Source organism: Rhipicephalus microplus, unplaced genomic scaffold, assembly GCF_043290135.1.
Source record: "Rhipicephalus microplus isolate Deutch F79 unplaced genomic scaffold, USDA_Rmic scaffold_21, whole genome shotgun sequence".
NCBI lineage: Eukaryota > Metazoa > Arthropoda > Arachnida > Ixodida > Ixodidae > Rhipicephalus > Rhipicephalus microplus.
The window spans coordinates 9311650-9455828 of NW_027464594.1; the positions used below are offsets into that span (position 1 = coordinate 9311650).

General features: G+C 45.4%; 1 protein-coding gene and 1 long non-coding RNA gene across 2 annotated transcripts in view; both read left to right on the forward strand.

The window, feature by feature from the left end:
• Positions 1 to 22281: 22281 nt before the first annotated feature.
• Positions 22282 to 38577, forward strand: LOC142785335 (uncharacterized). Its single transcript, XR_012888922.1, has 4 exons — positions 22282 to 22400; positions 22811 to 23024; positions 32633 to 32810; positions 38470 to 38577. It is a non-coding gene; the product is annotated as an uncharacterized LOC142785335 (long non-coding RNA).
• Positions 38578 to 107930: 69353 nt separating this feature from the next.
• The window catches only part of LOC119179588 (uncharacterized), a 198578-nt gene continuing 162329 nt past the window's right edge, over positions 107931 to 144179 (forward strand). The window contains exon 1 of the mRNA XM_075883817.1: positions 107931 to 108079. Coding sequence (XP_075739932.1) covers positions 108053 to 108079 — 27 coding nt within the window. The 5' untranslated portion in view covers positions 107931 to 108052. The remainder of the gene's footprint in view (positions 108080 to 144179) is intronic.

Here is a 144179-nt window from a genome sequence, read left to right on the forward strand (position 1 = left end):
ATTGAGGTTCCGCCATCCCGTGGCTGTACATTGTGCGCCAATGCTGGCGGTCAGTGATCCTGTCATCACTAATGTTCCATACAAGTGCTCGATTTTTTTTCGTGGGTGTTTGTTTCTCGTGTCAGGTGTTATCACTGAATCGTTACGAAGAGAGAGGTTCCAACAGTCTCTTGGGTATCATGTCACGAGGTCCAACGCCGGGCAGGAAGCATCCAGGCAGTGGCAAGGTAAACGTGGGCAAGGAGGACCCGACGCTCAGATTACCGCCATTTTCTAGGCGCCGAGACGCTCGAGGAGTAGGGCGAAGCCATGGCCGTTGAGACGCGTCCAGCGCCTCTCTGCCAGCAATAGTGCCAAGTGGTCACTGTGGTAGTGGTAAAAAACATTTATTTCAGAAAAAGTCTACAAGAGAGTGCCGACGTGGCCAATCGGCGTGCTATAGTGGCCAGACCCTGTACCGGGACGCCAGTGGAGCTGGAAGCTGCCCATGCGCGCTCCACCAAGGAGCGTTGCGCAGCCAAGGTAGAGCAGCCGAGCAGGTGCTCCTTCCAAGCCTCACTAGTTGGGATAGGAAAAGGGGATGAGAAAGGGACGGGATTAACTGGGCACGATGCTACGACGTGATATGTGTCGGCGAGGTTAAGACAGGTGAGGCAGGTGCCATTGATTTCCGGCAAAAATTGCCTGGCGACCGCCGGACTGATGAAGGTGTTCGTCTGCAGGCGGCGTAGCAGTCGTTCATCCGCTTTCTCCAAACCGCATGCGGGGTCCGGGTAGAGGCGGCACGAAGCCCGGTAATAAGCCAGAATTTCGCGGAAGCGCGTCAGGTTGGTGTTGCCAGATTCCGTCTCGGGACATAGATGGGCAACGGCCCGGACAGGAGAAGCGCGGGCAGCGGCATTTGCCGCCTCGTTGCCGGGCAGGCCCGAGTGGCCTGGGGTCCAGACTATACCAATGGGATGAGGGTTAAAGCGCCAAGAGACTGTCTGTAGTAGGCTAGCCACCAGTGGGGCAATGGAACCCTGAAGGTACTTAGAACAGGCTGATCGTGAGTCCGTCAGGATGGTGCGTGAGGCAGGGTGAGAGGCGGCTAAAGCTATGGCAACCTCTTCAGCGTGCGTTACTGTGTCTGCTCGAAAGGAGAGGCCATCTACGTGTTTGCCCTCTGTAATCACGGCCGCCGTCAAGTGACCCGAGGGGGAGGGACCCGAGACGTCCACGTAGACAACACCAGGACGATCGGAGTGTCGCGTATGAAGGGCCGCGGCGCGTGCTAGTCTACGGCCAGAATGGAGGTCAAGGTTCATATTACGGGGTAGAGGTTCCACCCATAGCTTTTGATGCCAGAGCTCTGGTACCGGCTGCAGAGGGTCTTGGTCAGATATCGGGTTAAAGCCAAGTCTGTGTAGAAGACGGCGCCCTGAAGGCGTCTGCGACAGTCGATTAATTTGGTTAACGCGATGAGCTTCGTTCATCTCAGCAAAGGTGTTGTGCACCCCCAGAGCCGCGAATCGGCTGTTGGAAGTTGCAATAGGTAGGTCCAGAGCGCGTTTGTATACTGAACGAAGAAGGACGTCCAGCTGGTGCTCGTGTCGACGACGCAGGCGAAGGCAAGGCAAAGCGTAGAGGACGCGACTGGTCACAAACGCGTGGGCCAATCGGAGGGACTGAGACCCGCAGAGGCCGACGCGCTTGGTAAACACTCGCCGTATCATGCGGCTCACCTGTTCGCTGGTGCGTCTGAGGCCTGCTATTGTACCTTTGGAATCCAAAGACGATGTAAGGTGAAGGCCAAGAACCCTATTATTTTGCATGGATGGGACAGGCCCGGACGGAAGAAAAATTTAAGGCGGCGGTAGCGGAGAGACTGAAAGAAGAGCCGATTTAGCTGGAGAGCACTCCAGGCCACATGAACAAGCGTAGGTGTCCACCAGAAGGGCAGCCTTTTGCAGGCGTTCTTCGATTCGCAGTAAGGAGCCGGTGTTGGCCCAGATTGTGATATCGTCCGCATATAGTGCGTGTTGTATTCCCTCGACCTCGCTGAGAAGAGAGGGGAGGTTTATCATCGCCAGGTTAAAAAGCAGAGGAGACAGGACTGCCCCTTGAAGTATACCCCGCGTGCCTAATAGGTACGGGCCGTGTTCGGTAGAATTGAGGCGAATGAAAGCGGTGGATGTGATAGAAAAGCGCGAATGTAGTTGAAAGTCTTCTGCCCGCTGTTTGTGGTAGACAGGTTAGTGAGTATAGTGCTGTGTTTCACGTTGTCGAAGGCCCCGCGGAGATCGAGAGCGAGCACGGCTTTATCGTTATGGCGCATAGTAGTCGGCTCTATGGTATCGTGTTGAAGCTGGAGCAGGACGTCCTGCGCCCACAGATGCGGGCGAAAGCCAAACATCGTGTCGGCAAAGGTCCTCCTGGCCTCCAAGTAGGTGGAAAGACGTTCGCGAACCATGGTTTCCATGAGTTTGCCTGCGCAAGACGTAAGTGAGATGGGCCTCAGTGCCTCGATACTAACGGACTTTGCTGATTTGGGTATGAATGTCACGACTGATGTGGTCCATTCTGTTGGAAGCGGAGAGCCGTCCCATATCGAATATATAAGATGGAGTAACAGGAGGTGTGCTTGGTCGGGAAGATTTGCCAGGAGTGATACTGTGATTCTGTCGCGTCCAGAGACGTGCCCCGTCGCATTTTCGTGAGTGCAAATCGTAAATCAGAAAGCGTGTATGGGGCGTTGAGGTCGGTGTTAGGGGCGCCAAAATACGTATATGCTGGGCCTGCGGGATCAATTGTGCGGTAGATGTAGCGGTCACAAAGTTCTCACGCGAGTTGATCCGTAGTGCCCTGAAAGGCATGCAGAGCACGGCGGAGCTGGCGTTGCGTTTCTCCCCTGGTGGTGGAGGAATCGAGCAGGCTTCGAAAGAGTTGCCACGTGCTCTTAGAGCTCATCTGGTTTGCAGCCTTCGAACAGGTGTCTGCCCAGTTAGCATCAGAAAGTTGTGCAGAGTATGCGGCCGCCTCTGCAGTGAGCGCCTCAATGTGAGCGCGAAGTTTCCGATTAAGTTTGTTGCGTTTCCAGCACCTTGCGAGCCCGCGGCGAGCGTGCCAAAGATGTAGGAGGTGTGGATCGATTGCAGGAGTCAAATTAGAGGTTGCAAGGGTGCAAGTGTTCGCTTGTTTTTTATGGAGGGCGTATGATGCCCACGCTGCATATTCGGTCGAGGAGAGGACGGCTAGAAATTGTTGCATACTGAACCGAGTCCAATCGGTGAGACGGGCTTGGCCCAAGTGTTGGCGCGTTTTCTGCCGCGGTGTGAACGAAATGCGGAGTAAAAAGTGATCGCTGCCTAGGGTTTTGCCTAAATTTCCCCATGTAGCATCGCGGATGTGACGGGTGAGGGAGAGGTCGGGGCATGTGTCTCGCGTGACCGAATTGCCGGAACGTGTGGGTTGTGCCGGATCGGTAAGAAGCGTGAGGTTCAACGAGGAAATGAGCTCCTTGAGCTCTCTGCCCCGGGCCTCCTCGTAATGGTAACCCCAGGGAGGGCTGGGGGCATTAAAGTCCCCGACAATCACCAGGGGTTGTCGGGCCGCTATACGCAGCGCCCGATGGAAGAGATGCGCAAACGAAGCCCTCACAAGGCGAGGGGGACAGTACACGTTTAAGATATCTATTGATGGTTGGCCCCTCCGCTGAGACAGCACTGATATCATGCAGTAGTCGTAAGGAAGATCCAGATCGAGGTCAATATTTATCGCCATGTAAGCTTTGTGCACGTGGAGGCATGTGGTGGTGCCACCTACATAGGAGGAGTATACAGAAAAGGATGGAGCAGGGCCAGATTCTTGGAGCATCAAGACGGCCGGCTGAGAGCCAAGTGAGCTGAAAAAAAAGGGAAAGATGTGAACGCTTACGCCTGTTCCCGAAGCCTCCAGGGTTCCACTGTATGATCTCGAATTTAGACGCGATATTTGAACGGGATGTACGGTTGGTAGCCATCGTGACTGTCTTAAGTTTTATATTTGGTCCTTCGTGTCCCGCTCGGAATCCTAAGAGGCAGGGAGGGGCACGGAGGCCGGATTGTCAGACGGCGGGGTGGTGGTAGCCACCTTACAAAGACGCCGTGGAGCTGCACCCTCACTGCTCACTGAGCAGGAGCGCGAACGCGATGCCTTGGGTTGAAGTTGGGTGATTGCCCAGGTTTAAATAGCCTGAGTAACCTCTACTACTATGCGTTGGACAGCGAAGCTGGTGAGGAGGTGATGAATCGAAGCTTCGACGCGCGTAAGGCGTTCCTCAATGCGCGGGGCGCGCTCCTCGCTGAGGAGAGTTTGAATAGCGGCAAGAGAACCTGAAGTGCCCCAGGAGCCTCAATAGCTTCTGGAGTAGATGCGGCACCGGTTCCAAGTGCTGGAGCACACATGGCTGCTTGAACCGGCGGTTTAATGGGAGTGGACTTAGCACGAGGACTAAGCTTCGACGTAGCTGGCGTAGCCGCCTGGACAGAGGGGGCAATACCGGATGGCCTTGCAGTACACTGTTGTTCGGGTTGAAATCGCTTATTTAAGAGTTCGAGTTGTTTAGTTAAAAGAGAATTTCGCTTTTAAAGTGCCGCAACTTGCTGGTGAAGGGCCGCAAGTTCGGGAGAAGGAGTATCGACAGAAGGGGGTGAGAGAGGCTTAGAAGCAACATTCCCTGCCCAACTGCTCACCTGGGGTATCGCCGCGGGTGCTTCGAGCGGTGGGAATGCCTGAGTGTCGGCGTGGAGTGGTGGAGCCGACTGATTCAGGTTGGTGCTGCTGTCTGGTTGTGACGAATGTGAGGTGGTCCCTCGAGGAGATGTTGAGGGCTTGCGTTTCCGATATCTTGCCGTGCAGCCACTGGTCCCAGTCTCATGGGCGCCGTGGCAGAGGAGGCACTTGGTGTGGCAGTCGTGGGCATTGAGACCTGCAGGTGCGGGGGTTCCACATTTGCCACACAGGGTTGGAGCGGGGTGACGACACTGAGGTGGTCGATGACCGATGGTACCGCACTTGGTGCAAAAGGGGACCGTTTTCTTGTAGGCGCGGATATACGTCGCCACTCAGTGGTAGAAGAGGAAGCGGGGTAACTTTGTGCCCTCGAAAGTCACCACCGCCGCCGCTGAATCTCCGAGTTTTTGGACCGCGAGGATAGTACCTCGAGGCCAATGCAGTTCTGACTTTATCTTCTCCGGGCTTTCAGCAGGGTTTATGTTGATGACGCCCTTGCATGTATCCCCTGGTGCCTTGGCGTGGCCTCGAACGGGCAGCTGCTGATCCCCCACTTGCAGCTGGAAGTGCCCGAGGAGTCGCTGTGCCATAGGCAAAATGGTGGTGCTACAGACCAAGATGTTTTGTTCCCAGATCGGCCACACTTGAATTTGCGTGGTAGTCCGGTCGCCGAGGTAGCTGCGGATGGCGTCGCCCGCGCGATCGGCCATGACGAATGTGCATAGCTCGCAGGGAACGCGAGGTTTCACTGCTACGATGTAGTCGTCGCGAGAGAGGCGAGGAGTCTGACGCGGACGCCACTTGCGTTGCTTCGCTGGCTGCGAGGACGGAGCAGAGGTAGGCGCACCACCAGAGTGATGGCGCACCGGCGTTCCTTGCAAGGCTGGGGGATGGCGGCCAGCTGTGGCGTCTCATTGTTGTTGAGACGCAGACTTCTATTTCGCTTGCTTGCGTTGCCACAGTCTCACCATGTCGTCAAGGTCTTCGTCTTCTGATGGCATAGTGTTCACGGAGGATGAAATCTCCATGGACAGTACTTGGCTTGAGGTAGGATCATAGCCCGTAACCACGTTAGCAGCCGCCATCGCCGGGCTCAGAGCCTTTAGCGAGGCGGCGTTGTAGCCGGGAGTGAAGGATGTCCCTCAAGTTGTCAAAACTGGGCCCACCTGGACGAAGGTGTTGTCTAGGCGAAGCGGAGTACTGGGCGGTGACGATAAACCCAAGTTTCAGGGGTACCAGGGTGGATGTCCGCAGAAATAGCAGAAAATCTACGGAGGCAATGTGGAGTGCGTCAGTCACCATTGAGCGCTCGCAGCGCCCCCCACGTTGTCACTGTGTGCTTACGCATTTCATTTAGCAGCAAATGGCCCAGTATATACTGTTATGAACGCGCTACGCGTTGCGCAGTGCTATCTGGTCCCCCATGCTGGCCGTCCTACAGGAGACACTAGATGTGTCCGTCGGGGACGCTGGGCGAATTCCGCGTTTTAGTTCTTTCTTCGTTGTCGAGCCTCCTTCGCGGAGCAACACGTTGGCGCGCTGAAAGTGCGCCTTCCGCGGTGGGCCCTGCGCTGCTATGTCAGCCGTTCGTCCACACGTGTGTTCCTGTATTTGTTTGTACGAAGCGCCCAACGTCAAAAGCTCGAAATCGACTAAGCGCCCGTCACTCGCTTTTTCTTGTTTTACGCTAACCCGATTTGCGAAAAAACTGAAAAGCGTGTTTCCCATGAATACAGCGGGATTCCTCTCCTTGAATTCGTGTCTGTCGTATGTTAGTCGACTGCCGGTGGTCAATCTGCCACCGAATTCCCCCACCGCGTTGGTCTAGTGTTTATGGCGCTCAACTGCTGAATCAACGTTTGCGGGATCCTGTCCAAAGCAGCTGCATTTTAAATGGAAGTGGAAATGCATGAATCCCGTGTATTCAGATTTTGAGTGAGCGTTATCAAACCTTTCGTGGTAATAATTAAATGCAAGCAGTTATTATTACGGCTGGCCAATATAGAACAGTGCTTGCGCAAAGGTGATTACAGCCGGTGTGGCGCCGAGCAGCCGTCAGGGTCACGAACTGTATCATTCACTTATATAGATGAAGTTGTAGATGAGCTTGTATAGTTCGCCAGGATAGCTCTCTATGCTATACAAGCACAAACGTCGACAACTAGTTCACACGGGGGCAAATAATCGTATAATGCCTGTGCTAAGAAGCACATAGAATTAACGCGACAAGTAACAAAACACAATCAAACAAAATGCTAGCGGCGGCTGCTTTTTTGGGTCCTGATTTTTCTGTGTTGCCATGTTTCGTACGCCAGTGTCTTCACACACACAGAGAGACAATGGTAGCCTTTGACATGGGCAGTTTTATGTTTTAAAGTGCTATATTCTCCCTGTGATAACAGCAAAAATTTCTGAAAACGATGCTGCTGACTTTGGACGTGATCAGAGGCAGCCGGGCAATACCTGTAGCACCCTGCCCCTGGTTTCTGGAAATATGGCTATAATAGTATTGGTAATATTAATTATTATGGTAATAATATTATTATGGCAGAAGTAATATGGAATAATATTGAGTACTAATATTATGAATTATGGTACTAATATTAATAATAACAAGGGTCACATACATAGGCCAAAAAATAGGAGTAGGTACGTTGTTGAACAATGGAAATGTTCTGATAATTTTTTAATATTCTGCATTTATTGAGCAGTAAACAAAGTGCAGAAATGGAAGTTTGAGGATTTTCAGAATGTCAAAAGCCCGTCAACGACATCTGTTTATTTTGTTCAAATAAATGAAGCCATGTTTAGTTGAATGGGCCGTCATTATGTATTTGGCCTGCATAAGCAGTAGTGCTGCATGCACAGCACATGCAGAGAGCATTATAGTAAAAGTTGAAGGAGCAATGTTCAACGTGCAACCACCCATGGGATAGAGAACATCAATTCTTGGTGTGCAGTACGTTGCATATCATGAAACGTTCAGCGTTCAAAACAAAAAGCTTCGACTGTACTATGAAACATCAGCTTTTTCACAGTACTGGTGTTCCACACCTGCCTACAGTTCAGCAAAAGCTTTCCTTAGTTCTTGCAAATTGGGTTACCTTCATTACTATGTGTACCTTACGGCCTATGGAACAGCAGAATTTCTTTTATTATAACGAGAAAACAAATTAGCCCATTCAAGTACAGATAAACGCAGTAAACGAAACCAGCTGTTTTCCCCCCTGAGTGACGACAAAATGTAGAAATAAATAGAAAATCTGACAAGAGTACCTCGAAAAACTTAGTCGGCAGTAAAGTTTGACTTAGAGTAAAGCTTTAGGCGCCTGGTGGTGCTTAAGCGCCTAAAACTTTGCTCTAAGTCAAACTTTACTGCCGACTATCCTAACAAGTTTTTCGAGGTACTCCTGTCAGATTTTCTATTTACCTCTACATTTTTGTCGTCACTCAGGGGGGAAAACAGCTGCTTTCGTTTACTGCGCTTATTTATTTATTTAAATAAAAAATAGATAAACAAGTGCAGTAATTGAAACCAGCTGTTTTCCCCCCTGAGTGACGACAAAAATGTAGAGATAAATAGAAAATCTGACAGGAGTACCTCGAAAAACTTGTTGTTAGGATAGTCGGCGGCAAAGTTTGACTTAGAGTAAAGTTTTAGGCGCTTAAGCACCACCAAACGCGGGAAAAGAGCATCATGTTGTTCTTTTCCTGTGCCGTTAGTGTTATCGATTACAGAGTGGAACTTTTTGCCCGCATTTGTCGCGTCGCTTACAGAATCGTCGTCATTTCAAGCTACCTTAACAGTGTTTTTGGAAGGAAATTCTTCATAGCCTAAATGTGTCTGCATGTCTTGTAAGGGAAAAAACCATCTTCCACATAAAAATTACACAACAAAATATATGATCATTAATGTTGTACCTTCATTTGTGTATTTCTAATACTTCCTCTGGATTGTGTTTTAACATTTACAATTTTACCTATGTAGAACTATTCATTTCTTAACGAAAATGATGTTAGAATTTTTTTTTTACTTCTAAGGATATGGTATTTATTTATTTTTGGTTTGCGGTGTTGGTTTTTTATCTGTAGATGTGCACACCTTTTTAGTAACCACTCTTATGTAATGCCCTTTTTGGGCAATGAGGGTTCTCGAAAAAATATTATAAATAAATAAATAGCGAACCTAATACTATTACATAACTACAGGATAAAAAGACGAACCGGCAGTGCCCTCATACATTAATTGATGGCTGCTAACTGCAGACTGAATACAGAAACAGACATTAATTGCAAATTATGCGTAACATCAGCGCCGATCAAGAGTCTTCAACTTCAGTTTCAAGATAGTGCGGGTGCCATAAATTTGCCTGAACCATCATGCTTGTAAAATTAAAAAGCACGACAGTGACCTAAAAAGTCTTTGCAGAAGCTGAAAAAAGAATGTTGTTTGGTATTTGCAGTTAAGCCTTGAACACCTATATTTGTTAACATATCTAAAAGGAAGTCCTTGCTGTGCAGGAGAATTTAGGTAATTTCCTACTACTCTTTCTGCCACAGCACAGCTAAACCAAGCCGATGCTCTATTAAGCATGTGCATGCACTAATGGCGAATTCCAGTGAGAGAATGGGAGCACTCAAAAGCATGCTGAGAGTGCTCTCTTGAGAATCGGCGTGTTTCAGAGGCCTAGAAGGTGTAGGAGTATTGTCATCCAATGGTAGGTAGAGCGAGGTCACTATGGCTGTGCCAAGAGCAGCGAGAAGCGGTGTTGTCTACTCTCTCTCTTGAAAAGCACAGTTCGAAAAGTACGCAAAAACTCACATGACCTGTTACTGTCATATCTGGTCATACCATCACAACCCTCCTCCTCACTTGTTTGTATTTTTACAGGAAAGTTCACGATTCTATCGTAATTGTAGGCAGCAGAAACTTCGCAAGATGGCGAGCAAGCGAGAGCGCCACACGTACTTTGCCCGAGCGCTTGGCACTGATCTCATGTAATTTACCGCAGAGGATGCCTGGGTGCATAAAAACTCTCACTCGTTTATGTCTTTTTACCATCTCACACCTGCTCTCTGTATACTTAGCGAATTCCGATGCAAGATTGAGTAGCCCCGCTCACTCTGTGCCACACGTGCGCTGCTAAGCTTTCTCCATTGTTAATAGAAATCATTATTAGTGTGACTTTCAATTGTTTTTTTTTTTTTGTAAACTAGGTCTTTTTTTCTAACCACATCACACACTACGATGCAGTGAAGCTTATCAATGAGCTAAGTTTGTTCACCGAATTCACAATGTATGAACATAAATTTCAGGTCGCCACTGGTGATTATACGGGGCTTTTCATCTAGGGGACCTCGACACCATGCGCCTGAAGGTAAAAACACTGCGAGAGCCACTTCCAAGAATAATTGATTAGGATCGACATAAAGTGCCCCCGAGAAAGGGAAAGATAGGTTCCATTATCTACTATAATTAGTATCTATAGTAGCACATATATGGCATAACATTTAGTGTAACGGTACAGGTGACTTTTTGTATGAGATGAAATAAGCAAGTAACCTGATGGCCGTCAGAATGCTTATAGTAAAATTTATAAGCAGCCTCTCCTCTTACCAAGTGCTATCTTTCTTGTTTTCGAAGATTTGAAATATGCATTTTAAAATATATATGCTTTCGTATGGCGCAGTACCTTTCAGAAAGGAGTCAGATAGAAAAAGGCACACTTTTCTGTTTCACTCTTTTCTGAAATGTTTTGCGCACTAAGAAAGTATACTTGTTCTAAAATGAAATAACGACCAGCCCAAGTAGCTATTCTTGAAATATGCACAAATGACTGCAGTGACAGCTGTAATGAAAGCAAAACAACTGGTTTCGTCTGTGTTTTATATGTATACATGACACTAAAGGTAGAGGAGCTGCTACGAAATGTATTTTCTTCTGCTTGGGGCGTGAACGTTGCGCTTGCCCTTGAGCTCTCTGGAAGTCAGGAGTCGGTGTGCCTTGTGCTTGCGGAGTTCGTACCGAGGCGGGGCTCGGTCTAGAGTATAACCGCCAGGGGCATCCCAGTACGGTGGTCAACGCCTGGGCTTGCCTGTACACAACCGAGAACAGCGTACCGCCCGTCTGCCGCGAACAGACCTGGGACAGCGTCTCGCTCCGAGACCAGAACAGCAGCTGAGACCTGGGACAGCGTCTCGCTCCGAGACCAGAACAGCAGCTGGCCGTGACGAACGCCGCTTCAGACCAACGTGGGTGCGAGGTGGGGCGATGCCCAGTCCAGGACGCACCCGAGGACTTCAACGCCGAGACGAGGCCCGGACACGGAGGGTCAGAACGAGCAGCCGGGGCGTGGCCCGAACCTTTCCTTGCGTTCTGCTCTCTGGGGTCAGCCGAGCTGTCCCCGTGGCTCGGGAGCTTTTCCACGTGGTGCGCGCACGAGCACGCGCATGGGCGCGCTCATAGTTTTAGCGCTATCACCATCATCATGATTCCCGCGCACCCTGAATTACTAAATTGACCCCGCACACCGATTTTCTACGTCAAAGCATGACGCACACTCTCCAGGGCAGCGTTTTATACCACAAAGATGTACTCCAGAATACTCTTGGCCGTTCTGTTTACTGCATGCATTTTTTACAGAAATTGTGAAGGTGCGTAAAGATGCATCACATTTCACAACATTGAACCTGGAAAATGCGTTATGTGAGCACTCCACTGCAATCTGGAAAATGCGTTATATGAGCACTGCACTGCACTACACTGCACTTAAAGTTTTGGTATGGTTATATAGCTTTTTATATAGACTTTGGTGGGAGTTGGTGCAATTCATTCGAAACCTAGGGTACGGTGATTGGCACAGCTGTTTAGTAGCCATTGTTAAGTACTTTTTGCATAAAATTACCTCGGTATTCTACCGTCAAGTTGCAGGAACTGCACACTAACAGACAGCTCAAAAAGCAAAAACAGGAGGCTGCCAACATCCTACAACAGAGCATGATTGCTCGATCTGAAGAAGATGATGAGTGTAAGGTGTGTACTTGCTTCGATCAATATGTTTTTGTATTCTGCTACAAGTTACTCGGTGCAGTTTTACATTTATGCCTAAGAAACATGCATCAAATATTCACTTTTTACATAGATAAAACTACTGTTATCAACCGAATGAAGAATTGAGATATATAGTGAGTGGGTAACAATTGTAAAAACGATTCTATATTGCAGTATTCTCTTTAATGACTGGTTTAATTATTTATAATATTATGAATCTAGTTCCTCAGGTCTGTTTTTCTTGTTGCTATCTTTTCTGAGTGTGCTTGCTGTGCAAACTATGCTACTCTCTTTCCCAAGTATGATGTAATTTGATTTGCACCCAGGGGCGGATCAAGTGACTCATTTTAGGGGGGGGGGGGGCAGTCTATTAAAGTAACACCGGAGGGAGGCCCTGACTTCTTTTTTTTAGCGGCATGAAAACCCCGTCAGCACAAACACCGTTAATATGGACTCACAGTGGTCCCACTAATTTGTTCTGAATGGTGATAGAAGGCAGATTACAAGCACTAAAAAGAGGGGGAGTCGGTGGAAGGTTTTGGAAAGGATAATTGTGCCTACCCCCCTTCTGGATCCGCCACTGTTGGCAACTTGGATGCGCTAAATATATGTCTAAAGTAACTCTAAAAAAGCTTTCGTTTGTAGGTTGTCATGTATATTAAATTAAAACTTTTTGTGGCAATAAATAATAGCTTATGTTGCTTAAAGTTGATACTTGTAGCTGGATCACAGGTCTGATGAAGCACAAGTTGTAGTAGTACGTAAATTTTTGCCTATCAGGCTACCTAAATGTTTGTTGAGCTTCTTTATCTATCCTAACTAAGAGGCTTTATCAGGTAGCATACAGGGTCATGAACATTTTATGTAGTTTGCTTTCCTCACACCTTGTCCTGATATTCATTCCTATAAAAAATTTGCTGCTTTATTTTCTCTCAGCTAAGCATTCAGTGACTTCACACAGGCTCCTACATGCACCTTTTTTGTCACCGTCATCGTTTTAATGAGCACTGTAGGAATTTTAGCGTAGTCAACGTATTTAAAAAAATAAGCACTAGATATTTGGCATACCTCGAAAGGAAACATGGCATACTTAATCTGCTTAACCAGATGATCGGCCACAGTGGGCTGTGGCATGCATACAATGTTGTGCCCTTGCCACACTAGGCTTTGAAAATAATAACACTAGTAGATTCCGAGGTAAAAAGCGTGAGGACGATGGCAGAAAAGAAACACGCAGACACTCAGGGTGGCCAGCTAGAAACATTTTTTTCACCCCAGCATAGCATGTTTTCAGTACGTCGGACTCTCTGCTAAATATGTGTTCTAAGCTGTGTCCAGGTGCCTTGTGTGTATGTGTTTGTCTCTTGTCCATCGTTGTCTTCACGCCTTTTGCCTCAGATCATGTGAAACCAACGATGCTGTTTGTTCACCATAAATTTAGCAATTATTGCAGAAGTCATGTTGTGCTGCTGCTTTGGGAAGATAAGCTGGCGTGAAGACCACTTTAATAAAAGCACTGGAAATTAGAGAGAAAAGCTGTGCAAAGTGGGCTACGTTTATGGTAAGACAGATGCTTGGAATAGTTGGTGATTGGGAATCAACATATTTGCACAGCGCAAGACTATGATTAGTTACGACGTAACGACAGAAGAAGAGACGAGGACAGAAAGAGCGCTGCAGGGAAACACGAAAAAGAGCCCAAAGTGCTAGAAATGTAACGGCACTCTCTGTCCTTGTCCTTGTTTCTTCTGTAGTTACGTCGTAACTACTCGTAGTCTTGCGCTGTGCAAATATGTTGACAACGTCTATGATGTTGAAGAGTTGGGGCTACGCTGTGACAGTAACTTCCTTGTCATTAGTTGTGCTTGCCCTGGCTCACAAGAGATTATTGCTAAATCCACACTGTGTTGATGTCATGCTGTGCACTTGCTTAGTAAAAAAAACTAAAAACAAGGGGAAGGCGTATAAGCTTTTCCCTGAGAATTTGGCAGTCACGTATACATGCACACAGGGGTTGACTAAGCACCATACTTTCAAGGAGGCACAAGCAATGGAAAACAACAAAACAGAACACTAGTCAAGTGAAAGGACTACTGAAAATTCAAGACATTCACTCTTGAGGGATAATTTCTGATGTCGCTTCGCTAAGGCAGCCAGTGAAGAAAGAAGCTTCACCGTATCAGCTTGCTCGAACAAGCTAAGCTCCGAGAAGTCTGCTGCATAATGCATAACAAGAACCTTGCCTGCGCCATAAATCAAGTACAACAATCTCATCATTTAGCCTCTATGGGACACATCTTTTTTTCCCAACGATGTGACACGTCACAGATTGCTGTATGGCCCTGGGGCCCACTGCCGGGTGTCTTCACTATTGCACAAAACAAGCAGAATTAAAGTAGATTTTACAGTCTGACAGATTGATGTGCTAATTTCTTAACGGCTGATCCGTAGAGGCTGTTCACTGTGTGTTCGTGGATCTTAGACAACATGCATTCAAGGAATCGGCCACATTGCTTTGATGTTTGGTATGAGTGTGTCATGCTATATAATATAGTGATTGTGTTTTCTTTTTGATCCTCAAATTCCCATAAGGTATCTGTTGCAATTACTAATGCAATATTCGATAAAATTACTGCTTATTGTCTGAAGAATATCATACAATCCCCAAGTTTCCTATTTTGACGCTGTGATGTTTGGGCTCACTTTTAGTGCCTAATATGTTTATAATATGAAGGGGCACCCTCTTGCCCACTGAGTTCTCTAAGCCTGCTTTATGCAGCAGGAAAATGGACAACCAAATGAGCCACCCCATTCAGTAGTGAAGGAACTGAAAATGTTATTGAGAAGAAAGATAAAGTAATCAAAAAGTTGAGAAAACAATTTCTTAGGGCTTCACCCTAAACACAAGGCAAACAAACGCTACGCTCAACAAAATTGGTGAGGATTGTTTTTTAGTTTTTTCTATATTGTAAAGGGATAGCGGTATACAATTTATTGATTTAAGCCATATATAGGTTATTTAGGCTAGATGACTATCCCCGTTGGGCTATATAGCTGATTGCGATATAATGCAGCAGAGAATGTTTTGAGCTGTTTTTGTTTAGTTTATTGGTCTGCTCCACAAAAATACTGTAGTGCTACCCCTACCAGTCAAAAATAAAACAGTCTAAAAAACTACACCAGTTTTTAAGCTGACAATGTGTGCTAGACCATGCTCACTGTATGATGAGGTATTTAATGTAATCTTTAGAGCTACTTCAGTGCTCAAGGTAATGTTTCGCATTCGGGTAGTTAACGGAGCATGCTTTAGAATTTCATCCATCATTTCTACATGCTTTGTATGTTTATTGGGTCTAACATCACAAAGGGACCGGAGTTTTGAGAGATGCAGTGGAGTTCTCTAGATATAATTAATTATCTGAGACTGTGTAATGTGCCTTGACATCGCATAGTTCACAAGCCTGTAGCATTTCGCCTCTATGGTTATGCAGCCACTGCATCCGAGACCGAACCCGCATTTTTTGGGTCAGCAGCTCAGCACCGTAACTACCGTGTCACAGTACCAGCTTTTGCTTTTTTTACAATAAGCATAAAAAAGAAAGAACAATCCAACACCAATTTTTTTAAAAGAAAGCGTCACTGTTGAAAAGCTAGTCCTATTGCGGTATTTCAAGAATTCTTTGTTAGCCGAGACATCTGTATGTTTGAGTTGTATTTCACTATAGATGACCATCATTTATTTTGTTTGGCTATTGAACTTTTATTAGGTTTTGAGCTTTCTCACAATTTACCAGCTGTAATCATCAAATGACAGTACGTTTCTTTCATACCAAGAAAGCCAATATGTTGCTATGCTATGTTCTCTAAGCATAACATGGCAAAGCTTTGATTAAAGTTGTCGAAAAGATTCTAGTAACGTCGTTGAAAAAGAAGGTTTCTGTAAAAAATGCCACTCAGCAGTGTTTTAGCACTGAAAACATCTCTTTCAACCAAAGTGCCAAGAGTAATTTCAAGGCAAGCTGAACTGTGACCACCCGCACGAGATATTCAAACAACAATAACAAGTGATATGTTTGAATGTTGCTTGTCACTGGTTTTTGCCGATCACTACAATTTTATGTTAGTCTCCTTGGATGCTTCCACCCATGACTTGATTACATAGCAGCATGAGAGCTACACCAACTCTCATGTCTGCTTCTTTAAATGCGAATTGGCGTTCGGTAATTGCTCTCTTGTTAAGAAAAGAAGTAATTGATCAAGTTAGCCTAGACGGGAGACAAATCAGCAGCAATGGTTTATTGTGATTTTTAAGACACACTTGGTTCACATACTTGTTACGTCTAATATGGTGCTATTATATGTATTCAACATTGGCAACTGCAACTGGACATCTGGAAGGCTCTGCTGTGATGCTGCTGTTCTGTTGAACTATAGTTCCACACAGAAAAGCTGTAGTGGCTCATAACATTTTTCACGTGGTATGGCATCCAATGGCATTGAAGATTGAATCGCTCAACAGTATGTAATGAAGCGTTCCCGTCCTGTTTCACTATCGTATTGTAATCGTAATTCGTCATTATAGCGGCAGACTACTGTGGCCATGCAGCTTCAATTTCTAGATATGGTGGCTACATTTTCATGGAGGCGAAATGGATAAACAGCTGCACATCTTTATTTATCTGCATGTTAGAGTACTGGGTGGCGAAATTAATCTGGAGTGCTCTATTGTAGTGCACGTCGTGAATATGCTATGGCAATCAAGAGACCCAAAATGAAATTTGTCAGAAGCTGTGAATGACAAGCCTGATAAATTTTATATACTGCTTTACAAGGTTTTGGCACATTAATAACATATAGATCTATTTGGGCGTATTTTGGCAAGAAAATAATATATATATACTCATTTTGCTTTATTCTTTTTCGAGGTTGTTGAAGCGATGGCTGAGAGACAGGAAGGGCAAGTGATTGCAGAGTTCATGTTGCCTTCCTCATTGGGTACAGGTAATGTTTTTTTGTCACTGCACATGCCTATTTAATAAAACTTTGGTCTCTGAATTTTTCTGTTTGTGCAGGCACTGGGCTTACTGTAGGAATGGTTGAAGATGTTCGTGATGCAGGTAATTAAAAATGTTAGCTGCTTGCATAACGGGCACTGGTTGAGCTATAGCCATTACCATGATGTCAGAGGGTCAACTTTTTCTTTAATTTTGACAGCCAGAGTACATTGTTCTTTCATCAGTCAGTCAGTCAAGAACTTTAATATATGGTCCTGAGGAGTTTAAGCCACCAGGGTGCCCACGTGGGACATCCTAGCAGCCGCTACCGTAGGCGACGCCCGAGTCGGGGCGGGAACGTGGTGGCGTTCCGCCAGTTCTTGGGCCCTCTGGACTGCCTTAAGTTGGTTTCGGAGATTGGGGCTCCTGAGTGCCTCCTCCCAGTCGGACTCACTGGTGAGAGGTCCCTGAGGTAACGCGGGACATTGCCAGAGCATGTGCGCGAGTGAACAGTACACTTCTGTGCAATCTGGGCACTGTGAATTTATGTCTGAGTTATAATGGCTGAGTCGGCCCCGTGATGGGTACGATCTCGTTTGTAACATTCTAAAGGCTACTTCTTGCGCGCGTTCTAGTTTTGAATGGGGTAAAGGGTATCGGCTTCTGTTGTGTCGGTAGTGGGAGGTAATTTCATGGAAGGTGAGTAGTGGGTCATTAAACTGCACGTCTGGGCCCAGCTCTTCGGTGGCTGATTGATCGTCACGGCGGGTCAGTTCTCGTGCTCGATCATGAGCCATTTCGTTGAGGTTGGGTTGTTGTGGGTGAACGTCTTTGCCCATGTGGGCAGGGAACCAAGAGAGGTAGTGCGAGCCCGTATATTTCCGTGTTTGTAAAATGCGGGCTGCTTCTGGAGCGATGTTGCCGGTTTCGTAAGCCCGAATGGCGGCGCGAGAGTCTGTGAAGACATTAGTGAGTGAGGGGTCGGTCATCGCTAAAGCTATAGCAACTTGTTCGGCTATGGCGCTTGTTGATAGCCTAACCGAGGCGGCTGAGCGTAGGGCTCCGTCGCCATCTACTACCGCGAGTGCGAAAGAGGAGGAGTTACCGTATTGCGCTGCGTCGACGAATGCGGTAGAGTTGCGATTCGCGGCGGTACGGTTTAGGATCGCGCGAGCGCGGGCCAGCCGTCTGCCTTCGTTGTGTTGTGGGTGGACATTTCGCGGAAATGGGGTTACCATGTAAGTAGCTCGGACAACTCTGGGGAGGGTTACTGCGCGTTCAAGGCAGGGGTGTGGGGACATGCCGGCCTCGCTTAGAAGTCGGCGGCCTGCCTTGGAGGAGGAGAGGCGGATCACTTGGGCCGTGGTCTGGGCCTCGATCACTTCATCGATGCCGTTGTGCATGCCTAGTTGGTCGAGACGGGAAGTGCTCGTGTTTTGAGGCAAACCAAGGACTTGTTTAATGCTTTTGCGCATGAGTGTGTTTAGTTTCGTCTTTTCTACCTTCGTCCAGTTGTGGGCAGAGGCGACGTAATTGATGTGACTCATTAGGAACGCGTGGTATATGCGCAGAAGGTTGGCCTCTCCAAGGCCTCGTCTACGACCCGAGACTCGCTGAATGAGTCGGAGCATGTTCTCTGTTTTTGCTGTGATATGTTTAATTGTTCTTGCATGACAGCCAGTGGCCTCGACGAGGAGGCCGAGAATGCGTATGGAGTCCACTCGGGGTATTCGCTGCCCATCTTTGGCGTGTAGCGCTATGGGTAGATCACCTAGGGGTGTTAAGTTACGAACGCCTTGGCGAGATTGCCGGTACAGTAGCAACTCTGATTTTGTGGGCGACAAACGAAGTCCAGTGTTTTTTAAGTAGGCTTCTGTGGTATCGAGAGCAGTTTGAAGGGCTTGCTCCAACTCCGCCAATGAGCCTCCCGGGCACCAGATGGTGATGTCATCTGCGTATATAGCATGGTTTATGTTTGGGATGTCGCGGAGTTTGTCAGATAGTCCCTTCATTACTATGTTAAAAAGGAGTGGAGAAATGACTGCCCCTTGTGGTGTCCCGTTGGAACCTAATGTGTAAGTATCGGATGTAAGTTGCGATAAATGCAGCTGAGCTGTTCGATTTTGCAGAAAAGAACGAATGTACGCCTGGAATCTTTTACCGAGACCAAGGCTGGCAATGGATTCCAGTATAAAGCGGTGTGAGACGCTGTCGAATGCTTTAGTGAGTTTGTTCTTTCATCTATTGGATTTTTCTTTGCAGACATCGATGTTGAAGCTACCTGCTTGTTGCCTAGCTCTGGGGTCAGTGATTGCAATGCATCTATTCGTAAGTGTTTGTCCCCTGCTTTTACATCTTCTAAATAGGATCATGGAGCCAGTATTAGCGGTCATGTTACTGCAGTACTGGTTTACAATTATTTTTATCTAGTGTTCAGCTTGTTTTTCAAGAAGATTCTGAGGTATTGTGAGCATGTTACAACTACAAGTTTCAGACATGGTACATATCTACTTGAAGGATGTGCAATAGTGAGGTGGTTGGTTGAAAACATTGACACTATATTGTGGCTTGCAAAAGTGAAATCTTCGCAAAATTCCTTTGCACTGAGATCATCATACAGGTCCTGAGGCTGCATCGAAGCCATGTTTTGTTCGGAAATGGATTGGTTATGAAACATTTTTTTATCAGTAACGAATAAGCAGTTTGAGATTTGCTATGAATGATGGTGAAAATTGTTTACTTTGACATAATGCAGCCATTAATAACAGAAGCAGATATTTGTTTACTTACTGTCATTATTGGTCCTGCATACAAATACGTCCAAAAAAAGGCACAACATTGTCTTTCCTTTTGATGTGGTGTGCACCATCACTATCACGAAGAAAGCATCCAGACTCGTTCTTTAATAATACAAAAGTGTCAACGATAAGTTTTCACCTGCAAGGCCTGCATGTTTTCACGTGCTCCATCACTGAGTTTGCCATGGCCACAGAAACAGGACTTCTTATAGGGCACCTTTCAATTCTGAAAGTAAATCTTGTTGGCAAAGCTGAAGTAGGTTGCAATGCCATATGTTGTGGCTATCGCAACACGACGTTGATTAGCGAAACTGACAGGAAAGGCCATTGAGGCTTGAGAATAAAGGGTATGTTGCTAAGCCACGCATGCAACGCGTTCCTATGCAGTGCTTGTTGAATGCATCTGTACAAGAGGTTATGCTGAGACGATAGCTATTCCTGAAATCGTGTTTTGTTCATCACAATGCATCGGCATGTTGCAGTAACTGTGGTCCCCGACTGGCATCTACAAGAACATGACTCCTCAACCTACACTCATTTGTTGCCAGTGTATGCGTGCTGAGAATGTATAGGTAGCAAAACATGTACATCATTTTGTTGATAATTGTTCTGTGAAGGTAGGGTGAGACTTGCTTTTGGTGAAAAAAATTGATTTTGGATTTTGGCTATGACACGATCATTTTTGGAACTTTATAAAATATATCGCACTCGGGCTCTCGGGGTTTTTGACATACTTTGTTTTTTTCTTCAACAAATTGACAGGAAATTCACATGTACCCTTACTTAACTTTTGCATTATCTACAGTTTTTGTGAGCTATCAAACAAAAACAAACCAAATTTCTCAAAATGTGTGTCAACAAGCGGCATTTCTATAACTGTGCGTAGCTTTATTCAGCAGCTCGAGTGCTTTTGTCTTTTTAGTAATGAAAAATTATTCATAGATGGAAATTTTCATACATAGACAAAAGTAAAGCAGTATAACAAATCTGGTTTTATTGTACATTTACAATTTTAGTTCCACAATTGTAAAAGGTTAACTACCTTTGTGAAAATTACAATGCTCTGCAGTTGTCAGCTGTAATAAAAAAGTACATTGTAGAAAAGTTGAACTTTCTAAACAAAATTAGAAAGTGATATGGAGCTCTATTGCTGCTGATATTAAAAAATGTGCATTTACCCTTGGTATATCATAGAAATTTTACTACTTCTGTACAGCCACTTTTGTACAGCCGAATATTAAAATTCACTTTCAAAGGTCACCCTACTTTCAAAGTCAGAGTAAACCTTTTATATCATGATCCATCAATCTTTTGAAACAATTTCGCCTTTGCAATTTATTTACAAGATAGCATGCATCTCTTTATTGAGCCGAGCTGTGCAATTGCAATAAAATATAGGCTTCATTAGTACTGCTAACGTTAGGAAATTCACAGCCAGAGATAATTCAGTAGTTTGGTTTCTTTTCTTGTGATGTATTCAGACAATGCTTTCGCTTTTTGTACTGGCCATAATGACAATCACTTGGTGCACAGCCACGGTAGCCTTTCACGTTGCGGTGAGTGTTTTGTGCCTAAATTATTTCTTTTGTATGGGAAGAATGACATTGCTAGGTACTGCATAGTATGATTTCTGGCACATACGTGGGCAGAGTATTCACCTTTTTGTCACTGATGTAACTGTTTTCAGCAACAGCTCAGCGTTCTCAGTTTCTAGCTAATGAGTTGTTACTGCATATAAATGATAGCAAAAGTGACATATCTTTATTCCATAATTGGCAAGTGTCCCTGATTTCTACCATTTCTTCTTATTGTACAGATGGCGGGAAGATCTCCCTGAAATCAAAATTTCTGAGCCTGATCTGGCCAACTTGACAAACTCCTTCCCAATTTGACCCATCTAAACCAATCTAGGACTCGTTAATGTAAACGTACAATGATAATGATATCTTGGTTTTTCAAACACTTTACCACGTCGCAACGGGTAATAGATCACTGGTACTGAAACTGTTCAGCTGTGGCTGAGAGCAGCATGCTGGATGCTTCAGAAGTAAGTGCGAGGCCAGCAATACACGTCCAGAACTGCGTCTATTACCACTGTTTATTACCAAACATTTCGTGCATGTGTCTCAGTTTGAAAACCGATAATGCTAGCTATTTTGTACCTAATTTTGTGTGAAACAAATATTTTCGCTGATCCGTTATATTTTTATAATCAAGAGCTTTCTGTAGTTGGAAACCAATCCTGCATTTCTTATAAGCCATTGTAAGACCACAAAACTGATGTTTGCACTTGCGAGGCAGTTCGGTACCCCCTCCCCTCTTTCTTAGATGTTTTTTAAAGAGGGGGCAGGGAAAGAATGAGGCAAAATAACGCCCCTCACTACTTTTTTGCAAATCTCCAAGTCTCAAGTTCTTTGAACTTGGCAGGTATATTAGCCTACTTGTGTGAACACTAAGTCAAAAAGTATACTAACAACATGCAGAGAAATGACTATACCAGTAAAAAATAATAGAAATCTGCCAATAGCATTTAGCAGGTCATAACAATTGTAAGTTTTTTTTCTCTAAATTACACTATTTGGAAGAAATTTTAAAAGGTTTCTTCAACTAAGTTTGAATGTGGAAGTATGTGCTGAAATGTATTTTTATTCAAGAAATGGAATTGGCCACAATGCGCATTGTTTTGTTTTTAACCAATTTCGCAGACGTGCAGCAGCAGCCAGCAGCAGCAAAGCCACTCGCAATCCAGGCAAGGACGATGGCACCCACTGCACCCACTGACCTCTACCGTGTTTTGATAGCCAGGTGACATTTCAAACATATTATTCAGATTAGAATTAGTACAACCACCTCGCATATGGGTGGTATAAAGGTTATTTCTCACTCCTCTCCTTTTTTTGTGCTTGTTTAGTGAAAAATATAGTCATGTTTCATAAATTGTCGTGGCTTTATTGCTGCATGCCAATGTGCACAAGTGACAAAAAATGTCAGCAAACTGTTTAAATAATGACTACATTGATACATGTAGCATACAAGTAATGAACATTTCCTACTGAAGCTTGCTTTTGTATACGCGTGTTGGCTATTTGCATTTTACTGGTTCTGTACCTCTAAGCAGGCAGGTTTATGCCATAATGTTTGTTCATGATTAATTTATTGGCTTATAAAAGGGTATATCTTATGGAAATAACTGATATTTGATTATTTATATGTAGGTCAAAGTTGGCCAAAACACATTCCTGGCTTTAGAAAAATGGGAGCTCATCTTGCGCAACACAAGTGACGGGAAGTTCTGCCTGCAGCTGGCCCAGCACTTCTGGCCTACAGCTGAAGCTGCCAAACGCAGCTTAACAGGTCAGGCATGCCGAAGCCTATCGACAGGCATAATGAAACTTCAAGCCACCCTTGAAAAAGTGGAGATAATGAAAGGTAAGCAACTTGCACATTAACGTAAGTATCATTGCGTTGCAATGCATGCTGTTTTGCTGTTTAACGTGAGTCGTATTGAAGGTTCGACGTCTGCTCATAGGCCTCCCAACCTCGCCAAAGAAATGCTGCGCCACGCACGTTTCGTGCCTTTCTAGCAAAAACTAGTCGCTTTGTGCCCCGCTCCCACCTTGTGCCTACACTCTCTTGATTCGCTCGGAGAATTTCAGGCTGAACGGACATGCTCTCGCGATCTCCGACGCCGGCGTATCTCCCGCCGACTGGTTCGCCCTCCGCGGTCTCCTGACGCCGTGCAGCTTTCCCATTGTGGTGCCCCGCCCTTGGACTGCTTCGACCGTGTCCCCACTCTCCTATCTCCTTCTATTTTCCGTCTCTTGCCTCTCTATTTCTTCATCTATTTCTTTCTATTTTTTTATCCCTCTTTACCCCCGCTTCTATAAGGCACTGCGCTGGGTCGCCTTGCTTGTTGTTGTTGTTGTTGTTTCCCTGTGCAAATGGCTCGTACCCAAAGAAGGGGATTGGCCGATTATAAGGTGAATTTGCCCTAAACTTTCAGCATTGCGTCATTCCTACAATTTTTCTTTTTTTTTGTAACTTAATTTTGATTTGAAATACCGATATCAAGTTTGCAGAAAAAAAAGTAAGAAAAATAGTGAGACAGCAATTTAGCAAGAAAATCGTTTAGTCGCAGTGATGTATTCTTGAACGGCGAATAAAACATCCCTGTGGCTGAAACCCAGTGTAGAGGCTCCAAATGAAAGAAGATCAGGTTGTGATAGTTGCAAGCCCAGTCTTTGAAGAGGTGGTGCTAGTATGCTTTGCCTGAATAAATCGAAACGGCGACAATGTAATAAAAAATGACTGATCGTTTCCTCTTGATTACAGTAAATGCACATAGGGGAATTCAATATGCCTGATCTATGCAAGTAACAATTGAGGGAGGTAACGTGGCAACGAAATTTTGTGATGACAATTTCCATCATCCTTGATTTAGTCAGTTCACTGCGCCAGGGAAATAACAAGTACTTGTACTCTGGAGAGGCCGTCAGTGCAGGGTCAGATAAATTTTGCCTGATTTTAAGTGTGCGAAATCGCGCCACCGTAATGTATACTGTATGAGGAAAAATAGGAATAATTGGTGTCGAAAGGGATGCCTTCGCAAGAGAATCAGCTATGTCGTTTAACAACCAACCTTTGTGCCCTGGTGTCCAGATTAAATGAATACTTCGGAGATGGCAGGGGATCAACGATTTAAAAAGTTTCACTATAGGTGAGTGACCAGATGCGGACAGAGAAGAGCACACTGATAATGAATCAGTTATGACTGCTACAACTGGAATGGAAATATTTACCTTTCGCAAAGCTAACATTATTGCCATGAATTCAGCCAGAAAGACAGGAAGAAAGTCCGCTAAGCGAAGTGAAAATGACCAATCAAGTACGGGGCAATATATTCCAACGCCTGATTTTTCATGTGATTGAGATGCGTCCGTTGCTATAATGACATTTGTTGGCAGAGTACTTAAATGGTCCTGCAATAAACCATTTAAAATGCCTGTAGGTAATAGCTTTGCGAGAGTTGGGAAGATATCATGATAAACAATTTCTGGAGAATTTTGTTGCTCAGTTAAAGGAATCAGACCACAAACGTGTACATTTAGGGGCTCAAGTAACAATTGAACAAATACTATTTGTGGTTTGGTAAATCTGGGCCAATGCACGGAGAAGAATAGGTCAGGATTGGAAATAAAAATAATTTGTTCAGGGTTAAACGGTGCTTCATATAGTCGTAAAAAGGTCTGCACAGTAAGAATGTTAAAGCGATATAATAAGGTTGGTATTCGTGCTTCAAGGTATAACACTGCATTTGCAGTATACTTTGGAAGTCCTAAGCAGAGCCGTAAAGCCTCTCTTTCCAACAGAACGAGCGGCCGAAGTTTGTAGGCTGGCGCACCAGAAAAAAAGAATGCAGCCAAACTCCAACACAGGTCGGACATACATTTTATATATATTCAAAAGTGCCTTTCTTCTCATACCTGATCTACAACTGCTAAACCTCCGCAATACGCCCATCGCGCGTACTGCTTTTGTCGCGATGTATTCAATGTGAGGGCGCCAATTTAGATGCTCATTATACATAACTCCAAGATATTTCTATGATTGTACTTGTGGGATATCTTGAAGCTTGTAATTAATAAATATGTGCACGGGATCTTTGATTGGAAAAACGAGAATAGCACATTTACCGGTATTCAGGTTCAACATCAATCCATCCAACCAATGTTCTATTTTATTAAGATATGTTTGCAAGATAGTGTAGAAACAGTGGAAGTCATGTGCCATAGCAAAGAAAGCAATGTCATCGGCATAAACATAGGTTTTCACTTCTGGATGAACGGGGATGGTACTAAGCAATATGTTGAATAAAACCGGAGAAAGTACTGACCCCTGAGGTACACCTCGGGTTTGCTTGTGCTTACAGGAAGAGAAACCGCCTTGATAACAATAGAATTCTCTTCTACTTAATAATTCCGTCACCCATGCTACTATATGAGGTGGAAGTCCATGACTCCATAACTGATTAGTCAAGATAGAATACTCTACACTATCATATGCTTTACATATGTCTAACGTTACTAAAGCCGCAAAGTGCTTGTTGTGACGGGCAATATGAATACGACTTTCCAGATCTACATGTGCATGCCATATGGAATATCCAGATCTCAAGCCAATTTGGGAAGAACTCAACAGTTGTTTCTCGTTAATAAACCTAATTATACGACCATGAAGAACCCTTTCAATAAGTTTTACTACATTAGATGTTAAGGCTATCGGTCGTATGTTGTCTAAATTATAGCCTGCCCCCTGTTTCTTAAGCAATGGTATAATTTTCGCAATCCTCCATTCAGAAGGGATCCATGCTCTTCTAAGGGAATAATTGACGAGACCTAACAGATCATTCTGATATTTCCTGTGAAGTATTTTTAGCATTGTATTTGTTATTCCATCGGGGCCTGGTGCTGCATTTGGCAATCTTTCCATAGCCTGATTTAATTCAGAAGTCGATATTTCTGTGTAGTCATAGATGGTTGTTGTGTAAGCCGAATTAGGAAGATGCGTTGAGAACCTGTTTTCTAATTCTTTAGCCAACTGATTCAATGATTCCTGTAGTTCCTGTGAGGTGTAAACTACTGAGTCAACGTTTCCTGGTATAGGGGTCTTCTTCCTACCACGAAGAAAGTTGAATAAAGCACGTTTGTTATTTGATTTAGACAGGTACTCGAAATGTTCTTTGTCATATTGCTCTTTCGCTCGCGATACAGTGCGTTTAAATGTTGCCGCAATGAACTGATAATCCTTCCAATTTTTTGGACTCTGATTACATATGAGTCTTTTCCATGCAGCTTTTCTTCTTCTATAATCTCGTGTGCACTCATCATTCCTCCATCTACTAGGTTGGGCACTTTTGGATGACGACGAAGCAATTACAAATTCTGAAGTGTTCTTGGAGATTTTTAAAGCAGAACAGAGATTTCTGCCGAGGTCCTCATTTTGACCACTGGACACTGCCCTAACGTTGGAACGCAAGCAGTCTTTAAATTTTTTGTAATTGATCAATGTTTTCTCTGTCCTTTCAATAGATTTCACAGCACATGAGATTTCAAAGTATACAGGAAGATGGTCACTGTTTGAAGAGAAATCAATTGTTTTCCAAGACTTTATTGAAACACTTGGGCTGCAAAACGTGAGATCTAATACCGATCGTGTCCGTCCGCTAATAAACGTAGGCTGTCTATCATTTAGGCAGGTAAGATTTTTATTAATCATCCAATCCCACAGAAGAGTACCAGAATGGTCTGTTCGAAATCCCCATGAAACATGATGTGAGTTGAAATCACCAGTCAGAAGGAAATCATTCTTGCAATTAGCTAAGGCAGTATCTAATTGTTGAGTATTATGCAAACCCGTTGGAAAATATGCGTTTATAAGTGAAAAAGGGTAGTGCCCGGGCAGACAGAGGTCTATTGCCAAAATTTCACAGTCTGTGGACATGAGCTGAAAAGCTATGCTCGCTGTGCGGCAAAATTTATTCGAGACTAGTATAATTAGACCACCTCCTAGTGATGGACGGTCTAACCGAAATGCTCTAAAATTGTTTAAATGATAATTCTTAACAGGGTTAAGCTAAGTTTCTTGTAATAAGATTATATCCGGATATAACTGATTAATTAAGCAAAGTAAGTCAGTAGAAGCAGAAATCAAAGACCTACAATTCCACTGTAGTACTTTTAAGGTATCTATGTTGACGAGCGAAACACTTCAGCAACGGCAGCTTCTAAAATACTCTCCTTAAAAGGTGCACTGGCATTTTCGCTGCCCTTTTTGGGTTTGTGTTTGGGCAAGGAGATTTTAATGGAGATCCAGTGCGCTTCTGACGCCTGAAATCTTGGCATACGTCCATTTCATTCTGATCCTCCACGTGGGTCGACGTAGAAGGTACGGACAAAATTGGGGTTTTCTCCTCGCGGCATTGTCGCTGTGAGGCTAAATTCGGTATAACTTCCACTGCACAAGGTGCCGACTTGGCCATCGGTACTGCTATTGCAGAAGCCAGCTGTGTCATCTGTGAGCAAAACACTTGAGAGATGCACTCACTCACGCTCGTAACTATGTGTTCCAGCGCTTTCGACATCGCCTTTTCTACTGCAGCCTCAATAAGGTTAAGAATCTTCGTCTCACTTAGTTGTTCGTGCCTCGACGCGACTCCGGCATATCCAAAGGCTCTATCCTTCACAACTGTTATTGCTTCTCGCCGCGAGCAACGACGTCTGTCCATAATTTCTAGAAGTTGCGTTTCATTAGACCTTCCGGTGCAGTTCAGATAATCGGCCGTGTGATTTCCTGCACAGAGGCAGCACTTTTCGGTTTCGGCGATGCACTCCTTCGATGGGTGGGTATCGCCACAGATGCGGCAACGTGAATTTGATTTACAGCCCCCTGCACTGTGACCAAAACGCCAACAGTTTTGACATTGGAGAGGACGAGAAGCGAGACGTTCGACTCTGAAAATGAGTGGCCATATTTTCAACTCGGATGGACAGGAAGTGCCGGCAAAGGTAGCAATAACCGACTCAGTGGGGACTTTCTCACCGTTAACTAATCGGTTGCATCGGTACACAGCTATGACCCCAGCATCAGACAGCTTTTCCAGAGTCTCAGCGGGCGTTAATGTAGAGTCGACTCCTCGTACAATTCCCTTAGTGCACGCTAAATGAGGCGGGATAAATGCACTTACCGGGACCGAAGCAAATGTCTTGCATTTTAGGATGTCAGAAACGCACGAAGGATCTGACGATCTGCATACCAAACCACCTCTTCCGAACTGACGAACATCACTTATCAGCTGAAAGTGCGGCGTCATGGCCTGCAACCCCACCTGGATCACCTTCGGGTTGTTGAGCCTAATAAATCCACCACTCAAGGGCACCAGCGCAACAGGGATGCTTCCAACACCACTGCGGAAAAAATATTCCAATGGCAATTCTTCATTAGTCAAGGAGGCTGACCAAGGGCTATGCCCTTGGCCAGGAGATGAATTAGACATTAGCACTAATTAGATTGCTTAAAGAAGTAATATGCAACGTCAGCTAGTTTCAACAGGTCAAATTCACCCAAAACTCAGCCAAACCACCGTCCGAACGAGTCCGAAGGGACGAGCCCGGTTCAGAACGAAGACGCTTCTGGAACGCTCTGAAACAGTGTCCACACCCAAATTGTGAACGCAAAGCGGGTCTTGCTTGCTTGCTTGCTTGTTCCTTCCTTTTGTGGCTCTCACCCACTAAGGGGGATTGGCCAAGAAGCCGGTGGTTAATGCAAGTAAATACCTATAGATTTTCTAGATTAGGGGAATATGATTACTGTGTTTTAACTGTGAAATTGATTTGGCGCAATGTCAGAAAAAAAAGAAAAAAGGGGGGGGGGAGAAATAATAGAATTTGTTGAATATCTGTGGTGGAATCGTTATATGAAATTCTCCTGAAAGTTGAATCACTGCAGTGTATCAGCTAAATAATAAGTGGTAGTGTGACTAGTAAAATTCGAGACCTGATCGCTGACTCAGCAAGGTAACCTTCTTGTGTTATATATGAATTCGCAGAGAGCCCCGCAGATGTTCCTGTCACTGTGTCCCAATGAAGTGGCCCCAAAAGACAAAATATTGGGAGTATTAAGCCGCCCTTGAGGCAGACAGAAATTAGGTGCCTTTTTCCTCTTCCTTCTAGCCACAACCACCACCACCACTCTCAGCACGTACACGCGCTCAGCACATGCTGTTTTCTGGGCGCCCGGCACGTGCAGCGTCACCTGTGACTTACTCTGAAGGTTTAAAAAACATTTTTACAGTGTGACTATTACCATAACCGAGAGTGATTCATTGACAACCTTCGCGGGACCAAGCAAGTCAAACACGATGTTGTGGCGACCACTGCGCACAAACCTGCGCAGCCTCTGTCTCGTAACAGATAAGCCCCGTGTGACACGGCCACTTGCTCCAACAAGCTTGGTCACCACAATGTCTTTGAGGGAGTGCTATGCGCATGCTGATGGTAAACAGCCGCATTTCTATGACTATAAAAGTAAGGTGAAAGCACGAATCCTATATGTTTGTTAACTGGTAAAACGCACATTTGCTGTGGCAGTCACGTCATCTCGGAGCTGTCGGCATACCACCACCACGCTTTCGCGTGCGCTTGTATTTAGCATTCCGACTTCGATTGCTTCAATGCGAAGTATGTCACACGGCGTTCAGTGTGAAGTTAGGAAGTCAGTGTGAAGAACCGAAACTTAAGTCAGCCCTGTTGAGTTGCTGGCACCATTGCAATGCGCAGTGTTCACTTTCACAAGAGTTTTGTTTTGCCGAGATTTTTATTGGGAATTAACTACGTCGTATCGTAAGTTCAATGCCATTTTAGGTTTTTTGTGCCCATAATGATGCGCACAAAAAAGTATTTTATACCTACTTCGACCGTGCGTGTTTCTTTCAGTGCATGTTTGATTTCGAATAATATGCATGCCTGATCACGCAATGTGTTCACCGATTCGGATGCTGCTTCGCTTGTTTTGACACATCGCTTGGTCTATGGTATACAATACCTTCTAAGATTGAGCATGTTTTTCGTTACGCCGAGATTAGCCTTTGATAACAGCATGTAAATTGGTGATACCATCAAAAATTTTATAACCGCCTTGGTTTTTTTTAAACTCGTATTCACAGCGGCAGCTGTATATCACCACCAGCTCAGGCGCATGCAAGTATTTAACATTTTACGTGCCAAAGCCATGGCATCATTACGAAGTACGCCGGCGTGTGAGACTCTAGATTATTTCTAGCCACTTGAGGATTTTAACGTGCACCTAAATCTATTTGAAGTGTAAGGGGCGACGACGACAATGGACAGAGGGGGCACACACACCGAGCGCCACATCTGTTTACAATTCGGGTCTTACCAATGTACGCTTAAAATATACAAACCCAACCCACACTGCTTGTAATTTTTACACCTAAATCTAACCACAGTGTTGCCTTGTTTCGCTCCCATGGAAATGCAACTGGCCTAGGTTGGAAATGAACTTATGACTTCGATCCTAACATTGAGCTACCTAAACTTGCTCGATGTGTGTTGCTTGCAAGACCTGTACGTATAAACTCTCAGTGCCAACACGCAGTATCAATCTGTTGACACTGAGCGGCGATGAGAAGTCTACAGCCGTCAGCTGAATAAAACACTGCAAAGCTCACGCTATTATATTTTAACAGTGGTGTATTAAGCTAGCAAGCTGTGCCGCTTTTGCATTACAAATGGTTGTCTCGGAAAGCCGATGGCTAATCTCGAAATGTACAGTGGTTGTCTATTTGCTGTTGTAGCTTCCGTTTACAAATGCTCTGTTTTCATATGTGTCCAGCCATCACATTTTTCGCCGTGAATAGTTGGTAATACCGTGCATGACAAAAAAATTCTTCAGAGTGACAAGACCGCGTAAGTATCGACGAACTGCCATAATCCACTCTTGACGCATTTGCTCCTCGCACTCCTTGCATTGAAAACTGTAGAACTTCACGGGAAGTTTTTAGCTCTGTTATATTTTTAAACTTTTGCAGCTGCTCACAGTGCGGCATAAGTGTGTGCGTGCTTCGCAGGATGACGAAGGAGTGGTATCCATAGGGTGAAAAATGAGAGATAAAAGCCCCAAGGAACACGTTTTTTGTGTGTGCAAGAGAAAAATCAAGCAAGCGCGGCACTTCTACGTGACCAGACTTTTGCTTCTCGCCGCTAGGACAGCGAACAGCGCTGCGCAAGCTTCAGCCTGTCTACCATATGAACACTTCTCATGACAAAATCCAAATGCGTTGCTAAAAATTCAAGGTGGTTAAATTTTATCAACAGATTGCCACATTGATTATCCTCACATAAAAATGGTACCTTTCTGTTACACTACCAGTTTCGTGTGACAACTTGAATCATTGGAATAAAGCTTTTACTTTTTCCTGGGTGGACATCTGCCATTTTGGTATTGGCTGGGATAACCGTCATTATTAAAACGAAAACCTTGGAGATCCAAAGTCATTTTACGACTTCGTCAGTAGGAGTACTACACATGCGTCTTGATTTTATGAAAATGGTGAATTGGCCTGAAGCAGACTTTTGTGCTCAGTGAGTGTGTTTGAATTTTGAAATAAATGTGACCTATGTTGAAGCAATTCAGCAAATTGCTGCAACATGGGTCGCCTCTAACCTTTCTGAACTGACATGTGTCTTGGTATTGTGAAAATGGTGGATTGGGTAAAGCAGCTTTTGTGCTCAGTAAAGTGTGTTCAAATTGTGAATTAGATGCGACCTACGTAGAAGCGATTCAGTGAATTGCTGCTTGTGAATTAGATGCAACCTATGTAGAAGAAATTCAGTGAATCGCTTCAAGATAAGTCGCATCTCACTTCTCTGAACTGATGGTGGCCACTTTGATACAATTCCTGTTTTGCTTTGCATCTTTATGGAGATTGATTGATTGCATGGATCACACATGTTCTGCATAATCATGGATTTCGTCACAATTCGTTAGCACATTGTGGCGAAAAAGGGCGCAGTTTCCGAGAGAATAGCACTGTCCATTTCGCCTTGGTTAGCTGGCACAAAAAAGCAATTTTGTTCAAGTTTCAACTGCCTTAACACCTCGCACTGTGAGGCGAAATGTTTTTCATGACACACCATGAAATGACACATTTCTTTTTTACGAACAAAGCATGAATTGGAACTTTGAACACATTTCAGTGAATGAAATTTAGATTAAGCTATCCTACTGTAAAATACGACTTTTTTAAAAATTGTTTTGGCTAAATTATTTTGGTAGAGTTAATTGTGTTTTGAATAATTTGAGTCATATAAATATAAGGTGGATTCCCTGTATACATCTATTTCAGCAAAACAAAGAGCTCAAGAGATATCACAGCTACTTTTTCTTTAATTGAATATTTAGAGTTTCTTTGAAATCTCTTTTTTATTTTGTGTACATGTCAATGTTATGGCATTTTTCAGGATGCATGAAGAAGTTTGTGGCAGCAAACAGCCAAGAAAACCTGAGGACGTCTGCGTCAAAGCTGTGCGACGCTACCTGCGTGTATTCTTAACGGAAGCTGCAAGGCAAGGAAAGAGAATACGGAACACTATCAAAGAATGAGCCATCATAATAAATGTACAGATATTCAGCAAGCCTGTAAGCATCTTATTGTTATATATAATATACGCATGGTGCTTGTTGTTTGTCGAAACAAATTCGAGGCAAACTATGTCAATTGAAAGTGTTTTTGGGGTAACTTTTCTTGTTTTCATAAACATTGATGGAGATTGAAGATGCACAGCAATGTATTTATGAGCACTGATGAGAGACATCATGAACTCAATCATTTCAACAAACACATTGCATATGTGTATTCACTGCTTGCGGCTCACCAAGCTACCTCGCCCGCCATTCACCACCTCGCCCGCCATTCACCACCTCACCCGTCATCACACCTCTGACCTGCCATCCCACCCAGCTTCCCCCATTCCACCCGGCAACCTGCTATGCCACTCGGCAACCCGTCATCCCACCCAGCATCTGCCATCCCACCCAGCATCCCACCCAGCACCCGCCATCCGCTATCTCACCCTGCATCCATCCACTAAATTAATCCACAATAATGGCGGATGGTGGTTTCCACCATACCCACCAATCAATTTTTTCCCAATAGGGTATTATTTACCTATACCCTGACAATCACGCATCAAAACAATTTACTTATAGAGAACTGATCACGTATTCATAGGAACACATCTTCACGTATGTTCATAAGTATGATAATGCTTATCATACTTATGAACATGATCAGTTCATATGAGAACTCATATGGACAGATCACAAGTGAGAACATAAGCTAAGCACACACAAACTTCAAGACTTTGACATGGAAAATTTCCACAGTTGCAGCAGCTTGAAGGCTATTTATATCACTACTTTTGAATCGTGCACCGTGTACTGGTCTGCAGCGAAATAATTTACAATATAAATGACGTTTTCTACACATAATCGTCTGCCTTTATATTTGCTTCTATACGTGTCATCACATGGTACGAAAGTTGCACTCTAAGATAGTCAACATATTTAAATCTTGCGTAAAGTTTTCTTACGAGTGCCACCATTAGGGCGAAATATACAGCGGCACTTACGAAATATCTGGCAACGTAGGTGCCTTAGTAGTATACTTTGTTAAAAACGCTTGAAAGCTTCCTTTGTTAGTAACTGCAAACGTGTCAAGCTGTACTACAGCTGCTGGCAGGTAAAGGTGTGTCGCGAAGATTGTAAAATAGGCTGGAAACAATAAAACGTACGCGTTTACTAACGGATTATTAATTTTTATAGTGTAGAAACCACTGTGGCAAATGACTATATACGGTGCTTCGAACAAATAAATTCTGCATTTTCTTGCGATAATCCACCAGAAGGTCATCCCTGAAGGAATCAGAATGTATGTGTTCACAATAGTGCATAAATATTTATACTGCAGAGAGATTTGCAAATAAGCTCGACAAGTCATGAGAAATATAATGATAGCGGGAACTGCTGATCTCTCAGCAATGCTTGTAACTATACGCAGTTTCATTATCTACCTTTGTCTTGTATGTGCTTGAATTCTTATACATTTTTAGTTGACTTATGTTGCCTTCCCGATTTGCGCATCTGACACTTGTTTCTTTATTTTGTCTTTTTTTCTTGTGTGTTATAAATGTTGTACCCACCCCCTCTGTAATGCCCTACGGGCCCTGAGGGTATTCTAATAAATAAATAAATAAACTGTAAAGAATAACAGCTTTGGCATGTGTCGGATTCCAAGCCGCACATAGTGTGACGTCGGCAGCTTAAATCAGAGCAGCGCAGGTGCGCTTAAGTGACGTAGTGGCATAGCTACGATGTCTGCGACCTACAATGCATGTGAAGCGCTCGTGATGCCGAGAAGCATTGCAAGCTGCCAAAGAGTAGTTTCTCTGACGACATTACGCAGTTGGCCTAATGGCAGGTTTTGCTCTATGACGTTACTTTAGGAGCATGGCTTGAGATATGACTACTTGGTAATACATATCGGCTAAAAATAGCGCTGGAGTAGACCACTAACAAAAAAAGAAAGAAAACACGTATTGTTGTACCGTTTTTTTGTTCGCTGTCCGTTCCAGTGGTGCTCTGTGAAGAAGGCTGCTTTTTAGCCTCAATACACATTGCCGTACCGTATGTCTTGACGTGGTGGTTTTATTGACATTTTCAAGAATTGTGGCATTTCTACCATCCAGTCGTAAACAGTGTGGTAGCACGCCTGCCCAATAGTAACTTGTAGGACCGGTGTTATCCGCCAAGAAATCACGTAGGTCACAGCAGCAAGTCTGGGTCACACCAGAGCCTATGGACACAATTCACATTCTATTGTCAACCATTTGTAAAAAAATGATCGGGTTGCGTTTGAGCGCGGGCAGGTAATGATAGTAATCTTCAATCTATCACACACGGTAAACATTTACAAAAAGAGCACTGCTGTATGTTTTCCATATCGCGTACGTACACCACAAATTGGACGATTCCCACTACTTAGTACGCTGGTCTGTTAAAAGTTAACAGGGAAAAAAAGGCGACAAACACGCATTAAGGTTTGTGCACAGATGTAGGGGATAATTGATGAAGACACAAACGAACTATAGAAAATACAGGGGCTGCACGTTTCAAGTTCACGTGTTGACCCACGCCCCGCCGCGGTGGTCTAGTGGCTAAGGCACTCGGCTGCTGACCCGCAGGTCGCGGGTTCAAACGCCGGCTGCGGCGGCTGCATTTTCGATGGAGGCGGAAATGTTGTAGGCCCGTGTGCTCAAATTTGGGTGCACGTTAAAGAACCCCAGGTGGTCGAAATTTCCGGAGCCCTCCACTACGGCGTCTCTCATAATCATATAGTGGTTTTGGGACGTTAAACCCCACATATCGATCAAATCAATCGTGTTGACCCACGAAGGATAATGGTTGAGTGGTAATTGTGTATGTACCAGTTTCCCGTTGTGGGAAAGTCGTTAGCTTACAGCATATGCTCAGACGATTCCCCTCGTTTCTGGGCAGCGATCAAACCAAACCTGCCAAGTGGTGCTCTGCCATCAAAAGCCCTACCAAGGGGAATCATCTTTGGGCCGCCGTCCATAGAGCCCACGATGTGGCGGTCATTCTTAGTCTGCCTGCCCTAACGTGGGAGAGGCCCACTGCGCACGATTCATGTTTCTCGGGACTACGAATTAGGTTCCTTCATCTATCCGTCAGCAAATCATACCCGCATACCACGAGCCGGAGTATATGGCTATGAGCGGTATGTGACAGGAGAGGGCTTCGTAGAAAATGTTTCATAATGAAAGGATTTTACAATGCACACGGCAGAATTTTCACGTTGCCTATATAATGATCAGGCAGCCAGCTTCATTATACCGCAATGCCTATATATGCAAATTTCGGTTTAAGGTGTCCACAATTAGCACACTGGCGTAGGCCGCTAGAAGACGAGGGCGAAGAGAGGCCACCTGCAACACGCTGATAATTTTCGCGAACGCTACATGGGGGTTTTTCCGAGCACATACAGCTCAACGTTGAACGTAGCGTGTAATCAATGCACTCGTATGCTGGAGAATCGTCGCTATAAACCCATCGGCGAAAACTTTACGTAACTCGCGGGCAAAGTATAAAGAGTTTCTCAAACACAGTGGCATGACATTGGCTTCTCTCAGGTCAGTTTTCTGGAACTAGGCTCTTTCTTGATTCTACCAGTAGGAGCTGATCCACCACTCTAAAATTGATCTGCAGGTCATCTTGGTACACAGTCTTCCTCGCATGAAGTTAAGCCTCACAAATGCCTTGTATCTGCCCAAAGTTTTCATATCAAACCCTATTTCGCGCATTAACGCGAAGCATTTCTTAGCGAACTTTGGCGACTTTGAGCGCATCTATCTACCTAGCCACCTACGACTTTTAGCCCCCTTGGCCATTTCGATAATGGTAATAGTACCAAACTTGGCACGGCATAACATGACTGTATGAAAAACATATTCGACTAGTCATAACATGAAAATCATGACAAGTATTTCATAAATGTCATGTTTACATTTCATGGTTCTGCAGCTCTTGTGGTGGTTTCGTTCACATGGCATGTTGCAAAACTGGTATGGTATGACATGATTGCATGGCGACCTATAGCGACAGGCCCTAACATGGAAATATGACATCCGTATCATGTAAGCCCATCACTACATGCCAATCTCACTCATGATGCCGTAGCGCTTGTTTTGCTAGCGTCACATATACCAAATTTGATATCACAGTATGTTCATGGATGACGAAAGTATGATACTGCTACAAACATGATAAACATGAGATGCGTGTCGTGTAACAACATGACTACTCGCTACGCTCATCATACGCTCGCGACCGTTTTGTTAGCTTCACATGAACAAAATTCGAAATTGCGTGACGTCAATGAATGACAAGGGTATGTGAATGATGCACACATAATAATCATGAGATGCGCGTCATGTGAGAACTTGACTATATGCAACAGTCAACGCGCCAATACATCACGCCGTGACGCAGTGCGTGTGATCACCGGCGTTCGTTTCGACGCGTGACGCCGGCGTCGCAACGCCGGCGTCACGCGTCGCAATCCTTTGATATATCGCAGGTCCTTCCATATCCATATACTCGAAGGTCCGCACCGCGCTGCGTTGTTGTCGCTTGCTGAATTGCGTGCCGACCTGTTGTGCTCTCGCGATCTCCGGCGTCAGCGTAGCTCTGGCCCACTGGGCACGCCCTACGTCATCTCCTGGCACCGACCGCCGACGATAGTGTAGCTCTGACCGACTGGACTTGCCCTATGCCATCTCCTGTCGTCGACAAGAGCTCGCACAATCGGTGCTACGTCCTCGGACTCTTGTGACCGTGTTTCCATCTTTTCTATCTCTTCTATCCCCTCGATTTGTTGTAGCTCTCTCTGGCTTTCCTCATCTCTCTCTTTCTCTCTCTACACCTGCATTCCTATCCTTTTAATCCCTCGTCACCCCCATCCCTTGCTAGCTACTGCTGAGGTGTCGCACCCTGATGCAGACAGTTGCGGGGCTCACTTTTCTTTTCTTTTCCTTGTTCTAAACACAAACACTTCGCCTTTGACGCACGCGCGTCTCAGCGCGTCTGGCGTCCCTCCGTCACGAAAAGATAGAGAAGCAGCGTTGTCTGGGTAACACGTCGGCGTGAAGTGCAGCATGTCGCATTTCGCCCTGGTTGCCATCTGGCCGTGCCGACGGACGCTGCTCACGCCTGGTGTCAGACTATAGAAATCTCGCATTTTGCTAGCGTACCGTCGCTGTGCCCAGAATGCGCGCGCGTAAATTCTACATTGGAGTATATTGGGCCATTCATTGTGCGCTCGCAACCGTTTTGTTGGCTCTACATATACAAAATTTGGTATTAAGTGACGTCAATCGAGGACGAAAGTATATGACTGGTGCAAACATGTTAATCCTGACATGCGTGTCATGGAAGAACATGACAACATACCACACTCGCAGAGTGCTCGTGGTCGTTTCGCTAGCTCCACATAGACTAAATTTCGTATCACGTGACATGAATAGATGGCGAAGGTAAACTAGACATCGAAACATGATAATCATAACACGGAAGTGATGAACGGCATCATTTACCTCCACCTCGTAACGTTGTACTGATTTTAAACTGACATATCAACCTTCCTCATTCGTGCTTCGTAAGTCATCGATTCCCACTGTACGTGGGATTTGCTAATTTTTTTTATTTTCTGCATTTCTTTCAGGAGTAAACAAAGTGCGGAAGTGGCAGTCGGAGGACCTTCAAAATGTCACAAGCATGTTAAAGACATCTGTTTATTTTGTTCAAATAAATGAAGTCGTGTTTAGTTGTATGGGTCGTCCTCATGTATTTGGCCTGTAGAAGACGTAGTGCTGTTGCACAGCACATGCAGACAGCATTATAGTGTAAGTTGAAAGAGCAATGCCCAACGTGCAAACACCCATGAGATATGGATCTTCAATTCTTGGTTTGCAGTACATTGAATATTATAAAACGCCCTGCATTCAAAACATAAAAAGCTTCAACTGTCCTATGAAATATCAGTTTTTTCACAGTACTGGTGTTTCACACCTTCTTAGAGTTGAGCAAAAGCTATCAATAATTCTTGCAAAATAAGTTACCACCAAAACTAAGTGTGCTTTACGACCTGTGGAACAGTAACCTTTCTTTTTTTATAACAAGAAAACAAAACAGCCCCTTCGAGTACAACTAGGCACATTAAACAAAACCAGCTGTTTGCCACCCTGAGTGACGACCAAAATGTAGAGATAAATAGATAATCTGGCAGGGTTACCCAGAAGAACTTGTTGCTAGGATATATAGTTGGCACAACACTCACTTAGAGTAAAATTTTAGGCGCTTAAGCACAGCCAAACACAGGAAAAGAGTGCCATGTTGGTCTCTTTTAGTGCTTCGTATTGTGTCTAAATTTTTCCTCAAAGGTGACAGAATCTTCGAAAGCTTACGTTTTTATTGAATAACAGAATAAATTACGGACATCCCGTTCTTAGGAAACCACCCTTTTTTCAGTTTTTAAAGTAACTGAAATGCTGTATTCGAAGGTACAGAGTCATTTTGTGTTACACAGAACAGAGCTGCCGTGTTAAGAAACAGACGGATGATGTACACGTAATCACGGAAGTGTGCTGTGTATGGCGGTACAAAAAACAATTTTACAGAGCTTTCGTAAAATGTAGCCTGCAGTTTCCTAATTTACGGAAGTGCTGTGGCACCATTTTACCTGCAAGATCTTTTGTAAACTGAGACATTTTTTATAGTGTTCTAGGCTATCTCAGGCATTCGTTGGGATTTGTTCACCGTCCTCTCCCATAGCAACAGCTCTGAGTGCGCGCGTCCCTAGATACCGGAGCCCCCCCCTTGTCCATCTTCGGCATCGGCAGTTGTCAGCAACAGCTGCGAGTGCATTTGAAACACGTTTGTAGCATTTGTGCTGCCAGCGTTCGTGAAGTCTTTCTGTTGACAACATGCTAACATTATGACCGTCGGGTACAATTACAGGTGCCGTGCTTCATCGCTCCTTCTCTCGCCGTTCCCTCTCTCTCCTTCTCTTGTCCCCCTCTCCCGTCCTCTCGCTCTTGTGTATATATAAACTGAGTGAAGCGCGTGCCTCACTCTTGACCGTTCCCTGGCTGATGTATGTGTAAATAAATTTTTACGGTAGAAATATTCATCTCGTCATAACTTTACTCCAATAAAACTACTGCTCTGTGTACTCTCTGCGCAAGAAATTCATTCACACTTCCTCAAGATTCCCTTCGAGAAGGTGGCAGCATTTTTTGCGGCTGCTGTCCAGGCCTTGGCTGTCGTTTCATCACTTCAGATGGGTGCCTTGTTTCCCGCAAACGTGCAGACAGCCACCGTTTTTGTTAGCCAATCAGCGATCGAAAAAGTGACCAGGCACGTTCTTTCCGTCTGAAGCCAAAAAGCTGGTACCGTCTCCGGTCCCAGTTGAACAACGGAATGGGACAAGACAGATGGAACAAGAGTGACGGAACAGTCATACCAAGTAGAGGTCTTGTCACTCAGCAGTGCTGAGTGCGATGAACGGACCGATGTATGGGCGGTCGGACAGGCATTGCATTGTTTTATGACTCACTTAGCAGCTGCTGAATGACACGGACGTACAGATAAATGGCCGGCCGGCCAGCCGGCCAGCCAGCCAGCCAGCCAGTCATAAAGACAGACAGACAGACAGACAGACAAACAGACAGACAGACAGACAGACAGGCACACAAAGAGACGAACGGACTGTTTACCGATAAAACCCACGGAGTTTCACCCCACTCATAATTCACTCCGAGAATATGTTGTGATTTGTTCTGGTTATCTTCATCATGGTAACACCCCATTCGCGCGAGCTCACCTTCTGCGTTCTTCCATTTATCAATTCGGTGAGCACCTATTGAAAAAATGAAAAGTAGATTTTCCTGGAACAATTTTTATCAAAATTCGCCTTTAGTATTATCGATTACAGAGTAAAACTTTTTGCCCTCATCTATCGTGTCACATACAGAATCATCGTCATTTGAAGCTGCCTTAACAGTGTTTTCGGAAGGCAACCCTTCATAGCCTACAAATTTCTGCATGTCTTGTCAAGAAAAAGAAAAACATCTTCCACATAAAAATTACATATCGAAATATATACTCATTAGAGTTGTATCTTCATTTGTGTATCTTTTTCAGATATTTATTGTTTTTCCTCTGGGTCGTGTATCAACGTTTACAATTTTACTTATGTGAATCTATTCATTGCTTAACGAAATTGATTATATTATAAATGTTTTACCTCTATGGAAATGATAATTATTTATTTTGCAGTTTCGGTGTTGGTTTTCACCTGTATATCTGCGCACCCTTTTTGTAACCACCCTTATGTAACGCCCTTTATATTCCATGAGGGTTTTCATAGAAGTAAGTATAAAATTAATAATTGAACTTGATTTTATTACAGAACTATAGGATAAAAGACGAACTGGCACTGCCCTCGTACATTATTTGACGGCTGCTAGCTATTCATTTTGCTATACCTTGGCCATCAACCATCAAAGCAATATACTTGTACAGAACTGATCACGTATTCATAGGATCACATCTTTACGTATTTTCATGCATATTGTAATGCTCATATGAGTATGAGAACTCATATTGACAGATCACAAGCGAGAACATACGCTAAGAACACACATAACTTCAAGACTTCGACATGGATTTCCTCAGTGGCAGCAACTTGAAGGATATTTATACCGCTACTTTTGAATCGCGTACCGTCTACTGGTCTGCAGCGAAAAACTTTACAAGGTAAGTGATGTTTTCTACACACAATCGTGTGCCGTTCTATTAGCTTATATGTGCGCCATCACGTATTACGAAAGTTACACTCCAAGATAGTCAATATAATTAAAGCTTGCGTAAGTCTTGCCTATGAGTGCCACCATTAGGGCGAAATATACAGCGGCATTTACAAAATATCTGGCAACGTAGGTGCCTTAGTAGTATACTTCATTAAAAACGCTATAGAAAGCTTCTCTTGTTACTAACAGCAAACGTTAAAAGCTATACTATAGCTGCTGGCAGGTAATTGTATGCCGCGAAGATAGTAAAATAGGCTCGAGACAAATAAACACACGCGTTTACTAACTGATTACTAATTTTTTAGTGTATACACCACTGAAGCAAATGACTACGGGGCTTCAAACAACTGCATTCTGCACTTTCTTGTGATAATCTACCAGAATATCACCTTTGACAGAATCAGAAGGTATGTGTTCACAATAGTGCATAATTGATTATACTGCAGGGAGATTCGCAAATGAGCTCGACCAGTCACGAAAAAACATATTCATAGCGGGAACTGTAAAGATGCACTGGCTCGGCGAGTGTCGAAATGCAAGCCGCACTAAGTGCGATGTCAGCAGCCTAAATCAGAGCGGCGCAGGTGCACTTAAGTGACGTAGTGGCACAGCTACGACATCTGCCATCTACGATGCACGTGAAGCGCACGTGATGCCGAGAGGCAATGCAATCTGCCGAAGAGTAGTTTCTCTGACGACATTACGCAGCCGCCCTGACGGCATGTTTGGCTATATGACGCTACTATAGGAGCATGGCCTAAGATATGGCTACACGGTAATACATATTGGCAAAAATAGCGCTGGAGTGGACAACGGACAAGGCAGAAAAGATAGCACGTATTTTTGTACCGTTGTCTCTTCGCTGTCCGTTCCGGCGCTGTTCTGTAAAGAAGGCTGCTTTTCAGCCTCAAGCAACAGCGCTATAGCGTATGTCTTGACGTTGTGCTTTTATTGATATTTTAAAAAAATTGAGGCATTTGTACCATCCAGTCGTAAACAGTTTGGTAGCACGCCTGCGCAATAGGAACTTGTAGGACCGTCGTTATCCGGTAAGAAATCGTGGGGGTCACACAAGCAAGACTGGGCCACAGCAGAGCTTCTGGACACATTTCATCTTGTATTGTCAAGCATTTGTAAAAAAATGCGTAGGTGGTGTTTGAGCGCTGGCAGGTAATGATGGTGATCTTCAATCTATTACACATAGCAAATATCTACAAAAACAGCACGGCTGTATTTTTTCTATGGCACGTACATACATCTTAGCTTGGACGAATGCTACGAAAATGTGGTATATACTATTAAAAAGTTTGGCGTAGTATCAGGAGCTCGTTTAAATGCTTCTAAGAGTTTAGGTCTGTGGTTTTGCTTGTGAGGTAGCACATTGAACCACTTTGCAGGGATTAAATGGACAAGAACTCCTCCAACATACCTCGTTGTACCAATGCATGCATACAGATTTAGTGCGCATTACTGGAAAGAATGCGTTCCTTAGCTTGAACAAGAGGCTGTTGGACTGGCACTGGAGCTGACGAGGGACCGGTGCTCTTTGGATCTTCAAACAAGTAGCCGAACGGCCGGCTGCCTATGCCCGCCAGTTATTGTCCCTCCTAGCCGGAAGGTGACGTGTCGTGCCACCAGAACGCCGTAAATGGTTCAGGAGTAGACAACGAGTGTGGCATATTCCTTGAAAGATGCCGCGTCTGTGCCACAAATCGCCTCGCTAATTAATTGAGCAGCTCGGCGGATACTTTGATTGATGCTGTTATGAGCTTGGGACCCCTCGAGCAGCGGCACACACACGACGAGGAAGAGCACCACTGGCGCCACCTTGGATTGCAGTGATCACGGCTCAATATTGGACGTTCAGGTGGGCTATGCATGCTCGTCCCCCACGCCAGTTGAGTGTGATATGTGATATGACAGTGCCATCTGAACGTGTTCCCTGATCCAGAGATCTGAGGAGCACATACCCTTTATAATGAGCCACACGGCTCATTCAAAGGAGCGCCATGTAGAGGAACGCCAGATTCGAAAGCTCGCCATGTAAAAAGAGCTCGTCATGTACGAGAGCTCACCTTGTATATAATGTAAATAAACCCTCTTCAAGTCTCTCTTCTTTCTGCCTCCACAACTCCATCGAAGACCTCCAGTGCCTGCAAACCCCGGTTGCAACAAGGCCCAGACATTTCTTCCCTATCGACTTTCAATATTTGGGAGAGCTGAAGCTTGCAATACTTTCTTAGCAACAAAGCTTTACCATGTATTGCAACTTATTCATTGCGCAAAATTTTATATTATACAATGCTTTCATCGAATTTTCGCTTCTTTCATACGGTCTTCACCTTTTGAGCCCATGTGTCGTGATAGTATATTCAAGCCAGTTAGTGAGGGTGGGTTAGCTATAAACACCTTTATCTATGGCAAATATTGTCACGATTCTTTTTTCGAGAGTATTACTATCCTGTAATCCATTCATCGTGCATGTTACACTTGTTGATTGCTTACCAAATTTAATTGTTTCATCAAACTTCTCCAAACGCCCATGCTTGTGGGGATTCATGCAGGAAGTATACCTCGGAGTTCAGTTCCTTAAAGCTCGCTTTTTTGTAGAATATTTGTACACAGTATTGCGCAAGGTGCTGTATAAAAATATATTGAGTACACCCTTCCCACCTCTGTTGTACCACCCACTGTACTGAAATCTTCAAGGACACGATGTGTAGAAGCGAATGCGCAAATTGTACATTTCACCCAATTTAAAAACATTCTTTTATAAACTCCACTCTGAAACATTGGCGGTAAATATATGATAAAAAACAAATAATATTTTTATTCCGTCTGTTAACTGCCGTTTGTGTGATGCGCCGGAAAAGATTTAACATTGCTTTGTTAGCTGCAAAGATGCCATACTGTTTGGGGATGTTCTTCAGCAAGCACTAAAAAACGTTTTGTCAATAATTCTTACACAATACGTTATCTTCTACCAGCAGCGTTTGATGAATTGCCTTATGATATGTTTTTCCTCGTGGATATGCACAGTTTGTGGAAGACACGAATGCAAGACCGCAATGCAGAGCCCACCACCTGTTCAAGCACGCACTTCATTCAAATGGCTATCCACCTCAAAAACACATGCGTCGAGCTAAAATTAGACCAGACTGGTACTCCACCTTAGAGAGCTGTTTGACCTCACTGCTTTCCTGTTTGCATAACAGGATGTGAAGAACTCACGCTGTGTTAGCCATTGACTGTTTATAAGTGTGCTTGATGTGCACGCCATGAACTACTTCAGGTCACGCAAGCCACCAATGATAGTTCCTGATGCCGTAGGGGACAACTATGTAGTCGCATGAGACTATACGTCAAACTACCCGGTGCAGGCCGAAAAACTGTTGCAGAAGTTTTTCACTCGGGCCACGTCAACGTGTCAGCGTCCACTCCCAAACGCAGTCACCGGGCTGCTTTTCCACGAAATGTCGAAGATTGTAACGGTGGCTGTCAGTCGTCTGTTAATTCATGTTGTGGAGGCGGGCAAGCTGTCGGGCTTTTTCGACGCGCTGAAGCTAGACAATCACGTCGAGGTTTTTTCGTCAACAACTTTTGATATCATGGTGTCGAGCGTCATGTGCCGGGTTCCTTTCATAAACTGACATGTATGGCGACATCGGCGTCGTCTTCTGCATCGCCGTGTTGTATGCAAAGGTCCCGTACAGAGGGATGGCGTCTGACGTCTTCTGTTGAACATCAGAGTACATTGCCAATACGTCGCCAATTGTCTTGTTTACCCACTCGATGACGCCGTTGGTCTATGGGTGGTACGCTGCCGTTCGACGGTGGCTTGTCTGGCTGTAGGCAAAGATCGCCTGAGTTAACTAAGCAGTGAAGGCTCTACCTCTGTCAGTGATGAGGACCTCTGGTGGTCCATAACACAGGACGATGTCTTCAACGAACAACTTCGCCACATCGATGGTACTGGCTCTAAACGTCGGACCCTTGTTTTGGCTTAGCGGGGGAGGTAGTTGGTGACAACAACGATCCATTGATTTTGTCAAGCCGACGTAAGAAACAGTACCAGTAAGTTGATACAGATTTGCTGGAATGGTCGATGTCATGGTTCGATCAGCTGAAGGTAGCCTGCTGGTCTGGTCAGCTGTGTCTTTCGTCCTTGACAATCTCGGCATGTCCTGACGTAACGAGTCACATAGGCGGTACGTCGAGGCCAGTAGAATTTTTCCTGTTTTCTGGCGAGCATAAGGGAAACACCGAGGTGTCCAGTCGTCAGATCGTCGTGTAGGGTCTGGGGGACTTCTGTTCTCACTACTGAGGAGATCATGAGAAGATGTTTAGCTTGAAGGGGTGAAAAGTTTTTCTTAAGGAGAACTATGCTTTGCGGGAATAAAGACGCCAGTCATCTTTCGAATATCTTTGGAACAGTCATGCTATTACCCTCGAAAAACAAGGCTCTTGAGTTCTGAGTCAGGTCGTTGTTGCTCGGCGAAGTCATCGGCACTCATGGTTCCCAAGAAGCAGTCATCATTTGGGTCGTCTGGCGCAGGTGTGTCGAAAAGGGCACGAGACAGGCAGTCGGCATGAGAGTGCTTTCTTCCTCACTGCTAAACGACGGTAACGTTGAACTTCTGAAGTCTCAGGCTCCACCCTGCAAGGTGACCCGAAGGGTCTTTCAAGTTTGCTAGCCAAAACAAAGAGTAGTGGTCGCTTATTACTTTGAAGGGCCTGCCATAAAGGTATTGATTTATTTGTGGGGTTTAACGTCGCAACACCATGCTATGATTATAAGAGACGCCATAGTGGAGGGCTCCGGAAATTTAGACCACCTTGGGTTCTTTAACGTGTACCCTAATTTGAGCACACGGGCCTACAAGATTTCCGCCTCCATCGAAGATGCAGCCGCCGCAGCCGGGATTCAATCCTGCGACCTGCGGGTCTGCAGCCGAGTACCTTAGCCACTAGACCACCGCGGCGGGGCTGCCGTAAAGGTAGGGGTGGAACTTTGATGCAGCCTATAGGAATGCAAGGCACTCCATTTTTGTTGTAGTATAGTTGGCCTCTGCATTTGAGAGCAACGACCTGGCGTAAATGATGACTGTTTCTCGTCAATCAGTTGTCTGCACAAGAACCACGCTGAGCCTTGCACTGATTGCGTCGGTGTGTATTTCTGTCTCGGTTGACTGACCAAAATGCGTGAGTAATACAGGCGTCTGCAGGCGTCGTTTTTTTAATGCTTCCTCCTGTGGTGTTACCCACTCGAACTCCACGTCGGTCCTGGCAACATTAGTGAGCGAGGAGGACCGCCAGGTGGCGTTGTTTTCTTTGGCTGACCGCATACAGTGCTCCGCTTTCACGTGTTCTTGGCCCGTTACCAGGCCCCGCCCGTGTCTGGACAAGCTCACTATTCCTTCTAGAAGACTTCCGAGACACGCCGACACCATCCGGGCACCGGTCCGACCCCAGGCTGGCCCTCCAGGTCCCTTCAAAAGTACGAAGCGGCACAGTGCCGCGCTAACCCTAACGCGCCGCGCCTGCACCTCCACGATGCAGCGTCCCGCCCAGCACTCGACACCAACGACCACTGACGCCCTTTCGATAAGCCCAGCCTCCTCCGGTCGTACCGCTGATACAGCCGTGCCTCCGCTGTCAACATCTGTCAATGTCACCAGCCCTGCACCGACAACAATACAGCAACAGGCAGCGTTCCTCAACAGCGCGCACGGTCCAGAAACGTGCAACGCTGGTGGCGTCTCTGCTACTCTCAGCTTGATAGCCATGCAAACGCCGGAGCCCGAGAGCCGTAATGCATCGTTGGCGTTGCAATCAACCACGCATGCTGCTCTCCCCACCTTATCTGTGTCTGGCCTACCCAATGGAAATTCCTAGTCTGTCGACAATCGCGTTTCAACGAGCGTCGTTCCTTCCATCGCCGAAGTTTTGCCTTCCATCACTTCAGCTGACGACTTATCGACGGAAATGGACTTCACGGCATAGCAGTTGAACGAAGACAATACGCCATCTCCTGAAGGCAGCTGGAACACCGTTAGTGCCAATCGAAAACCTGCCTCCACCGCCCGCCCCCGCTCCGAGTTTATCACCATCGGAATCCAACTTCCACCTGGAACACTCACGCCGAAACTGCCTCTCTATGACCTGCTTTCTACCATAATAGCCGCCGGAAATCTCTCTCCCAAGACCATTGCGGAGGTCACGCTTCAAGTTAAACCTGCTCAGAGCCTTGTGTTTCTGAAAACGCACTCACCTCTCACTGCCCACCTCCTACTCTCCCTCACAAGTCTGCAACTTAATAGTAAGCCGATCACTATTAAGTCCTATGCCCCCAGTCCTCCAATATAATGTCTCGGCGTCATACACAACGTTGGTGGTCACTTCACAACATCCCAGCTCTTGCATGACCTCGAATCCTTTACTTCAGATATACTCGCTGCACGTATGATGGGCTCCACTGAATCCGTGCTAATAACATTTGCTGGAACCATCATCCCTCGCTTTCAAGCTTCAAACGCGTCTCTTTCCGATGCCGTCCACATAAACCTAAGCCCCCTACTTGCACTCGGTGCCTTGCTATAGGGCACCGTGCTCATCAATGCTCCCAACACAGCGTTCCGGCCAAGTGTCGCCGTTGTGCGTCTCCTCTACCAGCAGATCCCGATGCTCACGTTCGCGATCAACCCTGGTGCATCCATTGCCAAGTCAACACCCACTAATCTCTCGACCCCTCCTGCCCCTACTTTCTAGCTAAGCAACGTGACTGCGCCAAAGCAGCTTTTCTCTGTCGCACATCCATGCGCCGAGCCACTCAGCCTTCGCCGCCATCCTCTTCAGCACATGCGTTCCTATCACCTCTCGCAACATCCCCCCCCCCGGGCTTATACGCCGCTAAGGTTAAGAGAAAACCTTCCATGTGCACTTCTTCATCAAACACACCTTCACCATCTTTAAGTAACGAGATCCGCTCCTTCGATCTGCGACTGGTTATGTTGGAGCGCAACCAGCGCGAGCAACAACGCGTCTCAGATGAGCTACAACAGAAAATACTCGCACTGATGCAGACACTCGCAACTACCACATCCTCTCTTACTTCTCAACTCACGGAGCTAAATAAGCAACTCACCACACACACCGCCCCGACCTCCAGCTCCCATGTAACCAAATTTGCCGACATAGTCGAAACCACCACCACCGCGCATCACACTCGTTTGGTCCAGCTGGAAAATTCAATTGTGCGGATCATTACGACCCGCGAAATCCAATCTAAGCAACTGCAATCTGTCACCTATATGCTTAACTCCCTGCAAGAGTCGCTTGCCCCGGCAAAAAAGAAGGAACGCGCACGCGTAGGCGCTCCCTCTACTTCAAAGACCTAGACAGGGCGTGAAAAGGACCTCGATATTTTGCAGTGCAACTGCCGCTGCTTTCGTCATAATAGGACCCCTCTCCACCCATATCTTCTCACCCGCCAAACATTATCCCATTTTCTCCTTATACAGAAGACTCGGGCGGCCCTCGTCATCCCGGGCTACCGTGCATACCACGCTACCACGGGAAAGCCACTTGCGTCCGTTTATGTACGCAATGACGTTCTCGTTGAACCACTAGAAGTACCCTCCCCCCTCCAGAAACATTTAGTTGGTGTGGTCTATTACCAACTATCTACCCGTATTTCTCTCGCTCTGATGCCCTTTTACAACCCCCCTGTCACGTCCTCTTTGTTTAGTGCGCTTGGCAAATTCCTGCACTCCCTTCCATGCACCACCCACATCCTCCTTGGGGGTGAATTTAATGCTCCTCATAGGCTCTGGGGTTACCCCCAAACACTCAATTCAGGTCGCCTTCTACACTGCCTCACCCAGGAACGCCATCTCACCCTTCTTAATACTCCTGACACCCCTACTCGAGCGGGCACTGTTTCACAGCGTTCCACTACACCCGATCTCACGTTCTCTCGGAGTTCCCTTCCTTTTCACTGGCAGGTGTCCGCTGAAAATCTGTTCAGTGATCATTTTCTCATACACATTACCACCCCTCTTTCCCACAATAGGCGGAAACAACAAGTCGCTCACACTGACTGGGAAGCATTCCGTAATAATCTTTTGTCTGACTCATTTAAAACTTACGACGACTGGACGTCGCGGATCTCCGCAGCAATGACATCCTGTAGTCACCACGCTCGTTTTCAACTCCTCATTCCTGACCCTGATCCTCACTTCCTCCACTCATGGCGACGTCATCAACGTTGGGAACGTGCTCTCTGCTCCCAGCTACACAACGTCCAACTTTCCTTCCGAATTGATGCCCTGCGGGCTGAAATTATCGCTTACGGCACTTCTCTCGAGCACTCTCGTTGGAACACGCTGTGTGACGGCCTTGACTCCGCACTGCACTCGCGCTCTACATGGTCTCTGTTTAGGTCTCTCTTAGGTACCAAGACCGCCGTTGCTTCCACCCTAGCTAAAGCTCTCGCTGAGGGGACTCCATTTGATGTGTTTGAAAATTTAAAATCTCTGTATCTCCCACCCCCCCTCACAACTTCCTACCCAGATTACTGTGGCGAAGCTAACCCAGACCTGGACCGCCCATTCACCCTCAGGGAGCTGGAAGCTGCCTTAGCCACTCAATCTACCCGCTCGGCACCCGGTGAGGATGAGATAACATATACTACATTACGTAATCTCCCTGACAACGCGAAGGAATTTCTCTTACACAAATTCAACGAAGCATGAAACAGCGGCTGTCTTCCAAGCTCTTGGACAACATCTCTAATTTGCATGATTCCGAAGCTGGGCGAACCTCCATCTCACTCTAACCATCGCCCTATCTCTTTGACGTCATGCGTTGGCAAGACTCTTGAGCGAATGGCCTTGACTCGACTGTCTGATTTTATTGAAGCGAAAGAGTTTTTCCCTCCTTCTCTTATTGGCTTCCGACGCCACGTTTGTGCGCAGGACATGTTCCTTGTTCTTCAGCATACTTTTCTTTCACTTTCTCGTTGTCAGATCCATGCGCTTGTAACCGTCGATGTACGGAAGGCATTAGATGGCGTGAGTCATTACCACATACTCGCTCAGCTCTCCTCCCTGTCATGTGGCTCCCACATGTATTCTTACATCCGATCATTTCTTTCCAGTCGAGTTGCTAGAGTCGATACTCATTTGTCTAATTCACACTCCCTCATCCGCGGCACACCTCAAGGTGCCGTACTATATTCTACTCTATTTAATATGGCAATGGCCCCCTTGCCTCCCAACTGTCCCAAATACCTGAACTCCACCATATTTTTTATGCAGACGACATCACTCTCTGGTGTACGTCTGGATGACCCGGCCACGTGCAGGATACTTTGCAACGTGGCCTGGACCTTATCGCTTCCTTTCTCGCTACTGCTGGCCTGTCCGCTGCACCGGAGAAATGTGAACTACTTTTGCTTAACCGGTCTGCGTACCAGCACTCACACAATACCCTCATCTCCCTACATCTTTATAGCTCTCTCATCTCCACTGTTCATCAATGCAAAGTTCTTGGCTTCCTTTTGCACGCGACAAAGAACGCGCAGGCCCTACATCACGCTGTGAGGACTTGCCACTCGGTGACCCACCTCCTGCGACGCGTTTTCACTCGGCAGTCGGGGCTCCACGAGGCTCATTCGTGCCGGGTTGCACATGCGCTTGCCCTTAACAAGTTCTTGTACTTTGTACCATATGTTCATTTCACCCAAACGCAACTCAACACACTCGAAAGAGCTCTATTAGGCCTCTACAAGGCAGTTCTAAACCTCCCTGTCACCACCCCTACCACTAAGCTTTTTGCCACAGGCCTCTTCCATTCATTACGTTCTCTTATTTCTCTGCAACACGACTCTCAGATTGCCCGTCTTTCTCTCACTCGTCAAGGCCAATGGCTATTAGCCCAAGCTGGTATCCCTCACATTCCCGTTTCCGTTCCCACCTTGCCTTCTGCCGCTAGCACCGCTGCTCCTAACCTTCGCATCCTTCCCCACCCATCCAATATGCCTCCCGTTCTTCACGCCGACCGGCGTCATGCGGCAGCACAGCATCATTCTCCTCCTCTCTCTACAAAGAGAGTTGCCTACACGGATGCCTCATACATGGCTCCTCGGGGCTCTTGTGGCTACGTTATCTACCATCCACACCTTTCGGCGCCTGACAGGCCCACCAGCGGGCCATATTTATGTTGTGTTCTGGGTTTTTGGTTTCGGTTTCGAAATGACATGTGAGAATGCCAGGGGGCGCCGCTCTGGCATCTAGGATTTCAAGGCTACTGTAAAATAAAACGAGTGTGTGTTAGGTAACCGTGGAGTGTGGTTGTTGTTCCTTTCTTCGGCGCTTTGCGCCTACCGCGTGTTCGGGCTGGTCGGCGTCCCCGCCGGCCGCGTACGTCTCCGTCGGCCTTCGTCTTTTTCTGCTTCATCGGGACCAGCCAGCCCCCAACACAGCAATGGCAGCGAGGACGTGTAAGAACCCATTTTGTTTTCCGTGTTCGTCTTTTTTGTGCTTCTAACGGATCTACCCTGCTAACCCTAGACGCTCTTTGTTCCCAGCAAGGTGGCTACTGCGTGCTGCGTCACTTCATTCCTTCTTCATTCAGCTACGCTGTCTTTGTCGTCTTCTTCACACAGTGTACTGGCGTCATTTTCTTCTCGTCTGCACCTCTCCATTATTCTTGCTTGAAATGGCGTCTCCTATTCCACCTCCCCTATTTCTTCATTCGCCCACAGACCCGCCACTTCTGTGGGCGGACTGGAAATTGGTGTTTTAGGCCTACGCAGACGTGGCCGGGGAGGACGCCAGCAAGCCCGAGCGTCGCAGGGCCCTGCTGCTCAACGCGTTGGGCCCTGCCGGGTTAAAGCTCTTCTATACTTTGGAAGCCACCAACGCGTCGCCGACGCCAGCGTCGGGCGATGCCTTCAAGAATGCTGTTGGTCTTTTGGATGAGCATTTTAAAGATGTCTGGTGTGATTATCTCGCACGCGTAAAATTCCAAAAAAGGCGACAATTGCCTGGTGAAGCAGTCGCCGAGTTCATTATTTCTCTTCGCCGCGTCGTGCGGCTTCGGCGAGCTCGAGGACGATATGATCTGCCATCAGCTTTTCACCGGGGTAGTCTCGCAAAACGTCCGCTGCCGCATGCTTCAAAAGGGCTCCTCGATTTCATTCCCCGAAGCCCTCTCGATTGCGCGAGAGGACGAGCTTATTCGCTCCCAGTTTGAGCAATTCACTCCGCATTCAGTGCAGCAACTTTCTGCTGCGGGGGGCCAAGGAGGCAGCTCTTTGTTTCACGAGACGTGTCAAGATGGTGGCCCTTCATCTTCGTCTCGGCGCGGCGGCCAACATGGACACCCGCTTGCACAGTCCTTCCGTGGCGGCCAACATGGCGGCCTCTCTGCGTCGCGGGGGCGAGGAAGCCGGCAATATGGCGACCTTATTCCGCCAAATTCTGGTTTTCAGGAACAGCTCCGAGCTCCTAACTCGCGTTCGCAATTTTCTTCTCCAAGCGCAACCGCGCATTGCTTTCGTTGCGGATCGGCTCAGCATTTAGCCAATTTTGTGCAGTGTCCCGCGAGAATCCGCACTTGTCTTGCATGTGTAAAAATCGGACATTTTCAGTCCGTATGCAATTCCCGTCCAGCGAATCTTCCTGAACCAGTTTCTTCGTCCGCTCCTTCAAGCACTCCACAGACCAATACGGTCACTGTTTTAAATGTGGATGGCCTCCACACTACGTCCGAGCCCAGTATCGTAGCTTCAGTGGGCCATGTGCTCTTGTCATTTCTCGTGGACACTGGTGCTTCAGTCTTTTGAATCAGTGCCGCTGACTTTCATAGTCATTTTTCCAACATTCGGCTTTTGCCTTCACACGTCGTTCTACAAACATATTCCAAGAAAACGATTGATAATTTAGGTCAATTTACAGCTCAGGTCTCCTATCGCAGTCGCACTGCTTCCATTACTTTTTATGTCTCTGCCAATGGCAGCTCGCTTTTGGGACGTGATGCCATCAGGGCTTTGTTCATCAACATCGTCGGTGCGTCTATGAAGTGTGCTCAAGTCGACGTTCAAGATGATCTTCCGGCCAACACGCCTTCTGAATTCCGCCACCTGTTCACCCGTGAACTGGGTTGTGTGCGCGGTTTTGTGCATAAAGTGATGCGTCGACCAGGTATGTGCCCTGTGCGTGCCAAGCTGCGCCGCATTCCTCTTCTTCTCCGTGAGCAAGTTTCTGCGGAACTGTCTCGCCTTCAAGCTAGCGGAATCATCGAGCCTGTCTCTGCTTCCGACTGGGTTTCTCCACTGGTCGTCGTCAAGAAAAAAGATGGATCCTTTTGACTATGCGTCGACTTACGAGAACTGAACAAGGCGATCGTCGTAGATGGTTTTCCACGTCCTCACATTGAAAAACTGCTTCAATAGCTCTCCGGAGATGTATGTTTCTCCAAGCTGGACCTCGCGTCCGCTTATCACCAAGTTGAACTTTCTGAGTGCAGTAGAGACTTAACCACATTTGTATCGCACGAAGGCTTATGTCGGTTTCGCAGCGTGTGTTTCGGGCTTGCATCTGCCCCTGCAGTGTTTCAGAAAATGATGTTAATTATTCTTAAGGGTTGTAATGGCACCCTTTGTTACTTGGATGACATTTTGGTGTGGGGACGTACTCGCGAAGAGCACGATGCTAACTTGCATACTGTTCTCAACCGCATCAGTGAATGCGGTATGAAACTTAATAACAAGTGCATTTTTTCTGTGAATGAGTTGCAATTTCTAGGACCTAATGTCAGTTCCCGCGGCTTGACACCTGTTGAATCTAAAGTTCAGGCCATCGTCAATGCCTCACGGACTACTGATGCCAAAACCTTGCAATCTTTTTTAGGTCTTGTTGGTTATTATGCCAAGTTTGTTCCTCACTATGCTGATGTTGTTGAACCACTGCGTACTCTACTTCGTCAAGCACAGCCTTTTAACTGGTCAGCTGAGGCTGAGCAGAGCTTCATTCGCACTGGCCTCAAAGCCAGCTGTTAGTATTTTCAATGAGAAGCTTCCCATCGTCATCACGACGGATGCGTCCGATGTTGGACTGGGAGCAGTGTTTCAATAACTCAGAGGTGATCAGCTGATCACTATCGCTTTTGCATCTCGTACATTGCCCCCTGCTAAACGCAGATATTCAGTAGCTCTCGCGTGTCTTTTTGCCTGTGAGAAATGGCATGTTTACTTGTGGGGCCGGCACTTCACATTACGCACAGATCACCAAGCACTAGTTGCTCTTCTTTGTGCAGGATCCGAAGGCCGCCGCCTCATTTGAATTTACCGTTGGTGTGCCAAACTCATGTATTATAATTTCGGTGTTCAATATTGTAAAGGTTCTAATAACGTGGTTGCCGATGCACTGTCGCACCTTTCTCTTCAGATACCGGTTACTGAAGAGCGGGATGAGGACGTTTTTTCAGTAGTTACTTCCTGCATTACTAAAGCTGAGCTTCAGGCAGCTACAGCTGCAGATTCCACTTTGTCTCAAGTTCTCAAATATTTACGTGAAGGATGGCCTTCCAAATGTGCTCTTGCTTCTGAATTCGTGCCTTACTTCGCAGTCCGACAGGAACTGTCTTGTGTCGAGGACTTGCTTTTCCGCGATGAACGCGTGATTACCCCTGCTTCTTTCCGTAACAAGCTAATACAGCTTGCCCGTGAGGCCCATCCTCACATTGTTCGCACCAAACAGAATCTCCGAGACAAGAACTGGTGGCCAGCCTTAAACAAGCAGGTCGAGCATGCAGTTTACAACTGTAACATATGTCAGGCAGCTGACAAGTCTGCCAAACCTGCATTTTCTCTGTTGCAGCCAGTCCAGTGGCCTGATCGGCCTTGGCAGAAACTCGGCATGGACATCATCGGTCCTTTGCATAATGTCCCGCAAAATGCCCGGTTCATTGTTTCTCTCATCGACTACCCTTCCAAATGGCCAGAGCTTTGTTTCACATATACGGTTACTTCTGAGGTCATCATTGAGTTTCTGTCTTCAATCTTCAGCCGGGAAGGTTTTCCTGATGCCATAGTCACGGACAATGGTCCACAGTTTCAGTCCTAACATTTCGAGACTTTTCTTTCACAATGAGTAATTCAGCACTTGAGGTCTCAGTTTTCTATCCCTAACTAAATGGGCAAATCGAGCGCTTTAATCGCGTTCTGAAGGAACATATCCAGATCGCCCAATTAGAGCACCGTCCCCTCAAGCAAGTCTTCACTGAATGTTTAGCTTCGTACAGGTTCACACCACAAGGCACCACTGGAGTGTCTCCTGCTCAACTTCTTCACGGTAGGCAACCGCGAGTTGCTCTCGACATAGTCTCTTTGCCTCGTAACATAGCAGTGTCTTCTCCTGATGAAATTCGTACCAGGGTTTTTTCTCATCAACAAGCAATGAAAAAGTATATCGACACACGTCGAGGTGCAAAGCAGTCCAAAGTTCGCACTGGCGATCTTATCAAGGTTCGTGTGCCAGGCAAGCGCCCCAAGTATCGGGGTCCTTACAAAGTCTTGGGCCATGTTAGCCCCACTTCTTTTCGCTTAAGTGATGGTAACATCTGGAATGCTTCGCGCCTTGTTATTTTTCATACGGATTCGCCTTAAACACCTAAAAGTCTTCCTCATCACGTTCCGTCCAGGTCTTTCAACTACGCATCAGACTATTACATGTGGCCTCCATGTACAGGCATTTCTTTTTCAAGGGGGGAGGAGTTACCAGTCGGTGTCGCTGCTTCAAGTACACCAAGTCTTACGGTTCACTTCGAACCTTCAAATACGGCTGAGACCGTTAAACCGGACTCCGGTCCACAAAGTTCTTTCGAAGCTCATGCTGCGAGCTCTGATGAGACCGCGAATGTTAACATTCGTTCAGAGCCTTCACAATCGTCCACTGCTCTTGATGTGTCACATCAGAGCACAAGTGACCAAGGTGCAGTGACACCTGATTCTACACCCAAAAGGGCCTGCCCTAAGTGGAAGCGGCAGAAGCTGCGTCGGTTCGAAGACTATGTGACGTAGGACTCTTGTTCATTACTGTTCATGAACATTATTGTTCTGTGCAAAGGTACAATGCATCCAAATCTATATTGTATTGAGTTGTATACAATTTTTAGTGCATTTTCAGGACTTCCAATGTACATTTTTTCACTGCATTTTCAGGACTCGTAGTGTGTGAGTTCGGTGTGCCGTGCTCTGAATTTTCATGTGTTCTCATGTACATACCTTGCAAAATATGTTGGTATCGATCATGTATAAATATAAACAGTGTATAGGTGACCTTTTTTCGAGGAGGGAATGATTGTTGTGTTCTGGGTTTTTGGTTTCGGTTTCGAAATGACATGTGAGGATGCCAGGGGGCGCCGCTCTGGGATCTAGGATTTCAAGGTGACTGTAAAATAAAACGAGTGTGTGTTGGGTAACCGTGGAGCGCGGTTGTTCCTTTTTTCGGCGCTTTGCGCCTACCGCGTGTTCGGGCTGGTCGGCGTCCCCGCCGGCCGCGCACGTCTCTGTCGGCCGTCGTCATCTTCTACTTCGTCGGGACCAGCCAGCCCCCAACACAGCAACTTAAACCCACCAAATGTACTTTCGTTCGAGGTCCTTTCCATGGTCCACGCCATGCAGTCATTTTCCCCATCCCTTCTCTCCCCGAGAACACAATTTACTCCGACTCTGACGCCGCCATGCGTCACACACAGAACAACACGTTGCCCCCAGCTCTTCAACAGGAGGTCGAGCGAGCGGCATCTGCTCTTCAACTCTCCACTGTCTTCCTCCGCTGGGTTCCTGGAATTCGGTTATTAACGGCAATGAGCTAGCTTATCAGCTTGCCCGCGACATATTGCACTGAGCACCGTTCATTCCCTGGCCCACACCTTCGGAAGACAGTGAGAGCTCCGCGAATGACGATGGGCAGATCTCCTTGCGTCACACTATCAAGGAGGTATATCTCCAGCTCCGGCTCGACAAGCGTCTTTACCCTCCCCCTCATCCATCACTCACTGCACTCGAGGCTCGAACTCTACGGCACATCAAAATGAACTGCCTGACAACCCCCTCTCGCCTTTTCTTTTATAAATATAGGTCTAACCCCTGCTGTCCTAATTGTCCCTCCTCATATGCTGACCTGTCACACTGCCTGTTTTACTGCCCAACTGCTCAGCAATCCAGCTATTACCCTCCCCCATCCGTTTCCATCACCTCCTGGCTCGACTGGATCGGCGCCGAAAGGGAATAACAGCGTCGACTGATCGCACAGGCGGTCTAAATGCTCAGCCTGTAAATTTGGCTGAATAAAAGTCTACTACTACTACTTACTGAGCAGTTCGGCAGGGCAGGCAAATTTTATGACAAACCGCCTGCACTAAGCGCACACGCTAAGAAATGGGCGAACGGCCTTCTTGTCGGTGGACAGCGAGAAGTCGGTGATGGCAGCTGTTTTACGCGGATTGGAACGAACACCAGACTTGTTATTCTGATGAGGTTATTCTCGAGTCCCAGGAACAAGAGCTCCTCGTACTCCAATCTACACTTTCCCAGCCTCAGGGTTAGCTTGGAGGTGCCTGTTCTCTTGGCTGAACTTTGTCACCATTACCTTCGCTTTGACATAACTCGGGTGGTGATGCTTCTCGCAACGCAAACCTGATGGTCAAGGAACAGGTGCATGTTGACCTCGATGACGCCTACAAAGTCTGTAAGTGTTTCGGTGTCAACGGAAACAATGACGCTTGAGCAAGGCATAATGGCGATTTCGTTTTCCAACACATTCAATGCGTGATTCTTTGGTGTTGTGGGGGTCAGCAGCATGTTCTCTCAAGTTATTGGTCTTGATTCATACCTCAGGTCTATGACACAGCCGTATTGACATATGAAGTCATGCTGACTATAAGGTTTCTATTACAAAGCTCGCTCGATAAGTCAGCTAGATAAGCTATTACAAGGCATTACAAAACTCGCTGGATAAGTCCGGTTATTGATGGTGACTCTTGCTGCGCAGGCTTCAATGGGCGTTAATAAATGAACTTCAGCTGTCTTACTTCCTGGGCCTTTCCGTGTAGCCTTGACTTCTTTCAGCTTTGTCGCATAAGGCCCACTGACGACGAAAAAATCGGCTCCAGTCTCGAAGAGAGCAGCGACGTGGGGGCCGTTGAATAGTATGTCAAAGTCGCTGGTTCGTCGTCGTGCATTCCAGTTGGGTCATGGCGTTGGATCATGCTACGTCAGCTTATTCCGCTGCTTCCACGTTGCGTCGTGGGGTCTTCGGGCTGTGAAGTTTGGACGTCAAAGCAGCTTTGGTGTAACGGCGAGTGCTTTCGGCTTCGTTGAGACGTCGTCGGTGGTGGCAGCGGAGGATTTTCCGAAGGTCGTTGTACAGCAAACGCACCTCTATCGCTTCTTGACCATGGTTTTTTGAATATGAGCTCGGGGAACGGCCCCGATTCGGGCTAGTGTACTAGCTGCACTGCGGTAATATATAGCGCCTTGGCGACGGTGAACAGTTAGGTCACCGGGCTGTCCACTGCGCTCCTGCGAGGTGGTAGGCGACTTTTGAATGCTAAGCATTTCTTAGCAACTTTCGGCGACTTTGAGTCTATCTATCTACCTATCTATCTATCTATCTATCTATCTATCTATCTATCTATCTATCTATATAGCCACCTACGACTTTTAGCTCTCCTGGTTAATGGTATCAATACCAAATTTAGTATGGCACAACATGAGTGTATGACCAGCATAATTGACTATTCATACTATGACTATCATAATTTGTAAGTCAGTGATGTCATGACTTACATTTCATGGTCTTGCTGCTTTTGCGGTGGTTTCGTTCATATGACATCTTGCGAAATTGCCATGGTATGACATGACTGCATGGCGAGCACGAGTGACAGACCCTGACGTTGAATTCATGGCATGCATCTAATGTAAGTCATGACTCATGAGTCATGACAACGCGCCACGCTCATGGTACGCTCGAAGTCGTTTTGCTAGCTTCACATATACCAAAGTTGGCGTTACGGGACGTGAATGGAAGACGACGGTATGTGACTGATGCAAACATGATAATCATGAGATCCGTGGTATGCAACAATATGACTGCATGCCACACTCATGATTCCCTCACGGCCGTTTCGCAAGCTTCACATACACAAAACTTAGTATTCCAGGACGTGAAAGGTATATGGCTGGTGTAAACATTATAGTTACGAGATGCGTGTCATATTACAGCACGACTACCTGCCACGCTCATGATGCGCTCGCGGCCGTCTTGCTAGCTTCACATATACCACATTTGATATCACGTGACGTGAAGGGATGACGAAGGTATGTGACTGGTGCAAACATGATAACCATGTGACGCGTGTCATATACCAACATGACTACATGCCACACTCATGATGTGCTCACGGCCGTTTCGGCAGCTTCCTATGTACCGAATTCGGTATTACGTGACGCGAACGGATGACATATATGAATGACACGTTTACACATGATAATCATGTTATTCGTGTCATGGAACAGCATGACTACATCCTACACTCATGATGCATTCATGGCCGTTTCTCATGCTTCACATATGCCGAATTCGGTATTGCACGTGAAAGGATGGCGAGGTTATGTGACTGGTGCGAACGTGATAATCATCGGATGCGGGTCGTCTAAGAACATGACTACATGCCACACTCAACTCGGCAAAGTACAGTGACGTTACCGTGCGCGCGTGTGTGCTGGCGTTCGTTTCGTCACGTCACGCCGGCGCTGCCACGCCAGCCGCTGATCTGCATGGCATATACTTGCAGGCGCACGCCTCCTGCGTTGCTTTTACGCATGTGCGTTTCAGCGCACCCGGCGTCTACCCGTCACGAAGCTAAGCAGACGCGGTTCTGTCTAGGTAACGTCGTCGACACGAAATGATGCATGCCACATTTCGCGGTGGTTGACGCCGGGACTCGCTGACAGACGCTGGTCGCGCCTAGCGTCAGAGAAAGTGCTCGCGTTTTGCTAGCGTAACGTCGCTGCGCCCAGCGTGTGCGCATGGCCATTACGTGCGCTCGCCACCATTTCGCTAGCTTCACACATATCAAGTTCAGTATTACTGCACGTGAATGGACGAGGAAGGTATGTGACACGTCCAAACATGATAATCGTAATATTCGTGTTATGTAAAACATGACTACATGCTACGCGCATGGCGTGCTCATGGCTGTTTCGCTAGCTGCAGATATACCAAATTTGGTATTAGGTGACGAGAACAGAGGACGAAAGTACAGGACACGTTCGAACGTGATAATGGTGATATCGGTTTCATGTACGGCATAATGCACCTCCACCTTGTAATGTTGGGCGGACTTTAAAGTGATATATACCTTCCTCATACGTGCTTCGCATAAAACGTTTTCCACTGTATGTGGGATCTGCCAATTGTTGAGGTCGTTCATACTACTGTGGACACAGCGCGTTCACGCCATAACCTTGTAGCCCCATTTTCAAAACTGGCAGTGGCGGTTTGAGTGGCCAGTTTCTCCGTAATGGTAGAAGAGCGGGCAGTGGTCGCGAGTGCGCCAAATGTCTTTTTCGGTGACTATCACTGGCCGGCTGGCGGGCGGTATGGTGATGGTGGAGCCGGCGGTGGTGTGTGGGGGCGAAACTGCGGTGATGTGGCGCCTTAGCGTGGGCGTGGAGAAGGGGCGAAACGGCTGGTTCTTTCAGCATAGTTCATGGTTGGCATCTGCGGCTCCCGAAGCTGTGAAAAGCCCAGTGGTGGCTGGATCTCCTGGCGAATGACGTTCGCGATAGAGTTCATTCGAAGCTGCGCTGATGGTATCGATTTTCGCAGTTCCTCTTGCACGATCGCTCGGATCCTCACACGCAAGTCGGTGGTTCGCAGCAATTGGACGTCAGCGTAGATTGTGGCCGAGAAGCTGTAGTTGTATTGCAGTGTCCGCATCTCGAGCTTCATTTAAATTGTAGATGCTTCCGAAGTGAATTCATTGACCATATTCAATGGGTTCCTGATCAATCTGGCGAAGAGTTCCTGCCTGACACCCCTAATAAGGAAGCTTGCTTTCTCCTCTTCGGTTATGCTGGGGAAGTTCGCGCGACAAAACAGCCAGGTCATCTCTTCGACGAAGGTGTTAACATTTTCGTTGGAGGGTTCCACATGCCTCTCCAAGATAATAGAGATACGTTGCTTGCAGACGACACTGGCGACGGTGCTCAGAAACGGCGTACCAAAAGAGATTTCAGGTCCATATCATGAATTCCTGGTTCTCGAACTATGTATTCGCGGCGTCTTCTAGGTGAAAATAGACGCGGCGCAGTTTTTCTTCATGCTCCCAGCAACTGAAGGCGGCTACTCGGTAGCACGTTTTTATCAACTTTTCTGGGTCTTAAAGCGATAACCCCAGAAAAGTGGGAGGCCTTTTCAGCTGCCGAAGAAGAATCCGTATTGGCTGTGTAATGTCTGTCGTAGTCTGTGAAGCCGATGTCGTGATTTGTCGTCGCCTGATGTTTTCAGGAAGCAGCCCGCACTTTGGCTCTCAACCATTTTGCCTTGGCGCCGACATCCTCTTGGCGGTGTATGCTTGGCTCGCGGATGAAGGGGTGAGTTCAATACATGGGCCGTGAAGCGCCTCCGCTAGATGGCACGATGTCGTGACGTGGCTGAAGGGAGGATATGGGGTGTTAAGGTTAAAAGTTTTATATGGTCGAAGTTGTGACCACGTAAAAGGAAAGCCACTTTACAGAAAGACACTGGCACTGATAGTGGTGAACAGAGCGTACCACGTCGGTATTTGTACATGTGCCGTCGAATATTCCAGCCTGATCAGTGATCTTCGCGCAAGCTCTAGAATAAACTCAAATGTTCGCAACTTGCGCCCCGCCGCGGTGGTCTAGCGGCAGCGGCAGCTGTATTTTTCATGGAGACGCAATCGCTGCAAGCCGTGTGCTCAGATTTGGGGGCACGTCATACAACACCAATCAGTCAAAATTGTTGAGTCCCTCACTACAGTATCTCTCATGATCACATGGTAGTCTTGGGGCGTTAAACCCCACATATGAATCAGCTCCCGTCTTGCATGCAATCATAACTGCACGATCTACAGTAGCGTGAACCTTCTAGAACAGTGAGGTGCAGTCTGCGCTGAGCGTTCCAGACCAGATTTGAGGCGAAAACTGAATGAAACATGAGTGTAAACGCGAGTGACAATATCAGGGGGTGGGTTCGCAATGACGTCCGATAGTAGTGCAACGACACGGAAAGACGAAACTGGCGACGTACGAACCTCAAATCTATTCTTTGAGCGAGGCGCACGTAAACAACGATGAATGAACAAAAGTTTAGATCGCTAAACCCAATGCCAAAACCCAATGAACCTGACATTGGGTTTTGCGACTTAGAATGCGTGCAGGCAACAGAGCTCGTGAACTCAGGAACACTCTTGACTCATCGGGTTAACGTCCATTACAGTAAAGCTGGTTCGCAGATGCTCTGTGAAGAAAACTTTCAATAAAAAGCAATATCTTATATGTGTCGTACAACTGCGGTGTGTAGAAGCGCTGACAGTGTATACAAAGAAAAAAATGTTTCTTTCGCGAAGTCCCGAAACATTCTGAATTTTTTTAACTTTCACCTCAATCTACTCATATAGGCCTCAAGTGCATGGCATCATCGAAAGTAAGCCCCATCCCCGCCAGTGGTACATCGCGCGACCTTCGTAACAGCTGCCCAACATTGTGATCCCTATTGGCACACGTGTATATACGACGCGATATCAACACCACAATCATGGTTAGCATTCCGTATTAAGACTTCAGTACGTCGACATTGAAGTTTGTGACCACTATGTTGGCTGCGATTAAATTCTGCAGGTCATGGAATTGAATCCCAGCCGTGGCGGCAGCATATTCAGCAGTGACCCATGCACTTGTTTTTATGTTTATGTTGCGCTTGGGATTAATAAAAAACACATCTTGTGGAAAGCAACTATGGCCATGAACTGCTCAGCAAAGATTGCAGCCATGCACGCCGTGTAAAGGTAATACCACTGGAGCGCGTAGTTTCTGTTCTCCCAAGGACCCTCTTTTCAAACACAGGCCAGTTTTGACTCTCGTTGGTGGCTGAGCGTCTGTAATCTTACGTGCTGTTTTTGTGATGCAACGTCCCAAGAGATTATTGGCCAATAGCTGATACACATCAAGACCTTCGTTTGAATCATATGCGCTTGTTTCCATTGACACAGTGGATAACAGTTGCAATCAAAGCAACGGGCTGAGAAAGTAAAAAAGAAACTCACGATTTTTTGGAAAGATAACTCAACTGCTGTAGAAGCCAACTGTCGTATGCCGAAGTGAGCGCACCAGCGTACATTTAGGCGAGCGCTCATGAAAATTTCTTTCAAAGTTTGATGGAGCTCAAATGTATGGTTTTACTTACATATGTTTTGAATGATTGATATGTGGGGTTTAACGTCCCAAAACCACCATATCATTATGAGAGACGCCGAAGTGGAGGGCTCCGGAAATTTCGACCACGTGCGGTTCTTTAACGGGCACCCAAATCTGGGCCTACAACATTTCCGCCTCCATGGGAAATGACATACGTATTGACGAAATGGGCCTGATAGACGTTCTCAATTCCGGGCACACATGACTAACGCTTCAACTATCTTCTCTTAGGTTGTCGAGAACACCACGAAAATTTGGGAAAAGTCGCCAAACAGCGTCCATCGAAAGGTACCTACAATACAACAGAAGTCAGCGGAGATGCGCGGATTGTATTCCTAACTGCACGTTTCATTGCTGTAACAATTTCGCTCCGCTCGTGCTCGAGCATGTTGTTGGAATGATGCGCTCCATAATATCAACAGTGATTGATCTGCATACAATAAAGAAGCAAAATCATTGTAATGTTTTGACCTCACTGCAGGATACGAAACGCCCCACCGCGGTGGTATAGTGGCTAAGGTACTCGGCTGCTGACCCGCAGGTCGCGGGATCGAATCCCGGCTTCGGCGGCTGCATTTTCGATGGTGGCGGAAATGTTGTAGGCCCGTGTGCTCAGATTTCGGTGCACGTTAAAGAGCCCCAGGTGGTCGAAATTTTCGGAGCCCTCCACTACGGCGTCTCTCATAATCATATGGTGGTTTTGGGACGTTAAACCCCCCATATCAATCAATCAATCAGGATACGAATCTTTATATACAATCAAAGTCACTTACAAGCGTGAAAAAAACTTCAGCGCACAATGGGGAGGTGAATTTCCAATTGCTCTTCGTGAGTGTTGCAGGTGATCGTTTATCATCGCTGTCACTATCGGTGCGTTCTTCACAGCCGTCTACGTCCAGTGAACAATCCTCGTCGTCACGAGGGTTTCTTTCAACATTGCTGCTGAAAGCATTCTGACGAATTCCCTCCGCCGAGCAACTTTCACAACATGAACAACACCAAAGCGTCGCCATCATTATCTGGCTCTGAAACCCAATTGGCTCTGAAACCCATCCTCAAGCAAATCACTTGAAGCGTACTGCCATCAATGGACAAACGTTCAAGAGCAAGTGGAACAGAGCTAGCCAATCAAAGATTGCAAATAGCGAGCCAGTGCGACTTTCATCTGACATTGTTGTGACATTCGCGCACTTCAAAGCTAATACAAATGCTATATGCCAATAAGTCAAGGTGAGTTTTAACTGAAAATCCAGACGTTAACCTTTACCTAACCTACGGGGATATACAGTGCGTCTTACGAAGCTGATATGCGTTCTCTCTGGGCTATCATCGAAAGCGCGAGTTCCCACGCATTTTCAAAAAAACCTCCCGTATCGAGAGAACGAATCAGCTTTATTGCGTCATGGAAGGTCTCGTTTGCACGCGAATGATGGAAACAAGCAAAGTGGTAGTGTTCATTTCGCAAAGCCGGACAAGAAAGCAACTGCCTACTGACCATACTTGAGAGAACGTTCCCGAAGTACGCTTCACGGCACGACAGTCTATTTGCGTTGCGAGTACTATACTTCGAAGACAACGGGCTCCATGTATCGCAACGCTGCCTACGTAGTATCCGGACTTCCGCGATGCCTTTCAGTTCCCCTGGTGAAACTTTCGTTGCGCATGGGTTTGCTACTTTTGCGACACAATAAAGTTCGAACGCGTGAACTTCCTACTTCTCAGGCATGACTCAGTGCCATCTGGTAATTGTTGGGTGGAACGTAGAGCGATAGAAGGGCGCTCTGGCTTATGCAACAAACAGGGGCCGTTAAGTAAAGCAGGCGATGTCAACAGACCACACAGTCATAGCGCATTGCATCGAAACCATGCGAGAAATTTAGAACTACAGTGTAAAATACACCAACTCTGGCAACCGAGTGGTGACCACAGGTGTTAGACTCAATACGCGGGTTAATTTGATAAGATATATTTTGACCGCTAATTAGGCGGAAGCTCTGACTTAGCCTTCAATTTGCACGAACAGAAAGTTACAATGCACACCAAGCAACTTTTTTTGTCGACAAATGATGTTTAGCAAACTGAGAAGCCACTTTTGACGGTGGTTGTCAGGCTACTACGCAGTAACTTAATGAGTAATTATAAGGGTGAATGGTATCTCCACTATTGCAGAATCATGTGAATGACTTGCCTCACTGAGAAGAGCTACACAAGGGGTGAACGTCATGTCATTTTCCTAATTCACAACAGCGGAGTTTCTTATGTACTACAACATTTATTTAGGGGCCAAGCTGCTTACGGCGAGACCTGGCCGGCACTCAGGCGGCGTCGGCCGTCGACCATCCTCTGTACCCAGCAGCGTCTCTCTTCTCATACAGCGTCTCCATTTTCATGCGATAGCGGTGTCCCTTAGAGATGCGTGAACTGCCATTGGGTAACGATATACTAATAGCGCTGTACGCATTCCATTCCTCGTCTCGTTTCCGAAAAGGTGCAGTGCCATTTACATGCGACAGTATGGCGGTTGGATGAAGGTACGCTAGATGGCGTTGTGATTGGAGCTGCTCTCCGGTGGGCTGCTGCTCGGGCTACGCAGGGCTGCGCCGCGTGCCCATTATCTCTTATTTTCCATGATCATTGCCGTACAAGAGCGCTCTCCAGATCGCAGTGAATGGCGGGCTATGAACAATGAGGGGCACTGGGTGCGGGAGGCCACTGCAGCTCATGCTCGTCGGCAATATCTCGAGGTGTGGACAAATGGGCGCGCACACGGACAGACAGTCGAACACATGGACGCTTCACCCCACTCATCAACATTCACTCCGGGGATAAGCTCTAATTTTTGAGACTGAGAGGAAGCGCGCTTCCTGATGCGTGCATGCGAAATATTTCGAGCTTTTAGTGTACGTCCTAATTCTACCAGTATGCTTAATGTTGATGACCGATCAATACACTAAAAAATTGCAAATACCTCGTATTGCGGGAACAAAAGGCAGGCAGGCAGGCACAAACAGAAGAACGGACTGCTTACCGATAAAACCCCCGAAGCTTCGCCCCACTTATAATTCACTCCAAGGACATGCTGTAATTTGTTTTAGTTGTCTTTATCATGGTAACAGTCCATTCGCTCGAGCGAATCTTCTATCTGCTTCCCATTTATCGATTCGGCAAGACCTTATTGACGAAATGAAACGTTGATTTTCCCGGAACAGTTTTCATCGTAATTCGCCGCTAGTATTATCGATTACAGAGTGGAACTTTTTGCCCGTATCTATTGTGTCACTTACAGAATCATCGTCATTTCAAGCTGCTTTAACAGTGTTTTTGGAAAGAAATCATTTATCGCCTAAAGATGTCTGCATGTCTTGTAAAGGAAAAAAATACATCTTCCACATAAAAACTACATAAGGAAATATATGATCATTTGAGTTGTATCTTCATTTGTGTATCTTTTTCAGACTTTCTTGTTTTTTCCTCTGGACTGTGCTTCCACTTTTACAATTTTACTTATTTAGATCTATTCAGTGCTTAACAAAGATGATGATATTAGAAATGTTTTATCTCTAATGATATGATATTTATTTATTTTGCGGTTTTGGTGTTGGTTTTTACCTGTATATGTGCCCACCTTTTTTTGTAACAACCCTAGCTTATGTAACGCCCTTTTTGGGCCATGATGGTTCTCGTAGCAATAATTTTAAAATAAATAAAAATTAAGTTCATTTTATTACATAACTATAGGACAAAAAAAACGAACTGGCACTGTCCTCATACATTATTTGATGGCTGCTAACTATTCATTTAACGTTACTTTGGGAATCGCCCATCAAAGCAAAACACTTATACGGAACTGGTCACGTATTCATGGGATCTCATCGTCACATATGTTCATGCCGATTATTATGCTTATATGAGCATGAGAACTCATATGGACAGATCACAAGCCAGAACATACGCTAAGCATACACAAAACTTCAAGACTTCGACAAAGAAGATTTTCTCAGTTGCAGCAGCTTGAAGGCTATTTATACCACTACTTTTGAATCGCGCACCGTGTGTTTGTCTACAGCAAAAAACTTTACATGTTAAACGATGTTTTCTACACATAATCGTGTGCCTTTCTGTTTGCTTCTATGTGTGCCTTCACGTAGTACGAAAGTTCCCCTCTAAGATAGTCAATATAATGAAAGCTTGCGTAACTTTTTCCTACAAGTGCCACCATTAGGGCGAAATATACAGAGGCATTAACGAAATATCTGGTAACGTAGGTGGCTTAGTAGTATACTTAGTTAAAAACGCTAGGAAGCTTCCCTTGTTAGTAACAGCAAATGTTACAAGCGATACTGTAGCTGCTTGCAGGTAAAGTTTTGCCGCGAAGATTGTAAAATAGGCTGGAAACAAACAAACACACGCGTTTACTAACTGAATACTAATTTTTTAGTGTAGGCACCACTGAGGCAAACCACTACGGGGCTTCAAGCAACGGCATTCTGCATTTTCTTGCGATAAACCACCAGAATGTCACCTCTGAGAGTATCACAAAGCAATTGTACATAATAGTGCATAAATGATTATACTGCAGGGAGATTTGCAAATGAGCTCGAGCAGTCATAAAAAATGGCAGCATATCCACGGAGTGAATTATTTAGAGTGGGGTGAAGCATTCGTCCGTCCATTCGTTCTTGCTTCCGTCCATCCATGCGTCCATTCGTGTGACCATCCATGCGACCATCCACCCATCCGTGCGTGCGTATGTTCATGCACTCGTCCCTGCGTTCGTCCATGCGTCCGCCCCTGCGTCGTTCATGCGTCCATCCAAGCATCTGTCTGTGTGTCCGTTCATTCATCTATTCAACGCTCCAAATACAACCACCTCGCATCTTTTCATCATATATTCCCCATATAGAAGCACCGCCATCCAGCGGACTTTACATGGACTAAACTGGAGGTGGCACACGCATACTTTCTTACGGCTTGCGCTTTGGGTCTACTTCCCAGCTATAACCACCTCGAGTTCCCGGTATATACTAGTCCACTGTATTCATGGCATTGCGGCTCAACGCTCGCTAAACCTTTCTGAAGCTAAGGAGGCTACACCCAGCGATTATAACTTAGCAAACCCTTCTTGCCAGATAGTGCTCAATGTACCTGCCAATGGCTGCTAATGGGGAATGAGAGACAGGAGCATTCAGCTTTTAGTTAACGCGCACGCTGCAATCTTTTTTTATTGTTGAACAACGCACGGAAAAAAACTCCCACCGGCACCACCTTCGAGGTCAAGATATAACGCTTCTTACACACTACGACTGTGACTACGAGGGACGAACGGGTTCCGCTATAAGGAGCTTCGCCCCTAAAATATACATTCATAGCGGGAAGTGTAAAGAGTCACTGCCTCGGCGAGCATCGAAATGCCAGCCACACGAAGTGCGACGTCGGCAGCCTAAATCAGAGCAGCGCAGGTGCGCTTAAGTGACGTATGGCACAGCTACGATGTCTGCGACCTAATGCACGTGAAGCGCACGTGATGCCGAGAGGCAATGCAATCTGCCAAAGAGTAGTTTCTCTGACGACATTACGCAGCTGCCCTGACGGCAGCTTTGGCTATAAGACGCTACTATAGGAGCGTGGCTTGAGATACGGCTAGTTGGTAATACATATTGGCGAAAAATAGCACTGGAGTGGACAACGGACAAAGCAGAAAAAAAAGCACGTATTGTTGTACGGTTCTCTGTTCGCTGTCCGTTCCAGCGCTGTTCTGTGAAGAAGGTTGCTTTTAAACCTCAAGCAAAATTGCTACACCGCATGTCTCAACGTGGTGCTTTTATTGATCATTGAAAGAATTGAGGCATTTCTACCATTCAGTCGTGAACAGTGGTGTAGCACGGCTGTGCAATAGGAACTTGTAGGACCGGCGTTACCCGGTGAGAAATCGTGGGGGTCACAGCAGCAAACTGGGCCACAGCAGAGCCCTGGACACGTTTCAGCTTCTATTATCAACCATTTGTAAAAAAATTCTTAGGTGATGTTTGAGCGCTACCAGGTAATGATGGTAATCTTCAATCTATCACACACGGTAAGCTTCTACAAGAACAGTACTGCTGTAAGTTTTCCATAGCGTGTACGTGCACCATAAATTGGACGAATTCCACTAATCAGTACGCTGGTCCACTAAAAGTTGACAGGCGAACACAAAGGCGATGAACGCGCATTAAGGTTTCTGTACGCACACGACAGATAATTGATGAAGCCACAAACGAACTATAGAAGGCACTGGGCCTGGGCGTTTTAGGTTCTTTTGTTGACTCACGATGCATAATGCTTGAGCGGTAATTGTGTATGTGCCAGTTCTCCGATAAGGGGAGGGGGGGAGTATAGTTAGCTTAGAGCATATTCTCTGGCGATGCGCTTCGTTTCTGGCAGTGATTAAGCCAAACCTGCCAAGTGGTGCTCTCCCATCAGAAGCCCCAACAAGGGGAATCATCTTTGGGCCGTTCATATAGAGCCCACGATGTGGCGGTCATGCTTACTCTGCCTGTCCCAACATGGGAGAAGCCCATTGCACGCGAGTCACGTTTCTCAGGCCTACAATTGAACTTCCTCCATTTATGCATTGGCGAAGCATATACCACGAGCCGTGGTATATGAGTATAAGCTGTGTGTGACAGGAGAGGGCTTCGTATAAAAGGTATCATAATGAAAGAATGCTATGATGCACACGGCAGAATTTTCACCTTGTCTATATATTGACCAGGCAGTCAGCTTCATCATACCCTTATGACTATCTATGAAAATTTCGGTTTAATGTGGCCACAATTAGTACACCCAAGTAGGCGGCTAGAAGTCGCGGGCGAAGACTGGCCACCTGCATGACGCTGATAATTTTCGCAAACGTTACATGCGGTTTTTCCCGAGCACATACAGCTCAGCGTTGAACTTAGCGCCTAATCAACGCACTCGTATGCTGAAGAATCCTCAGCACGAACCCATCGACAAAACCTTTGCGCTATCTCGCGGGCAAAGTACAGTTTATAATTGTAATGACGTCCCTCAAACACAGTGCCATGACATTGGCCTTCCTCTCTGGTCAGATTGTTGGAACTAGGCTCTTTCTTGATTCTAGCAGTAGCAGCATGTCTCCAAGTCTAAAAATGATCTGTAGGTCATCATGACACACCATCTTCCTCACTGTAAATTAAGCTTTACAAATGCGTGGTATCTGCCCAAAGTTTTAACCTAAGACTCTATTTCGCGCATCTGTTTCTGATATCCATCTTTTTATTTAGACGTACTTGGTAATACTGGGCTGTATATAGATGTATCTACACCTATGACAACTACAGTAATGTCTGGCCTTACACAGGGGCCGTGCTGTAATTTGTCCGAATGATCATTCGCAAACTTCTGAACTCGGCAAAATCTCTCATAATGAACGCAGAACTACATTCGTGAGCGACAACGCCGGTACCAGTCCTTTCGCAAAAACTTTCTTAGACAAAGGCGAGAAATATTCGTGTTTATTGCTTGAGAATATATTTAAAGTTATGTTTAGGAAAAAAAGCTCGTCTACAACGACGAAGAAAGAAACGGTACTGTGAATCGAAAGTAGGGAAACTTGCGATTCCATATGAGGTGTGAGTATTTATGAAGGAGAAGGTCACAATAATCAATAAACTAAATAGCAATGTTTTTATTGGACGACTGCGATCCTAGGAAAACTAACACTCAATGTATAAGCAAGAATCAATGTTCAATGGCGACGGCAAGTATCAAGATCCACCACCCACAATCTGACCTCAAGCTCAACAATTCTTCATGTATAAAACGTGGTGTATTTTTGCAAACTTCAGGAAAATATAAAAAGCCATCCTGGTGAAGAAAACTGACGAACTTGAAATTGTAATCAGTTTTCCGAGCTGGTCGCTATAGAATGCCGAAAAGTCAACTATTACACAATAGCAAAGAAGCACCTTGCTATCATTTGGGCTACCTCCCAAAATCGCCCCTACTTTTACGGCAGGCCTGTCACTGTTGTAAGCGAGCACTCTGTAGGCTAGCTAAAATGATGGACCTTTATGGTCGCCTCGGACAGTCACCCACAAGAATATTATATTGTGTCTTTACTTTAATAATCGCTGACTTCAAGTCCTCATAGAAGCGTTGTACAAAATGATCATCGTGACTCGATGAAAGTGCGTAGGCCTGCACCACCTTCATCTTGTAGCTTTTTCACCTCTAGCTTTTTTCTGTCAACTAATCCACGGTATGACAGGACGTGTCAATTCTTCAGCACTGTATTATGGTCACATGGCCTCCTAACTTCGCAGCTTCGCTGAGCCCTAATAAATCTTATTTTAATAATAAGCCCTATTAAATTTCATTGGGCATGGCGGCACTCACGGAATGCAACCATCTAACAATTCACTCTCCTTCATCCTACAGGTGAGAAGGCGATATGGAAAGTGTATCCGTTCAAACGACCCTTTCTTACTTGTGCTGCCGTGCCCATGGCTACGTGCTGTTGTGATTGACCATGCTGTACCGACTCTTAAACTCTTACTGCTGAGCGGAGACAATGAGACGAACCCAGGCCTGACATCAGCCAGCAATTAAAAGAAATCACGGCAGATATCAAAGAGATAAAGGAAAGCCGCATACCTAAAATCGACAAGAAACTAGACTCGCTCGTGAGGCTAGAAGAAAAAGTGGATTCATGTCAAGAACAAATAGCAAATATGAAAATGGTAATACAATCTATGCAAGAAAAAACTGACGATCTAGAGAATCGCAGCAGGCGAGCTAACCTGACAATATATGGCTTTCCCGAGGTAGAAGGCGAGACTCCCTTGACACTTGAATGTGCAGTGAACAAAAACATAATTGAAGACACCCTAGAATTAAAACCTGCAGCAATTGAACACATACATCGCATCGGTAGAGCCAAACCAAACAAAACTAGGCCCGTAATTCTCAAGCTGCTAGACTCAAGAGAGAAATTTTCAATATTAAAACGGGGACACAAACTTCGTGGCACAAGCCTATCTATCGGAGAAGACTTTTCGAAACGAGTACGTGAAATTCGGAGAAAACTTTGGAACAGTGCGAAGGCAAATCGAGCAAATAACGAAAAGGTTTCCTTAGTTTTTAACAAGCTGTATATTAATAATCATGCCGGAGCAACGAAAAGGATGACAAGGTTCCGCTTAAGAAAAAAACTCCCAAGCATTTCCCCGAGAGTGAACATGGTTGAGTGCGAATGCACGGTGTGATGCTATGAGGGGTATTTATTATTTCGCACTATTATATTTATTAATCACACTATGGTGCCTTTATGGTGTAATAGTTCCTGGGAATCGCAATTTGATCACACGGGAGAGTTTACGCTAACTCACTGGCGAATGCCAACGGATTTTAACTTTACTCCCACTCATAGCATCACCCCGTGCATTCGCACTTAACCATGTTCACCCTCGGGGAAATGCTTGGGAGTTTTATGACTGATGATGATGATTAAAGTGTAGTAATGAATTTAAGTGTTGTTTGTGATGAAGCATTTGTACACAAATACATTATATACGAGGTATTATTTATTTACACTTCACGATTTTCGTACGATGCAATAAATGCACACATCGCGAGCGCGTCACACACACACACAAGCTACACTACAGATTAGCCCCTATTCGTGTTATTGTTGTAGCTCACGGTTAGTACCAGCGCTTTGTGATCCGAGAAATGTACGGTGAGCGGATCCGGCAAGAGGGAGCGGACCGTACAGTTCCTACTGAACGCCAAGTGTATGAAGCCACCGTTGATCGTGGTCGGAAACTCGAGAGACAGACACGTCATCGAGTGATTGTTCAGCATGTGGTCAACCAACCAGCCATTGTCCTTTCTAACGTCCACGTTAAAGTCACCCACCACCAAAATCGGAACCGAGGGACGCGCGCGCACAGACTCACTCTCCATCGCCGCATCCATCTGCTCCAAGACGTCATCTTTCGAGAGGTTCGGGGCCATGTAGACAATCTTAACATGACGGCATCGCCGGAGTAGGCACTGGTGTAGACGGAGGCGTACGGCGAGTCGTCTCTGAGGGGCGAAGTACACACGGCATGCGAGAGGACGTTGGCGTAGACGTGTCCAACCAAGCACACGCCGCAGTACTCGCCCCGGCTTCCACTCCGGGCGAAGGAGCACGGGTCGTCATTGGGACACGTTCGCGGCGATGCATCAGGAGCGAGGTCGGCACGCTGTAAGACCAGGAGTTGGGTCCGGTTCTGCTGTCGCCTGAGCTCTTCACTGAAGGGCCGGTAGCGCTTTAGGAAGACGTCCACTCCAGCAGCCCTACTCTCGGCGAGGGCCTGGGTCACGCGATCATAGCCACTCAGGGAGACATCGGCAGCGCAGTCACCGGAGGAGCAGTTCCAGGTCTCAGTGAGGCAGAGGTGATGAAACCTCGAGAGTGCGGGGTCTTTGGCAACGTCCAGTGCATGCGCCGAGAGACAGCGGACGTTTAGAAGCGCGAGCGTGAACTCCCTACAGCCACCCTCGCACACCTTGCGGAAATGCTGGTCCCTCAAAGCGGAGAGGTAGCGCTGCGTGACGGTGACGAGACGGTGATTCTCGAACCTCCGAAACTCATCGAGCATGGGTTTGTCGGGGTTGTCTTGCTTGTAGTAGAAGGTGTGGTCTCCCTGAGCGTTGGTGAGGTATAGTCCGTTGAGGTTGGTACACCGAGAGAGCGCAACGTAGACGAGCTTCTGCGGGTGCGTCTTGGAGTAGTCGTACACGACCGAGGTGTAGGTTCGCCCCTGAGATTTCTGCACGGTGATGGCGCTGGCCTGGAACAGAGGGAACAGCGTCGGTTTACAAGCTATGCCGGCCTTTTGATCTACCGTGACGATGGCCGACTGCATCTCGATGGGTATCCAATTCTCGCTGGTCACGTGGTAGCCATTGGAACGGGCCTCGTGAACGGCCCGAGCGGTGCGCGCACGCGTGAGCTTTCCGGTATCGGGCACACTGAACTCGAGCCACAGTAGCCTCACGCGCGTCTCTTCATCTTCGTCTCCTTCTCCTTCTTCATCCACTCCATCTCCATTATCGGGCAACGGGCCGGCGAGCTCACACAGGTGCAAGACTCCAACCGCACCGTTGACCAGACCATCCACGAGATCGATGTTATGAGTCATCATGTAGGGCTTGCCAACCACGGCCATAACTTCCCCGGGCAGATTTGCAAACTCGCTGGGAACCATGCGTGCTACCCTGCACTTGGCATTCTCGAGCAGATGCGGCGTCTTGCAGCCGAGGTACTGATCACGCGCGCGAAGCACCACGAAGTCGTCCTGCGAACGGGCCACGGTCTCGTTTAAACGCGTGACATCGGCGTTCGAGTAGAATATGCGCACGGCCGAGGGCGCGCGCTCGGTGGCTTCTTCGACCGTGACGAACCTGGTTTCAAAAACCTCTACTTCTTCAGGCTCGAGCACGCGGCCGTCCCCGATCTTGGTGAGGACCGCGGATAAGGTGACGTCGGACTGGCGCACGACCCTCACGAGCGGGAAGTATTCGAGATGATGCCAGGTGACAGTGCTGAATCCGAGGAGACCATCAGCACTGCCGGGCCACTTGAAGATCTCGCTGGCACGCACGGGCGGCAACTGCCGCAGGTCCCCGCAGAGGATGACGTCCATTCCACCGAAGGGTTCGGTGAGTCGCTGCGTGATCTGGCGCAGACGGCAATCAACCAGTTTGAGTTGGTCCGCGGACATCATACTGACTTCGTCTATGATGACGCACTTGACTCTGCGGAAGGCACACCGGAAGGTGTTCAGGTCACTAGGTCGGAGTCCACCGTCCCCCATGACTCCGAGGCGGGCGTCCTGTCGGTTTCCACGGGCAGCCCGCACGAGTTTGAAGGCACTGTGGACGGTGGTTCCACCCACAGCAATGGTGGCCTTTCCCGTACTGGCGCAGATTACGTACGCGTTGTAGACGGAAGGGACGAATGAGGAGGAGCCGTCTTCCCAGCCAACGGCACCGCAGCAGTCCGCACAGCGGTTATACACGTCCATGGCGAGCTTGAGCACGAAGGTTTTGCCACAACCCGCGAGTCCCGTGAAGAAGACCCGCAGCGGAGGCTGCCCCAGCATGGTCTGACGGTGCAGATTCTCGTGCAGCAACTCGTACTACTCGGGGTTGGTGCTGCACATCATCGAGACGTACTCTTCTTGTTCCATGATTCCGCGCCCTTTGCGTACCGCAGCACACGGCGTACTGACCTCCTTGAGCAGTCGGAGCAGGCGCTCGTTAGCAGCACGTCCGCGTACACACTAGCATCCGCATCTCGTCGTTCGGGGATTTGTACCCGCGCGCACCCGTCATCTTCATTACATTCTTCTTCTTCTTGCATTGTTCTTTCTTCATCCTCCTCTCTCTCTCACCTGAGCCGCAGCATCTCGGCGTAGTGGACCTTCACAATTTCTTGGACCAGTGCATCGTCATCCACCGGGTTGTATTCTTTTCGTTGTACCTCGATCAACTGCTTGTTGTTCTCGTAGATGGACACATACCTATTACCATCCAACACATCAACCGTTTCGCTTCGGAACGGCATGTATAGAAGGACATTTTCCCGCATATACCACTGCACATTATTACCGGGGTTGTATCTGTGGTAGCGTATCCCAGCCGGCCGTACCCTGAGCGCGTAACGGCAATCACCCTTCGCCGACCGGTACTTGCTGGCGAAGTCGGCGAGGCATACGTCGTTGAGGGTAGGCGGCCTGGCCTCGTACTTTTGCACGAGGTTCGCTCTCCAGACGTAGGTGGAGCCCGGAGGGTGCGCCTCAAACTTGGCACGCGTTTTGCGTACGCGCACCCGTTCTTCGGGGTAGCACGTGGGGACGTACACTACCTCCAGGCTCTTGTGCGACATGTCCTGTTTAAGCACAAACCAGGCTGCCTCTTGTGCCGACATTTCAATTCCTTTAAGGATGTCCACACGAAGCTTGCGGATCACGGCTTCGATGTCGTCGTTGGGATTCGTTTTGAGAATCTCGGCAACGGCGCGTTTGAGGTTGGACATTCCGCGGTCGGACTTATTGACATAGTCCACCACATAAAACTTCTAGGCGCGTAAAACTTCAGACAACTAACATAAGAGACAAGGACGAGCGCAGACTTTCAACTGATTTTATTACTACTACGACACACATATATATATTAGAAAGAAGATAAGCAACACACAAAATCAAAAGGCGAAAAGAGAGATTGCAAAAACATCACACAAAATCAAAAGGCGAAAAGAGAGATTGCAAAAACATCACGTGCTCACCCTGGGCCCCCACGTGCCGAATTTAAAAACGCCAATTCTTTCCCAGATAATGCTATCGATGGTTTGCTGATACAGCTACCTCGAGCAATTGCTGCAGCTTCAATTACAAGTCTTGTGCCTTCATTAGGGTGGGACGCGAGAACCCTTGTCTGTTCGAACAAGTAGTCCACCACGTAGGAAGCGCACGCGTAGTGATCGAGTATTATCTGCATATCCATACTCGAATCCAAGACCCAGCCTATCCACGCGTTGAATGCATTCACAAGTTTCTCCGCCGGGGTCCTACGATGGAGGACGCAGGGTCGCGAAAGGCCGGCGCGCAGGACATCCATATACTCCTTCTCGGAGTGCAGGCCGAAAGCGCGTAGGAACGAGGCGAGATCCTCAAATTCGCGGGACTCGAGGCCCTCGTGCATTTCATCATACTTCTTTTTGAGGGCCTTGCGACGCTGGCGTTCCCGCTCACTCTCCGCATCGTCTCCCTCCGGCGAAAGTGGAAACGGCACCACGATTCTCGTTTCATCACTGGGCATGAAGGGCACCCCGAACCGGCACTTGGTGCGGCCGCGCTTGTAGCACGTGTGGGTGTGCTGAGGCGTCGGCGTACGTGGCCGCCTGAGGAGCGTAGTGTCGAGCGTGAGGGGTTGGGCCACCATCTCGAGGGTCTTAGGCATGGCACCTTCCTCAGCAGTGAGCTCCTCGTCGGGGCGCCTCTTCGAGCCACAGGATCACGTGCACGTGCGCGCTTCCTCTCTGCTGGAACTCCACCCGCTTGAAGTAATCCCGAATCACGTATGGGTGGAACGCTGAGCAGTTTCCGTCGGCGAGCACGTTCATGATGACGTCGAAGATCCTGTTGATGTACATCGCGCAGGCAACGGGGTCTTCGTTCACGAGCTCTACGCACTCCCAGGCCATTATCTCGGACACGGGCCGAGGCGTGCCGTCGGGCCCGACCCGCAGCCACTCCAGGGTCTCGAGCAGGCGCTCCCAGTGGACCTCGGACGCGGACATGGTCAGGAATGCGTGCGGCTTGCCCAACTGGCAGATTGTTGCGAAGAGTTCACTCCTGCGATCCTACCAGTACTGAACCGTATTTGGAACGCACCGCATGAATGCGAAGTCGCGGTCCAGCACCTCCTCCAGGAACTTCTTACCGCCACTCTCGAGCTGCTCGCGCGTGATGGAACCAGTGGTCTCGTTGGTGCGAAACATTATGTTGCTTTCCGCAACGTTGTACCGCATCACCTTCGCGGCCATGTACAAGACGTGCTCCGGCGTTGCTCCACGCCGGTCGGTGCGCCGTATCTCGCTGCTGGCCATGGCGAATGGCGTGGAACGCGGACCGATGATCTCGCGAGGCACGCCCATGTATATCGTGGGGAAGGCAAGCTCTTCCACATACGCATCCATGAAGAGCGCCAGTGGGATGTGGTTCTCACCCGCAGCGAGGTTCAGGCTATGCGACTGATCGATCAGCTTGTCAGCGGCAACGGCATCGTCCAGTTCACCGCTTTGCTCCCCATCATCTCTCATCAAGAGAGCGCGCGGTCGTTGCTCACCCTCCTCATTAAAGAAGATCGTCTTTGACATGGCATTGAGGGCAATGGCTAGTTGCACGGAGTCGTGCAAATCTATGTTCTCGGGGACAGTCTCGATATTATCCGCGTCGTCTCCCCCCTGGGCGTGTTCACCTTCACAAACGGCCGCATCATCGTCATCGAAGACACCCAGCCGACTCCAGTCGATGCGCACGCCGCTAGCGACATACAACAGCGCATGCTCCAGGTGCTTCAACCACGCCAAGATGTTACCGCGCTTCACCAGTCCGCGCCTGTACGTAGCCGGACTCACCAGCCTCCGCTTCACGTGCACGTCTATCGCAACGTCCTCGGGAACCAGCCGCGGAAGACACTCCACCACGCTCGGAACGTCGATGGGCACGTTCACGATCTGTCCCTTAATGCCGTAAAGACCGTTGCCACGCGTGGGCCGCCTGATGCTCATGAAGGGGAGTCGAAGCGAGAGGAGGCACTCTTCCACCAGGTTCAGATCGGGGAGGTCCGCGGGACGAGGCGGGTACGCGAAGCCGTGGCTCTTGCTCAACGGCGGAACCCGCCCGGCCAGCAGGAACTCTCGGCAAGACCCACACACCCGGAACGCACCGAATGGAGCCAGCCGCGGGTCTTGCGCATTCATGTCGTCGCATCGGTGTTCGCCCGACCGTCTTCCGAACTCGTTCCAAAGAACCCGCCACACGTTCAACCTGTTGGTCTCGTTCCTCACGCCAGAAATGCAGCTCAGGTTGTTATCGAACCACAGCCGGTCACACACAGCGCAGCTGTGACCGAAGCTGCGTTCCACAAAGTCGCGTTTGAAACGCGCGTCCGGACGAGCAAAGTCCAGGGCTCGCACCCTCTCCCGCGCCGCACGTTCACTGGCTCGAACGGCTTCGGGAACGTCCACTCGCCGTTGATGATTGCGAGCGGTGTCTTGACGCCGGCCTTCATCGCCCTTTTCCACCTGACACTTGCGTTGTCGTTCCGCTTGTTGCGCCGCGTTCGCGGCTCAATGATGACGCCTCATCTCGGCCTCGCGAGCGCGCAGTTCACCATCCGCTGCACGCTTCGCCCGCTTGTCCTCGGCCTCGCAAGCGCGAAGTTCGGCATGCTCTGCACGCTGCGACTGCTTGTCCTCGGCCTCGCGAGCGCGCAGTTCGGCATCCACTGCACGCTTCGCCCGCTTACGTTCGGTCTCACGAGCCCTTCGCAGCGCCGCCTTGTCTTCCAACATCGGCGAAACCACCACGATACCGTCACCTCCAACGACGGGTGCAGTGCTGGCATTCGGTTGTACTGCATTAGATGTTGATGGTAGCGTTGCCTCCGGGACATCCATCGCACGACCTGCTCTCGACGGGAGACTGAGAGAGAAGGTGGGCGCGCGAGAGAGAGAGAGGTTCGCGCGAGAGAGAGGGGTGCGCGCGCAGCTACAACGAGCGAGGAGAGCGGAGGAGCGAGCGAAGGGGGAGGGGGACGCGCGCAGCAGTGTTAAAGATATAAGGCGCGTTACTGACACCGATATCAGCGTCGCGTCCGTGGCTTATTCGGTAGAGCGTCGCGCTGCGGCCCGCCAAAGTCCTCTTTCTTTTAAAGATAGAGAGAAGACTGCGGACGCCGCCGACGGCGGTGGATGGTTTGGGGTCGCTTATAATGTGTATTCACACTTAAAAACACGCGGAAGCTGCCTCAGAAACAGTCCGTGTAACGAGAACGACGAAGGTACTCAGCGACCAAACAAAAAAGGGAGCCACTACACGTCGTTCTGCAAAATAGGCGAACTAACACTTCTCACAGTGAATGCTAGAAGCGTAATAATAAGCCTGAACCTCTTGAAAATTTGATAATCGATTATGAGCCTCACTTAGCAGCCGTCACAGAAACGTGGCTCACGCCTGATGTTTTAGATCACAAATTTACACCACCCAACTATTCCGTGATCCGAAAAGATTGCCCCACACGTGGTGGTGGGGTGGCAATATTTATAAGAAACGGCCTCTCTTTCGTGGCCCTTCCAGAGGTACAAAATGCTGAAGTGAGTTTTTGTAAACTACTTTGTGACGGTACCAGCATATTGTTAGTTTGTGTTTATCGAAGCTCAAACTCGGGTGACGATTTTATCAGTGCAATTCATGATTACCCTACTGAAACGTTCCGTATGAAATCTTACGGAAAATATATGGACTCCGTAACATTTCCTTATGCTACATACCGAAAAAATACGGAGTTTTATGGAAATATACGGAAGTTGTATGGCATATAAAGAACGCTTCTTATGAAGTATATGGAAAGATAAGGAAATTGTATGGCGTATACGGAATGGTTTTTATGGAGTATACGGAAAGATAAGGAAAATGTATGGCATATATGGAATGCTTCTTATGGAGTATATGGAAGGATAAGGAAGTTTTATGGAGTTTTATGGAAAATATGGAAAGATTAGGAAATTTATGGAGCATACGGAAAGTTCATTATAGAAGATATGGAAGGATAAGGAAAGTGTATGGAGTGTACAGAAGCTTTTATAAGGAAAATGCGGAACGTAAGGTCTTACGGAAATATACAGATTATATAAGGTGCTTACGACAATGTGCAATAGTGTATGAAAGGCATTGGGATTGTTGCAAAAATGGGGAAAATCTACATTTGTTGTCACATTTTGAGTAGGAAATCCGAGCTCTATATAGTTTTAACTGAATGCACAGTGACATATATAGTACAAAAGAATAACGCAGGCTAGTCTGTGTGGTCAGTCACCGCTGTTCGCCCCTTTCCAGAATGAATACAACTTCTGCAGATGACCAGGTGCTAAAGTCTGTCACACGGAAAATATGTCATTCACAAGGAATGACAATAACTGTCATTTTACTTGCATGCTGTCACACGAAAACAAATCAAGCAAAAAAGCATAACTTCAAGGGCTCGTTTTTTGGTAGAAACAACATTAATGAGAACTAAATTCAATGCGAATGAACTTGTCAATATTAACGAAACTGTTCTCATTAACACTGGCAAAGAGAAATGTCATTTTCAAATATCGTCCATGAGCTTAGCTCTCTCGAGCCCCGACAAAAGGAATGAAAATCTATGAACACTAATTGCATGTAGCCTAAAAATATTTTTTATTGATAGAATGTGCTCCTACAATATAAACACAGCTATACACAACTTGCCACAGCTTCACGACAGAAACGAGGTAGGGGTAGAGGGAGTGGGTAGAAAAATAATTAAGTATGAGAGCACAACTGATATATACGGACACATAATGGAGCTTATCATTGATGCTCAGATGGTCGTGTATAGAGCTGGGTCGTTTTGAGATTTTCAAAAGCATTGTTTCAGACCACCATGCAGATTACGCTTCAATTCGAGTGCTACATAAGACACAACTTATGGGCCAGCTTTAATGAATAAGAGGATTATAGGTGAAACAAATGCTTTAAAATATATCATGACTGCATGGAAAAATACAAGCTACGTAAAGCGCAATAAAGTGAGGACGCATGAGCTTCTCTTAATGCATCAGTTCTACAAAGATGCTTCAACTGTGCTGCAAAGAAATTTAACCAATGTCTGTGTGTGCAACATTGTCCATTTTAAACTATCTATATGTACATAAAGAATTCCTACTGTGAGTTAAGCTACGTAGCACTCCATAACTTTTCCTTTTATTAAGGGCAATTTTTCAAACAATGAACATTATTCATTTTCGATGTCATGACCTCGTGCCCGCAATTCTTGGTTTGGCTCGATCACAATTGTGCAGCCCTTATTTTGGAGGAATCAAAAAACATCAAACAAAATATATTTCGCAACTGCTTCTCGGTGATATTGCCTTTCCTCAACTACCACAGCTTGAGATGAGTCATATAGCAAGTCTCGCGCATACCTAGGGCCTACCCTTGAAGAAGCTGGTCCGGCTGTGAAATGCTCAGTTTTTTCTCAAATAAATTTTTTGGTTTGAGTTTTCTCACTTCTCGAGTCCCTTCACAATCAAGCAGAGCCAATGTTCCCCTTAGTCCTTAATTTTGTTATATTATGAAATAAATAAAAAAATGTAATAATAAAAATAAAGATACTAATAACTGTTGCGCAAAATCACAGTCTCACATACCTACTTGAACGCAATATTGCTTTTATTTTGTTTTAGTACCTAATGCATTAGAAAAGATAGCAGTACATAAAAAACACTGAAAAAAAGTAAAAAAAATTGAAACTTTGCGGAAATCGAACCTGCGTCACTTAGCTGGGCTCGCGTACGTGTACTGAGTGCGTTAGCTGGCTAAGCTATTCGCGCTTTTTTTCTCTTTTTTATTGCCTGTTTACATACAACATTCACAAACATATAGACATCAAACAAAGTAGAAACATGAAACAAAAAAGAGGTAAATAGCATCATATTTAACAGGCTTTTTTAAAATTCCTTCATCTGCAGAAGGCTTTCTACTAGATGAAGCCATTCGGGCACCTCTTGTTGAACCTTTTGTGCTTCCACGAACGAACAGACAGATTGAAAGAAATATTGCCTAACCGGACGTGCATTATTATCAGCATGGCGCACCGCCATTCTAGATTACCATATACCGTGCAGGCCCAGTAACATAACTAGGTTGAAAGGTATTCCTTCTTCATTTAATACTGGTAGATATCTGATGCCATAGGCATCGAGAAGCAGATCCTTTTTCAAAAACCTTTGGAGAACATCACAGAAAAATACTGCATCCCAGCAGTCCAGGAAAACATGTTCAATTGTTTCCGGCTTTTTGCAGAGAGCTAAGCTATTCGCGCAGGAGGGTGTGTGAACGTTTAAGTTATATATATAATTTTGCTGTTTACACGCTATGTGTTGGCATATTTATGTACAATATGCGATCGTATCTATTGTTGTGTGCATATGTTTTGTGATTGTATATACGTCACATGCTTTTTCGCATGTCTTTCAACTATAGATTGCCGCGCCGTCGCGGATGAAAACAAGTATTTTTACGCTCACACACAAGCTTGAGCAGTTGAAGGTTGTTTCCCGGGGCTCTCTTGCGATTGAGTCTGCCACCACAGGAAATTAGAGTGATATGCCATTAATCCCTGCAACTAGCTGTATTCCACTTAGTAGCTCTGTCGCTTGATGACAAATCGAGCGTGGGGCGCGACGCTATTGCGCACGACCATGCCTCGCGTAGCGGCGACATCAGCTGATTGCGCCGGCCGGCTTGCTTCGATTTGCTTCAGAGCAAAGAAATGTCATACCTTGAAGATTGCGTACTGCACTATGTCAAAATGTTACTGCTTTATCGTAATTCTATGATTCATTGAGAATTGATAACTCTGATATGACTACTATGGAGCTTTGCGTCGGCGACACGCACCGAACGTAAAACCACACTACGTCTGTCGTAGAAGCAGTAGGAGGCTGTCGTCTGCTAGAACAAAAACAAAACAAAGACCTGTGAAAATATTCATATGCTGTAACTTGTTTTTTGAATAACTGTTTATCACTTTTAAAGTAATTTTGCCAGATAGCATACATTTTTTTCAGTTTATAGCAGCGACAGATGTTTTTTTTTTCCTCACACAGATATCCAAATCAAATCCATTCACAGCTAAAGCCACATGTTGTTTGTATTTTTTGTTTCCGAGGGCATGCCGTTTCGGTGCGTCTCTCATGTGTTCGCGCTGCTACACACGAGAGCACGAAATGTTAAATTTACGCAAGGAAGCGCCGTTCCTCGTTCGTGTGATGTGCTAAGATTGCGCCCTATTCCCACGGTTGTTCGAGTGCGGATCAAGTGCGAGTCGTCCAAGGAATCGGCGGGTTGTGCGGGCGCTCGAAGGACTCCGAGGTGACGGCTGACGCCTGTGGTCGCTTCGCACAGGACAGTGTGAAAGAAACTAAAGGTAAGGGGGACACTTTTTTATGTTGACTAAGTATGCCACTCAGTGCAAGTGTGTGTTGCCGCACTCGAACCAGGCGTCCTGAAACGGCAACCTTACGCGCCTTTGCGAGTGCGGTTGCCGATTCGCTTTGACAACGCTAACCCCAGCAGAGCCATGGCGCATCGGCGCGGCCTTACTAGAGCTAATTCGCGACAACTGCGGCAACATGCATGTGTATGGTGAACAATTTTTTCATAAGTGCCATGTAGGGAGGAGGACGCACACGGCGCTTGCTACGTTGTTGATTAAATGAAGCATGCGGTGCCATTTGATGCAAAGCAGCATCTTCACGTTCGCGGGCGATACAATTTGTAACTTGGCTCAATTCACCTAGACAACAGCCTAAGTGGGTTGGTAAGCATACGTTCACAGTAGAGCGTTATTATACCCCTAAACAGTGGCGTATGCTTGTTGAAAGATATAATGTGTGTGCCTAGTGTAGAGAGAGAGGTGTTCGTGTAATCTGTATGTGTACCTGCAAGACGCCTTTGCTTGTAACTAATAATGTACCGGCCAGCACCTACATTGTACGCCTGACTTTGAAGAAAACTCGCATGCACAATGTGAGATTTTGTAATCTGCCAGAGTTGCTTTTTTTAAAATAATACATTGCCAGCATGCTCGAAATATGTTTCGCTGCTGTGTGGCAGGGGTGCGGTTATCACGCTGTTGTGTTGTTGCTGATGCAAGCAGTTATAGTTTTCATGCGTTAATATTTCTATTTCTCATCTAACTCATCAGGTGTTTGGCTGTTTCAGCACAAACAAGGCAAAGAGATAAGGAAGACGGGTAATGACAGGCCCAGTGCGGACTTTTGTTTGCAGGAGAATCCACATGTTGGTGTATGTATTGTGACAGCCTTTCTATGTTGCTTTTTTGCCCAGCCTATGCAACGACACAGTTGTCAACAATATGAGAGAGAACACTGAAACTAGCTTTTAAGGATCATGATGACTAAATGCCTAGTAATTCACAAAACAAAGTAAGAACAAAAGACATCAGTATAATCAATGTGGGACAAGTACAGTCTTGCATATAAAAAATGTATTGTGCAAAATGTTGCCTAAGTAAAAAACCTCTCTATATTTGCAAATAGTGTGACGTCACTTCGAGCACCGTGCCAACCATTCCTTCCCTCTGTGCAAGGACTGGTTGGAAAGAAAGTTGTTGGTGGCGTTCTTCATAGACCACTAATATGTATGCGATTATAAACCTGTAGCCTAATATATACGTAAACTTTTGTGCAGTTACATCTCTGCATCCGACACCTACAACTTATTTGCATATTTACATTGCTCCCTTAGGATCTAACACACAAACTTGTAGTGTGCATTGTCACTTCATGAATATCGAGCGGTAAAGGTACTGGTACTGAGTATATGTGAAACAAGAATCTCTGCTTATTACATGAAGACATATGAGGCCTTCGATAAAACGAGTTATACCTTTATTGGGCTTGCGTAATCATCGGGGCGATTCGCACATGCAGCTTCAGCAAATGATATCTTCCAGCCCGGTGACCATGCAATTTTTTTCTGCACACAGCGCAAACACTGAGCTGTACCCACTCGCAGATGGTCACGTCAAGTGCATATTTACCTTGACTAAAATGTCCAATCAAGTTTTTTTCAACGACCGGTCCCTGCCACGAGTGCTAACGTTTTCGCAAACAAGACACATTGTTATTGACACTGCACACACCACATACAATATTCTCAGTTGAACTGATATTCTGAATACTTTTCAATGCACTCTACATGCCGCAATCAACAGTGCACATTTTTGAAGACAGTGCCGCTGTTCCTCACACAGGTCACCACGTGTGTTCACTTCTTCAAGATAAACAGACAGCGTGGCAAATATTTTACCACACAGCTAGATGTTTGCTGACACATACTACAGCTAGTGTCGACATTGTAACATGGAGTGTAAGCTTTGAAAAATTAAAACTTGCCCCAAACACCGCACGTCTGTACCTGGCTGAGCCACCAGTGGGAGTGTTTTTCCAGCCACACCTTTTACGTGTGCCAGTGACATCATGCTGTGACGTACCTCGGTAGGAGCCTATCGCTGCATACTTCATGTGAATGAGGAGGAGGAGGAATAAATGAGGAAGGACAGGGAGGTTAGCCAGCATGTGAATGAGGGTTTTGTTAGAGAAAGCAGGCATTGTTGATTTCGTAACTTGTTCATTTCCAAGTGGACCTTCATTTACACGAGTTGTCTGACTTATATTCAGGCGAACTTTTGTGCAATAACGTATACAGTTGGCACTCTATGCTTGCCCCATACAGTTGTTACTCGTGTTTCTCGTTAATACTTTGCACTGTTCATTACTGCTCACCTACAGAAACCAGCCTAGCTTGCCGCTGTTTTGCACAAGATGCAGCTGGCAAGTGCGATAGTGTTCATAACTCGAAATGCTCAAGCAAAAATTATCGTTTCATATTCAGTTAGTTGCATTCATATCAGTACATTATCAGTAATCATTGATTAAACATGAATTCGTGTTCTTTCTCATAATGCTCACAACTTTTATATCAAATTGAATGGTGTTTATAAAAAACATGAATTTTAGCTAAACTTCATGCTGTTTTCTTTAACAGCTGACAAAACGCTATTGCATGCTTACTTGCCATGGATTGTGATGTGTTTGAAATGCATTGCAATTTTTCACCGGACTGCCAGTACACTTCACATTGGGGGAACATTTATTAACCATGGATTGATTAATTTTTAAGAACGGAAAGGAAGAACCGGCAGGCCGGGATACTTACTTGATATTGGCATCCGTTTTGCCAGCCAGCGCATTATCATGCAAACTTCCTATAGAGTGGTTATGCGTCTTGCATGTGTGTCTGTAAACCAAGAACTTTGGGTAGAACTATATTTGTCTTACAAATGGTTGCAGGACTGTGGAGACTGCAGGGCTGCTTAGCCAATATGAATGGTGGAATCTCTGGACATGTGTTCAACCATGCTGCATCAGCGGCTTGGTGTTTTCATGGCATCTTTACAGATGTGTTGGGTGAGTAAAGCAAGCAGGTTTCAACACAGGGAAAAGTATAATATGGCAGCACCTCTTGTGCGTGCCTTACATTCCATGTATATCAAATATTTATCTTGCACCTTGTGGCCTGTAATTTTTTGAAGACACTTGGCATGTGTGCTCCGATTTGGGCGCACGTTAAAGAACCCCAGGTGGTCGAAATTTCCGGAACCCTCCACTACGGCGTCTCTTATAATCATATGGTGGTTTTGGGACGTTAAACCCCACAAATCTATCAATCAATCTATTAAAGAGACACTTCTTTGCTTTATATTTGAGTCTTGATGCTTCGACAGCAATGTATTTCTGTTTGACAGCAAGTGTTCTTGAACAAATAACTGATCTCAATAATGACAAAACACCCTTCATACTTGGTCCTTAACATAAGCTGGCACATATCTATAGCAGATTCAATTGTTAATTTTTTGCTGTGATGATAATGGGAAAGTAGCAACTGCAAGTTCAGATTGGAGTGGTCGGTGACGTCTGTTTAGGCTGTGCCATATTGCTTTGCAACCAGAGTTACTTGTTGCCACATATACAATGAAGCCATATGACGTGCATTCTAAATGAGATTATCATATCACATTTTACTGCATCTTAATATGTCTCGAACAAATGCAGATATCTTTGGCTTGCCACTATAAAGGGATCATAAACCAACACAGGGTTGAAATTTAGTCATGGTGTTGCAGCTGTGTATGACTCTGCAATGAATGCATAGCCGTGATAATTTTTCTATATGTTGTCGCAATAGTAATGTTACACACATTGGACGATACACAAGAGGTCCTCGCTTATTTCGCTTTTTTTTGCTATGCTTCTTTCTTGTCTCTTCTTGCCATGTGCTTCTCCTCACTGTGGAAGGAGCAAGAACAGTGGCCACACAAACATGTATTTAAAAAGTGTTGTAAGGTGAGCACTGAGGGGCTGAACACTTCCAAAAAGCTCAAAGAGGTAAAGGTATTGTTTCTAGCTACTTTTGGGCACCCATAGCTAGTTGTGCTGCTGCAGTTGTCATTGTTGATCAGGACACTATTCTGAAGTTGTTGCACAAATTTGCTTGAAATGTTAAAAAAATAATTGGAGGTGGTTTGGCACCCTTTATTGCAGTTACATACAGAACTAGGTTTCAATGCGTAAGCAAAATCTGTTCACTATAAATTAATCCTAATGATATCTGAAATTCAGGAAATATTCCCAAAAAAGCTCAGGAAATGGCTAAGTGGTTGCCCCTTGAACGTGAAAGACATACCCTTCTTCTAAAAGGTCAATAGACAGTCTAGTAGTCTCGATATTACATACACTATAAATATTCTTTATGCATGTTATAATAAGAGGGGTTTTTAATAGAACTGTTGTCACTTTGCCCTGCATTGCTGAAATTGCTCACATACTTATAATACATGAATCACTTTATGCCTTTTGATTTTATGCAAATGGTTTGCTTACCCAGTCGGTATAACTTGATTTGGATAAAATCATAAATGCTCTAAATTTTTTTTACTATACAGCAGGTGCTTTTTCAAAATACGCGACCATAGATGTGAACGCAGTTGGTGGTGTGCTTGATTAATGCTTAACTATCACCAGTCTAACTACACCTGCTACAGTGCATAGTGTGACAAAAGTAATGGTACTTAACATTACTGGCAGCATACACTTTTATGTCTCAAAATGTGTTAGAAAGCCTGGTTAAAATGTGTGTACGTTTTTTTTTCGCTCAAACTAAATATTCTGGTCTACTCAAAGCAACTGTAGTTGTGGTTGTGCTGAATGAGCTTTCTTTATATACACTACATAGCAAACTTACTCCTTTAGAGTCAAGTGCATCTTCAGATCGATTGTAAATGTTTTCATATGCGAGACCTTAGGTTTTATAAGAAGTTCCTCAGTGTGCCACGAGGAATTGTGTGTTCAGCATAAATTTGTATATCAATATATAAAACTTTTAAAGCCTAGTCTTCAACTTTTGCAGGTTGACCTTGAGCAGAAAACGAGGAGCGGCAGCAGCCCCCAGAAAAGAGCAAGCACCATCCAAGCTCCCCAAGCTCTCTAAGACAGGAACAGCAAAATCACTGTGTGGCATTGAAAACCATTACAAGGAATGCCTTATCAGGACACTGTGCTGCTCTTTCATCGCAGAACACGAAGTTTACCACTCCAGAGGAACGTCACGCTGTGTATTGAGTGCGTCAGTCGTTTTGTTGTGTCCAGCCAGCAGTCAAGAAATCATGTGTCAGATTCAGCTGGGATGACTAGAGGGAGTCGGGCAGGCATGTTTGGACATTTGTCTAGCCAAGTAGTGCCAATTTTCGCGCTGGTCCTGTTGGAGTTACTGCCACAAATGACAGAAGCTTCGTCACCTCTCTAAATGTACAGATTGTCGGGGAAGATTAGCTGCATTATTTTTTCTATAACTGACAGCTGCCAACATTCTTCATTGTACAGGAGTTTTGTTCCTCACTTATGGGTGTAAAGCCTTCCACAAAAAAAATGCTACACGTCTACTTACAGAAGGCCCCAAGGCCCTACTTGTAGGTTTTTTCGGCTTGTATGATAAGCACCTCATTTGGATGTACATGAACATTTTATAAACATGTACAGCAAAAAATTTGGGTGGCTGGTCATTTTGTCGTTATCATGTTCGTCGCAATATTTTTGAGCATGTTGTGCATTACGTTGTCAATCTGGTTCATGTGCATAGAAGACATTATGCAGTTTCAGGCTACTTCAAGCACATTTAGTATAAAAAGCCAGGAAGCAAGCTATCAATACTTTTTTGACGCAGTTGCTCAACCTGATGCAACTATACATCAGTAAACTTTCGTGCGTATTCATCAATGTAAGCTCGTCTTGGTGTTATCCAAAATGAAGATGCGAGTCGACAGATAGAAGCATCTAGTCGGGTAATCAGGGTGAACAGTGGAGGTGCCTCAGACAGGCTGGCCGATGTTGCGATAGGAGGACCTATTTTTTAGAAGTCACCATGTCATCCTTGGCGTGTTAGTTTATATGGGGTTAGTAATGACATAATCTTTTGGTGTAGGCGTGTGTGCCTGTTGGAAATGTTTGTCTGAAAAAAACCTATAACGCAGAAGAGTGCAGCCCTTGCTTCCTTTCAAGTTAGGTTGCGATGATACAAAGTGTCCTCCTGTCGGAGGATAGAGGTAAAAGAAGCAAAAAGGTAAAAGAAAGAAAAGAAGGAAAAAGAAGAAAGAAAAGGGTGATGCAAACTAAACGTAGTGTGCTACACTGCTCCTACTTTGCATCCCCCCTTTTCTTCTTTTTTTCCTTTGTTTTCTTTTTTCATTTTTTGTTACATTTGCATTGTCCCATCTAGTGCATGAATCAATGACACATGGCTTTGTTGTAGCAAAGATGCCTCTGTGGTGTTGGATTGAACAGTGAATTGTACTTCATTCAGTTAATTACAGGCTGATCAGTCTTGCTGTAAGCGCTTCCTGTCTATCACCACAAATGATCAAATGAAAAGTTTGCGTTTGGCTCTTAGTATACTGGTATATAGCTTGTGTCTTGGACTACTCAAAATGAATGTTGTTTTGCTGCTGTTTATGGTAATGAATTTATCCAACATGAAAATATCTTGCCTTGTGAACCTTGCTAGACCTGCCTTTCTTTTTTTTTTCTATGCAGGCATTGTATGTAAGGAAGGCAGTAACAGAGAGTTGATAGCTTGAGCTTCGAAGAATAAATGCTGGCAGTGAGGCAATTCCACACCAAACATCCCAGCCATGTTGCCAACCATCCTAAATGTGTTTTGAACAAAAATTATGCTCGTTTCCTGTATGTAAAACAGCTAAACGCTAAAATCTATTGCAGAGAACAAGATATTAGGCCACCTTGGTACCTTCTGGACTGTCCAGGATGTCGTCTGGTTGCTGTTTGTAAAAAGTAAAAAGAAGTATTTCAAAAATACTGCCTCTTCTACACCAAATTTGGTCTAGGCATTAAGTAAAGATGATTGTGTGTACTGCATATAGCTCAGTAATATTAGTGCAATTTTTTGCCACATCAAAAGCAAGGAAGTAGTTCTCTTTACATGGCAAGTTATTAGATTACACTTTGTTTTAAAGAATAAATTAACTTTTGAAGTTTCCTAATGATGGTTGTTTTCTGCATTTGATATACGACAGCTTCCGTTCCGAAGTTCCCCATGACCCTCAATAGGATACTTCAAAAATTATTTTCCTCGTTGAAACAAAAATTGTAATGCTAACACTTCCCATATAACAAGAACTGTTTATTTCCTTTCAACTTACACATAAAAGTAATTTTCCATTAGACAAACACATTGTTCAAATTGCATCTCAGTGTGGACAAAAACGATTATAAAGTGATATTTGTAATCCGGACCTAACATTATTTTTTTTTTTCGTGAAATATATCTTCTGTGGAGTGAGTATTTGTGGCTCAAATATTCATACAAAGTGCAGTATTGCCAAGCAAGAAATGCAAACGATAAATAGATTGGCTAAATTCTTGAAAGCCTATGTAGCGGATAAATTGCACTAATGTTACTCGACTTCAAATATTTTAAAGAAGCACCTTCACTTAATATGTAGATCAAATTTGATATGGCAAGAAGAAGCAGTACTTTTAAATTTTTCTCACAAATAACACCCACACGATATTCTGCGAAATTCTGAAGCTACTCACGTGACCACTACTTTTTTTCTCTTCAAAATAAATCTGCAAATAACTATATTCAAAAAGTAAATTACCATCATTTTTAAAACTATATATCTGTGATGGTCGCCAGGCAGTATGGTTTGGATGTTTGGTGTAGAATAGCCCAGTGGGAAAAACAACAAACGTCTGAGCATCCTTTGACGCTCGGGCAATTTCGAAAACATTTGTTTGTTAGCAGCAATTCAATGAAGCCCTTGTCTTCATGCTTAGGCCCAGAAACAAAACACAAGTAACCAAAGTAGTCCTAACAGTCATGCACTCTCGCTGTTCCAAGGCTTGTGGAGCCTAATTTAGTGCAAACTTCACCATTTTTTAAAATTCAGATTCAACCAACAGGTTTTAGAGGCACAGTGCATTTTCAGCTAAATTGTTTCACACCAGTTACTTAGATAAAAAGCGGCAAGTAGAGGTAAAAATACCATTTTAAAAGCATTGTAGGTAATAACAAAAAGGTTTGCTTTCTTTTTTTGTATGGTGCTTTGCCTGAACGCTGTGCTTTTTGTGGTATAGTTTATTGTCTAGTGAACATAGGCCTTAGAAATTAACATTAGCCATGTTGAGGTCAATTTCTTGGTTATAGTCATAGTAGCCATATTAAAAATTATGACTTCAAACTTGATTGTTCTTTTGAAGATTTTTTCTTGCATAATGATATTTCAGAGTCTTAGTCAATTTTGTTATAAGAAAACGTGATGTCGTAATAGGGTCAAATTTTATAGAGTCATTCAGTTTTACCTTAAAAGGTATACCTTTTACATTCCTAATAGAGCAGTTATTTTCAATATCGGTATTCAAAATGGAATGAGCATGCTGTATGTGTAAGGTGTAAGCACTTACGATAGCACATGCACCCAACTTTTCTGTAGGCAGTTTATTTCTGTTATTCTTGATTGATATGAGGGGTTTCACTTCCCAAAACCACTATATGAATATGAGAGATGCCGTAGTGGAGGGCTCTGGAAATTTACTACTTGGGGTTCTTTAATGTGCACCCAAATCTGAGCACACGTGCCTACAGCATTTCTGCTTCCATCGGAAATGCAGCCGGGATTCAATACCTTGACGTGCGGGTCAGTAGCCGAATTTCTGTTACTCTTGCTCCCCTATTTCTGTGCAGTTCGGTTATAGTTGTCTGGCCTGCACAGATTTTTAATGGCACCTGTCTGATCCTGCTTGCTTTCATGGTGATTTTAACCTTCATAATTTGCATAGCTTTACCTCTCAAAATTGTTCAAGATGCCAATTTTGTGCACAAACTGTATAGTATAAAGGCAGCAGATGTACATGCACACACTATTAAATGTACATGAGAGATTTCACTGGTAGTTCCTAAAGTTTTACTGTGGAGGAAGCATTAAAATCTTATATTTATATATATTTCTTGTGCATGTGAACTAAGGAGCTAACATGTGTCTCTGACAATAATTGTGCCAATCATTTACATTTCCAAGTGCCTATCAAGGCCACATAAGTTCTGTGGCAGTGACCTCCCAAATCTACAGTGGTGCCGGAGCCTCAAGGAGCGTTTCGCCGATCTCCACAAGGCATTCATGAGATACACACAGTGCCACCCTTTCACAGTGCTATGATTATTATTTATGTTCAAAGATTTCATTCCAAAATTGCTGTTACATTGTGTTTTGTGCCACCATCCTGTGGCTTAGATGGAGCTTGTGAAATGACATTGTAGTCACCTCATTTGTGTACCATCAACACTGCAATGTCGCTATTCACAGCTGAAGCATACAGGCAAATAAAAAATATATTGATGGTAGCGGGGCTGATGTGTATAATAACGCTTCTGTATTGCAAATAATAACTATGTAAGTTCTTTAAGTCTTGCATAGAACACTGCATTAATGTGTTGCAATGTAACCACCATTTATGATCGCTAGCATGTTATTTGTGTAGCTTTGTAACGTATTTTGGTTAAAAGCTAATTTTGCTTCCACAACATGACAATTAGAAAGATGCCGATGATTCAATTCCTCATCTTGCATATTTAAGAAATATTGTGATTTGTGCACAGTATTGCATGTACTCAAGATGTGGGGGTCTATTCAATATACACATTATATTGCTTTGCATTAGATTCAGACGTAACATGCACACACTTCAGTTTTTCTGCAAGATACGTCTTTCCATAAAATGCGGAGTCCGCATCATGCGTCTCTCCGTAAGATGCGGAGTCCGCATCATACGTCCTTCCATAAAATGCGGAGTCCGCATCATACGCCTTCCATATTTCAATAATTCCGTACTTGAGGTCTCCGCATTATACGGAACGTTTCAGTAGGGTACACGCAACGTCACGCTTACGGTTCACGTGTTGTACTCATGGGTGATTTTAATCTTCGAGACATTAACTGGGATAGTATGTGCTATACGTCGTCTGCTTCGGATGTGTTATTTGACCTCATGCTAACCTTCAGTCTTCATTAGGTCGTTTTGCAGCCTACTCGCTCGCAGGGAGTAACTGAGAACATACTCGATCTAATGTTTTTCAGCGACCATTTCAGCATAAACCGCACAAGAATTGATGTAACCCGCAGAATATCTGACCACGACGTACCAGTGCACGTAGTTCCTCTTTGTGGCACCATGACCACTCATTCTTCAGTATCCGTTGTAACAAACTTCGAAAACGCTGATGACGATAGCATACTAACTCATCTCGCTCATGAATTCCTGTATTCCTCAGAAATGGGGTTGAATACATCAGTAGATGTCGATTCCTTTGGCTTCACTTCAAATCTGTCGTACGTTTTTGTATCGCTCACCACATACCTACGAAAGACAAACGCCCGCCAAACAATAATCCATGGATCACGCGCGAAGTTATTCAGGCGAAGTGACGTTTGAAAAGGTTACGTAGAGCAATAAAAACAAAAGGTGGGGGCGAATCCAGAAGTCGAAAGCTGCCGGATGCCATCGCGAAATTTAAGCACAAAGCTAAACTTCCTAAACAACGCTATTTTGACGAGACACTACCTACGTTCCTTCTAAATAATCTCTGCAGGTTCTGGAATCACTTTCGCGCCACTAAAACAGCATCGCATCTCCTTCCAGAAGAAAAAACTGTTAAGGCCAATGCATATAACGATTTTTTTCGATCGGTGTTTATCGTTGATGATAACATTATTCCGCCAATAGAAGAGCAACATCGTACGAAAGTCGACCAATTAGACATCGCTCATGCTGAGATTTTCAACCTGCTACTTAAGCTCGACACCAAAAAAAGTAGTGGACCAGACGATATACCGAACAGTTTCCTGAAACGATATGCAGAATGGTGTAGCAAATATCTTGGTCTCATTTTCCGAAAATCACTCACGACTTCACAACTACTTAACGATTGGAAGATGCCCTGTCGCGGTGGTCTAGTGGCTAAGGTACTCGGCTGCTAACCCGCAGGTCGCGGGTTAGCAGCCGCAGCCGCAGCGCCAAAGCCGGGTTCGAATCCCGGCTGCGGCGGCTGCATTTTTGATGGAGGCGGAAATGTTGTAGGCCCGTGTGCTCAGATTTGGGTGCACGTTAAAGAACCCCGGGTGGTCTAAAATTCCGGAGCCCTCCACAACGGTGTCTCTCATAATCATATGGTGATTTTGGGACGTTAAACCCCACATATCAATCAATCAATCAACGATTGGAAGATTGCAAAGGTGATACCGATCCATAAAAGAGGAGACGCAGCACAATTTTCAAATTTCAGACCTAATTCATTGACCAGCACATCATGTAAACTACTCGAACACATAATCTTAAAACACATGACAGTATTTCTAGAGCCCCCGCAGGGGCGATTGTGCAAATAGGCGTTTGGTGTTTAGCGACACCACAGACCCGAGCTAACGCGGGAGTTTCTACTCCCTCCCACGCTTGCCATGCGTGGCTTTGCCGTGTCCGGGGAAAAGGCGACCCTGGGGGTTGAGCCCACACTGGGTGATTGGACCATTAAGGCCCCCCGGCAGAGGCAACACACCGCTTTGGCCCCGGCTTCACGTAGACGGCAGCCCTGGGCTGACCCACCCAGGGGAAATCGGCAGTCGTCTTTTTCTATCTATCTCTCCCTACATCTTCATCTTTTGTTCTCACTTTACATCTTTCCTGTATTCTCCTCACTTCATTTCACTTCCAATTTTTCCTGGCGGCAAGGGTTAACCTAGTGTAAATATCCAACCTTGGGTAGATATATTAGGTTATAGCGGCCATGTATGGCTGGCGCCTGCGCCTCCTTCGCGTCTCGCAGCGTCCCCTTGGTGGGCTCAGTGGTGGGCGGCTGGCATGGCCACTGAATAAGCTATAAAATTAATGGGAACCCTTAGCCCTCTCACAACTAATCGCCCGTCCAAGAGGTGGCACACCGATGCATTTTATAAATTTATTCCAAACAAAAAAGATAACTTCCAGAAGTACCACATTATCCACTGTGAAAGTACAGAAAAGAAAGCTAGAAGCATTTCACCTTTCCTTGTGTCCAAATGTCTCATAGAAACACTGGGCGCAGGCTACAAGGTCACAAAGACCGCCAGTGGTGACCTGTTACTTGAAATAAAAGACAACGTACAGTACCAGAGGCTACATAAACTCACAGCATTTGGGGATCAGTCTATCACAATCACACCGCATCGAACCATGAACACAGTGACGGGTGTTGTATCAGATGAAGACCTGATGGACCTCTCTGATGATGAACTTCTAACAGGCTGGAAAGAGGAAAACGTCATTCAGGTGCATCGTATCAAAATAGGAAGAGAAAATAAGGAAATCCCAACGAAGCACATCATACTAACTTTCGCATATAGCACCCTCCCCACTGAAATAGCAACAGGATATCTTAAACTGCCAGTTAGACCATACATACCGAACCCGCGGCGCTGCTTTAAGTGTCAGAGGTTCGGGCACGGCTCTCAGAGCTGCCGAGGACAGCTTACCCGCGCGAAATGCGGCACCAAAGGTCATACCGCTTACGATCACTGTCAGCAACAAGTGCACTGTGCAAACTGTGAGGGTGACCATCCTGCATATTCCAGGTCATGCGTGGCCGCGTGGCCTGGAAAATGGAAAAAGAAGTTATTATTACAAAGTTTAAATTGAACATAAGCTTCCGTGAAGCGCGGCAGCGCGTTTCCACGCATTTTGCTGGGAACACATCATATGCCGAAGTGGCGCGAGGGGGGTCAGCACCACTTCGGTTTTTGGCAATGCCTTGGACCACGCCCAGCGTGCCGAGGCAAACGCCACAAGACCCCATGGGGGGAGCAGCCTCGGCTGCCCCACCCTGCTTGAATACAGCCCCACCGAAGGCCCCTGTCAACCTTGGCAGCAGACAGGGCACCACACAAACTAAAGAGGTCCCCTCGACCTCCAGCCCGGAGGGGTTTAAGGCTCCGTCTGCCACAACGAAGCCTACAACGAAAACAACATTATCTGTCGTCTCTCCAGAGGCGATGGACACATCAACTGCACCGGCGCAGACTGCGCCAAAGGAGCGGCGGGGTTCCTTCGACCTTTCTAAAAAAGACAAAGCGGTAATTACAGAGCCTTCCGAAGGCTCTATAAGATAAGTCACTTCTCTCTTTAGACACCAGCCACACTCATTTCGTACACACAGCACTTCTTTACTCCCATAATGGAGACACAAATTATACAATGGAATGTCTATGGACTACTTCGAAACCTCGACGATGTCCAAGAACTTCTACACAAACATTCTCCAAAAGTTCTGTGTGTACAGGAAACACACTTAAAATCCAAGAATACAAATTTTGGCGTCAATATGTCGTCTTCCGAAAAGACAGAGATGATGCTGTGGCGTCATCTGGTGGTGTAGCCATTATAGTTAATTGAGGAGTAGCATGTGGTCATCTACCACTACTAACATCTCTAGAGGCAGTGGCTGTTCGAGCAGTTCTATTGAATAAGCTCGTCACCATCTGCTCTCTATACATACCGCCGCAACACCGCCTGGAAAAACATGATTTCCAGTCTATAATAGATGAGTTATGAGAACCTTATTTGGTTCTAGGGGACCTGAATGCGCACAGTGGTTTATGGGGTGACTGTCGATGTGATGCACGAGGTCGTCTCAATGAACAGTTCCTCTTTTCATCAGGTGCTTGTCTGTTGAGTAGGAAAGAGGCAACATATTATAACCTTGCAAACAATACTTACTCCTCCATAGACCTCAGTATCGCATCTCCTTCACTTGTACCATTACTTCAGTGGAAAGTCATACATAATCCATACGGAAGTGACCATTTTCCTTTAGTTTTGAGTACACCAATATTATATGAATGTCCGCCACATGTTCTCAAATGGCTGGTGAACAAAGCCGACTGGGAACAATTTCAAAAAATTGCACACTTAAGTTGGACTGACATATGCGGATTAGGCATGGATGAAGCTGTGCTGTACTTCACGGCTTTTCTTACTGACGCAGCAGCTCAGTGCATTCCACAAACATCTGGACTGCCCGGCAAACGACACGTCCCGTGGTGGAATACTGAGTGTCAGAATGCGCGAAAGGAACAGAACAGGGCATGGAGATTGCTGCGCAACTCGCCGACAGCGGAAAACCTTGAGAGCTTTAACAAAATAAAATTTCGAGGCAGGAGAACGCGTCGGCAGGCCAGAAGAGAAAGCTGGCACAAGTTTGTATCAGGGATAAATTTATATACACAAGAGGCTAAAGTCTGGGACATGGTTTGTAGAGTAGCAGGAAGACAAGTACACTCACTCCCACTCATAAACACACAGGGTGACAGCCTGGAAGATCAGGCGAACTACCTCGGTGCACACTTCGAGCAAGTGTCTAGCTCGGCACACTATACTAAAGTTTTCCAAAGATATAAAGCAAGGATAGAAAAACAGAAACTAGAATATAAGTGCACAAAACACGAGGCATACAACCAACCTTTCAACTTAGCTGAGCTACAAACATCACTAAACTCTAGCAGTAATTCTGCACCAGGCTACGACCATGATACGTATGAAATGTTGAAAACCTGCCGCCTAAATCGCGAAAAACTTTACTCTCTCTATACGATGCTATCTGCCTTTTTGGCACCATCCCTGCTTTCTGGAAAGAGGGTATTGTTATCCCTATTTTGAAACAGGGCAAGGCCCCTACCTCAGTTTCAAGTTATAGGCCCATTGCACTAACTAGCTGCCTTTGTATACTTTTTGAAAAAAATGATAAACCGCCGACTTTTACATTCCCTTGAAACATACAATCTGCTCGACCAGTTGCAGTGTGGGTTTCGAGAGGGTAGATCCACCGCCGACCATTTGGTGCGTATCGAGGCACAGATCCGAGACGCTTTTGTCCACAAACAATACTTCCTCTCAGTGTTTCTCAATATCGAGAAGGCTTACGACACAACATGGCGTTTTGACATATTAAGAGACTTGTCTCACCTGGGTGTGCGCGGTAGAATGCTTTCCATAATCGAGAGTTACTTGTCCAATCGGAAATTCCGCGTCTGTGTGGGCAGTATTCTCTCCAAAGCATTTGTGCAAGAAACGGGAGTACCGCAAGGTGGTGTACTTAGTTGTACACTTTTTATTATAAAATGAATTCCTTGCACCTGTCCATCCCCCGCAACATGTTCTATTCCACATATGTCGATGACGTTCAGCTTGGCTTTAAGACATGCAACCTAGCAATGTGTGAGCGGCAGGTTCAGTTAGGTTTAAACAAGCTCTCCAAATGGGCAGAGGAAAACGGATTCCGGCTGAACCCAGAAAAAAGCACGTGTATCTTGTTCTCCCGAAAGAGAGGCATGCACTCAGAACCTGACATTGAACTGAACGGTCAACGTCTGTCTGTCAATGCGCAGCATAAATTCTTAGGCTTAATCTTGGACAAGTTGACATTCGTACCACACATCAAGTATTTAAAAACAAAATGTTTAAAAGCCATGAGTGTTATAAAAGTGTTGTCACGTACAACGTGGGGTAGTGACAGGCAATGCCTCATGAACCTGTATAGAAGCCTCATTCGCACCCGCTTAGATTATGGGGCTGTTGTCTATCAGTCTGCTACTCAAAGTGCATTGAAGATCCTGGACCCCGTGCCCCATTTGGGCATCCGCCTTTTTACGGGTGCTTTTCGCACCAGCCCCGTAGAAAGCCTTTATTTTGAGTCAAATGAGTGGTCGCTTCATCTGCAGAAAACTTACATGTCCTTTGTTTATTTCCTTAAGGTGAAAGCAGACAAGAAGCACCCCTCATACTCTACAATTAATGATTTGTTGAGCTCAACTCAGTTTCAAAACAGGCGTTCGATGAGGCAGCCCTTCTCAGTTCATCTGAAGGGTCTAGCTGAGGACACTGGAGTGTCACTCGAACACAGTTTAATGGCTCCTGTAGCATACCCGCCACCGTGGCAATGGCAGACTATAGATTGTGATGTGTCTTTCCTAGAAGTTACAAAACATGCGCCTATTGCCCATATCCGAACATACTTCCTGGAACTTCAACACAAATACACACGTCCTGAGTTCTTTACAGATGCCTCTAAGTCCAACTCCACTGTGTCCTACGCTGCTGTTGGCCCTTCCTTTTCGGATGCTGGCCCTCTACATCCAGGCACAAGTATCTTCACAGCGGAAGCTTACGCGATACTTGTGGCAGCTAAACACATTAAACAATTAGAAGTACAAAAAGCAGTAATTTATACAGACTCTCTCAGTGGGGTATAGGCTCTGCACAGTCTTAAAAAACAAAAACCCTGTCCTTGTCTCACTTTACTCCATTTTTTGCACACTCTACACACTCAACCAACATGTTGTGGTGTGCTGGGTGCCAGGGCACCGTGAGGTCCAAGGCAACGTGAGGGCGGATCAGCTCACTGCATCCGTCCACAAAAGCACTGCCCCTACACCCATATCAATCCCGGTCCTTGATCTTAAGCCGTCTCTCAAACAAAACCTCAGAGACTACCGGCAGAGCAAGTGGGATAAACACACACAAAACAAACTACACGTTATCAAGCCACACCTTGGCCATTGGCCACCAGTATCAAAATTACGTCTCACAGAGGTAACACTAACAAGACTCAGAATAAGACACACATACACGACTCACACACACATCTTTTGTCCGGTGGTGATTCACCATTGTGTGATAAATGTGGTGAGGCATTAACAGTTCTTCACGTTTTAATCCAATGTAAACAGTTAGACACTCTAAGAAGACAACACTTTCCATTACCCTACCGACAACATATACCTTTACACCCTGCAATGTTCGTTGGTAGGGAACCGCTTTTTAGTTATAAACCATTGTTAGCGTTTTTAAAAGAAATTCGTAATTTTCATATCATATACCCGGGTGTTCCGTAGCACAACCTCTCCAGAGAGGTTTTTGCTGCGGTGGCTACACAAAAAAGCACTTGCTTCACGGCCCTTAGACGCAAGGGTATGAACGAGTGAGGTAGGTACTTGTGCTAATGCCATACATGTCCACCATCGTTTTTCATTATCACCAACTTTTGTCACCTATTCACACCACGTACACCTTTTACGGCATAGTCATGATTTTATTACTTGTATGATTTTACCAGCCTTACTGCGAGGAATTTTATGGCCCTTATACAGCCGCTAATCACAATCATTGTCCACATTCGTTGTCCCATGAACTGGTGCTCTTTGGCCATCAAATGGCCCTTGCGCCAAAAACACCATATATCATCATCATTTCTAGAGCACATAAATTTTTTCTCCCCTAACCAACATGGTTTTCGAAGTGGTTTATCGACGGTAACTCTACTTACTGAACTAGTTCACGACCTTGCCATTGCAGTTAATAACTGTGGTCAAACTCACTTATTTCTACTTGACCTTTCTAAGGTTTTTGAGATTGTATGCCACAGCAAACTAATAGCTAAAGTAGAAAATGTTTTCGAAATAGGAGAACTTTCCGCTTGGATAAAAGCTTTCTTATTTAACAGGTTACAATTGGTACTCTATGAACAGATGTCTTCTAACACAGCAGCAGTAACATCCGGCGTTCCCCAAGGCTCGGCACTTGGGCCAGTGCTTTTCTTGCTCTATATTAATGATATCACTGCTAACATCACTTGCAACATCAAGCTATTTGCGGACGGCTGTGTGATCTATAGAAAAATTATTCATTACAACGATCACAATATGCTTAATGATTCTCTAGTTGTCGTGGCTAATTAGTGCTCAAAATGGCAGATGAAAATAAACACACAAAATCAGGGATATTGACCGTAAGCCGAAAAACAAAACCATCCAACTTCCCATACACCATTAATAACACACTTCTTAATAAAGTTGAGGAACATAAACATCTAGGAGTTACACTGACTTCTGATCTCAAATGGGACAAACACATCACTAATATAACTTCGAAGGCGCTACGCAAACTATTCTTCTTAAAACGAACTCTAGCGCTCTCAACAACGCCAACAAAGCTGCTAGCTTACACATCATTCGTAAGACCAGTATTAGAATATGCAAACACTGTCTGGTTTCCGTATTCGCTGACTAATATAACCAAACTAGAAGCAATACAAAGGAAAGCTGTAAGATTTATTTACAACAAATATAGACGCACAGATTTCCCAACACATCTTTTACCCCAGTCAGGTTTACAAACGCTGTCCACGAGAGCAAAACACGCTCGCTTAAAATTCCTTTTCCAGCTAGTAAAAAATACCTACAAAATAGATTCATTCAAATACCTCTCTTTTTCACAGGCTCGGCAAACTCGCAATAAACATGCGCGCACGTTGTCAGAATACGCATGTAGGAACGACATGTTTAAGTACTCATTCTTCCCGCGCGCAATAGCGGAATGAAACCAACTTGATGCCACTATCACAAACTCCCAATCGCTATCAAAATTTATTGCACAGATAGAACAAACTGGGTGCGCATAAGAGTTTATACGCATGCAGGCGCACCGGTACAGATCTGCTGTTCGTTAAGTAAAGCAACACCTTTTTCAATGTTCCTTTCACAGCAGTATAGCTATTTTTGAAGTATGATTTCAGTGCTTGCTATTCCTGTCACAACTGTTCCATTTATGTTTTCCCTCGCGATACCAATGCTAACATATGTTCCTTTCTTCAATCACGTATTTATTTCTATCGCCTTTCGGCATGATTTCAGCTCTGTATAATGGCTATAACTTGCTTTGTATCTTGTGATTATTGCATAAATTGTGTATTAATAACACAATTAACGTTTAACTTCTGCACTGCTCAATGGTTATATGATCGTCATGTTCTGTTATTATGCTTGCATGTTTTTACGTCTACATCGTTTTTGTGTGTGTAAAAAATTACTGTATTGCCCAACTGCCACGCTCTCAAAGGAGAGTAGCAGTATTGTAAATAAATAAATGAATAAATAAACTTAACACCCTCAGATTCTTCTAACAGCACAGCTAGACTAGCCAGAGTAGATAGCCTTCTAGCGTTGAAGGTAGCCAAGTTCAGGTTCTAGGAAAGACTATCATCTTTAAAATGTGCTTGAGTAGAAGCTCTTCCAATGTCTCGCCAGCAAAAGCGAAGTCAGCTTTTGCCCACCAAAGATCTCTAAAATGTGCTCTCTTCTCGTGGTGTCCACTAAGAGATAAAGTGGATTTGATATGTTAGTGTAAACGCTACGTTAATCATCACTAAACAGATTGTTCCCAACTAAATGACATAGAGGTACGAGTATCGGTGACTTTATCTCCGATAAAATTTGCTTGGTCCCCATGGAGTTTTTACAAAAAGACGCATTAAGGACCAGTCAGTAAATATAAAGCAGCGGAGTCGATTCCGCTTCAGGTGTAGCTGACTAAGGCAACAGAAGTCATGTCGCACTTCTTCGTACAGGCCGACTTCATGTTGCCACGTAGAACTAATAAACACATGAAATTTAATTATGGTGGCATATTGCGTAGGCTTGAAGTAAGATGCGATGGTGCCTCATAAATGGAATGGGCACTCATAAAATTCGATTCTTTCACTCTCACCCTCTAAGTTCAGATATCTGATTGCTGTCATAAGCAACGACGCAGTGAAATGAATACCAAGAGCAATGCCTGCAAAGTTCAACGTTAACATATTCAAGAATTATACGCGTGGTTTACACCGATAAAGTTGCCGACAGACGAAGTGATTACGTTGCAAAGGATGCGAATACAGAAGGAACTGGAATTACGTCCTGCTGCTATCCGCGGAGGTCTCGTTACGGTCCATGGCTGCTATTCCAGAGGTCGTGCAATGCCCGTAAAGTGGTGGTTTTTCTCATGTACGTCAAATGCCGTAGGCCTGTGTGCTTAAAATTAGGTGAAAGTTAAAGTTTTTCAGGCCATCAGAATTTCCTGAACCCTCAACGATGGCGTCTTTCATAATCATATCGTGGTTTTCGAAACGCCCAGCAGTTTTTTACATTGTCTTACATCTAGTCTTTCATCAAAAAGTGGGAAGTAACCGTCTTTTACAAATATTTTATTATTTACAGCATGCGTTGTCAATTCCCAATCACTATACGAGTGGCTGTGAATGAATACGACATGTTGAAATGAAAAAAAAACATGCACCTGTTTGCTTCTTGAGACAATATTTAAACATTTCAACAGAGCACTTTTTTTACGTAAACAACAACCCGAGTGAGTTCTCCGTGAGTTTGTGTATTTACAACCGTTCCCATGCGCATACAGCCATTATTGAGTGAATTAGCACCATTTAACAAAGCATGAAAGTGATATGAACGATAAGAAGCGCATGTGCCTGATGAATGAACTTGTGCAGCTGTATTTAGGGGCGAAGCTCCTTATGCCGTAGGTAGTGCATCTACATTGTATGTAGTAGTGGTAGTAGTAGTATTAGTAGTACTAGTAGGTTGCCACCTCTAATTTATTCCTTGGATTGTCCGCTGGATGGCGGTACTTGTATATGACCAACATATGATGCAAATATGCGATATGAGAGATGACAGTACTTGGAATGTTCACTATATTGGTAGATGGACGGACAGACGGACGGGCGGACGGATGAACAGACAGAATGACAGATAGATAGATAAATAGATAGATAGATAGATAGATAGATAGATAGATAGATAGATAGATAGATAGATAGATAGATAGATAGATAGATAGATAGATAGATAGATAGATAGATAGATAGATAGATAGATAGATAGATAGATAGATAGATAGATAGATAGATAGATAGATAGATAGATAGACAGACAGACAGACAGACAGACAGACAGACAGACAGACAGACAGACAGACAGACAGACAGACAGACAGACAGACAGACAGACAGACAGACAGATTGGCTGGCTGGCTGGCTGGCTGGCTGGCTGGCTGGCTGGCTGGCTGGCTTGACCAATAGACTGACGAATGGCCGCATGGACGGAGGGACGAAGAGACAGCCAGACGAAGAGACGGACAATTGTACGCACGGGCGGATGAATAGATGGAAAGACAGGCAGAAGGACGCACGCACGAAGGACGTGCGGACGGACGCATGCATGGACGTACAAACAGGCTGGCTGACGGCCGCAAGGACGGACTGGGAGACGAATGATAGGACATATAGATAGATGCACGGACGGACGCGCAGACGGATAGAAATACAGACAGACAGACAGACAGACATACACCCGCACGCACACACGTACGGATGGATTGATTGACGAACGGACCGACTGACGGCTGTTTCGCCCCACTCATGGTCATTCACTCAGCGTATATGCTGTCATTTTTTATGGACAATAGGACACCAGCAACCAGCGCTTATTGACTCGGTGGCTTGCACGTGCAGGTAAAAAAAAATAAGCGGCTTTACAGGTGGTTGTAGCTCCTTATATATGCTGATATGCGCATTTGTTGATATGCCGCGGCAGCACCAGTTTTCATTTTCATTTAGTTTTATTTTCAATTCCAACATGATAGATCAAAAAACTGTGTGGACCCACAGTCGAAGGCTAGAATAGGGTCCAATAATGCGATACAAAATGGCACAGTTTCCAAACGACATCACAAGGCAACAATAGCTACTAGCAGCTGTCTGGCATCCTTCAGAAAATAAATCACAAACATAACATTTATTTCATCATGTCACCGGTGAGGTCATAAACTATAGGGAGAGAATAAAAATTGAGCGGTGGAGGTTGGCTATGGAAGCTCCCCTTTCCGACTTAACATGCAAGACGAATCAGCTGGTGCTTCCTGTAAGGTCCACTGACCGCTTGGGTGATGCGGCCATTTGTAAACTTTTTGTCAAACTTCTTTAATGTGTTCGAGTGTTCTGAATTTCATCTACACGTTTCGTTCAGTTGAGGCCCCATGAATCCTCTTACTTCACGATTCAGAAGAATTTTGCTGCCGTCTTGCAGTAGTTCTCGCAGACTTTGTTCGCACTGCCTCTAATCTTTGCAACCCCCTCCCCCTTGCCCGCTTATTGAGGTGGTCATTATTGAAGAGTAAAAGTGCGCTAAAAAATCGGGAAACTAGAATGCCCAAGGTGTGAGGGAAGTGCCACACAGCCACAGCGTAGTCGGGTAGATTGAAATTTATAGAGCCCAAAGCACAGAATTTAACTTTTGTGCACAAAAACAAGACAAGACAGATGAGCACTAATTCCCAATTAGTTTATTTTTTAAAGGAACAAAACATATAGGTACATAGGAACCAGCACAGGGCATGTGCAATCATATGACAGTCAAACATAAAGAGATACGGCTAAATAGAACTTAAAGAAGTGCACTCCCTATCAGAGCCACCGAAGGTTGACTAACAGAGCTGTTCGTACACCTATTTATATGAAAGGCTTCCGAAGTACACGTGTTAGTTCATCTCTATGTTAGAAAATAGTATGTATATCGCAAACACATACATACCAACTCGTTCAACGATCTGTTTTACTGTTTGGTACATTCTTTTAGTGCGCATAGACCGGAGCATAGTATAGCTCATGCCGATATTTGGTACCGTTCAGTAAATATTACCACAACAAGTTGCTGTGAGCCAACACCAGCTCACGCTGTGAAAAATCCGCTTGAATCGCGATGATACTACCACAACAACCGCACACACTGCAGGCTTATGACGGTGCTGATGGATTGGTTTCCACTATAACAGTTTTGTAGAGCTCACGAGTGTGACGTAGGACGCAATTTGACTCATACGTATGAGTCACGCCACTCCACAGACAATGTCTTCTTTCAAAACACAAGCCGATTCCCCATGGAGTGCTGCTTGTGCTCATAGAAGGGCTGTTGCGAGCTTCGTCTTCTGCCACCAAGTACCAGCGATACCTGTCCTTACACAGCGCATCCTAGGACTCACTATGAGGAGAACCGTCAGTTGGAAGCTTGTGAGTAAAACTCACCTGTATTTGCCCCTTGTGGTTGCTCTACTGTCTTGGGGGAGCCTTTTGCGAGAATTTCGTAGACAGTGCATAAAATCTGAAACCAGCAGGAGTGCAAAGCGTGTGCAGACAGAATGAAACTTTTCTAGAGCGGTGGAGCACGTGTTTGTGGACGTGGTCTTGGTACTAAGCTGCTACCTCACGTTAGTGAAGTAGCAGCGGTGTTTCGAAAACTGCAGAACTAAACACTGCGCACCAAACACTGCAGTTCTCTTCTTATGAATGATTTCGATGGGAACCTGTTTTTGGCGATTCTCCGTCACTCACCGAAAATGACATATAATCAGCATGCTACGTACATACAGCATTCAACTTGGCTGATTCCCTTTTTTTTATTTTGAGAGCGTTGCCTCACACACAAAACGCAAGTGAAATCTTTATTGAATTTCGTCTGGCGCCTTGAACATATTCAGCTCGAGCAATTTTTCTTCGAGGGAGCAGTTATGACTGAAGGTCAGAATACAGGCATGTGCCTAATTGTATCTTGCGCTGCTAATGTGAAACTGATATATGAACATGAATTGGAGGTCAAGAAGTGCTTTTATAGTGTTTTTATAGTGCCTATAAATGGCCAGTTTTGACTCTTGTGCCTAAATTTTTATAGGTGCCATTAAATACCTATTTTAACAATTGGTGCGTATAGAAATGCTATTTAGCCTCAAATATTCGTTTCCGGTACAGTTGGCGAGTGGTATTCCTACTACCAGGAAAAAAGTCTGATTTCAGGGCACTAAGGGGTGCAACGTATGCATCATCTCATGAGTCATTTTCAGCACTGTCAGACTACAAAGCCTCTTACCAAAAAGGAAGGCCTAGTAGTTTCTACACATGTACTAATTCGTGTCACGGCATCGGCTCGGCATCTCTCCGGTGTCTGCTTGCATGCGTAGGGAACAAAATGCACTTCTGTGCAGGTGGAGTACAGCGAAAAAAATTACATGGTAAGTGATGTTTTCTACACACAATCGTGTGCCTTTCTATTTGATTCTGTGTGTGCCATCACGTAGTACGAAAGTTCCACTCTAAGATAGTCAATATATTTAGAGCTTCCATAACTTTTGCCTACTAGTGCCACCATTAGGGCGAAAAACACAACGACAATCACGAAATATCTGGCAACGTAAGAGCCTTAGTAGTATACTTAAATAAAAGAGCTATAGAAAGCTTCCGTTGTTAGTAGCAGCAAACGTTACTAGCTATACTGTAGCTGCTGGCAGGTAAATGAATGCTCTAAAGACAGTAAAATAGGCTGGAAACAAATAAACACACGCGTTTACTAACTGATTACTAATTTTTTCAGTGTAGACACCACTGAAGCAAATGACTACGGCGCTTCGAACAGCTGCATTCTGCATTCTCTGGCGATAATCTACCAGAATGTCAACTCTCACGGAAACAGAATTTATGTGTTCATAATAGTGTATTAATGATTATACTGCAGGGACATTCGCAAAAAAAGCTCGACCAGTCATGAAAAAATACATTTTGATAGCGGGAACTGTAAAAAGGCATTGGCTCGGCGAGCATCGAAATGCAAGCCGTACGAGGTGCGACGTCAGCAGCCTAAATCAGAGCAGCGCCGGTGCGCCTGAGTGATGTAGTGGCAAAGCTGCGATGTCTGCGACCTACGATGCACGTGAAGCGCACGTGATGCCGAGAGCAAATGCAATCAGCTGAAGAGTAGTTCTTCTGACGACATTATGCAGCTGCGCTGACGGCAGCTTTCGCTATAAGACTCTACTATAGGAGCATGGCTTGAGAAATTGCTAGTTGGTAATACATATTGGCAAAAGTAGCGCTGGAGTGGACAACGGACAAAACAGAAAACAGAGCACGTATTGTACCGTTTTCTCTTCACTGTCCATTCCAGCGGTGTTCTGTGAAGAAGGCTGCTTTTTAGCCTCAAGCAACATTGCTATACCTTATGTATTGACGTGGTGCTTTTATTGATATTGTTACGGGGAAGATTCATTCACCCACAGAAGGTCTTGCTAATGGCTTAAAGAGCACACAGTCATGCAGGCCGATGGGGGAAGCTCGAGAGACCAACCCACTACAACCACTATGCCGTCTTCCTCCTTTCGGCTGCCATTTCACGTATCAAGATTTAAAAACAAAATTGAGGCATTTCTACCATCTAGTCGTAAAAAGTGCCGTAGCACGCCTGCACAATAAGAACTTGTTAGACCGGCGTTATCCGGTATGAAATCGGGGGGGGGGGGGGGGTGACAGCAGCAGAACTGAGTCACAGCAGAGCCCCTGCACACGTTCCAGCTCCTATTGTCAACCATTTGTAAAAAATGCTTAGATGATGTTTGTGCGCTGGCAGGGAATAATGGTAATCACCAATGTATCTTACACGGCAAACATCTACAAAAACAGCACTGCTATATGTGTTCCATAGCCCGTACGTGCATTCTTAATTGAATGAATCCCACTACTGAGCACGCAGGTCCACTAAATGTTAACAAGGGAAATGTATTGTATTAGAACTTGTAGTTGGGCTAGTTGGTACATCATTTCTGAAAGTTCATTCGAGCGCGAAAACACGACACGATCACTCACATACACACACACACATCCATGCATCAAACACACAGAGCACTCAAAACACGACACGATCACTCACACACGCACACACCAATGCATCAAACACACACAACGCTCTGTGTGTGTTTGATGCATGGGTGTGTGCGTGTGTGAGTGATCGTGTCGTGTTTTCGCGCTCGAATAAACTTTTAGAAATTAACAAGGGAACACAAGGGCGACGAACATACATTAAGGTTTCTGTACGGACATAGCGGATAATTGATGAAGACAAACACGAATCATAGAAAGCACTGGGGCTGGGCGTTTTAAGTTCTTGTGCTGACACACGATGCATAACACTTAAGCGGTAATTGTCTATGTGCCAGTTCTCCGCTGGGGGGAAGTGCAGTTAGCTTAGAGCGTATGTTCCGGTGATGCTCCTCGTCTCTGGCAGTGATTAAGCAAAACCTTCCAAATGGTGCTCTGCAATCAGAAGCCTCAACAAGGGAAATCATCTTTGGACCGTCCATAGAGCCCACGATGTGGCGGTCATGCTTAGTCTGCCTGTTCCAATGTGCGACAAGCCCATTGCACGCGAGTCACTTTTCTCAGGCCTACAAATGAAGTTCCTCCATTTATCCGTCGGCGAAGCATATACCACGAGCCGGGGTATATAGGTATAAGCCGGACGTGACAGGAGAGAGCTTCGTAGAAAAGTTTTCATGATGAAAGAATTTTGTGATCTACACGGCAGAATTTTCAGGTTGTCTATATAATGACCGGGCTGTCAGCTTCATCATACCCTTATGGCTAGCTATGAAAATTTTGGTTTAAGGTGGCCACAATTATTACACCCATGTAGGCGGCTAGAAGATGCGGGCGAAAACTGGCCACCTGCATGACGCTGATAATTTTCGCGAACGCTACATGGGGGTTTTCTCGAGCACATACAGCTCAGCGTTGAACGTAGCGACTAATCAACGCACTCGTATGCTGAAGAATATACGGCGTGAACCCATCGACGAAACCTTTGCGCTATCGTGCGGGCAAAGTACAGTTTCTTATTGTAATGACGTCCTTCAAACACATTGCCATCACATTGGCTTACCTCTCAGGTCAGATTCCTGGAACTAGGCTCTTTTTTGATTCTACCAGTACGAGCAGGTCTACCACTCTAAAATTGATCTGTACGTCATCATGGTACACCATGTTCCTCACGTGAAATTAGGCCTCACAAATGTGTGGTATCTGCCCAAAGTTTTCACATCAGACTTTATTTCGCATATCTGTTTCTGATACCCATCTTTTTATTAGGCGTATTTGGTAATACTGGGCTGTATCTACGTCTATGACAACTACGGTAATGTCTGGCCTTACAATGGAGCTGTGCTGCCATTTGTCCAAGTGATCAATCCTAAACTTCTGAACTTGGCAATATCTCTCATAATGATCGCAGAACTGCGTTCGTGAGCGACGACGCCGGTACCAGTCCTTTCCTGAAAGCTTCCTTAGACTGACGCGAGGAAGTTTCGTGTTTATTGCTTGCGAATATATTTAGAGTTATGTTTAAGGAAAAAGGCTCAGGAACAAGGACGTAGAAAGAAACGAAACTGTGCATCGCAAGTAGAAAAACTGCCGAAGTTTGTCTGAGTGCGGCCTCTTCTTAAGGTGAACGCAGGTGCGAAGTCTAAGAAATATGCTGGTTCTTCAAACAGCAACTATGGTAGTCGGCGTTTCAACCACAACCCTGCATTTATCAAGAAAACAATTTGGAGAATGCTTGATTGTCCTTTTTAACTATGTTAAATGAAAAGAAGAAAGAGCGGGGGAAAAGAAGGAAAACAGTAACAAAAGAAAAAAACCGACAAAATGCAGGTTGATGGTGACATTACTAAGACCAATTTTAGAGTAGAAATGTAGCACAGGAAGCCGTATTTAGACAACTCATACAGCCTCATCCAGAATTGAATAGTGCATTGGCCTAACATGATTAGTTTTTATCACGTCCGGGACGGGGTGAACGGGCGGCTTTTCCGCGCCCCTCCAACGCCGACAATGTTGAAAAAAGGAAGATACGAAAATTGGTGAACCGAGAGCTGCGTGCTCTTGCCAGCTGCTTTTAGGTGATTAGCCTGAAAAAATTTCTGTTGAAGAAATCAAACAAATAAAATTACCAAAGCTTCTTAAATAGGTGCTTGACCAAGGCTGTTGTGATGTATCTGTGTTCGAAATAGTGTACCGCGCCGCGTTTGAACAGAACTGCACTTTGATTCTGCTGCAGAGTATACCCTTCTCAGCTGTTTAGAACAAAATTTAAAACAATATTACGTAGTTTGTCAAACAATGTTGTGGACCTCGAAGGAATGTGATGGCAATTTTTGTCTTGTTTATTGTGAGTGCTATATCGACAGGAAGCTGGATCGATGAGATAACAGGTGCGCTGCTTCTACCGGATGCCTTCGGCTACATACGGCTGATTTTTTTTTTGTTTAATAGGACGTTGTTTCACAATTACAAGTACTATCAATATTCACGTCCTTAAAGGTCAATAAGCTGGCTGACTCGATTTCGAATGAGTATCAGTGAATAAGACTGCTGCAGAGGAACCATCTCAATCATTAAATTCTTTGTTATTTTCATGCGACTGTTTCTTCATATTTCATATGATTATGTTCCAGGACGAAAAGAACAAGGAACTTATCAGGTTGTACATGAGACGGGTACTCTAACATTGTAAATGAGGCAGATATAAAGCAGGCGCTGCAACCTAATGCATGAATACCAGCTTTCTCAGTTTACTGTACTTCTAAATATCCAACATATAGCAGTAAGCCAACAGCGGGAAAGTGGAAGCAAGATATAACAACGAATAAGCTTTCAGCACTCCCTTGATTAGTTTTACATCATTTTGTCGTGATGGTTCGGCCCGCAAAAAAACATAATTTGCTTCAATTAGAGTAACCAGCAGCGCAAGTTGCAGACCGTATGAGGTGTGAGTAGTTGTGACGGAGAAGGGCACAATAATCAATATATAAGGAGGAAAGTTCTTTATTGGGTGAATGCAAGCCCAGGAAAACTAACACTCAATGTATATGCAAGAATCGCAGTTCAACGGCAAGTACAAATATCCACCACCCATATTCTGCCTTCCGGCTGAACGATCCTTCACGTATAAAAGGCGGTGGATTGTTGCAAACTTCAGGAGAAAGTAAAAAGCCATCTTGGTGCACAAAATTGACGGACTTGAAACGGTAATCACTTTTCTGAACTGGTCGCTATCTAAGGTGCAAAAGTTAACTATTACACAACAGAAAAGAAGCACCTTGCTATCACCCGGACTACCTCCAAGTATTGCCCTTATTTTCACGACAGACCTGTCAATGTTGTAAGAGACCACTCTGTAGACTAGCTAACATAATGGACCTTCAAGGCCGCCTCGCCCAGTCACCCCAATAACAATATATTGTGTCTTTACTTTATTATTGGCTGACTTTAGGTCTTCATAGAAGCGTTGTACCAAATGATCATCCTGACTTGATGAAGGTGCGTAGGCCTGCACCACCTTCATCCTGTACATTACGATAACCTATTTATAATACTTGCCACCCTCCCACTGATGCTATATTATTCCTCTAAGTTGCCATCAGTTTTCTTTTGTAACAGAAACCCCACCTCTAGCTCATTTCTGTCAACTAATCCACGGTAAAATAGGACGTGTCAATTCTACAGCACTGTATAATGCTCACATGTCCTCCTAACTTCGATGAGTCCTTTTAAATTTCATTTAACACCCTCTGATTCGTCTAACAGCACAGCTAGACTAGCCTGAATAGATAGCGCTTTAGCGTTGAAGGTAGCGAAGTTCAGGTTCCAGGAAAGACAATCATCTTTAAAACGTGCTTGAGTAGAAGCTACTCCAATGTCTCACCAAAACAGTGAAGCCAGCTTTTGCCCACCAAATATCTCTAAAATATGCTCTCATCAGGTGGTGTCCACTAAGAGATCAAGTGGATTTATCTGTTAGTGCAAACGCTACGGTAATCATAACTAAACAGATAGTTCCCAACTAAATGACTTGGAGATACGAGTATTGGTGACCTCACCTCCGCTAAAATTTGCTTGGTCCACATGGAGTTCTTATAAAAAGAGGCATTAGGACCAGTCAGTCAACATAAAGCAGCGGATTTGATTTCGCTGCAGGTGTAGCAGCCTACGGAAACAGAAGTCATGTCGCTTTTCTCCTTTGTACAGGCCGACTTCATGTTGCCACGTAGAACTAATAAACGCATTAAATTTCAATATGTTGGGCTATTGTATAGGTTCAAAGAATGATGCAATGGTGCCGAAGGAACGCTAGAATGGGCCGCCATAAAATTGGAGTCTTTTTTTCACCATCTAAGTTCAGATATCTGGTCGCTGTCATCACCAACGCTGCCGTGAAATAAATACCAAGAGCACTGCCAGCAAAGTTCAACATTGCATACTTAAATATTTATACGCGTAGTTTACACTGATAAAGTTGTCGACAGATGAAGTGATTACGTTGCAAAGAATGCGCATACAGAAGGAACTGGTATTATGTCCTATTGCTATCCACGGCGGTATCGTTGTGGTCCTTGGCTGCTATTTGAAAAGCCGCGCAATGGCCGTATTTGGCAGTTTTTTTCATGGACGTCAAATGCTCGAGGCGTGTGTGCCTAAAAGTAGGTGGAAATTAAAGTATACCAAGCCATCGGGATTTCCTGAACCCTCCACGATTGCGTCTTTTATAATCATATCGGGGTTTTCATAGTCATATAGGGGTTTTTTAGGTGGGAAGGTACAGCCATTTGCATATATTTTAATACTTTCAGCATGCGTTGTCAATTTGCTACCACCGTACGAGTAACTGCGAATGAATACGACCCTTTCAAATAAAAGACAGGCACCAGATTGCTTTTAGAGAAAATATAAAACATTTCAACAAAGCATTTTCTTTTCGTAAAAATCAACCCGAGTTAGGTCTCCCTGAGTTTGTTTCTGTACAATCCTTCCCATGCACATTCACCCATTGTTGAGCGAATTAGCACAGTTTAACAAAGGATGACGGTGATATGAACAATAACTCGCGCGGGTGCCTGATGAATGGACATGTGCACCTGTATTTAGGGCGAAGCTCCTTATGCCATAGGTAGTGCATCTACATTGTACGTATTAGTAGTAGTAGTATTGGCGGTAGTAGTAGCAGTAGTAGTAGGAGTAGTAGTAGTAGGTAGTCACCTCTCACTTATTCCTTGGAATGTCCGGTGAATGGCGGTACTTGTGTATGATCAACATATGATGAGAACATGCGAGATGACAGTACTTGAAATGTTCACCAGATCGACGGATGGATGGACAGACAGACAGACAGACAGACAGACAGACAGACAGAAGGTCGCATGAACGGACTGACAGACTGACTGACTAAACCGACTGACTGATGGACGGAAACATTGACGGATGGACGAAGAGACAGATAGACGAAGATACGGACGATTGGACACACAGTCGGATGGATGAATGGACAGAGAGACAGAAGGACGCACGCACGAAGGACGTGAAGATGGACGCACGCACGGACGTACAAACGGGCTGGCTGACAGCTGCATGGACGGACTAATGTACGGATGGTAGAACAAACAGATAGTCATGTACAGACACACAGACGCACGTACGAACAACGCATGGACGGACGGATTGATCGACCAACGGACTGACTGATGGCCGTTTCGCCCCACTTTTGGTTATACACTCACCGTATATGTTGTGACTTTTTATGGACAATGGGACGCCAGGAACCAGCGCTTATTGACTCGGTGGCTTGCGCGTGCAGGTTAAAAAAAAGCGGCCTTACCAGGGGGTTGTAACTCCTTATATATGCTGATATGCGCATGTGCTGATTTATCGCAGCAACACTAGTTTTACTACTGGCAGCTGCCTGGCATCCTTTTGAAAATAAATCACAACCACACCATTTATTTCATGATGTCACTGGTGAGGTCATCGAATAGAGGGAGAGAGCAAAAATCGAGCGGTGGAGGGTGGCTACGGTAGCTCCCCTTTCTGACTTCACACGCAAGACGAATGAGCTCGTGCGTTTTTTTTTTTTTTTGAGGTCCACTGACCGCTTGGCTGATGCGGCCATTTGTAAACTGTTTGTAAAACTTCTTTATTGTGCTGGTGTGTTTTGAATTTTATCTTCACGTTTTGTTTAGTGCAGGCCCCATGGTTCCTCTTACCTCACGACTCAGAAGAATTTTGCTGGCGTCTTGCAATAGTTCTCGCAGACATTGTTTGCACTGCCTCAAATGTTTGCAACCCCCAGCCCTTGCCCGCTTATTAAGGTGGTCATTATCTCAGAGTAAAAGTGCTCGAAAAAATTTGGGAAACAAGAATGCATGAGGTGTGAGGGATGTGCCCTAGAGTCGCAGCGTAGTAGGGAAGATTGACATTTATAGAGCCCATAGTACAGGGTCTAACGTTTTTTTAGCGTGCACAAAACAAGCAAGACAAGAGAGGGACAGAGGAGCACAAATTCTCAAATAGAAGAGTTTATTTTTGAAAGGAACAAAACAAATAAGTACATGGGAACCAGCACAGCGCATGTGCAAATCATATGACAGGCAAGCATAAAAAGATGTGGCTAAATAGAATTCAAAGATGTGCATTCCCTAGCTGATAAAGCCACCAAAGATTGACTAAAATATCTGTTTGGGCACCTACTTATATGAAAGGCTTCCGAAGTACACGCGCTGGTTTATCTCTATGTTAGAACATAGTGTGTGTATCGCAAAACACATACATACCAACTCGTTCAGCGATCTGTTTTACTGTTTGGTACATTCTTTTAGGGCGCGTAGACCGGAGCATATCATAGCTCATGTCGATACTTGGTAACCTTCAGTAAATCTTACCACACTCAGTTGCTGTGAGCCCACACCAGCTCAGCCTGTGAAAAATAAACATGCTCACATACCAACTACTCGATCCACTTGAATCGTGATGATACCACCCCAACAACCGCACACACTGAAGGCTCATGACAGTGCTGATGGATGGATTTCTAGTAAAAACAGTTTCGTAAAGCTCGAGTGTGACGTAGGACGCAATTTGACTCATACGTATGAGTCACGCCACTCCGCAGACAATGTCTTCTTTAAAAACACAAGCGAATTCACCATAGAGTGCTGCTTGTGCTGATGGAAGGTTTGCTGCGAGCTCCGTCTTCTGCCACAATATACTTCTGCCAGTGAAGTAGCAGCTGCGTTTTGAACACTGCAGAACTAAACACTGCGTACAAAAAACTGCAGTTCCTTTCTTGTGGACGATTTCGATGGGAACCTGCTTTTGACAATTCCCCCGTCACTCACAGAAAATGACATATAGTCAGCCTGCTACGTACATACAGCATTCAACTTGAGTGATTCCCTTTTTTTTGAGAGCGTTGCCTCACACGAAAAACACAAGTGAAATGTTATTTGAAGTTTGTCTAGCACCTTGAGCATATTCAGCAGTTGCAAATTTTCTTCGAGGGAGCAGTTATGACTGAAGGTCAGATTATAGGCATGTGCCTAATTGTATCTTGCGCTCCTATTGTGAAACTTTGATATGTGAACATGAATTGGAGGTCAAGAAGAGCTTTTAGAATGTTCTTTGTGTCTATAAATAGCCATTTTTGACTCTTGTACCTAAAGTTTTACAGGTGCCTACAAATACATATTTTAACAATTGGTTCGTATAGAAATGCTATTTAGCCTCAAATATTGGTTTCCGGTACAGTTGGTGAGTGGTATTCCTATTACCAGGAAAAAAGTCAGATTCCAGGGCACTAAGGGGTGCAACGTATGCGTCATCTCATGAGTCATATTCAGCACTGTCAGACTACAAAGCCTCTTTCCAAAAAAGAAGGCCTAGTAGTTTCTACACATGTACTAATTCGTGTCACATCATCGGCTCGGCATCTTTCTGGCGTCTGCTTGCATGCGTAGGGAACAAAATGCACTTTTGTGCAGGTGGAGTACAATGAAGAATGAACACGAAACCACGGAATGTCATCAGGCGAAAATAGAGTGTAGATAAAAACAAGATGTCCACGTGTTTTTTGTTTCGTTTGTCAATTAGTTCTTAAACAGTGCTTCAATGGGTCACGACAAAGTTTACAGTGCTCATCAATTACTGTGTACAACTAGATCTTTTACAGCGAAAGCTGGCTACACGGTTCACGCGAGCGCCGTAGTTGTGCGCCACCGCGCGTAGCCACTATCGCACTAAATAATAAAAACTAACTCAGTAATTAGAAAACACTAAGAACACAATGAGATTTCGCACAGCCGCGTTGGTCTAGTGGATAGGATACTCGGTTGCTGATCCGCAGACCGCGCGATCGTATGCCGGCTGCAGGAGATGCAATTTCGGTGGAGGCAAAAGTGCTGCAGGCCCGTGGGCTCAGATCTGGGTGCACGCTTAAGAACCCTAGGTGGTCGAAATTTCCGGAGCCCTCCACTACGGCATATCTTATAATATGGTGGTGTTGGAACGTTGAACGCCGCAAAACAATCAATCAATCTATCGCAACAACATTCGAACCGAGATCTCCAGCGTGCTTTCTAGAAATCTGCCACTGGGCCACATCGGGCCTTGGAACTCCTTTGATACTGGCTTTATGCAGATTCATGTCGGGAAAGAAATTGCGTTTTTATCCTAAATAAAGCATTGTAGCACACCAAGCGAACAAATAGGTGTTACACACTGCGAATCCACAAAGATAGAGTCGTCGAATGCTCCAACTTTTTACAAAAGCTTGATCTGGTACACCTAATAATTGTTGTGCATACCCAGTGTGGGTTATGGTGGGGACGAAAAATGTTCAGGCATAATTTTTTTTCATGCTCAGCCACAGCACGAAAAAAAAAGTGCGCAGCTTGTTGCATGTGTGCAGTGGGCACCACACTATTCCGAAGAATGACGAAGGGTGGCATTGTGAATGCCTGCCTTCAACGCGTTCATTTATTGCGATAGCATGTATATGGACAGTCTCGGTTGGTTTTTACCTTTGCCAAAACTGCCGTCATGAGCCATGTATGTATGCGCCTCTATATATAGAAAAACGAAAAAAATTGGGCCCGTATCCGCATGTTCCACCGCAAATGTCGTCGAAAGACGATAGTGTTGCATTTGGAGAGGATGAGTACAACACAAAAGGATAAGGAGTAGAACGCAAAGCGACAGGCAAGCGCCACCACCATGTTGTCATTGCGAAGCGTTGTAAACACTTGCCTTTCTAAGCATCACGTTGCTCTGTCATTGCAGTGTGATAAACGCTACTGCCCTTAGAATTACTTCTGTGTGCCTTCTCGTGAAGAAGGCACACATACAAAAGATTAACGTGTTGTTATGGTGCCTCTGATATGCGCAATAATTGCTATTTGTGTGCTACTTTCAAAAACTTATCACGGACAAACAGAGAAAAGTACAAACAGACAGGCTAAAATTTTTGCGTCGAAAGTCCCCAAGAAAGATTATCGCCTTTAAAAGCCGCCCACGCTTGGCACTCAGCTCGTCGCGATGCGCCAGCGCGTGCTTATCTCCCACGCGTACTTTGCCCCACGCAGGGGAATGGGAGTGGGGGGTGAGGTGCTTGTGCTCTCGTGCTTATCCTTCGGTGGGGAGAATCGTGTGCCTTGGCCTTGCACTAGAATGATTGCGTTAGCTGGCCGGGCCCCAATGGTCAACTTGGCTCACTGGGCAAGCCCTATTTGTGAAAAGAGTGCGCTTTTCAAAAACGCCGAAGCAACAACTGGGACACTTGTTAGTTCGCACTCATATCTGTACCTGTGATAACGCTTCGTGCATCGTTTTTGTTAAAAAGAAACACGTTACATGTCGAGTTGTAAACGTTTTTGGTTAGCTCTCGTCTTGTGTGTGTTGTTTTTATGCGTCATTTGTGATGAGCAGCACGCTGCACGTTTCAATCTGATAGCTGTTCTCAGCGTTACATTTTCCAGTTATTGTTATCACATTCATTGCTTCGCCCTTGCGAACAAATTTTAAATTTTGTCTGTTGTGGGTATCTTGCAAGTGTGCTTGCAACAACTTTTTGAAGAATGTTAAAGAAGAGGCTGTGTAAGGCCCCTTTTCCACCTGTCGCTGTGACGGAACTGCGCGTTCTGCGCAGGGTTGGCGTTTCTCTTTTTTTTTTTTGAAAGGATCATTAGAAGCCGCGAAAGCATGATGGAGGACGTGAACTTGAAACCTTTGCTACTCACCCGGTGAACACATTGCAAACCCAATTTTTTACCTGCTTTCTTCGGTAACGGAACAACACGTAGCCTGAAGATCACATGATGCAGATGCATCCACACCTCATCAGCACGCAAGGTTACATTCGCAAGACATGCCCAAGCCGGCCGTGCACGCGAGCGGTGTTCCATCGCTTTAACATTGTCAGTATTGTGCTGCCTGTTTCTATGAGATGGATCGCCCAATTCTCCCACGTCAGAAGAGGCTGGCATCGATCATGTATCTTTAACACGATACACAGCTTACCTCGATGCACAAGGCATGATCCAATAAACAGACGCTAAGTGTTGCGAGTGCTGACCCAGGCATAAAGCACATATATTTCGTTTGGATGCTTTATTATTTCTGTAAACCCACACACTTCTATTTAGCCAACAGATTGCACAAATTCAAGACGTTGCCTTCAATAATTCTTGCAGTGTCACGTACTACTTCGCTGTACGCATAACCATTCCTCGTTGTACACGTCACCTACACCATGCTTCGGCACGCGACCTATGAAATGAAGGTCAAACTGCGTTCAGTCTAACAGTTTAACTTTTTCCGGGGTGCGTAGCACTGCAAATCTTAACAGATGAGGTCACGAGCACCCAGTAAATGCATTCCTTTTGGCTGCCCGAATCGATCGAACCTGGTGAAAGGCCACTTGAGGTGTTCACAGAAGCAAAATTGACCCTGTGCCGTTCAACCAAGCTAATAGGGGGCGAAAAGACCCTTGTGGCCTATAAGCGCTCTAGCTGTTTGCTCGCGTGCTGTTATTCTTAGCCAAGTCGAGAAGAAAGAGACCCCGGAGAGTGTTTGTTTGATGGTGGACACTTAACTCACCATGATGAATAAGAAATGGAGACACGAAATTCTGTAAACACTGGGGAAAAAAAACGGAGCACTATATGCACCTTTGTGTTACCATCGCCTAAGCATTGTTTTTGCGTTCCTGTCACACACACAGATGCCATGCGTATTTTGTTAAAAAGTGTATTTTGTAAAAATTTATTGCGTCTATCTTTATGACTTTAAAGGTCGCAAACAGTGTCAAGCCTGCCTATTTTGGAGCATAAAACGCATAATTACTGCCTATTGATCCGGCATCTAAGTATGACACTGTCTTTTGCTGTACTTCAGCCAACGCCCCTTGTATTAATACACCTACTTACTACTCCATTACCTTGATTCACCTCCCACAAGGCGTCAACAAGACATAAATAAATGAGGAGTAACGCAAAAAATCACCAAAAAATTTTAATTGAGGTTCTGCTGAATCACTTAGGAATTCTGTTGCGAATAAAATTGTATTCTTCAATTTACCATTAAAGATTATATTTTTCCGGTGTCGTGGTAGCTGCTATATGGGCAATTACTAGTGCTATCAGTTTCTGAGAACGTAATAGAAGACGAGTAATGTGGTATTCGCTTTCACCTTTCTCAATATGATAGAAAGATGGCTTAAAAATATTCATATGACCCTGAACGTAAAGAAAAGTGTGCTCCTTGCATTCTCTTTTCTGCAGCCTATCAACATCTCGTTAATGTACAGAAATGAGCTCATTCCGCAGGCGAATTTCCTTAAATATTTGGGCATCATATATAATGACACATTAAATTGGAGAAGTCACATTGATGATGTGTACTCCAAGGCAACACGGGCCATGGGGTGGCTACGGAAGCTTGCAAACCGTAAAACGGGTTTAAGAAGAGATGTGCTAATAATGATATATAAACTTTATGTGCGGCCCATCATGGAATTCGGATGCGTGTTATTTTCTGGCAGCGCAGCCTATAAAGTGAGACCCCTAATACTGCTGGAAAGAGAAGCGTTGCGTTTGTGTCTGGGTCTACCAAAGTTTGTTGCAAACAACGTGTTGTATATGGAAGCTCGCCTACCTTCTCTGCTAAATAGGTTTAAAATTCTTACTGTGCAAGCATTCTTAAAGATATACAGTTCACACCAAAGACTCTCATTTTACGCTTTCATTCAAGAACCGACTTTATTTTTCGAAACCCATTGGTCGCGACTACACACCCCGCAAATAGTATTTGCACAAGCGCTACTAAAGCAACTGAATGTAAAAATTAGACATATTCGTCCAATACACAATCTAAATTCAATGCTTAGCATACAATTCGATGATATATTTCCTCATAACGCGAAACAATTGGCATATAGGTATTTAAATGACCAGTTAGCAGATTATCTAGCCCACCTAGAGATAAGCAATATCATAGCGACTGATGCATCTGTGTCAAAAGAAAAGGCTGGGGTTGGCATCTTCTCTCCTTTTTTGGACTGGTCCTTTTCGATTCGACTCCCAGATTATACCCCGGTATTCATGGCAGAATTATTGGCCATTGTTCTTGCCCTACGCAAATTACCCTCAAGCGAATCGTTAGCAGTGATCATTACAGATTCGTTATCAGTTTGTAATGCACTTTCTGCGGCAGTAAATTCAGAGCTGATGAATACGTTTCGGCATTTAGTACCGAAAAACGTAAAAAAACTGCATTTGCTATGGGTACCAGGCCACCGCGGATTATATTTGAACGAAATGGCGGACTCTTTAGCAGCAGTATCCCTGGGTGGGCCCACCATTCCAGTTTTGCCAGATACGGCTTACGTAACCGCGCTAAGGTTCCGAAATGCTTGCCTGCAATGGGGAAAAGGTAAACTGGATAACTTCAAAGATTTCGAGCATTTGAGCTATTGCTGGAATAAACAGTGGTGTTTATCTCGCCAGTTAGAGATCACTTATACCAGATTGCGCTGTGCAGTTCCACAACTAAATTATTACCTTAATAAAGCTCAGCTCAAGGCGTCACCGCTATGTATTTGGTGCAACGAAATTGAAACAATTGAACATTTCTTTTTATTCTGTCGTCGTTATTCTTATCAGAGAAAAAGATTTTTGGTAGCCCCATTACAAAAGCTAGGAATACAAGTAAATTTACCAGTAATTTTATCACTTGGCGGAGCTTCATTTGGTTACTGCCACAGGGATGTATGCTCCGCTGTGTTTGACTACATCAACGCAACTAAAAGATTACCATGCTAGTGAACCACTACCTTTTCAGATCTTTAGTTTATAATTCATAGTAATGTCTTTCAAAAACAAAAAATGGTTTGACCGCTTGCTCAGCACACATTTTTGATTTTTGGTAGTATTATTTTACGCTACTTTTTCAGATTGGCTTCATTTTTAGTTTAGTTTCATTTAAGTATCCTGCCGCCCGGTTCTTGGCCCATCCCCCTTTGTGGGTAAGCGCCATCCATCAGAGGTCATCAGCATCAGCATCAGCTTTCACCTGCTCAATTATTTCAACGAAGAGGGGAAATATGTGCCACAAAGATACTCGCAGTCATCAGCACATTGTGAATGGATCTTACGACGCACATGTGAATGCCTGTGAATAAACAAAACTGAAATGCAATGAAGATAGCCGCCGCCATGAGCACAATACGTATATGAATGAATCTTACGGTGTACACGTGAACGTCCGAAAAAACAAATTCAAGAAAAAATTAGTGACCCTTAAGCTCGCCTTTAAGATTTCAACTCGATAGCGAAATCTTGTCCGTAGTGCGTACTTCGAACACTTAGTGCATGAAACCTGTTCGAATTTGCTATGCACCCACTACGTGGCCCTAAAAAATAGGCGCAGTAGCATGTGTAACTTTCGTAGTGGGGTATTGGCATTCAACTAAGGAGCCATTATGCTAATGTCTTCTGATACCTTCTGGCAATGGACGATTGACTATACATTAATACTGCAATATTTCATTTTGCAATGTGAAACATATACGCAGGAGGCGTGTGTTTGTGAAGAGTGAAATCTACTTTCAGCGCATTTTCAAGCAGAGGAAGTTCTTTTCACTGTTTTCACAAGAAGAGGCGTGGCTATGAGAAAGGCAAAGACGACGTTCTGAATGGTGGCGTTTTGGTCCTTTTCAGATGGACTTCCACATTACACACCAATATTCGTAGCAGAATTATTTCCTGTTGTACTGGCAGAACGGGAACTTCCTTCTGGCGAATCAGAAGCAGTCGTAATTACAGAATCTTTTTCAGTATGTGCTGCTCTGTCTTCGGGAGCCAACTTAACATTTATGCATATGTTTCGACAAATCATACCGACAATCTTGAAAACTTCAGCTGTGGTGGGTACCAGGCCATCGTGGCACATATCTCAATGAAATGGCGGACGCACTAACCACAGTATCTATTAGCGGTTCCCGTATCCCGATTTTGCCTGATACGGCTACGCGACAGCAATAAGGTTTAGAAACCTGTGCTTGCATGAATTCAAATCCTACTCATTGGACAAATTTTGACATTTCGCACGTCTAAGGTGCTGCTGGAATAGACGGTGGTGCGAAACACGGCAATTGGAAGTTAATTATACCAGATTGCGCTGTAGAATTTCACAACTAAATTATTACTTACATTAGGTTGGTCTAAACGCGTCACCTTTATGTCAGGTTTGCAAAGAAATGGAAACGATAGATCATTTTTTTTATTCTGTCGCCGATATTGTTATCGCTTTAAAAGATACCTGGTAGCGCCCTTTGAAGAATTAGAATTAGAGCGAAATGTGGCAGTAATTTTATCGATTGGCAGCATTAAAATTGGTTATAGCCACAGGGACGTCTGCTCTGTGGTATTGACTACATATTTGAAAGAAAGCAATTGACATGTTAAAGTTCCTTTATATATATATATATATATATATATATATATATATATATATATATATATATATATATATATATATATATATATACGTATATATATATATATATATATATATATATATATATATATATATATATATATATATATATATATATATATATTGACGCTATGATGAATGAGAGACGTGGCCTGGCTCATACGCTATGTTTATTCTGTTCTCTCTTCTTCCTCTTCGGCTTCTACCAACCGTCGCTACCTCTTTACGTCATATATACATATATATATATATATATATATATATATATATATATATATTGTTACGGGAATTACAAATACACGGAAGAGAGAAAGAAGCGTATTTGCAATATTTACACGTAGGTATGACACCTCAAGGCTGCTAGGATCTCGCGCACCAAATCCGCTCCTTCGTCGATGCATCCACGACGGGGCGGAGCCATGCCCACTGCCTGGTAATATCATCATCATCATCATCATCATCATCATCATCATCAGCCTGACTACGTCCACTGCAGGACAAAGGCCTCTCCCATGTTCCGCCAGTTAACCTGGTCCTGTGCTTGCTGCTGCCAATTTATACCCGCAAACTTCTTGATCTCATCTGCCCACCTAACCTTCTGTCTCCCCCTAACCCGCTTGTCTTCTCTGGGAATTCAATTAGTTACCCTTAATGACCAGCGGTTATCCTGTCTACGCGCTACATGCCCGGCCCATGTCCATTTCCTCTTCTTTATTTCAACTATGATATCCTTAACCCCTATTTGTCCCCTAATCCACTCTTCTCTTTTCTTGTCTCTTAAGGTTACACCTACCATTTTCTTTACATTGCTCGCTGCGTCGTCCTCAATTTAAGTTGAACCCTCTTTGTAAGTCTCCAGGTTTCTGCTCCGTAGCTAAGTACCGGCAAGGTACAGCTGTTATATGCCTTCCTTTTGAGGGATAGTGGCAATCTACCTGTCATAATTTGAGAGTGCTTGCCGAATGTGCTCCACCCCATTCTTATTCTTCTAGTTACTTCAATCCCGTGGTTAGGCTCTGCGGTTATTACCTGCCCTAAGTAGACATAGTCTTTTACAACTTCAAGTGCACTATTGCCTATCTCAAAGCGCTGCTCCTTTCCGAGGTTGTTGTACATTACTTTCGTTTTCTGCAGAATAATTTTAAGACCCACCTTTCTGTTCTCCTTGTCTAACTCCGTAATCATGAGTTGCAATTCGTCCCCTGAGTTACTCAGCATTGCAATGTCATCGGCGAAGCGCAAGTTACTAAGGTATTCTCCATTAACTCTTATCCCTAACTGCTCCCATTCTAGGCTTCTGAAAACCTCCTGTAAGCACGCGGTAAATAGCATTGGGGAGATTGTGTCCCCCTGCCTTACACCCTTCTTGATTGGCATTCTGTTGCTTTCTTTATGAAGCACTATGGTAGCAGTTGATCCCCTGTAGATTTCTTCCAGAATGTTTATATATACTTCATCTACGCCCTGATTCCGCAGTGTCTGCATGACGGCTGATATTTCTACTGAATCAAACGCCTTCTCGTAATCTATGAAGGCTATGTATAGTGGTTGGTTATACTCTGAGCATTTCTCTATTACCTGATTGATAGTATGAATGTGCTCAATTGTTGAGTAGCCTGTTCGATCTCCTGCTTGTTCCTTTGGTTGATTGAATTCTAATGTTTTCTTTACTCTGTTAGCAATTACCTTTGTAAATAGCTTGTACACTACAGAGAGCAAGCTGATCGGCCTGTGATTCTTCAAGTCCTTGTCATCTCCTTTCTTGTGTATTAAGATGATGTTAGCGTTCTTCCAAGACTTTGGTACCCTTCCCGTCAGGAGACACCTCGTAAACAGGGTGGCTAGCTTTTCTAACACAATCTGTCCTCCATCTTTCAGCAGGTCTGATGTTACCTGATCCTCACCAGCAGCTTTGCCTCTTTGCATGCACTCCAAAGCTTTTCTGACTTCTTCTATCAATACTGGTGGGGTGTCGTCTGGGTTACTGCTAGTTCTTATAGTATTAAGGTCGTGGTTGTCTCGGTTACTGTACAGATCTCTGTAAAACTCCTCCGCTATTTTAACTATCCTATCCATATTGGTAGTTATTTTGCCTTCTTTGCCCCTTAGTGCATACATCCGACTTTTGCCTATCCCAAGTTTCCTCTTCACTGCTTTGACGCTTCCTCTGTTTTTCAGAGCGTGTTCAATTCTCTCCATGTTATACCTTCTTACATCACATTCTTTACGTCTATTAATCAACTTCGAAAGCTCTACCAGTTCTATTTTGCCTGTTGTACTTGACACTTTCATGATTTGACGCTTCTTAATTAGGTTCTTCGTTTTCTGGGAAAGCTTGCCAGTGTCCTGTCTAACTACCCTGCCTCCAACTTCCACTGCACACTCCGTAATGATACTCGTCAGATTATCATTCATTGTATCTACGCTAAGGTTGGTTTCCTCACTAAGAGCCGAGTAGCTGTTCTGCAGCGACACTCTGAATTCCTGTACTTTCCCTCTCAGTGCTAGCTCATTGATTGGCTTCTTGCGTATCAGTTTCTGTCGTTCCTTCTTCAAGTCTAGGCGAATTCGAGACCGTACCATTCTATGGTCACTGCATCGTACCTTGCCAACCACTTCCACATCCTTCACAATTCCTGGGTGTGCAGTCATTATAAAGTCTATTTCGTTCTTATTTTCGCCATTAGGGCTCCTCCATGTCCGTATTCCTCTATGTTGCCAGCTATGTTTCTGTGAATTAGGAACCCAACTCCTAGTTCTCTTCTGTCTGCCAAGCCCCGATAGCAAAGGACATGCCCATTCTGTAGCACAGTATAGGCCTCATCTGTCCTCCTAACCTCACTGAGCCCTATTATATCCCATTTACCACCCTCTAGCTCCTCGAATATTACAGCTAGATTTCCCTCACTAGATAAGGTTCTAGTGTTAAATGTTGCCAAATTCAGGTTCTAATGGCGGCCTGTCCGGATCCAGAGATTCTTAGCACCCTCTGCTGCGTTGCAGATCTGACCACCGCCGTGGTCAGTTGCTTCACAGCTGCTGGGGACTGAGGGCCGTGGGTTATTTGACGTAAGTATGTGGGAGGTAGTGGCCAGATACTGCACCAGGGTGGCCAATCCTTCTATTGTGAGGGAGTGCGTTCCTGGCGGTGGTTACCGGTGAGGCCGCACCCCAGGCCTCTTAATGCAGTTCCATGAAGACGCGGATTTTTTTTAATTCCGGTTGGGAACTGCGCGGCACCGGGATTTGAACCACGGACCTGGTAATATCACGACGCCGCTAAGTCAGTTAGGACTGGCAGTGTAGTAGCGTTTTAGTCGCGGCATATGCACATCAGTAGGTGGTGTGGCAGAAGATGAAGGCGGTTCAACGGGAGGGATGAGGTAGTCGACGCCAGTGACCTTGCGGAAAACTTTGTATGACCCGGTGTATCGTGGAAGGAGCCTCTCGCACAAGCTTTCACGCCGATGCTGCGTACTGTTGGGAGGCGAACATTCGACGACGTTACAAAGGGCGCCACGAATCTCACCGCTGCAACCACTGTTTCGAAAGACGGCGACGCCAACACGGTTCCGAAGGCGCCACCGCTTAGAAATCCACTGGGAAGGTCACCAGCCGTTTGGTAGCGTAGGTTCCTCAGCTCGCGACTGCTTCTGCGCAGAGCTGATAGACGAGTGGACGAGACGACGGTGAGTTAAACGAGGTTTATGTACAGCATATATGCAGATACGTTACAAATTCAGCACTGAGGCCGACAGCTTAGCTACCCGAAGAGCCGACCACTCCCCTCTAACACATAGGTCTACTGCTCGCGACGCGCCGCAGGGCTTTTTTTTGTATGCACCGGGTGGATTCTTTGAGTAACCAAACATCCAACCAAAAGCGCGGCTGGTCGCGAGGTCAGAATCCTCCAATGGGGTCGCCGCTGGGCCGCGTCATTTTCATTGAATGCGGAGCCGCTGCGCTGCACGTGGCTGCACCCAAGGACGAGTGACGTCGCCACGCATTGTGTCAGACTCGCCAGACAGGCAGGCGTCGATTGCTTGCTCGACGGGCTCGCTGGCTGAGGTGACTCACTGTTCGTGCGCGACCGAAAGGCACCGCCGCGTGATGACGCCGTTGAGTTGTTTTCGCCTCAGGCGGGCTCGCGGGCTGGCCTTGACACAGATTGCTTTTTTCAGAGGCATGGACGTTCGCTGGGGACTCACGGGCATAACAGCACCTCCGCCGCCAGACAATGCGCCAGAAAGACGAGCTGCTTCCACGTGGCTCGGATGTCAGGCGTGCTCGTTCGCCAGGTCCCTCCAGGTTCGCCTCCAGGGCCATGGGGAGAATGTTGCTCCAGACTCCGTTCCGGGAACACATCCCATTCTTGAGGACGGATCCCAGCTCCACTGGCTTGTCGCCACAACTTGTCGACCAGCTTCGCTCGTCTCTTCCGACGACCTTTGGTCTCAGCACTTGTCGATGGTTCTGCAACTTGTCAAGAACGGTTCGACAGCAGACAACACACGACACAAGCAAGTACCCTTGGTCACCCGACAGAACACCAAAGTATATTACAACAAATACCTAGCTACGTGTCTATCGAAATTTCGTTGTCTCTACATCAAGAGGCACATGTGGGACACAAGACTCTTAAAATAAGAACTCATTTTTTTACACGTACAACAACGTAACAAAATAGAATAGAACATAAAGTTGGCTCCTTGAGCTCATTCTGAACGAGAGCGGTCATCTAAGACCGTGATGAGAGCAAAATTTTGCCCCGATGTGCCAGCGAGAAACCGAAAGGAGGAGAAAGTACTAACTAAACGCATGGCTCAATGCGTCTGCAATAGCATTTAGCTTTCCTTTTTTGTAGCGAACGTCAAAGTTGTGCTGTTGGAGTATCATGCTCCACCTCAGTAACCGGCCACTTTTAGGCGACGATACCTAGGTGGTACAAACAGCTGCTCATACTTGCGATGTTGCACAGCGGAACAACGATACGGCTTGCTACGGATTGGCTCCTTACCAGTTAGCTCGATATCGTGTTCAATCACAGTCGTGTTTCTAGGACGGTCCGAAAACACGTCTTCAAACTCGAAAACAATCCTTCTCAAGTGCTCCTTGTGGACTTCACCTAACCTAGGCTCTAGGTTCAACTGCATCAAGATTACCTCCCATCCGCTTTCGATTACATCACTAGAACTCAAAATTTCTGGTCCTTCTTCCTCTGAAGCATTCAACAGCAGATTTACGACCGCTTGACGTTGAACGAATGGTTTCCTCAAAAAACTGTGGTAAACTTTGTACAGCCGCCTTCCTACTTTCACTTCATAATTCGTATCAGAAAGCTTCATGGGTGCCTTCCACTTGTCCGCAGATTTCCCCGCTCTCTGACAGGTGTCGCATGAGCGTAAAAGTCTTCGATATCCTTCCAGCATTTCGGCCAATAAAACTCAAGAGAAACTCTAGCCATGCTCTTTTTTATGCCGAGAAGCCCGGCCCACGCGTTTTCATGTGTCAGTGCCAACAGTTGGCGACGATATTTTTGTGGCCCCAAGAGCTGCTCATACTTGCGATCTTACGCATTTGTGTAGCTCCGATACAGGAGCCCTGCTTTCTCAAAAAAAGAAACATTTTTTCTTTTTCCCAAGTTTACGCTTTCCATTAGCGCTTTATTCGAGAGGTCCTCACGCTGCTCTCGAATGAGCGTTTCTCGATAAACCCTCGACAGCTTACTCCAACTTTCCGCTACAGGCGAGAGCTTTGCACCCCTTTCGCTATGCCTCAATGGCGCCATGTCTTCTCCCCCTGCTACGTAAACCGCGTAGCTCGCTTCGGCGACAGACCGCTCGAGTGGTTGCTCACATGACTCACGCGGAAAATTTCCTCTCTGAGGTCCCGTCGACCCGCCGACAAGATCACTTGGGAGTTCACCGCATTGAACAAGATCAAGCTCCCGCGAAAGCTTCCACGCTTGCGATCGCGTGATGTCCATGTACGCTGAGTTGGGGAAGAACGATTTACCCTGCTCTTGAAGAAGCTGCCCTGAGTTGTTAGAGAAAAGATACAGAAAACGATCGGGAAGCGCAGCAGACACAGCCACTTCGGGGCGAAGCTTACCAAACGCGCCTTCAATAACAACCGTAGCGATTGGTAAGCAAGCACTCTGTTCCTCGGTGACTTGCCTGATCCACGCGCATTTACCTGTAAATTGATCCAGAGACACCAATGAAGGATGGACAATGCCCATGGTTGCCGCTGAGTCTCTAAGTGCTCGACACGTTTTCCCATTGACACTAATTTCTTGGAGATACGGCTCTAACAACCGCATGTTCTTTTCCAATTCTCGAAATGTTGCAAAAGCAAACATTTGCTTACAGTTTATCGTGATGTGCCCTTCCTTTTTGCAGTTGTTGCAGATAAGCGGCTTTCGTGATTCAAATGCCCGTGTGGTATCAGTGCGGTGTTTGGAAACCTCACTCGACTTCTCCGCTTCTGTTTGCCCTTCCCCTACAGTGTCCTTCGTGAAAGATGGGTCCTTCTTGAAATTACGCAGTAGAGCGGGTTCTGTTGATCACGTTTCTTTGAAAAGCTCTCTCTCCTTTCATCCTTTTCAACGCGCACTGCCCTGCTATGCAACTTTCGGCGAGTGTAATACTGCTAAGCCAACTCTGCTGCCTTGTTTAATTGTACTTCACAAAGTTTGTCCTGCAGCCAAAGTTTGAGATCCTCCTCGATGCAGCGGTAGAATTGCTCCAATGCAATGCATTCTACCACTTTATCGTGGTCGTCATAAACATCTTCGCCCTTGAGCCATTCAATTAAATTGGCTTTGAGACGAAACGCGAAGCCAACGTGAGACTCATTCCCCTTTTTAACATACCGGAACCTTTGCCTGAAAGCCTCGGGTGACACCTTATAACGTCTCAAGAGCACTTCCTCAACCTCGTCATAGCTCTCAAACGCTTCCCTCGACAAGCAAGTTATCGTGTCGGACACTTCGCCGGGAAGAAGAGCTAACGGGTTCTGCGCCCAAAGAAACCGCTCTAAACATTTCGCTCACAGACGTGTTCAAACTTGACAAGGTACTTCGCCATGTCCTCGCCTACTACGAACGGTGGCAGTTGGTCCCGAATTCTATAACCGCTGACCTGGATCGTCGGAGAAGCTACGCTAGGCGCCTGCGAACACTGTAGGATTGCCTATTCTATTCGTTTCAACTCGAGGCGTACCTGTCTCTCGGCCTCCTCGCGCTCGCGACGTTCGCGCCTTTCAGCTTCTTCACGTTCGCAAACTTCTCGCCTTTCAGCTTCTTCACGTTCGCGAACTTCGCGCCTTTCAGCTTCTTCATGTTCGCGAGCTTCTACTTCTCGCCTTTCAGCCTCCTCGTGGCGTGCTTTATATCCTTTCAGGCCTCATCGACTTCCTCAGCCGACACTCCTTCACTCTCCATGATCTCAAGGATCGCTTGCTTTCGTTTCGCACGGCCCAAAGTAATGCCGAGTTCCTCACAAATTTCGTTGAGTTCCTTCAGTTTAAGGTTCTCCATCGTTCACACTAGCCTCTTGCTGTTTGCCTATGTTAAGAATTTACTTGCCGTACCCACTATAAGTCTACTAGAAAAACGCGCAAGCATTTATTAACACTCCCGTGTTTACCCCGTCCGCATTAACTTTGGTTTCACAGCACTTCGACTTTGCTTGAAACAATCAAAGCTCACTCTAATGCTTCACACAGCCCTTCTCTAAACTACTATAACCTGAGCTAGAGTAGTCTGGTGAACTGAGGGGAAAACATGAGGCACTCACCGCATCGATGTCGCTGACGCCGGCCGATCCCGCAGCTGCCAACCACTGTTGCGAAGCGCGCCTCCCACGACGTTACGAAGGGCGCCACGAATCTCACCGCTGCAACCACTGTTTCGAAAGACGGCCACGCCAACACGGTTCCGAAGGCGCCACTGCTTCGAAATCTGCCGGGAAGGTCACGAGCCGTTTGGTAGCGTAGGTTTCTCAGCTCGCGTTTGCTTCTGCGCAGAGCTGATAGACGAGCGGACGAGACGGTGAGTTTTAAACAAGGTTTATGTACAGCATATATACAGAGGCGTTACAAATTCGGCACTGGGGCCGACAGCTTAGCGACCCGAAGAGCCCAGCTCTCCTCTCTAACACATAGGTCTACAGCTCGCGACGCGCCGTAGGGCTTTTTTTATGCACCGGGTGGATTCTTTGAGTAACCAAATGTCAAACCAGAAGCGCCGCTGGTCGTGAGGTCAGAATCTTCCAATGGGGACGCCGCTGGGCCGCGTCATTCTCATCGAATGCGGAGCCGCTTTGCTGCACGTGGCTGCACCCAAGGACGAGTGACGTCGCCACGCATTGCGTCAGACTTACCAGACAGGAAAGCGCTGATTGCTTGCTCGACGGGCTCGCTGGCTGAGGTGACTCACTGTGCGTGCGCGGCAAAGAGGCACCGCTGCGTGATGACGCCGTTGAGTTTTTCGCGTCATGCGGGCTCGCGGGCTGGCCTTGACACAGATTGCGTTTTTCAGAGGCATGGACGTTCGCTGTAGACTCGCAGACATAAGAGTATAAAATAGGACGAAAAAGTCAGCAGGGTAGTCGACGTCGGGGTGCTACTAATCGAAGCGGACTTTTTGTGAGACCTGAGAAGCAGTGAGCCTAGGGCGCGCAATTTGGCGAGCGACGTGGGCTCGAGAAGCAACGTCCTGAGCATACACCGTTGGTTTGGTAGTATCAGAAGAAAGGAGTGTATCGAATGCAAGGCAGGGTTGCGGCCGTACAGAGGAAAGAACGGAGAATAGCCGGCGGTGTCATGCCTTGATGAATTGTACGCAAACGTAACGTAGGAGAGAACTGCGTCCCAGTCACGGTGATCAGCAGAGACGTACATGGACAACATGTCTGTAAGAGTGCGGTTGAGGCTCTCTGTGAGAACGTTAGTCTGGTGGTGGTAGGCAGTAGTAAGGCGACGTTCGGTAGAGCAGCTACGGAGGATTTAGTCGACAACTTTTGCGAGGAAGCAGCAGCCACAATCCGCCAGAAGCTGGCGCGGAGCCTCAAGCCGCAGAATGACGTCATTCAGTAGAAAGTCTGCAACGTACTTGAAATGACAGTACTTGAAATGTTCACCAGATCGACAGATGGACAGACAGACAGACAGACAGACAGACAGACAGACAGACAGACAGACAGACAGACAGACAGACAGACAGACAGACAGATGGTTACATGAACGGTCTGACAGACTGACTGACTAAACCGACTGACTGACGAACAGAAACATGGACAAATGGACGAAGAGACAGATAGACGAAGATACGGACGATTGGATGCACAGGCAGATGGATGGATGGACAGACAGACAGAAGGACGCACGCACGAAGGACGTGCGGACGAACGCACACACGGACGTACAAACAGGCTGGCTGACTGCTGCATGGAGGGACTAATGTACGGATGGTAGTACAGATAGAAGAGACAGACAGTCATGTACAGGCACACACACGCACGCACGAACGACGCACGGACGGACGGATCGATCGAAGAACGGGCTGACTGATGGCCGTTCCGCCCCTTTTTTTGGTTAGTCACTCACCGTATATGTTGTGATTTTTTATGGACAATGGGACGCCAGGAACCAGCGCTTCTTGACTCGCTGGCTTGCGTGTGCAGGTTAAAAAAAAGGCGGCTTTACCAGGGGGTTGTAACTGCTTATATATGCTGATATGCGCATGTGCTTATTTATCGCGGCAGCACCAGTTTTACTACTGGCAGCTGCCTGGCATCCTTTTGAAAATAAATAACAACCATGCCATTTATTTCATGATGTCACTGGTGAGGTCATCAAATAGAGGCAAAGAGCAAAATTCGAGCGGTGAAGGTTGGCTACGGTAGCTCCCTTTTCTGACTTCACACGCCAGACGATTGAGCTTGTGCTTTCCTTGAGGTCCACTGACCGCTTGGCTGATGCGGACATTTGTAAACTGTTTGTTAAACTTCTTTATTGTGCTCGAGTGTTTTGAATTTTATCTTCAGGTTTTGTTCAGTGCAGACCCCCATAGTACAAGGTCTAACTTTTTTTAGCGTGCACAAAAAAAACAAGACAAGAAAGGGACAGAGGAGCACTAATTCTCGAATATAATAGTTTATGTTTGAAAGGAACAAAACTAATAAGTACATGAAAACCAGCACAGCGCATGTGCAAATCATATGAAAGGCAAGCATAAAAAGAAGTGGGTAAATAGAATTTAGGGATGTGCATTCCCTAGCTGATACAGCCACCAAAGGTTGACTAAAATATCTGTTTGTGCACCTACTTTTATGAAAGGCTTCCGAAGTACACGCGCTAGTTTATCTCTATGTTAGAACATAGTATGTGTATCGCAAAACACATACATACCAACTCGTTCAGCGATCTGTTTCACTGTTTCGTACATTCTTTTAGGGCGCGTAGACCGGAGCATATTAGAGCTCATGCCGATATTTGGTACCCTTCAGTAAATCTTACCACACCAGCTCACGCTGTGAAAAAAAACATGCTCACATACCAACTACTTGATTCACTTGAATCGCGATGATACTACCACAACAACCGCACACACTGAAGGCTCATGACAGTGCTGATGGATTGATTTCTAATAAAAACAGTTTCGTAAAGCTCGAGTGTGACGTAGGACGCAATTTGTCTCATACGTATAAGTCACGCCACTCCGCAGACAAAGTCTTCTTTAAAAACACAAGCGAAATCACCATAGAGTGCTGCTTGTGCTGATGGAAGGGTTGCTGCGAGCTCCGTCTTCTGCCACCATATACTAGCGATACCTGTCTTCACACAGCGCATCCTAGGACTCACTATGAAGAGAACCATCTGTGGGAAGGAAGCCTGTGGGTAAAAGTCACCTGTATTTGCCCCTTGCGGTTGCTGTACTGTCTTGGGGAAGCTTTTTGCGAGAATTTTGTAGACAGTGCACGAGTTCTGAAAACAGCACTAGTGCAAAACGCGTGCTGACAAAATGAAACTCTTCTGGAGTGGAGGAGCACGTGTTTGAGGACATTGTCTTGATACGAAGCTGCGACCTCACGTTAGTGAAGTAGCAGCTGAGTTTCGAACACTGCAGAACTAAACACTGCGTACAAAAAACTGCAGTTCCCTTCTTATGGACGATTTCGATGGGAACCTGCTTTTGACAATTTCCCCGTCACTCACCGAAAATGACATGTAGTCAGCCTGCTACGTACATACAGCATTCAACTTGAGTGATTCCCTTTTTTTTGAGAGCGTTGCCTCACACAAAAAACACAAGTGAAATGTTATTTGAAGTTTGTCTAGCACCTTGAACACATTCAGCTGTAGCGAATTTTCTTCGAGGGAGCAGTTATGACTGAAGGTCAGATTATAGGCATGTGCCTAATTGTATCTTGCGCTCCTATTGTGAAACTTTGATATGTGAACATGAATTGGAGGTCAAGAAGAGCTTTTAGAATGTTCTTTGTGTCTATAAATAGCCATTTTTGACTCTTGTACCTAAAGTTTTACAGGTGCCTACAAATACATATTTTAACAATTGGTTCATATAGAAATGCTATTTAGCCTCAAATATTGGTTTCCGGTACAGTTGGTGAGTGGTATTCCTACTACCAGAAAAAAAGTCAGATTTCAGGGCACTAAGGGGTGCAACGTATGCGTCATCTCATGAGTCATATTCAGCACTGTCAGACTACAAAGCCTCTTACAAAAAAGAAAGCCTAGTAGTTTCTACACATGTACTAATTCGTGTCACATCATCAGCTCGGCATCTTTCTGGCGTCTGCTTGCATGCGTAGGGAACAAAATGCACTTTTGTGCAGGTGGAATACAATGAAGAATGAACACGAAACCGCGGAATGTCATCGGGCGAAAATAGAGTGTAGATAAAAACCAGATGTCCACGTGTTTTTTGTTTCGTTTGTCATTTAATTCTTAAACAGTGCTTCAATGGGTCATGACAAAGTTTACAGTGCTCATCAAATACTGTGTACAACTAGAACTTTGACAGCGAAAGCTGGCTACACGGTTCACGCAAGCGCCGTAGTTGTCCGCCGCCGCGCGTAGCCACTATCGCAATAAATAATAAAAACTAACTCAGTAATTTGAAAACACTAAGAACACAATGAGATTTGGCTCAGCCACGGTGATCTAGTGGATAGGATACTCGGTTGCTGATCCGCAAGTCGCGCGATCGTATCTCGGCTGCAGGAGATGCATTTTCGGTGGAGGCAAAAGTGCTGCAGGCCCGTGGGCTCAGATCTGGGTGCACGCTTAAGAACCCTAGGTGGTCGAAATTTCCGGAGCCCTCCACTATGGCATATCTTATAATATGGTGGTGTTGGAACGTTGAACGCCGCATAACAATCAATCAATCTATACCAACAAAATTCGAACCGAGATCTCCAGCGTGCTTTCTAGCAATCTGCCGCTGAGCCACATCGGGGCTTGGAACTCCTTTGAAACTGGCTTTATGCAGATTCATGTCGAGAAAGAAGTTGCGTTTTTATCCTAAATAAAGCATTGTAGCACACCAAGCGAACAAATAGGTGTTACACACTGCGAATCCCACAAAGAGGGAGTCGTCGAATGCTCGAACCTTTTACAAAAGCTTGATTTGGTACACCTAATAACTGATGTCCTTACCCAGTGTGAGTTATTGTGGGGAAGAAAAATGTTCTGGCATAATTTTTCTTCATGCTCAGCCACAGCACGAAAAAAAACTGCACAGCTTGTTGCATGTGTGCAATGGGCACCACACTTTTCCGAAGAATGACGAAGGGTGGCATTGTGAATGCCTGCCTTCAACGCGTTCATTTATTGCGATAGCATGTATATGGACAGTCTCGGTTGGTTTTTACCGTTGCCAAAACGGCCGTCATGAGCCATGTATGTATGCGCCTCTATATATAGAAAAACTAAAAAAAAAATTGGGCCCGTATCCGCATGTTCCACCGCAAATGTCATCGAAAGACGATAGTGTTGCATTTGGAGAGGATGAGTACAACACAAAAAGATAAGGAGGAGAACGCAAAGCGACGGGCAAGCGCCACCACCGTTATGTATTTGCGAAGCGTTGTAAACACTTGCCTTTTTAAGCATCACGTTGCTCTGTCAGTGCAGTGTGATAAACGCTACTGCCCTTAGAATTACTTCTGTGTGCCTTCTCTAGAAGAAGGACACATACAAAACATTACCGTGTTGTTATGGTGCCTCTGATATGCGCAATAATTGCTATTTGTGTGCTACTTTCAAAAAACTTATCACGGACAAACAGAGAAAAGTACTGACAGACAGGTTAAAATTTTTGCGTCGAAAGTCCCCAAGAAAGATTATCGCCTTTAAAAGCCGCCCACGCTTGGCACTTAGCTCGTCGCGATGCGCCAGCGCGCGCTTATCTCCCACGCGTACTTTGCCCCACGCAGGGGAATGGGAGTGGGGGGTGAGGTGCTTGTGCTCTCGTGCTTATCCTTCGGTGGGGAGAATCGTGTGCCTTGGCCTTGCACTAGAATGATTGCGTTAGCTGCCCGGGCCACAAAGGTCAACTTGGCTCACTGGGCAAGCCCCGTTTGTGAAAAGAGTGCGCTTTTCAAAAACACCGAAGCAACAACTGGGACACTTGTTAGTTCGCACTCATATCTGTACCTGTGATAACGCTTCGTGCATCGTTTTTGTTAAAAAGAAACACGTTACATGTCGAGTTGTAAACGTTTTTGGTTAGCTCTCGTCTTGTGTATGTTGTTTTTATGCGTCATTTGTGATGAGCAGCATGCTGCACGTTTCAATCTGATAGCTGTTTTTAGCGTTACATTTTCCAGTTATTGTTATCACATTCATTGCTTCGCCCTTGCGAACAAATTGTAAATTTTGTGTGTTGTGGGTATCTTGGAAGTGTGCTTGCAACAACTTTTTGAAGAATGTTAAAGAAGAGGCTGTGTAAGGCCACTTTTCCACCTGTCGCTGTGACGGAACTGCGCGTTCTGCGCAGGGTTGGCGTTTCTCTTTTTTTTTTTTTTTTTGAAAGGATCATTAGAAGCCGCGAAAGCATGATGGAGGACGTGAACTTGAAACCTTTGCTACTCACCCGATGTAGACATTGCAAACCCAATTTTTTACCTGTTCTCTTCGGTAACGGAACAACACGTAGCCTGAAGATCACATGATGCAGATGCATCCACACCTCATCAGCACGCAAGATTACATTCGCAAGACATGCCCATCGCAGGCCGTGCACGCGAGCGGTGTTCTATCGCTTTAACATTGTCAGTATTGTGCTGCCTGTTTCTATGAGATGGATCACCCTGTGCTCCCACGTTCGAAGAGGCTGGCATCGATCATGTATCTTTAACACGATACACAGCTTACCTCGATGCACAAGGCATGGTCCAATAAACAGACGCTAAGTGTTGCGAGTGCTGACCCCGGCATAAAGCACATATAATTCCTTTAGATGGTTTATTATTTCTGTAAACCCACACACTTCTATTTAGCCAACAGATTGCACAAATTCAAAACGTTGCCTTCAATAATTCTTGCAGTGTCACGTACTACTTCGCTGTACGCATAACCATTCCTCGTTGTACACGTCACCTACACCATGCTTCCGCACGCGACCTATATTATGAAGGTCAAACGGCGTTCAGTCTAACAGTTTAATTTTTTCCGGGGTGCGTAGCACTGCAAATATTAACAGATGAGGTCACGAGCACCCAGTAAATGCATTCCTTTTGGCTGCCCGAATCGATCGAACCTGGTGAAAGGCCATTCGAGGTGTTCACAGAAGCAAAATTGACCCTGTGCCGTTCAACCAAGCTAATAGGGGGCGAAAAGACCCTTGTGGCCTTTAAGCGCTCTAGCTGTTTGCTCGCGTGCTGTTATTCTTAGCCAAGTCGAGAAGAAAGAGACCCCGGAGAGTGTTTGTTTGATGGTGGACACTTAACTCACCATGATAAATAAGAAATGAAGAAACGAAATTCTGTAAACACAGGGGAAAAAAACGGAGGACTATTGGCACCTTTGTATTACCATCGCCTAAAGCATTTTTTTTGAGTTCCTGTCACACACACAGATGCCATGCGTATTTTGTTAAAAAGTGTATTTTGTAAAAATTTATTGCGTCTATCTTTATGATTTTAGTGGTCGCAAACAGTGTCAAGCCTGCCTATTTTTGGAGCATAAAACGCATAATTACTGCCTAGTGATCCGGCATCTAAGTATGACACTGTCTTTTGCTGTACTTCAGCCAACGCCCCTTGTAATAATACACCTACTTACCACTCCATTAACTTGATTCACCTCCCACAAGGCGTCAACATGACATAAATAAATGAGGAGTAACGCGAAAAATCTCCAAAAATTTTAATTGAGTTTCTGCTGAATCACTTAGGAATTCCGTTGCGGATAAAATTCTATTCTTCAAAATACCATTAAAAATTTATATTTTTCCGACGTCGTGGTAGCTGCTACGTGGGCAATTACTAGTGCTATCAGTTTTTGAGAACGTAAAAGAAGACGAGTAATGTGTAGTTCCCTTTCACCTGCTCAATTATTTCAACGAAGAGGGGAAATAAGTGCCACAAAGATACTCGCAGTCATCAGCACATTACGTATGTGAATGGATCTTACGACGCACTTGTGAACGCCTGTGAATAAACAAAATTGTAATGCAATGAAGATAGCCGCCGCCATGAGCACAATACGTGTATGAATGAATCTTACGATGTACACGTGAACGTCCAAAAAAACAAATTCAAGAAAAAATTAGTGACCCTTAAGCTCGCCTTTAGGATTTCAACTCGATAGCGAAATCTTGTCCGTAGTGCGTACTTCGAACACTTAGTGCATGAAACCTGTTCGAATTTACTATGCACCCACTACGTGGCCCTAAAAAAATAGGCGCAGTAGCATGTCTAACTTTCGTAGTGGGGTATTGGCATTCAACCAAGGAGCCATTATGCTAATGTCTTCTGATGCCTTCTGGCAATGGACGCTTGACTATACATTAATACTGCAATATTTCATTTTGCAATGTGAAACATATACGCAGGAGGCGTGTGTTTGTGAAGACTGAAAGATACTTTCAGCGCATTTTCAAGCAGAGGAAGTTCTTTTCACTGTTTTCACAAGAAGAGGCGTCGCTATGAGAAAGGCGAAGACGACGTTCTGAATGGTGGCGTTTTTGTCCTTTTCAGATAGACTTCCAGATTACACACCAATATTGATAGCAGAATTATTTCCTGTTGTACTGGCACAACGGGAACTTCCTTCTGGCGAATCAGAAGCAGTCGTAATTACAGAATCTTTTTCAGTATGTGCGGCTCTGTCTTCGGGAGCCAACTTAACATTTATGCATATATTTCGACAACTCATACCGACAAACTTGCAAAAACTTCAGCTGTGGTGAGTACCAGGCCATTGTGGCACATATCTCAATGAAATGGCGGACGCACTAACCACAGTATCTATTAGCGGTTTCCTTATCCCGATTTTGCCTGATACGGCTACGCGACAGCAATAAGGTTTAGAAACCTGTGCTTGCATGAATTCAAATCCTACTCATTGGATAAATTTCGACATTTCGCACATCTAAGGTGCTGCTGGAATAGACAGTGGTGCAAAACACGGGAATTCGAAGTTAATTATACCAGATTGCGCTGTAGAATTTCACAACTAAATTATTACTTACATTAGGTTGGTCTAAACGCGTCACCTTTATGTCAGGTTTGCAAATAAATGGAAACAATAGACCATTTCTTTTTATTCTGTAGCCGATATTCTTATCGCTTTAAAAGATACCTGGTAGCTCCATTTGAAAAATGAGAATTAGAGCGAAATGTGGCAGTAATTAATTGATTGGCAGCATTAAAATTGGTTATAGCCACAGGGACGTCTGCTCTGTGGTATTGACTTCATATTTGAAAGAAAGCAATTGACATGTTAAAGTTCCTTTATATATATATATATATATATATATATATATATATATATATATATATATATATATATATATATATATATATATATATATATATATATATATATATTTATTTATATATGTGACTCTATGATGAATGGGAGACGTGGCCTGGCTCATACGCTCGGTTTATTCTGTTCTCTCTTCTTCCTCTTCGGCTTCTACCAACCGTCGCTACCTCTTTACGTCATATATATATATATATATATATATATATATATATATATATATATATATATATATATATATATATATATATTGTTACGGGAATTAGAAATACACGGAAGAGAGAAAGAACTGTATTTGCAATATTTACACGCAGGTATGACCCCTCAGGGCTGCTTGGATCTCGCGCACCAAATCCGCTTCTTCGTCGATGCGTCCACGACGGGGCGGAGCCATGCCCACTGCCTGGTAATATCACGGCGCCGCTAAGTCAGTTAGGACTGGCAGTGTAGTAGCGTTTTGGCAGTGTTAAAGCGCCGCTGGTCGCGAGGTCAGAATCCTCCAATGGGGTCGCCGCTGGGCCGCGTCATTCTCATTGAATGCGGAGCCGCCGCGCTGCACGTGGCTGCACCCAAGGACGAGTGACGTCGCCACGCATTGTGTCAGACTCGCCAGACAGGCAGGCGCCGATTGCTTGCTCGACGGGCTCGCTGGCTGAGGTGATTCACTGTTCGTGCACAACCGAGAGGCACCGCCGCGTGATGACGCCGTTGAGTATTTCGCGTCAGGCGGGCTCGCGGGCTTGCCTTGACACAGATTGCTTTTTTCAGAGGCATGGACGTTCGCTGGGGACTCACGGGCATCACAGCACCTCCGCCGCCAGACAATGCGCCAGAAAGATGAGCTGCTTCCACGTGGCTCGGATGTCAGGCGTGCTCGTTCGCCAGGTCCCTCCAGGTTCGCCTCGAGGGCCATGGGGAGAATGTTGCTCCAGACTTTGTTCCGGGAACACATCCCATTCTTGAGGACGGATCCCAGCTCCACTGGTTTCTCGCCACAACTTGTCGACCAGCTTCGCTCGTCTCTTCTGACGATCTTTGGTCTCAGACTTGTCGATGGTTCTGCAACTTGTCAAGAACGGTTCGACAGCAGACAACACACGACACAAGCAAGTACCCTCAGTCACCCGAACGAACACCAGACAAAATATATTAGAACAAATACCTAGCTACGTGTCTATCGGAATTTCGTTCCTTCTACATCAAGAGGCACATGTGGGACACAAGACTCTTAAAATAGGAACTCAATTTTTTTACACGTACAACAACGCAACAAAATAGACGAGAACATAAAGTTTGCTCCTTGAGCTCATTCTGAACGAGAGCGGCCATCTAAGGCCGTGATGAGGACAAAATTTTGCCCCGATGTGCCAGCGAGAAACCCAAAGGTGGAGAAAGTACTAACTAAACACGCGGCTCAATGCGTCTGCAATAGCATTTAGCTTTTCTTTTTTGTAGC